The sequence below is a fragment of the Phyllostomus hastatus genome, unplaced genomic scaffold (genome assembly GCF_019186645.2).
Source record: "Phyllostomus hastatus isolate PE091 unplaced genomic scaffold, TTU_PhHast_1.1 phas_scaffold_78, whole genome shotgun sequence".
Lineage (NCBI taxonomy): Eukaryota > Metazoa > Chordata > Mammalia > Chiroptera > Phyllostomidae > Phyllostomus > Phyllostomus hastatus.
Genome location: NW_025334041.1, coordinates 111,588,763 through 111,732,941, shown reverse-complemented (window position 1 = coordinate 111,732,941; position 144,179 = coordinate 111,588,763). Strand labels below are relative to the sequence as shown.

Genomic DNA, 144,179 nt, shown 5'->3' with positions numbered 1-144,179 from the left:
AGAAGAGTCAACGTTTAAAATGCCACTGTGCACATCTTCTCTCAGGAATCCTGCGTTAGCTCTGCCTGCAGTGGGGCTCTGGCATTGGAGGTTTTAAAAGTTTTCTAGATGGCTCTGATATTCAGCCAGGGTTAAGAAACACGATCATTAAGAAGTCCTGCTAAGCAAGAGGTGACCAAAAATTTATTTTCCCTTTCTCTCTTTGAGGTTCTCAACCTTGACTGCATCCCCCCAGGGAGCTTTATAAAAAACTTCAATGCCCAAGCTATACCCCTTACCATTGAGTCAGAGTCTTTTGGGATAGGACTCAGGCGTCAGTGTTTTAAAGGATCCCCAGCTGACTCCAATTTCCAGCTAAGCTTGAGAACCACTGATTTAGAATATTTGCCTTTCTTCTCCCATAATCCTCTGCTCTTGGCTTCTCTCTCCTCTAACCTCCAAATTCGAAAAATCTGAGAAAGCTTGTGGGTGGAAGTTAGGGTGAGAGTGGTAAGGGATTAAGGGCAAGAGTCAACCTGGTTCTCTGTGCCACTGGATATCTTGTTGTCATTGATCCAGCACTCAGGGAGAAAAGGGCAGTGGAGAATCCTCGAGACATATTATTATATACTTTCAAGAGGAAGAACCTTGAACCAGCATCAAGCTTGGCTTTATATCTCTGTTCTCCCCAGAGGTCTCTACTCGTTGCTCCAGGATAGGGATTTCAGCTTTCATTCTTTTCCATCATTTCATTTATGGGGCATGCGTGGGTCAGAGAAGCAATGGAATGCTGGAAACCATTCTCCCCCAATTAGCAGACGCCTCAGTGGCTGCAACTATTTGCCAGTAACAGTGCATGCCAGCGCAGCACCCAAATGTTAACTATTGCCATCGGTCCTGAAACCTGCACACGTAATAGGTAAGGGTTGTTAATCTGTCACCACTGCGGTTTGAGACACGGATAAGACTGTTATCCTATGCCTGTTCAATGTTATTGGGTAACAGCCTTTAAGTTTGCCTTCAAATAAACCAGAAGTCAAATGTATCTCCCTCTTGAAGAGATGTTAAATCTGACCTCAGATGCTAAAGGCAGAAGAGAAACAGTGAAATTCAGGCAGAGCTGCCTCCTCTTGAGTGTGTCTTTCAGTTGTGTCAGAGCAGAGGCTGCCTGTCGGCTCCAGCCCACCATCTTGTTGCTGCTGCTTTGAGATGGGAGGAAAATTGTTCTTTTTGTGCAAGGGTGGATCCCAGGTGGTCAGAGTAAAACTTTCTAAGTCAAGAGTGCTCTGGCTTCTAGTGGTAGGTTCTTTCGGCACGCACACACACACACACACACACACACACACACACACTTTCTCTATGGTGCATCATCTCCACTGGGCTGGTGGACCCAGGTGTCAGGTTGGGAATCACCAGTCCACACTCTGCTTCCCTCTTGATCAGCCGTCATTCCCTGCTGTGACGCCTCGCTGGGGGCTGGCTCTGGTCAACAGGTGGTGTAGTAAAGTTGAACTGCAATTCCTTCCTCCAGAAGATCCCCTCTCCTCCTTTAAACATGTCAGCAGATAGATATCGGGGTGGGGAGGGAAGAGCACAGCTAGCACAGAACAGCAGCATTGAAACCCCAACACAAAAATATCAAGTGGGTAGATACTTGCCTTAAAACTGCAAATCTTAAAGGGACCACTCAAGTAGTTCTTCCCAGAATTCCAGACATTTTTCCACTGCAAATGGCCTCTGAGAACATTAAATGTCACCTTCAAACATATTAATGTTTAGTTCTCACTAGCTACTGTTAATTATTGAGTATGGGGCTAACATGTGACCCGGACCTTGCCACTCAGAACATCACCCCTCCTGGGCCAAGAGATTGGCTCCAAGATGTAGATAGACATCAAATAATATGAATCAGAATGAATTCTAGACTTGTGTTTAAGTAACAAGATAAGATTGTAACTCTTTACTTTCGAAGTTGTAGCCTTGAGTATGTGAGTGTGACGTGGCTGGCAGCCTCTAGTCCACAAGGAAAGAAGAGTGTGCGTACAAAGAGAGCCCAATGAGGGGAAACACAGAGCCAAGAGTTGGAAAGGCCCTGGTTTCTTATGACATTGTCTGAGACTTTGCTTCCAACCATGACTCAGATATACCCATGGACTATTCAGTTACATGGGAAAATACAATATCATTTTGTTTAAGCCAGTAAGGTTAATTTTCTGTCACTTGGATAAAAAGGTTCACAGCTAGTACAACACTCTTCCCATGGATCGTTAGACACTTCCTCCGGCAGAAGGGCCACTCTTTCAAGACTTTCAAGAGTTACTCTTCAATGCACAGTCATTGACACTGACGAGAGCAAGGCTGCTGCTGAACTGGAGTGTGGGAGGCTTCTCTGCAGCTGGGCTCTTGTGTGGGGCCAAAGAGCTAATGGGGTTTTGGCTTCCTGAGCACCTCTGTTGAAACTCCCTGGGGAATTTTGCTTTATGAAATTCCCAGCAACTTGGTATCCCAGTGGGTTGGTGATTAGGAGCCTGGAGGGCTCCCTGTTGGATGAAAAAAATGTGTTTGAAGTCAGCTGGGAAGAGCTGTGGGAGGGAGTTGATTGGTCCTCCCAAACTCCCACTGTGCATTGAGAGAAGCTGCCTCCACCACTGTTTATTGCTGATTACTTTTATCTCCATAGCCAAAGAAAATATATTTGAAGTGAACCCTTTGAATTAGAATCCTTTTTCACTAGGATCCACACATGGTAAAATATTAATAAACAGGTGGGTTGCACAATCATTCAAGATTGCATTACAATTTGATTTTTAAAGGCTAAATTATTAACATCAGAGGTGCTGACGTATATTCTGGTATGGTTATACCAAAGGTATTAATATCAACACAGAACAACTTCTGAGCTGTCAAACACCAGGTCTGTTTTTACCAAAAGTGGAGTAGTAAGTGAAAGGATGGGATTACACATAGTATGTCTGTGAATATGGGAACAGCTAACTTTGCAATGGATTGGCAGCAAAAGCTGTGACGAGGCCTTCTCTGGAAGTCTCTACATTTCTCTCCTGCCTGGGAAGGGATATTTATTGGAGTAAGGAGGGATGGAGGAGGTAGAATAGTTCTTCCAGAGTTCACACTCACAAACAAGACAAATTTCAGTCCATGCAGGGAGTTACACTTCAAAAAGTACTATCTGCAAGCTAAATAGTTCCAAAGTTTTCTTGTGCCTCTTGAAGATACATTATTCAGGTTACACTTCTTTAAAGCCTTTCCTCCAGCTCACAGCATTCTCCTGCCCTTCACCCGCTTCAGAGGCGCTCCCTTACCAACCTCTAAAGCTTCTCTCCAGCTCCAAACAAGCCAATAAAATGTGTGGACCTCATTTGATCCTGATTAAAGCAAACCAACTGTAAAGCAACACTTCAAAGACAATGAAGGAAACCTGAATTTGGACTGTGTACTGGATGATACCAACACACTTTGTTACTTTTGATAAGTGTGATAATGTTATGGTGATTACATATGGAAACACCCATACGTTTGGCAATGCATGCTTGAATACATAAGAGTGAAATGGTGGTTCTGGGATTTGCTTTAACATACTTCAGCCAAAAGAGAGAAGGAAGGAACAAATGTAGATGAAGCAAAAGTGGAAGACACTGATCATTCTAGAGTGTGAGTGATAGATATTTGAAGTTCATTTTACTGTTTTCTCTACTTTTGTGTATACTTGAAATTTTTTTCTAATAACATTCTCTTTTTAAAAAATTTTTTTAAAAAGGAAAACAGATAAAAATATACTCTGAATTCCATAATCAAAGGCAAAAATAAGTCAGAGAAATATATTTTAAAGCAGTAATAAGAGAGGTATTTTTTAGACAGATAAGGCCATCAAACGAGCCTGGCATCTCTGAGTGCCATTCACGGAACCATGAGTCAACCGTGCCGCGTGGGGTATATTTCATTGCAAAATATGAAAAGTGTAAAAGCAGGATGGTGCACACAAACATTTTAAGACTTTGTTTTTCTTTTAAGCCTGAATAGCCTAGACTCATTTTTAACATATTGCATCATTACTTTTAAAACTAGCAATATCCTATTGATTTTTAAATTTTTTTATTTTATTGTTTACGCTATTACAGTTGTCCCACTTTTTCCTCCTTCGCCCTCCCCCTCCACCCTGCCCACACTCCACTTCCATAATTAGTCCATGTCCACGGGTCCTTCATACATGTTCTTTGATTTTTTTATTTAAATGTTTTAACATGAGATTTTTTTTAAAAAGCACTCTTGAATTGAGTAAAAAATAGAATGAGGTGAGTTAAGGTTCTGGGGGAAGGAAGTTGTGTTAAAACTTTTCAAAAAGGAATTTAACCTCATATTTTGAAAGCGCGATTTTTCTGGCAGGACTCGGAGTTTTCCTCCCACACTCCCCAGTCTGTGGCCGGTGTCTGGAGGAAACTATTGCTACTCGCAAGTGGGATTTTAAGAAACTAGCATGGATTCTGAAAGATGCAGTCATTGGAAAAATAAAAAGAAAAACACTGTGAATGTTGAATGATCTCAGGATCCTCCAAGAGTTTAAAGAGAACTGAAATTTATATCCAATTGATGCTAAGAGTACAAGTTTCATCTGAAAAACATTCGAGAAATTGGAATTGACCTACCCCATCTTGTCTGAGCCAAGGCCGATGTGCCATCTGGCGTTGCTAATCGCTAAAGCAGAGAGCCCAGGAGCTGGGAGGCTGCCAGGGGAACAGGCTGGGGTGAGCAGAACACTGCCTAAGCTAGAACCATCAGGCCTTCTCCAGTGTCCACAGTCACGATAATTTCCAGCTTTGGCTCTTATTTGAGCAAGACCTTGTCTATCACACACTGATCTAGCCAAATGATTTAGGTGAGAATTTGCTCAAATTGGTCATTTTGCATCTTGTTGGGAGAAGGAGAAAATGAATGCTTGAATGTTCCAGGTTTCACCCTAACATGTGGGGACGTGAAGTTGGGGAAAGGGAGGGTCCTCCAGCTGGTGAGGAAGGTGAACACACAGGCAGCTTTAGGACCAGGAAGAAATTGAATGATCCTGTAGAAAGGTGTGATTGTACGCTGAGACTTTAAAAGGAGAGAAGAGGACACTGAGTTTCAGAGGAACTATTTGCATTCGACCTTGAAGGATAGGGAAGGTGAGTCAAATAGAAGATAAAGCATAAGCAAAGGGGCACAGGCTGTAACGTAGAGAGGGTATGGGGAGGAGGAAGTTCACTGACTGGAACTCAGGGCAAATGGAAGGCAGCAAACAGTCCAGAAGATTGGACAAGTACTTCATGGAAAACCTGGAATGCCAGGGTGGGAATATCAGGTGTTAGGTAGATACTGGGTGGGAGCACTGAGAGTCTTTAAAACGTGATCAGAGCTGCCCTGTGGAAAGTAAAACCTAGCAGTGGTGAGTAAAATGAATTGAGTAGTGAGAGGACAGATAGTAATAATCACTGCTGTTACTGAGTACTTTACTGGGGCCACTTTATATACATAATCTGATTGAATTCTTATAGCAAGAGGTGTCAGGTGCCAGGGGAACAGGCTGGGGTGAGCAGAACACTTTATTCCAGTGTTTAGTATTCCACTTTATAGAAAAGGAAATTAAGCCACTTGCCTGAAGTCATATAGTTAATAATAAGCAGTAGAGGCAGTGTGCTTACCTTCTCTCAATCACTACACTCGACTGCTTCGGAAGGAGGCCAAGATGGGCAGGACGTATGAGGTTCTGAATTAGAGAGGGGGTGACAGTGACGGAAAAGAGGCATCAAATTGGCAAGACTTGGTAAACAGTTGCCCATGGAAGTCCTTGATGTGGAGCCTGGGTGAAGGGAAGAATGATACTGTTACTAACCCAAATACAGAAACCAGAAGAAAAACTTGGTGTAGGATAAAGGATTACTAATTTGCTTTTAGCCATGTTGAGCCTGAGATGCCATTAGTAAATTCCAGCAACATGGCTATCAGGCAGCTGGAAATGTAGTTTGGCTGCCAGAAGGAGAAGACAGAGCGAGAAAGACACATGGGGACATCATCAGTAGAGAAGTGAACAGGCAAAGGAGGGTGGTGGAAGGAAATGATCACAGGCTTTTGTTCTTTCTGTTCTCTCAACTAATAACAGAGACACCTTTTTTAAAAAAGATTTTATTTATTTATTTTTAGAGAGAGGGGAAGTGAGGGAGAAAGAGAGGGAGAGAAACATCAATGTGTGAAAGAAACATGGACCAGTTACCTCTTGCACACCCCCAACTGGGGACGTGGCCCATCACCCTTTTGTTAACAGGTCTGCACTCAATCCACTGAGCCACACCAGCCAGGGCTGGCGATACCTTTTGAGTTTTGTCAGCCATCCCCTCCCAGACTATTTACCTCCCATCAGGAATGAAATGGAGAAATGTAGGACCAGATTTTACAAAATGGTCCTGTGGAATGATTCCCTGAGCTCCACTGTTGGGAGGGATAGAGGCAGCTTTAGTAGAAGCAGGAGGATTCTACATCAAATGATGAGGGCAATCCACTCTCTCTTCCACCAAGATAAGTCCACAGTGTCCATCTTTGGACCTAAGTCCTGGTGAGTCTCTCAGGGAGCCATCAGGAATTGCTGCCCAGGACAGGCTTTGAGGAGCAACCACAGGTCAGGGGCACATGTGCCTTGTTTTGGGGGGCAAGGCAAGGCTTAAAGCTGGTAGGCTATGCACCGCATTGCCTGAGAGTCTGCATCTGAGCAGCCAGTCAGATCTTTCCTAAAACATCCTAAACAAAAGAAAGGGCAGTGGAAGGGCAAGATTCCACTGATGAATTTCCCCACAAGCCCCACAGATGAATGACTTGGGGTTAATAGGGGTGAAAGTGAAACAATAAACATAGCAGGAGTTTGTGCAATCTCATCTAGACCAAGGAAATCACCTCATCACTCTTCAGTTGATGGACTGATTCTCATCCCTCAGTTCACCATCTTCCTCACAACTCGCCTCAGCAATTTTTGTTTCAAATTGCATGTTCAGGAGGCTACTGCATGTTTCCATTGTGAGTGTGGAAGGGTCACAATGGGTGACTCCCCTGCTGGAACTTGGAATTATGGGAAATAAGTTTGCCTGACAAGACTAAAATTTTTAATGCTGATGAATCAGACAAGAAATCTGGGAAATCATTTGACAGAACATTTGTCCAGGGACAGCAAGACTTGACTGCACCCTGATGGATGAGATTAACGTAACTAAAAACAATGCATTCATGAAAAGGAGAGTTCAGCTCAATCACAAACAAGGCAACTGCATTCAATAAAAATTTGCTGAGTACCCACTATGTGCCAGCAGGAGGCTCACATTCCAGTTGGGGAGGCAGAAAACAAGCAAATGCACATATAACTGAATGTCAGGGGCTTGTTCCAGGAAAGGGTCTGAAGGGCAAACAGCATCTAACGCTCAATGGCATTTTGCTCATTCAAGTTCTGTGCCAGATTTAGGGAATGTGCTCAGACCTACAGCCTGAAACCTGTGTCTCCAGCATTTACTGGTGATATTTTGACTGATCAATAGTCCTTCTTTTCATTCCTTTCTGTGTGACTTTCATGAAGACACACACAGAGAAAGGAGTGCATCTCAATGTCCTACAGCTCAATGAACTTTCTAGACAGAGCACATGGTGTGACCAGCACCCTGGATCACTCTGCATGTCCCCTTGCAGCCCTGTGACCACCAAAAATGAATGACCATCCTGATGTTAACACTATAGATTTGTTTTGCCTATTTCTGAATTTTATACAAATGGAAATATATAGTCCATACTCAGTACAAAATGTCTGGCTTCCTTTACTCAATATTATATCTGTGAAATACATTATATTGTGATATGTATTAATGATTTTTTATTGTCATTTATTTCAGTGTACAACTATGTCATAAATTACTTATCCATTCTACTTCAATGGACATTGGGGTAATTTCTACTATTCTTTTAATCAGTTATTTTTCTGCTAAACCTATCAGAGCCAATTTCTGGTGTTTACAACTAAGAATCTGGCCTGGTACACTTTAGTTTTAATTCTAAATTTTTATTGAGTGAGAAAGTGAGCAAAGAGTTGTATTTTCTGTAAAAATTCTTTTTAACAGTGCTTCTGGGGACAAGGACGTTTTCTTCATCAGCTATTTGGCAAGGGACATCCACTTTTTCTGTCTTAACAGTGAGGCCAAATGATAAAAAATTACATTCTGCGTAGATAAAGCTCTGAGTTCCTGGCTTAAATACAGTATTTTCTAGAATAATAGCTATAACTTGGGGTCTCTTAGGTTGCTGCACATTTGGTTAGAAGATTTTCTCTGCAGGAGCCAGTCAAATGATCACTTCTGGGTATGTGTCTCAACAGCTAGATTGGCTTACATCTCGATTGCACAAGAGCAGAGGTTTGGAAGTTGTGGTTTTCTCCACAGTCCCCACTGCCCTGGCTGCTGCTCTCAGAAACTCTGAAGAACATTGTTAACAGGCAAACACAATCCAGTGAAAAAGAAAAATGACAGACTCAAAAGACAGTCATACCAATTATTCACCAGTTACTAGGCTCTTTCCTTTTTGAAGCACATATCAGCCTCCATCATATAGAAGTCGACCCTGTCCGAGTGGGCTTGTAGGAGAGAAGAATGGACCACTCTTGCCTTTTCATTTTCCTCTTTGGCCAGGCCATATCAGTTGCTGATGCAATCATTCGCAGCTTGGCTTTTGAACAATGAGTTAGACTGACCAACAGCTGTTCCTCTTGGTTATTCAAGGAGACAGACACTGGTAATAACAGTGGCAATTACTCACTGAGCACTTAGTATGCGCACCAGGTGCACGTGCAGAGGGCTCTGCATGCATACCAACTTCATTAAAGGCCAATCTCTCCACTTGCACTCTGAATATTATCTCCTCGTCCTTCTCAAAGACTTTTCTCCTGCAATTCACCTATCTATCCCCTGAATGACCAATTTCTCCCCCCTTCCTGGATCAGTCCATGAGCAGTCAGACATGTCCTAGTACTTCCTTTAAAAAAAGAAAAATCCTTTGACCTCATATGCCCCTACAGACACAGTTCAATTTCTTGGCTCTGTTCTAGCGTGACTTCCTGAAAGAGTCGCCTACAGTCACTGCTCTACTTTCTCATTTCTTAGTCTCTTCTCACCCAGTTCCAGTCACACTTTCCTCCTCTCCATGCCACTGAATCTGCCCATTTCAAGGTCATGACCAACCTTCTTAGCCAATCCAGAGGTCACTTCTGTGTCTTTATTTTAGTCAACTTCTCAATAGCACTTGACATAGTTACCACTTCCTCTCCTCTCCCAGTCTCCATGATGCCACTTCCTTCCCTTTTCCTTCTACCTAACTGGCTACGTTGCCTCAAGTTGTTGTTTTTTTTACTGTCTCCCTTTCTCAGTCTGGTCCCTAAATGTTGGGATGACTAAAGACTTTCTCTTAGATCTTTTTATACTGTCCATCTGTACCCTACCCCTGAGTGAGCTCATCCAATCCCACCTCTGGAAATCTCATCTATATACTGATAACTCTGGAATTCAACATTTTTTAATCTTGATATAACTGACCTCTCCTCTGAGCTCCAATCCCTATATCCCATTGCCTGCTCCATGTCACCACACAGAGATCTAAGAGGCATCTCAAATTTAGTACAGATAAACAAAGCTCTTGGTTTTTCAATCCCCAAATTTGCTTCTGCCATCTCAATAAACAGCACCAATAGTCACCCTGCTGTTTAACATTTAACATTTAACACTCAAACATTTAGAAGTCATCTTTAAGTCCTCTATCCCTCATTTTCCCAAATGAATCATTGGCAAGCCCTGTTGACTATAGTTTCCTGTCAACAGTTCATTATAAATCTTTTATTCCTTTTAACTTGACAAATTAAAAGAAACTTTGGAAAATAGGAGGGGAAGAATTTATGTTTTCTCCTAATCTTCATAATTATAATTTAAATAGCTGGACATTGTTGCATTAAGCACACACCTAATTTACTTTACAAGTCTTCTGATGTTGTATCTTTAGGTTCTTCTATTTGACTTTTATAAGCAATCATGAAGTGAAAAGCTGCATGCACATATACGTGTTGTATTTAATTTTTTATTTATTGATTTGAGAGACAGAGAAAGAAAGACATCGATTTTTGTGGTTCCACTTATTTATGCATTCATTGTTTGATTCTTGTACATGCCCTGACTGGAGACTTAACACACAACCTTGACATATCAGGACAACACCAACCAACTGAGCTACCAAGCCAGGGCTGGCTACGGGTTTTATTTTTTGTCTTTAAAATAGAGAAGCTGATGTTTTTTGTTCAATAAAAATATCACTGAGCGGTTGTCTTAGTTTAACAGCAATGGGGAAATAGCTATCCATTATTCTGGGGTCCAGGTGTCAGAACTCTTTTAATACTGTCACTCTCTGAGAGCCATCATAGTGCAAAGTTGATCGTTGACAAAGAGGTGGCTAGTTTGTCTAAGAAGCAAAGGCCTATAGTAGAGAAGAAATTAATATCTAAAACCTACTCCCCACAATTCAAAATTAGAGAAACCGAGAGGGGTGAACTAGTGTGACCTCCCAAGGTCTTGCAGCCAGGAAAGGCAATGAGATCCTAGAGGCAAAGACCTGGATAAAAGGGAGAATCAGGCTGGTAGTCAACAGGTAGCATGATGGATGTTTGCACTCACCCTGCAGCTGAGGCTGGAAGCTCTTCTGGACCCAGCCACCCTGAACCCAACAACATGGTCCTCTGAGCTGGAACCTTGGGAGCCAAAGTGTGAATGCAGAGACTGTTAATAAGCTCAGCCCTGAGGCATGGGATTGCTGTGCTTCAAAGAACTCTGGAGGGCTGTGCGGGAACTAACAGGGACTTCAGTAGGACAGTGGACATGGATGTCCTGGACTGTTTTTAATAGTGGAGTAGGTGGTAGGGACAGAAGCCACAGTAACTGAAACTGGAGGATTGACTATGGACTGGATAGACTCTCTTTTCTGCCCCTCTTTGGGGTGAATAAGCTCCTGGTATTCTTGACCAATAGAAGTGGGGGAGGGTAGAGAGGAACCTCCAAAAATCAAAATACAACTTCCTGCTAGTACAGCATCAGAAATCCAAACAACACTAAGAAAGGTATGTTTGCACTCCATACTGTACAGTTACTTATGGGATCCTTTCCTTAGGCTATATTCCCAGAAAACGGGTCATTGATTCAAAGGGCATGAACATTTTGTGACTCCAAACCAAAACTACAATTTTTTCAACAGATGCATTAATTTCTACTATCTGTTTCTCCACACTCTCTCTGGCAATGAATAATTAACTTGTTTTCTGTTTTTTTGGTGGGTTTTTTTTTTGTCAAAACCAAGAATTTGGGAGAAGAGTGACCAGTGTAAGATGTGGCAGCCCACAGAGGGGTCCACCGCAGGGCAATGGTGAGGTCACCTCCTCGTGACACTAGCTCTGAACCAAGCATTGCCAGGCTCCTGCCCAAATCCCCCATCGACTCTCTCAGGGGCTTCCCTTCTGCACTGGCTCCTCACACACTCATGTCCCCACCCTCCTGTGCTCATCAAAACTGTCATAAGAGCAGATATGACACCTGTCACTCACCTCTCCATGTGACTTTAAATTAAAATATCTCCTGTCTCGAGCACATGCCTGCATCAGAACTAGGATGTAAGAATGAAAAGCTTTGTCCTCTGTTAAAGACTCTTGGAGATTAGATGTCCTGGACCGAGAATCCACTTAAAGCTGGACCTCTGCCTTGAGGGGCAAAGGACCTTCATAGTCAGAATGTGATCTGAGGAACATCAAATGCCCAGAACTTCAAAACTGAGACCCAGAAGGAGTTGGCAGTGGGAGGGTAAACCCACCAGACAAGTGAGGTGGTAGAAACCAAACTCGAGATCAGAATTAAAAGTGGAAGGCCCAGAAGTTGAAAACATGCTTTGCTGATGTCAGCATGATGCCCAGAGCCACTCCAAGGCGAGCATAACTCATTATAAATAAAAACCTGAAATCTGTTTTTTTCTGCCAACAAGTAAAGCACAATGTAATAAATAATAGTCAATTGTTTTTATATAACATACATGTGAAGCATGAATGGTTTTGACCTTTTATAATTGTGACACAAAAGCTTTTTGTTCTGCTCATGGTTATATCATTGCATGAGCCTGGGCAAGCCTTACAATTGTGCTGGCCTTGACTTTTACACATGAGTTATAGACAATTGTGCCCTGACTAGTGGTCTGGAAGGCTGATGAAGATGAGGGGGGTGAATTTGATGTTTAAGGTAAAGATCAGATATGGTGTTCAGTGGTTGATTCCAAGTATTACCTATGGTCAGGGTCTAATCTTGAGTAGTTCAAGATTAAATAACACATAGAATTGAATGCCTTGAGCACATTGTCTAGTGACATGGATGGACAATTAATAGCTTGCCGCCCAGATTGGTAAGAAACTAATTGGAATATAACATAAACCCCATAGAGAGTAAAAGACAAAGGGGACTTCAAAATAAGAGGCAGAAAATAAATGATATTTGATTTGGACATGTGCCCCCAAAGCATCTGGAGAAAAAAAAATCAACAAAACATAGATACCAATGAAAAACCTAGAGGGATGAGCCATAATTACTCTGAAAGATACAGACAGGAAATTGGATAGGAGCTTACAATGTTGTTTTGGGCTGCATGGATGGCCTTTTGTGCCTGTGAAGGGAAGTGAGAGTTCATGTATGAATAATCAGTTGGAACTATGTGTAACATCAGGCTAAAAGTTGTCACAAGCCATCCCACAATTGAAGAGGGTTCTATATACTGAAGGTCAGTCCCTGGTCCTTGGAGAGACACGGGTGTAGAGAAAAGGGGTCAGCTTTACGGTCAGACATCTTTATGGGATCTTTTCCTCTGATTAGCTCTGGGACGTTGTGTTTTGCTTTGTCTGACCCATGGATTTAGCACAAAAAAAAAAAGGAGAGAAAAATATCTCTGGCTCAAGGTTGTTGGAAGGACTGCAGAAAAAGTACATCAAGTTCCTGGCATGTGGGAAATAGCAAATAAATGTCAGTCAGTGGCAGCAGCAGGAGTAGAAATGAAAGTTGATTTCTGAGTTATCAACTCCACCTATCCCAGAGTCCTTCTCTTCCCCAGGTGTCCCACCCTCCTGGTCCCTGCACTGTGCTCCTCACCCACAGCCAATAGAAGCTCTGGATTGTTAAATAAGAGGGGCATGGGAAGGCGATGGAGAATGGGGTGTGAGAGGAACCCAGCTGCTCAGAGTTAAGTTGAAACTGAGCTTATAGTGGATGTGGTCACTAGCTGGCAAGTAATACCACCAACTACAAACCCATCTAGAGGGTTTCTTAAATGGACTTGATAGAATAAAAATCTGGGATATTTCCCTTTTACAACAATCCATTTTCCAGTGGCAAAGTACTGCACTCCTTGGCATCCAGAGCAGTAGTTCCTAGGAAAGCAGGAACCCATGGGGCAATATCCTTGAAACACGTGCCAAAGGTAACAAGGGGGTCACTCTCTGTGTTGTATTCTCAACAACAAAAGTGGCAGTGGGGCCACCTAGGACCCTCAGACACCCTGGGTAGGGGAGAAGGGGAGCACCAAGGAGCTGGAGGGAGGTGTGGTGGGAAGATCTTACCTCCCTGACTTGCCCAACCCGCTAGCCAGATCCTCTGAATCTGGGTTTGTATGTTGTTGACATTCTGTGGATGAGTCAAGATTTCTTGTTCTCACCCAAAATTGTGGCCCTGCTTGCCCTCTACCTGAAGCCGAGGGTTCTGATTTAATGTATAATTTTGACTTAATATGAAATCTCAGCATGCTATTCAGTTTCTTCACAGCATGTCAGCCTTAGCCCTTTATCTTACTAGTCTTTAATCCCCTACAGTAGCCAGAAACAATGGCCATGCCCCAAGGGCGACGAGGTATGGGTTTCTGGTAAGCTACAGGTAACATCTTGACCTAGTTATGTTTCAGGTCCTCAGCCCTAAGGTGGAAAAAAACCCCACTCCTCTCCCGGCTACGTTTCCATGAAACCAGTTGGAGGGACGCCAGAGCAGACCTCAGGGCTGCCTTCAAGACCTGAATCTTACCTCTGACACAGCCCCAACTTCTAACCCACTGTGTCTTGTGATTTTGCCCTTTATTACCTGGCCTTTATTAACCTCCATGTCACTGAAGCGTTGAGGGTTTTGAACATTAGCTTCCCATTCTCCTGGGTGTCTCCATTCATAATAAAATAGCCAATCTCTCACTGCTGCAATTCTCAGTGTCTGGTGTTTGGCTCTGCTAGTGCCAGGTAACCGAACTCTTTCTGTTCTATGACATATTCTTCCACTTCATTGGTTTTAGGTGTGTGTAGTGTCACGTTCGGGTGAGAGAGCTTTTCAGAGAAGGATAATGAAAAATAAAGCCTCTGAATACACAGAGAAAGAGAATGGCCCAGAGCAGTAGACCAAAATTTGAACTATGACAAAGAGAAATTGGGGAAGCTAGGGAGAAAATGGAATTCTGAATTTTAAAGTTAGACTGACTTCTCAAGAGCTGGCCAAGAAAAAATGAAGCTGGAATAGAGAACATAAAGAAATTCATAAGTGGCCGCTATTTTAGCAAAGTTGAAGAAAAAGCATCGAACTTCAAATAAAAATAATGTTCAGAGATGAACTGGGGCTCATTCAGGATGTGGAGGAAATTATGAGCAGAGAAAGTCATGCAAAGAGAGAATAGGTGGTATTTGGAAAAGCAGTGGGATTCAAATAAAGGCGCATACACACTGATAAAACAAAAACATTTTAATGATCTCCTTTTCCTGTGCTCTGCTTTAGAATTCACCCCAAAGCCATTTGCTTGGTGGTTGGTTATTCAGATTTTGTTCCTCATCTTATTACCTCCTACTGTCTATTCCTGATTCCCAGAGTTTGGGCAGAATAAGGGAGAGGAAGGGAAATTCAAATCACTGTATTTTACCCTTTGTTGGCCTTTTGGCTAAGAGACATGAAGAGTGAAGAGGCGCTTGTGGCTCAGGTGTGGTTTGTAGAGTGTGTGGGTATTGTTTGTTTGTTTTTGTATTTAGCTACCGTGCTCATATTATCCCAATTTACCACATCCATTTCCGTTTGGGCAGGACAGAGAAAGACTCAACAAATATTTATTAAATGGTTTGACTCTGCTTCACTCCTTCCCTTAAATACTCTTCAACAGAAGCTAGCTTCCCAGCGCAAAATCCAGGCAGAAGTCTGCTTAATCTCATCCTCAATAATATGCTGATCTGCATTTGGATCCAAGGTGGTCTAAAGTTTGTACCAACAAAAGATTTTATAACATACTCTTTAGTGTCAGCAATAACATAAATAAGAGGCATTCTAAACTACTTAGGAGGATAAGCTGTTTTCAGGTATTTTAACACTAAATATTTGCTTACCAACAAGAAACATGCAAATACAAAAGGCATTTCTCTATTCATCCAAGCAAACCAGCAGAGACCTGAACCTGGGAGTGTTGAAGACACTTGCTTAGCCACTCGTTTATGTCCTTAAATATCCACATCAGTTATAACAGTGCACCCTTTGCATCATTTTCAGTATCTCAGGTCATTCACTAATCTGGTCTGCCCTTCAATCACTTAAGTCTGAGATTTCATTATGGTTTTTAAAGCTGTCTAACATGGCAGGAAGAGGTATGTTCATCTAACACTGGCTGTTTCTTTCTCCTAGAAAGGAGGAAGAAGAAGGGACTGCCAAGTAGGTGCTGATGTTCAGTCTAGGACATGATACAGCAGTTAAGTTCCATTTTCATCCATTCACTACTCATCTCCCCCTACTCTCTTCCCAGTTCCTCATACAGTCTCACATGGTGTTTCCTGACCCTAAGTCCTAAAAGAACCCTAATTCCCTTCTCGAATCCCCTTTCCCCTATGAAAAAAAAAAAAAAAGACAGTTCCTGAATCTAGTTCCTCTTTTAGATGTTTAAATTGACTTGATTTATAGCTGAAATCAAAGTTGGCCAGCTGAGGTGGTTTTAATGAATATTAATTCTTATTTTGACCACCGAATCATATACAATGCTCCCTTGTATGTAACCTATAAGTACATTCACAAGTGAGTCAGTTAAATAGACAATGCCAAAAGCTATAGATACACTATCTCCATGGCTCCTCTCAATGAATCTCTGTGCACTTGTTTAGTCTGCAGCTGGAACAGCTGCCCCGCTTCAGTCCCTGGTGGGAATGCTGAGATATTGTACAAACTACATGCAGTTTTCCAAACTTCAGGAAATTTGAACTTGAAACATTGACCAAGAGAGCCCACAGTACATGTACATGTTAAGCTATTGTTCAAAAGCCTCTTTTGAATATGATGAGCTCATATTCAAAATGTTTTGACTCAACATGCATAAGGGCTTGGCAAGGGCTTGTGGGAGGAGCACCTTGTCCCGGGGACCAGGAGAAAGAAAACAAGGCCGGCTCAGCACATTGTCTCAGAGCACGCAAGCCTTTGTGGGCCTGGGTTTCTCTTATTAAAAATATACATCAAACACAGTCTGTCTCCGCTCAATTCAGCACTAATTTCTAGGTGACAGTTCATCCACAGTCACTTTTTCCATGGCTTCCCATGACAGGGTGTCCCAATAAAGTATATGCTTAATTCATTAATACACGTTTTCAAGAGTAGAGCAGTTAGACAGGAACCAGTACCTGTCTGGGTTACGTTAACATCACAAATGATTAAAACGGCCGCCATTTCAGAGCTGACCACATGCAAGGTACATATTGCTCTAATAAGTGCATTTAACATCTGAAAGGGATACACATTTTCCTAGGGTACACTGTCCTGAGGGAGTTTATAAAGGCTGTGGAGCTCCCGGGCCCTGGGGTGCCAGCGCGAAAGCTGCTAGTCCTCATGGTCACCAACATTCGTGCCCTGCAACCTGAGCCCCACAGAGATTTACTCTCAGATTTCAACACTTCCCCCCAAAATTCTTGGAAGGGCCCATCAACATAGTTCATGCATCAAGTGTCTTTTTCACCCTGAAAAAGACAATCATTCTGCCTTATAGAGTGAACTCGTGGTTGCCAAAGCAGGGTGAGCAACCCCGCTTAGGGAACTGGGTAAAAGTGGTTAAGAGATTGAGAAGCAGAGATTGGTAGTTACAGAATAGTCCTGGGGATGTAAAGTACAGTATAAGGAATACAGTCAATAATATTGTAATAACTATGTGTGGTGCCAGGTGAGTACTAGAAATATCAGGGGAACACTTTGTAAAGTATATGATTGTCTAACCACTAAGCTGTACACCTGAAGCCAATAAAAAATAAAATTGAAAGAGAAAATAACCACAATACCATTATTATACCTGAAAGTTAATAAAAATAAGTTAAATTAAAGACAGTCATTTTATTCCTGTGTTCCAGCTGAACCCCTAGGAAATCCAAGTCAAAGACCAAGTGTGGCTGCAATGAAATACCACACAGCATACCATGCTGAAGATGTCGATTTCATTGTACATCAGTGCAACACTCAGTAAAGTTTTCAAAGTTTATTTGAAGATATTAATACAGCAAGAGTGAGGAAGTTGGTTTGAAGGGAGTAGGCACTGTGGGGAGACGTAAGGAGCAGATCAAGGGCTGGGCGTGAGCAATGTTGGTAAGAATCAGAAACAAGAGAAGAAGAGAAGGGACACTTAGAAGAATTGCCAAGCCCCCATAACTGAACAGATGTGGGGGACAAAGAAGAGAAGGAGGGGGGATACAGAGATGGCATCAAGGTTTCTACCCTGAGAGCTGGGAGTGTAGCGGGCCATTGACAGAGATAGAACACCATCAAGACACTTTAACTCAGAGAATCTTAGAGCTGGGATTGACCTTAAAGAAGACACAAATCCAAAGCTTTTACTACTACCTCTGTGTATTTCAGAGACAAAACTGAGGCACAGAGAGGAGTTGTGGAAGGTCCCACAGCTAGTTGGCATGAGGCAGACACAAGTACCCAGTCTCTGGATTCTTTCTGTCCTATGACCATTATTCAATTGTCCTATCCAAAAGCTAGAAATCTTTTGGCTGCAAACGACAGAAAACCCAACCCAATTTGACTTGAACAAGTAAAGGAATGTACTAACTCACATCACTGTAAAGTTCAGAAGCTCCAGGTGAGGCTTGGCCCAGCAACTCAGCAAAGTCACTAAGTATCTCGTTTCTTTTTGTCTGGTCCCTGCCTAACACCCTTGGTGGTTCCCAGATGGGTGCAAACAGCTCCCTGGGCTATATGCTTACAAATTCATGTCTCACATGAAGGAGAAAAAGTACTTGTTATGGAATTCCTAGAAAAATTCTTGAGATGTTCTCTGATTGCATCCGCTTAGTCACATGTCTACTCAGAATCAATCACAATGAACAGGGAGTCAAATATGCAGTCAAATTTGAGTCATATGTTTTACCCCTGGAATCAGATTCCGTAGAGCCAAATGGATCTCCAAAATGAAATGAAGGCTAGTAGCAAGAAAATAATAGAAGCTGTGGGGTAAACCAAAAATGTCTATTACACATTGTTTAAGTAAATCCTTTTCTCCTTTTTTCCATACCAAGTTGATGGCTTTTATGTCAAATATAATGACTAAGTGGTTTGCCCAAAAGTTTCAAAAACATACTATGCAGAAATAAGAATTGCTATATTCACCATAGTGCTGAGAAAAGGGAGTAAGGGTTGCACAAAAATGTCTAAAAGGGAAAGAAAAGTAATTAGAGTGAATAGGTTCAAATTCAGGCCAATTCAACCAAGTCTTTGTCCCTGAAATATGTTTTAAGCAGCATTCTCTAAAGCTGGGTAAAGTCAGAGGCTGCTGGGTGCTGGGTCTTTCCCCTCACCTCAGCTGTGGGCTCTGTGGTTGGCAGTCCCATGACATGAGCCTTCTAGCCACTCCAGCATCAACGATGAGTGATGTGAGAATGTTGGGTATACCTTCGCTAATTACTTAAAAGTGACTGCAAACTACTCAGTTTTGACTTTTTTCTCTACACCATTGCATAAGGAAGTCTTTAGCAAGTATTGGTTCATGCTTCTGAGAAACATTTGAGTGTCTTAGATTCAAAACACATTACTTTGTAGGAAGAAACACACCACCCAGCATACACACCCATCCTAATTTTGAATGGACTTAATTTCTGAATTCTAGACACTGCCTCACTATTAAAAACAGCAAAAGCGTCATTAAAACTCAAGTGGCTGAGCCTGTAAACAGGGACTAATGAAGTTCCCAAGAGAAAAGTCTCTAGACAGTATTTCTAAACTTTGAACTTTCTGGCAGATGATCTCATGGTGGGGGTAATTTTCAAAATATTTGACACTGACCAATCATGGCAGCAGCCAACCAACTTGACGTGCACTGATTCTTTCCTGCTCCCTTTCCTTACCAGCTGAGTATCCACCCTGCCCTATGGGCTGAGGACATCCAAACAGGGAAATCAACACAAAACTGTGCTGGAGCAAGAAAAGGCTGCTCTAAAATGGTGAGAAGAGGAGGAGGCACCGCTGCGAAGAAGAAAGGAAAGAAGTAGAAAAAGAAGAAGTGAGAGGAGGGAGGAGATGGGCAAGGACCAGAAGCAGGTGAGGAAAGGGAGGAAAATGAACAGAGGAGAAAGAAATGAGGACACAGAAGGAAAGACCAGGGAACAGACTCGTAGGCTCACAGACCCTGAGGGGAGGTGGATGTGGGGAAAGGTGAGAAAGGTGAAGGAATTAAGAAGCACAAATGGACAGTTACAGCATAGTTACACTGCTGTAAAGTACAGAGCAGGGAATGTAGTCAATAATATTGTAATAACTACGTATGCTGTCAGATGGGTACTAGGATATCAAGGGACCACTTCATAAAGTGCATGACTGTCTAACCACTATGCTGTGCACCTGACACGAAGATGAATAATATTGGATACAAACTGTAATTGAAAAAAAAAATTAAACTTAAAAATTTTTAAAAAACAGACCAGGAACAACCAAGAAGAGTGGAAGAGACCGATGAAAGGGGAGATGGAAATCCAGATGAGTAGGGGAGGAAAAAGAATAGTGATGAAAGGTGAGAAAAATGAGGCAGGAAAGGAGAGGTGTTACAGAGCAGTAAGAAAAACAGCTGGGTTTGTGAGCGATTATTGTCTCTTACCGCCACGTAATTTAGGGGTCAGCAAGCTTTTGTGCGAAAGGCCAGATAAGAAGTAGTTGAGCTATGCAGACGGCACAGCTTCTGTTCAACCACTCAACACCAGTAGCATGAACACTGTCATAGACAATAAGTAAAGAAGTGAGTATAGTTGGGTTCCGATAAAACTTTTCGGAAACAGGTAGTGGGCCAGGTGTGGCTGTGGGTCGTAGTTTGCTGACCCCCAGGAGAGTGGAAACCCCCGCAGACAGGGGTGTGAAGGACATTTGGTGTACCCCCCACAGTACCTAACATAGGCCTGGGCATAGAATGCTAGAAAACATTAGAATGACCAGGAAGAGCTATTTTACAGGCCCCAAAATGGTCAACATAACAGTAATTTTCAGCAATTTTATAGCTTTTAACTTACAAAATGATAATTTTCTGTGGTTCAACCCACCTGCTACGTAATTGGTCGTCTGCTCCCCAGTGGAGAGGCCAGGGACCAAGGGAAGGAGGGAATAGTCCACTCCCGGGAGATGAGCTAATGGCCAGGTGGATGTTCTCAGTGCAGTCCAGCCCAGCAAGGGCAAAGGCAGGTACTTAGTACGGTCTTTTCATTGATATTCATCTGAAACCCAAATATCACATTACCTGGTTCCTAGAAAGCGAGGACTCCCCCGGGCTCTCTCCCAAATGGGTACCACAATAATGCACTAGGGAGAGAACCACCAGATGGCTCCATTCAGCACTGACTGTTGAAGCTTTCAGCTTGGGAGAGAGTTCTCCTTCCACTGCAGGTGACAGCTCCGCAGAGTTCACATCTGGGGCCAAGTATTGCCCCAGACACCAGAACCCAAACAAATTTTCTGTCTCTTACTACATACTCTCCCCTATTTCTTCATCTTCAGTTCCCAGAATGCCCCCAGCTTCCTTGAAGAATGAGGTTCCTCTCCAACCACTGTTAATTTCTCAGGGACCTGTGGTGCTTGGACATGGCTGCAGCGACAGGAGGTAACAAGATTTAGCCAAGCGGAGCTCTGCAGGGCTTAGAACACCCGCAGTGCCCAAGCCAGTGTCACAGAGGTAGGGTTTGCTTTGGACCCAAGCTCCAACTTTTGACAGGGACCTTTTAGCCTCTTGTTTTGTGGTTGGAAAGAGCACCGTACAGCCTCTGGCATGGGCAGCTCTTACTTGGCAAAGGGTCTCTGTTTGGGAGAGCCAGAGCCCCTATTCCATGGCCTCAGAGGCAGCATGCAGGGCCTGGGAGGTTGATTTTATTCTCCTCTGCTACCTGACACGACGACCATCCTTCCGAGTTTGGCTTGGCTCCTGACTTTCACCATTCTTTGAGCACCAGTGGTTTTTGAAGTCTTTCTCACATCATTTCCCAGGGTGGCACATGTTGCCTTGTGAATTAACAGAGAGAAGAAACGATCTCAAGGAACAATGTCACACTGTCTTGAAGCCTTGTGAAGAGTGTGACAGCCACACAGTTCCCCGTAAGTAAAGCCTGAATGGTGTCAAATGTTCAGAAAAGGAAATGCCAGTGTGGGTCCAACCTGATCTACTGCTTTGCGTTCCAAGGTGGACACGCAGCTCTTGCAGGAGGGGAATCCCAATCTGTTACTCTTCACATGAACCAAGGACAGAGACCCTTCTGTGGGCATTATGCCTTTGCAGGAAAGAAGTTCAGTTCATTTTAGGGATAAATGTGTGTGCGTGGCTGTGTGACCATGTGCATATTTGCTTTAAAGATTTTCTAGTAACTGGGGACAACAGCAACTCTGAGCCACCATGCATTCAGTGCCTCCCCATCTTGAAATGGCATGATTGCATCCCAGAGCAGCAGCTGAGGGGTTCCATAGGATTATCCCTGTCCTCGCTGGCCTGGCCTCCCCAGTCTCTGAAATCTGCATGCCCTGCCCTTTCCTCCCCGGCCCCATCTTCCCAGCCTGTCTCCTCTGGTCCTGCAAAGTTACTCAGCACCCAGCATGAACTAACCAGAGCCAAGGCACCCTCTTCCCAGGGCTCCCATCTTGCTGTTCTCTTTGTGTATCTGGGTCCCTCCGCACTGCCACCACAGGGCAAAGGAAAGGAAAGATTCATATCCCCTAGCTCCTTATATTATGCTTAGCACATGGCAGATGCTCAGCAAAAATCTGCTGAATGGTCTTACTTTGATGATTCTTCCTAACTATGTTGCTTTACATTCCTATCACCATCACTTTGGTTCATCTTACCATCCCGTGCCCAGACAATTGTTGTAGGCTTCTAGCTCATCTCCCTTCTAGTTTCTTCCCAGACAAGTGCATATTAAGCTCCCCTATTAAGTTAAGCTTATTAAAATTTTCCTTGGATATATCTCTTGCCTTTTCAAAAACACTTGATGGCTTCATTGTGCCTACAGAATAAAATCCCAAATCCTTCCGTCTTCCTTAAAACCCTCCATGACATCAATCTAATCTCCCTCGCCAGTCTTAGCTCTGTGGTGGTCTACACTGATCATCTACTTCTGGCAAACTGATCTTCCTACTGTCCCTAAACTTCTCTTCCACTTCTCCTCATGTGCATCGCTCCCTACGACTCAGGCAGAGCCATGAAGTCCTGACTCAGATGGAATCCCACGCCGACCTGTCAGTGTCCTGCATTACTCGGCCCACCCCTTAGAAGTCACCTGCTTTACTCCCAAACACCCTCCCTCTGCTCGCCTTTGCGTGATCTCAGCTCCTTGGGATTCCATTACCAGCCATTTTAATACAGGGCTTATTTTTCAGCTTGAAACTTTAAAACTTGAAACCCAGGGAACAAAAAAAAAAATTACCCAGTGTCAAATTGAGGGTCACTGTGCAGTCATCCAGTTGAAACACAAATGGATGTGAACCTTCTGTCTAAATACTTCTTCATGAAATTCCCCATGAGTCAAATAACCAAAAGCCCTCACAGGATGAAAGATGGTCAGTATCAGTCTGGTCTCCTATTGCAGATTTCCTCACAGTGCTTAGGCCCTCACGTCTGTGAAGGATCTCCTCACAGGTAAAGCAGGGAGAAGCCACTCATCCCTGATCTCTGTGATGCCCCATGCTTGCTCACATCCTTGCATTTAGCATGGAATACTGAAGGTAGGTTCGCTTCCTCCCTTTTCCAGGGGCTCTTTTGTCCTCTTCAGGACAAAAACTAAGATTTAGTCACCACATGTGCTTCCTGCTAGAAGCACAGAGCCTTGAGTAATGGCTCCCTGCCTACTCAGGTCATTTGAATATCCCTAGTGCCTAGCAAGGAACTGGCCTGTGTCGGGCTGCTCAGAAATGTGAGAACCCAACACCCACCACTCTGCTGTGCTGGGGCCATTTCGGGTTTGCTGTCTGCCAGGGAGAGTTTTTAATTAGAGTTTTACCCTTGGGGAGTCTCCCCTTAAATCATGTCCAAAGGGAAGGTGGCCACATGGTCAGATGTTCTGCCCAGGAAGGCAAGGACCCCAAGGAGCAGTGCCCAGCCCTGCCAAGGCCTGCCCTGCCCTGGCCTCCAGGAGAATTGTGGCTAGGGAAGAAGTCACAGCCCGGGCTGCCACCACGCTGGAGCTTCCCAGCTTTCTCCCTTTTCTCATATCAGGGCTTCTTGAACTCTTGGAAAGTGGAGTGATTTTTTCCAACCCTAAAAGAGAGTACATTTCACTGTGTTGGCTGGATGAACATTCGTGCCTTCCCTTTACCCATCCTGTAGGCCTGAGGGGAGAGGGCATGAAGTGGCAGGATGCACTTGAGACCACAAAGCATTCTTCTGTACGTGTTTCACAAAAGACAAATTCACTGGGCTATGCAGGATGATTGTTCTATTTGTAGATGGAACAGGAAACTAAAGTGCATTAAAAACATTCCTTATTCATTTTAACATGTTGAATAGAATAACTAACTTCATATTACCATGAGTTTGTTGCTTTTCATATGGTCTTCTTGGTGTTGCTCCAGTGGTTCCCAGGTTGGAGCAAGGTCTTTGGGATTTCAGTGAGCTGCATGAACAGCTTCTGCAGGCTGCGCCGGGCTCTCTCCTATAGGCAAGCCTATTAGAAATGCATCAAACAACAGGACATGCTTTTTAGCAAAAATTTCCATGACTTTAAACTTATTATATTAATACTGAACTTTCACAAAAAAATATTTTCCTTAAAAAAATTAGCTCATCATTTTCTTGCAGCTTAGAGCTGAGACAGTAGTACCTTTTATAATGGAGAAATTCTGTTTTCCAAAAAGTATTTTGGAGGCCTGGCTGGTATGGCTCAGTTGGTTGGAGCATTGTCCCATAACCAAAATGTTGTGGGTTTATTCCCAGTCCAGGTGCAGGCACATACAACCCCCGGTTCGGGCACATGCGGAGGCAACCAATCAATCCTAGTCTCTCACATCAATGTTTCTCTCTCTCTCCCTTCCTCTCTCTCTAAAAGCAATGGGAAAAAATGTCATCTGGTGAGGATGAAAAGAATAAATTAAAAAAGTATATATATATATATTGGAGACGACGGGTAAGATTAAAATTTGTCCAAAAGCTTCATAAAGAGGCCAAGTATCGCCCTGGCCAGTGTGGCTCGGTTGGTTGGAGAGTCATCCCAGACATGAAAAGGTCAGGGGGTTGATTCCTGATCAGAGCATGTATCTAGGTTGCTGGTTCAATCCCCAGTTGGGGTGCATATGGGAGGCAACTAGTCAACGTTTCTCTCTCTCTTCCTTCCTCTCTAAAATCAAAACATTTTTGAAGGAAAGAAAAGAGGCTGAGTGTGAAAAACTGAAGGTCATTAAGCCCAATCTTCTACATTTTATCAAGAAGATTCTCAAATCTGGTTTTGTAACCTCCAGGTTGGAGTCAGTGATTTCAAAGGATTTCATCATTCTCCCAGACAGGTGACTTTACTTCTCTATAATAAATGCTAAATGATTTGTGCTGCATAGCAATTTTAACACGAGGAAGGGAAAGGACGTCACTGACTAAAATGATAATATAGTTTCAGAAGGAAAACACTTGGCTACAAGTGCCTTCTTTACCACAAACAAACAGGTTTTGGGGGCTGGCCTTGTGAAGGCTGCCGCTCCAAGAAAAAAAATCAACCTCGTGGATTGGGGTTTTTTTTTTTGGTCACTATGTAAAGCAAATAAACTTAAAACCCTTTGTAATGATGTGTTTATTCTGTCAAGTGCCTACAAAAAATAATAATGATTGAAAGCCAAACCACTGATTAGGTTGTAAAACTGTGAAATTCTCTCCATTGTCAGAGTAGTTTACAATTCAACTGAAAACTATCTATAGTCACTTAGGGACAGACCTTAAGTGTGGCTTGTAACCCAGTGTGGGACAACTGTGGAGAAAATGGTGACCTCCGGCAAGGTGCGTGCACTCTCCCCGCCAGTTCTTCCTTCTGAGGTCAGACGGTCGGTCCCCTCTGTGCTGCCCTGCACGGTCTCCTCGTGGTCAGGAAGTACTCACTCACTACTGAGTTTGCTTCCACACAGTAATTTACCGTAACATACTTAATTCTACTTTCCAAAAGAAGTACTTCAACCTTGTATATTGGCACAAGCTAACTATAAACATGCCAAAGCAAAGGGTCTCATATAATCTAACCATTTATGGACATAGTACTTGGGAAAAAACTTTCAATTTCCTCTCTCATAAATTAAGGAAGTTGTCTCTGTAAGAGCTCTTGTTGAATTATAACTGACAATAATATGAACAGCACAGTCACGCTACTGAATTCTTTCCAGATCCAGCCCTCCCATAATTCACCCTCTCCCACATGTTCTCTGTTCTTGACCTTAGGAGACTTTTCTTAATAAAGGTCACTTGCGGTATCCTAATTGGGGATGTCAGAGGGAAAGTCAGCAGCTATTTCAGGACTGACAACACAGTAGAAAACAAATGCTGGGTTTAAAGACTCAAAGTTTAGGATTGGGTGCAGCTTCCACCAGATACTATTGTACATTTGTTACCCTGGGAAAGTCACTTGCCTTCGTTGAGCCTCAGTTTTCTCATCTGTCGATTGTTCAAAGTGTTCACTTATTTAAAATCATTTTTACTATCTTCTAAAGTCCCCTTTGGGTATTGTGATGAAAAAATGAATGGATGGATGGATAGGTACGTAGGTAGATAGACAGATAGATGATAGATAGATAGATAATCTGGACCAGACCTACTATAGTAAAATTCTGGTCTTCAAAGTGAGCAAACCAAGTAACAAGTTTCCCTTTTCGTAATAATGTCCTGACCAAGATGGCATTTCCTATGTGGATGTGCTATATATTACAAAGATTTTGGTTGCATTTTTAAAATGTAGAAAATGCATTTTGAAATGCATTTTGAAATGCATTTCAAAGTTTGAGAACTCTAAACACCCACTTTTTCAAGCCACCAACTGTTTCCATGAGGAAATTATGAACACAAGAGACTCCAAAATGATGTAAACTCCTCATTGCCAAATGGACCTAAGGACCTCGCCTTTGCCCTGCTGATCTGAACTGGCATATAAACGGGACTTCTGTTGCTCCAAAGGCTTGGACAGCCTAGACCAAAAGCTGCAGAGCAGCCCACACTCTCACATGGGGCCTAAGGTCTCAACAACTTGAAAAAGTAAGGAAGGATGACCCCAAGGAAAGAATTCTCCCTAGGACCAAGAGCATTAACCAGAGGAAGGTAGAGGGGAGGGGAGAAAGGGAGAGAGGGAAGGAGAGAGGGAGGGGAAAAAGGAGGAAGGAAGGAAAGTTGGCTCTCAGGGCATTTTTCTAGAGACTTCTTACTTACTCAAGGCAGAATTAACTTTCACCAAACACTGGTTATACGTTTTGAACTCTATCTCACAACAACCATGTATTTGTACCATGGATCAACCCAACTGAAGTGAACTTACATTTTCAAATGTGTCACTTTGCAGAGCAAGGAATAAATCAGCAATGGACTCTCAGCAACAGACCATACCACTGCATCGCCAGGACTAACTATTTCAGCAGCAGCAATTAGGGTCTCTGACACTTCCCATCCTTAATTTACAAGGCATTTATTGGAGGGGCTTTCCCAGGCATTATTTTCATAAACAGATTAATATAGGGGCTTTTTCTTGCATTTGTTGAGAAAAATCTTGTCCTGATATGGAACATTCAAGCTTCACTGCTTACGAACAAGCTGAAGTCTTTCTTCTGAGCTGTCCCTTAGCCTTCAATCTCATCTCATCTGAAGCAGAAAGCATGCTTGGTTTTGTTTGGTTTTCTTTCTAATATCGACATTGCTTCAGATCAAAAAACTGGAAAGAATGTGAATGCTGACCCTATATTGCACTTTTAGGTATTGGTGATTTCCTGTGTACTTACTCTAGTGTGAACCTCCTCCCCTTCACCCCCTTCATCCCCAGGCTGTTAGGATCCAACCAACGCATTGTTCTACCCTCGAGTGAGCAGCTCACGGCAAGCCCATCGACTTTAACAACCACAGAGTCATCAGGAGTCAGATTTCCCAGTCACATGTCTGAGGGCCTTTCCCGGGTCCCTCAGAGAGCCCATGAACCACTCAAGATGGCCGGTTGTCAGTGTTGTTCTTTACCCTTCCCAGCCAACTATCTTTGAAAGGAAAAAAAAAAGTCTCTTCGAACACATTCAATTCTTTCCCAGATAATTCTGTTTAGTAATGTATTTCTTGTTAGGCCAAATCCAACCCACTGAAATAGCTGCTGAGCATGTCCAGTTCTGCACAAAAGGGGTTTGAGAGTAGCCACTGGCTACTGCGAGGAAAGGACACGTGAGAGGACTCGCCAGGGAGTTTCCCATCGGTGGTCCGAGGTCCACCACGGCCTCTCTGTTCACAGATTCAGGCTGAGCTATGCATCACATTGTTCATGTAAAGAAAAAGCAACTGTTCTCCCTGAGTTCCCCTTCCCCGTTCCAAATGGCTGGGATCGGCAGCCCCAAGACCCTAATTGCCACAGCCCATTAGAAATAATGAGACTTCCATGGCAGAAGCCAAGGGTAAAAGCGACATCTCACAATACGAAAGGTTAATATCAACATATACCTCCAGTGAGCGCAAAGGGCACCTCAACTCATTACTGCGGTTGACCCATGGGGAAAGTGTCATTCTGCAGAAAGGCTTTCTCAGGATGTGGCAGCAAAAGTTACAAACGATAAGGACTTGCCCGTGGAATGCGCTCAGCTAATGAGAGCTGAACACTGAAACATCCCGATGACCTCACAGATGGGGGATGCTGATTAAGGTGGCTACAGGAGGCTCCTTTCTTGTCTGACAGCCCATTGAGGAGCTTTGGTGAGATGTGAGCAACAGGCCGTGAAGGTGTTTCCATCTTCTCTGACATGGCCCGTGCTTTGGGCAAAACAAACATGAAAAATACATCCAAACCGACGTGCATGTTAGTTTAGTTTTCAGAGACATGTCTTGAGAAACGAGCCCCGGTGTGGCCGTCAGCTATGACTCCTTTACGGCGAAGGGGGTTTGTGACAACTTGCGTGACTAATCGCATGACTGCGCTGGGGGCGAGCCAGCGGCGAATTTAGGTCTTGAACACTTGACAAAACAACCCTACTGCTCTGTGGGTGAAATTCTATGGAGCTTCATGTGTAATTAAATGAAAGTTTCACAAGAATTTACACTTCAATCACTCAGTGCTGATATGTAGCACAAAGGACGGGGTTTTGCCACATGGAAATACATCCGTGAAACAATGGAGAAGTGAAACCAAATTTCTGTTTGTTCTGTCTGACGTTTTCTAAGACAGAGATGCTCACAGAAGAAACCCTAGAGCTCTCATGACTTTCATTTAGTGCCTAGGACTCTGCAAAGAGGTCACCATTAGGTGACCTGCTCCATCTCATGCCGCGGATGAGGACGAGAATGCTCCTCCCGCTGCTTGTCTTACCGCCTTCTCCAGCAAAGCCAGAAGTGCCCATTTACCACCTCACTTAAAACTATGAGAACCACTCATGTTTTTAAAGAAATAGCCAGATCTCCTCATTAAAAGGGATTATCACTGTGCTAAATAAGGTTTTCCAAGGGTTTTTGTAATGAGGTTTAGAAAAAAAAATTGTGAGCTTTTCTAGCTAGTTGCACTCTTTTCCCAGAGATTTATTACAAGATATTAGTGGCTTAAACAGTGAACTTTCATTATCTCACAGAGTTTCTCTGGGTAACCTCATATATAATACAGTCAAGAAGTTGACCAGAGCTGTGATATCGTGTGAAGGCTTGTCTGGGACTAGCAGGTTTACTTCCTGCTAGTGGCTCACTCATATGTCTGGCAAGTTAGTGCTAGCTGTATGCAAGGGGCCTCAGCTCCTTGGCACATCATCCTTTCTATAGAGCTGCTTTAGTGGCCTTATGACATGGCAGCTAGCTTGCCCCAGAGTGATAATCCAAGAGAAAAAAAGATGGAAGCCACAACTTCTTTTCTGACCTACCCTCAGTCATGCACCATCATATACACAGTGTTCTAGTGGTTACACAGACTAGCTTGTTTGATGGGGGGTGGGGACTAGCCATGGGTGTGAATACCAAGAGACAAGAATCTTTGCGAGCCATCTTGGAGACTGGGTACCATACCCCTTTTTAAAATGTGTAAAGTATATAAGACTGATTAAAAATATGAGAAATATGATTGTTGACCTAGTCAACCAGGATTCTACAAAGGAGACAAAAACAAAGAACACCACAGTAGAATTTCTGGGGAAAAAAAAAAACACTGCCGTCAACTAAAGAGTTTTTTCTTGTACTTATAGTTGCTCACATAATGTGTCTATAAAGCCAAAGTTGAAGAGATTAATTAAGAGATTATTCAAGAGAGGTTGATCTTGGTAGATTTTTTAAAAAACAAGTTTTATTTTAAATTATTCTCTTTTGACCTTAAGAACAAGATTTTTGACCTAAAACGTCTAGAAAATTGCAGTCTTTCCATTTCAGTGTGTATTGGTGGAGTGGTCGACAATCAGTCACCAGCGCCCCAGGCACAGAGGATTCAAGAGGAACAGGGCAGAGAAAATCTGAATTGACTAGTTCTGGAGTTCATTTTAGGGAGATGCCCACCTTTTTTGGGAAATTAACTTGATAAACCTGTTTTTAAAAACTGTCTTCCCGTGAGTTTGGATGTGGCCAAGGTTTACATGTTCTCTATAATAGAACCAAGTTGATTTATAAAATTTATCAATATTTTACTTCATAAAAGAAACTCTAAGTTAATCACTTTATGAACCAGTTTAATGCATTAACTTTTCTTGTTTTTCTATAGAATGCATGGTAAACATGTTCACCTGGTTTGGAATTATCACAAAATTAATATTCCATACTTTAATTTATACTGAGTTCCTATTTTCTAAATAAGAACCACAACTTTCTTGGACTCATTTATTTCATTTCACTTCCATCATCAACACTAGAAGTTAATTTTCTTTTCTAGGGCTTTTTCATTAAGAAATGGAATTTTCATTACTTCTTAAGAGATACTGAAATGTACACTAGTGAGTAGAAAACCATAAGGCAGATTTAAGAGGTAAATTCTAGGTAGTCATCTGAGTTCACCAACAATTTTATATAACTCAAGGCTCAAATTCTTGGAAAATTTCTCTATGTTGTATATCTTCAGAATCTCATGTGAAGAATCAAAGTCACAAATGTTGAATCCACACATGCCAAGGGAATTCTGTCTACTGTGTATCTCCTAACTAAAGATAATAAAAGTAAGAGCTATTTATTTGCAAGTAAGAATTTAACCACTATTAAAGTTGTTCATTTAATGGATCTGCATATATTATAAAGAGCAAAAACATAAGTTCAAACTACCATCAGCATATATTAGTTTATCCTTTCATTGAAATATTTGAAACAAAGGTTATCCAACTGATGATGTAGTTGTAATTGTAGTAATGTTCTAGCACAGTTAATGGAAATATGAAAGTCAAAACAAAAGCACATTTGGGTAAGGTAATAAGTTTAGAATTGGTCATTTAGGTTTGACGGACTTGTGTATAAAAAGGTGGAGATGTCCAACAAGGAGGTATCAGTATGGACCCAGGACCATCTCAGTTGATGGGCTAAGAGTAGAGTTAATTATATGTTTGGAGAACTCTAATAAAAGTCACTGGAAAATGTACAAAGAGACTGGGACACAGAAAGAATTTTGAAGAATCAGAATCCAAGCCAAAATCTGTTAGATACCAAAGCTTTTTTTTTTTTTCATTTTTTGGAATAAAATCCAAGAAAGACTACATAGCTCACTGGATTTGGATCACTCTAAGGTTATAGGCCAAGCATTTCACTTTAGTCCATTTCTCTTTTTCTTACAAGGTAAACAAACCCACCCTATAACTGTTTCTTCTTTTGCAAGTCCCTCTCATTAAAAAAAAAATTATTTATGGGAATAGGCTACCTGCTATAAGAAACAGCTTTAAAATCTCAGTGGTTTAACATATTAAAATTTTATTTGTCTTACAAGAAGCGCAAGGTGAATGTCCCTGGTGGAGCAGCTCTTCTCTTCCCCAAGTGATGATTTGAAGATCCAATCTCCTTCCATTCTTGTGATGTCACCTCTTCAACATGGGACTCCCAAGGTCACTATAAAGGGTGCTACTATATAGGGAAGGTACATGGGATACTCAGCCACCTTGGCCTGGAAGTGGCAGTTACCCCAGCTCACTTTCTACTAACCAAGCTCGTCACACAGCCCCACCTGGATGCATACTGACCAGGAAATGTCATTTTTAGCTGAGTACTCCCAACGGTACTCTGCATTGTGGAAAGGAAGCATGAATTATTGATGACCACCTAGCTGTCTCTACTACAGTTTGTTTGTTGCATTGTCACTTGCTTTTACCTTAAAGAATAACTTGCATCAATTAAATACAACAAAAACATTATTTGGGCACCTCTTTTAAATAAAAACATTAATGGTGGCACTCCGAAGTTTTAGAGTGACTTCTCCATGCTTTAGCTCATTTGGGTCTCATGGCAATCCCGTAAGAATGGTATTATATAGACCCCAATATGGATATTCGTCACTATGCCAGTTACACCTCTATTTGTATATTGGACAATGTGTTATCATGCTTCATTTGTTAACATGGTTCTAAAGAGATTAGATATTTAGAAACTAATAAAATTTTTGAACAATAGAAGACAAAGGTAGAATATTATTTAAAATCTGAGTCTGATAAATTTGCAAGAAGAAAAAGAAAAAAAAAGGAAGAGGAGGAAAATTTTTTCAACTTTTTACACTAACAATTGAATAAAAATTGTAAGACTCATAATGGTTTAACATTAATATCAAAATATTTTGCCTCCTACCCCAGCTTCTCTGACCTACATAAAGGGAGAGATATAACATGTTTAGAAATTAGAAAACTCTATAGTGTTAAAAATGTCAACTGGCCCAAACTCTTTCCAAGATCCAACAAAAACTCAATCAAAATTCCCACAAGCATTTTTGTAAAAATTAATAAGCTAATTCTAAGATTTATGTGGAAATTCAAAGAATCTAGAATAGCCGGAACAATTTTTTAAAAGAACGTAGTTAGTGGACTTATTCTACTTCATTGTAATACTTACTATAAAGCTATAGTAATTCAGACACTTTAGTATTGCATAGGAATAGACATATAGATCAATGAAACAAAATAGAGTTAGGAAATAGACCAACTGATTTTTGACAAAGATGACAAAGCAATTCAATGGAGAAGGGAAAGCCTTTTCAATAAATATTCAATCAACTAAGTATCTATATTTAAAAAAAAATCAATCCTTACTATCACACACAAAAATCAACTCAAAATGTATCCTATTGCCTAATGTAAAACCTGACACTATGAAACTTCTAGAAAAAAAAACCAGGAAAAACATTTCAGACCTTAGGGCAGGCAAAGATTTCTTAGACATATACCAAAGCACTATCCATAAAAGAAAAAAACAATGATATTAAACTTTGTTAACATTTAAAACTTTTGCTCTTTGAAAAACACCAGTAAGAAAATAAAAATGATAAAAAATAAAATACTGGTAGAAAATATTTACAACACATTTATTTTATAAAGGACTTGCATCCAAAATATATAGAGAACTCTTAGAATTCAAAAGGATATGAGTAAACTCTTCAATAAAGAAGTGCTTTGAATGGCCAATAAATACACAAAAAGATGTTCAACATCGTTAGACATCGTTGTGACATAGACATAAATAACAATGCCACCTAAAACCACCTGAGATACTACTACACACTCATTAGACTGGCTAAAATTAAAAAGACTGAACGTACCAAGTGTTCGCAATTATATGGAGAAATTGGAACTTTTATGCATTGATGATAGGAATATAAAATGGTACAACACCACCAAAACAATTTGGCAGTTTCTTGAAAGTTGAATATGAATATGCACTAACCATACAACCCAGCCATTTCATTCCTAGACATTTAACCAAAAGAATAAAATATTTGTCCACACAAAGATTGTGTATGAACGTTCTCAGGAGCTTTCTTGTGCTAGTTAAAAATTGGAAGCAATCCAAATGTCCATCAACAGGTGAATGGATCAATAAATTGTAATATATCCATATAGTGGAATACTGTTTATCAGCTGAAGAGAGGAACTATCAATATACACAATGACATGGCTGAATCTCAAAATCATTACGCTAAGTGAAAAAAATTAGGCAAAACAAGCAGACTCCTGGGCTCCGGCTGCAGCTCCATCTGGCCATGAAGTGCTGACCAAGGGACTTAATCTCTTCCTGCTGCAGTTTTCTCACCTGTTAACTTAGAATAATAATAATAACTTCAATAATAGTAATTGCTACTACTTACTGAGTACCAGCATGTATCAAGGTCTTGCAATGTCTCATTTAATCCTTACAACTCCATGACATCTGAGATAAGGCATGTTCATTACTTACCGAAACATTTAATAATTTGAAGTTATTACTGTTACTTATTAATTTATTATTAATGAATGAATGAATGTTGAGACCCAACTATGTGTAAGGCCCTGTGGATAGATACAAAGAGGCATAAAACAAGAGCCCCTATCCTCCAGAACCTTACAATCTAGAATTGGAAACAAACATATACACAGGTAAGTTTATTAATAACACAGGATAACATGGGGAAGAGGTGCTCTGAGAGGGGATCATAGGAAACCTCATAGGGAAAATAGTGCTTAATTGGACCTAGAAGGATGGTGGCATCTCACCAGGAAAAGCTGCTGGGGGAAAAAGAACTCTGGACATTACAACATGAAACTAGAAAGCAGGAGCATTGGGAACAAGAGCAAAGGGCACAGTATCAGTGGAGCCCAGGTTGTGTGAAACCCTTTGCGAGCAATAAGTGGTGGATCCTGGAAGGCCTTAAAGACAAGGAGTTTGAGCCTCATTCTGAATACACTGGGGTACCCAGGGGTGTTTTCAAGCCGAGGAGTGGGATTGTGTTGTGTTTTCACAGGGTTACTATGGTAGGGGTACAACCAAAAGAGAGAGGAGAGGTAGGAAATGCTACTGAGAAGCTTTTGTGATGAGGAAGTGGAGCCTGAACAGAGGTGGTGGCTGTAAGAACGAAACATGTGTAAGAATTCATTTTCAGGTAGCATCAAGTTAATATAGTGACTAATTGAAGTGGCTTAGAGGAAAGAAGTGAAAGGGACTCCAGAGTGGCAAACCTGATTGATAGGAAAAATGGGAAGACCATTATGAGAAGTATACAAGTCAAGAGTAAAAGAATAGCTGAACACACACACATCATGAAATCAAGTAATTCCATTCCTAGGCATGAACCCAAGAGAAATGCATGTGTACGCCAAAAAAAAAAAACTTTACAAGAATGTTCAAAGCAGCATTATTTATAACAGCTTGAGACTGGAAACCACCCAAATGTTCATCAATAATAGGATGGATTATAACAATATGGCACATTCACATAATAGAGTATTATACAGTAATAAGAATGAATAAACTCCCTCTACATGCAACAACTAGCAATATTATAAATGTGATGTTGAATGGAGAAAGTCAAAAAACATAAATATGATTCCATTTACATGAAGTTCAAAAAGAGGAAAAACTAATCTATTGTGGTAAAAATCAAGATAGTGGTTATCCTTGGGATAAGGCGGGTAATGAGAGGAACAGGTGTACTGAGGTGCCGAGAAATGTTTTGTTTCTCGATATCCGTGCTGGTTATAAGGGTGTGTTCCTTTTGTGAAAATTCCTGGAGTTGTATGCTTATTATTTGGTACATTTCTCTATACTTCTGTTACATACTAATTTTTTAAAAGTGTCCTTGAGAAAACAAGCTTGGGGATTAGATAACGTGGTCAGAAACTAGACATTATGATTTTTTGGTGGAAATACAGATGCTCAACAAGCAGAAAGTGTGGCTCTATGTTAGTAGTTGAGAGAATGTTACTGTTAATAAACATACATGGGTTGTTCATGACAATAGTGGTAGATGATGGCAAAGAGACAAGAGGGAGACAGCCAGAGTCTTGGGAAATGTTTACCCATAGGTGTTGGAAGGCAAAAAACAGAGGAAAAACAAAGAGGTAGAAAAGGACCAAGAAATGCACGCACACGTGCCAATGCAGAAGAACGCTTTGGGGAGCAGACGCCAGGGACTGGGCTGCTCCAGTCCGCGCCTCGGTGAAGTGCCAGCGGCTGCAAAGCTCAGTGAGAACCACGCTTCTAAATCTGGAGATGCCAAGGGCATGAGTGTCTTTCTTTTTTCTTTTTTGGCATAAACAAATGGATCATTGGTATCTATTCAGATGCCAAAAACACATATGGTGCCAGGTGGCAACAATTCAGATGTGGAGATAAAGAGGGCCTTCTGCTTGTGGCTCGATCCTCTCGCTCTGAGGTTCGTGTGAAAATTCCGGTGTCCTAGATCTTCATCTCACCTCCGTTCAGCCGGTGAGTTAAACACGAATCGCACCTGGCTAAAAGCTCCTGACATTTACGTAAGGTGTTGTCTTAGTCAGCTCAGGCTGCCATAACAAAAAGACCATAGACTGGGAGGCCCATAAACAACAGAAGTTTATTTCTCATGGATCTGGAGACTGGAGGTCTCAGATCCCTGTGCCAGCGTGGTTGGGTTCGGGGGAGAGCCCGCTTCCTGGGTTGCAGACAGTGGTCTTCTCACTGCGGCGTCACATGGAGGAAGGGACTAGAGAGCTCTCCGGGGTCCCTTTTATAGGATCACTAAGCCCATGTTAATTTCTTGATGATTATGTTTATCAAAGAAATCCAGGACTGGTGCTTTGCCACTGTCAGAACCTCACCATGGCATCAGGAGGGTTGAGACATGCTGGTGGCTACAGGGAAAAAATACATGAATGAATCTATCTGGCGACTCAGACTGACACAGGTGGGGGTCCTTGGCAGGAGCCGGCTCAGGCAGACAGCTCAGCAGGCACCTGGCGCAGCTGTGCACGGGGCCTGAGGGCTGTCGCTGAAGGCCCTCCTGGCACCTCCCCAGAGGAAGTCCCAGCTGGATGCCAGAGCTGTTTTTTTAACCCTAACAAGATCTGTCATTAAACATTACTGGAGATTGACTTTGCCTCTTTCCCTTCAGGCCTTGCTAGTGGAGGTCCAAGGTCACATCATCCCTCACCACAGGCTTCTGGGCTTTTGTTCGCCAGGCCTCATACCCATGATGGGCAAGCAGCCTCTCGGCCCTTGGAACAACACACAAGAAACCAGCGAACCATGGTCCTTAACGAAGGGGCCCTTGCAAGGCCAGCCGCCAACAACCACTTACGTATGATATTTACAGCTTTCTGTCCATGCAGATTAAACACAGGGAACAAAAACTGGAACTCCTTTGTCTGGTAAATTTATGTCATTCCTTGTTAAGACAAATGGAGAACAAACATGGATTATGTTAAGAAACAACTTGCGCTTCTAAAGACAGGCTGGGTGAGGGTGGGAGCATTTCTAGGGACAAGGACATCTTGTACAATATTAGTATTGTGACAGTGTTTTCTGATAACTTCGTAAACACATTAGCTGTGTTGTTTTCCAGCAACGGAATATATTTTAGCCAAGAGCAGTATTTCTCACTTGCTCGTGGCCATTAGTGCTGTAAACAGACACCTTGTAACAGCATTCCTCAGCAAAGAGTCAACAGCCAACAACAAGATCTTGGCAGCCGGAGTATCACCTTCTGTTTGCAATGTGGGCATTCTTCTAAGGGTACATCGGCCTTCTGGGTGCTGAGGTCGAGGAAAGTATTTTGTCCACTGTCCCTAAAATCTGAGAACCCTGGGCCTAAGGACGATGGATTTTAACACAGAAACCTGCCCCCCTTTTCTTTTTCAGAGAAAGCCAACAAGTCCAAAATGGGCATTGATTCAAACCAAGTAGGAGACCATAGTTCACCTGATCAGCAACTCTGCTTCTCGTGCTCAGCCCAGCCTCACTGTCCCCACCCGTGGGTGTCCCCTGCACAGCTTGAAAATCACAGGTCTGTCAACTGTCTGGAACGGCTGAACCATTTTACATTCCCACCAGCCTACCCATGGTGTATGAGGGCACCAATCTCTCCACTTCCTTGCCAACACTTGTTATCATTTGCCTTTTTGATTATAACCATCTCCGTGGGTGCAAAGCACTGTCTCATTGTGACTTTGGTTTAAATTTCCCTGATGGCTAATGATGTGGCACATCTTTTCATGTGCTTGTAATGAATGTTTATTTTTCAGAGAATGGCAGGTAATTGGACAGTAAAAGATGTCAGGATGGGTGGAACTCCACAAGGTCAACTGTTTTGTCTGTCAAATCTACTTCTTATTTGAAGACTGAAACTATTTTTACTTAAGCAATGACAATTATCTATCTCTTCAGCATTTTACTCATTACTATGTCTTGAATTGGACTAAACTCTGTTGCAAGAGAGATATTTTTACAAAACTCTGAAAAAAAGATGAGCTCCAAAACCCAGCCAAAGCTGCACTTTCTCAATAAACCCTAGCATATCACATCATCTGAATTTCACAAGGCTGCCTTTGCAGAACTCTGGAAGGTACCACTGTCATGGTCATCTGTGTGCCTGGAGCCCCCTGGGGCTGTGCAGTGCTCACCAGGTGAGGCAGCCCTTCCCCACACACCTTGAACAGGTAGTGTTCTGAGAGTTGTTGTTTAGTTAAGCATGGGAGTGATTTGCACTGACCTAAGAGGCATCTGCAAGGCAGTCAAGTCGGGGAAAGGGCAGAGAGAGAGGCCAAACAGATGGATTTAACAGGCTTGCCTAGAGCAACGGCCTCCCAACAACTAAGAGAGCTCTTCCTCAGTCACAGTCAGTTACTAAGGGCAGCTCTGTCCAGGGAATGCTGACTCTGGTACCCAAAGGGTCTTGTTCAAAACCTCCCCAGCACATGCCAGCTCTGTGATCACTCTGCGTCTCAGTTTTCTCATCTGGAGAACTGACAATACATTGCTGAAAGTGTTGTGAGGATTAATGAAACAATATATACACAGTATTTCACAGAGTGCTTAGGACGTAGTAGGTCCATAACCAATGTTGTTATTATTGCTATTTTTATTACTCATGATCCATTAATGCACAAGGATTTCTTGCATCCAGGTCTTCACATTTATTTGTTGCATCTGTCCAGAATACTGCCCCACATACTTTGCCTGGATCATTCCTATTAATCCTCTCACTTTGGCTTATAGGGAACTGCTTCCAGGAACCTTCCCTTCCCTGTAGCCCCAAAAGTAGCTGCCCCACTATGAGCTCACAAGCATCTGATCTTACTCTTACTATGGTCCTGTGGGCCTGTCTCTGTTGCCTCCATGTGTGTCTGCATCCTCCACCAGGCCCTGGACTTGGAGGAAACCTCATAAATATTTGTCCTCATTTCTGCCTGTGCCTGAATCTGAGTTGCAGTTTGTCATCCTCAATACCTCCTTCATGGAAAAGGAAGGAAAACTCATATTTACTGTTTGCTATGTGCCAGCACTGTCCATATGTTAGTTCATATAATCCTAATAGAAGACAGGTGAGATAGGTATTTTCCTGCTCTGAAAATGAGGAACTGAGGAACTGAAATGAGGTGGCTGAGGAGGTTAATTAACTTAATTAATTCTCCTTATCTTGCCTAAGGTCTCACAGGCAGACACCAGGCTAGGGTTGCACCCAGACTGGGTGCTTTTTGCACCATCCACACGGAGCTTCACCCTGCCTTCTTTCAGATCTAGTTCCCAACAATCCACAGCATTCACCTCAATTACTGCTTGCTTGGCAATGAAGAACCAGGAACCACGTTCTTGGCTGGCTGGAATACCTTTGTTCCCTTATCCTTTATTACAAAAACACTCAATACTTTATTAAAATCTGTTCCATTTGTTTAATTGGTTTTGAATGTTTGAAAGGAGACAGGGCACCTCCTCTCTGGGGGCCTTTCTCAGGGAGGAGAGTTCAGGTAGGGTTAGAATGGACCTCAGAGGTTGAAGTCTGGTGCTCACAGCCAATTCCCGGGTGGAACCAAAGATCCGGGAGGACTGGACAGAGGAAGGCGAAGGTTAGCAAGAGACCAAAGACAAAAGCACTGTTTGTGCCTCTGGCTGACCCTGCAAACCCCACACACATTTCCTAAGAGGCTTTGTGGTTTGAGTTGATTGCACATCTGTGGGTCTGCGTGCCACGGAGTCTGGCCTTCCCTGTGCTGACCCAGCCCAGCTCGGCAGCCAGACTGTGCGTGCAGACCCTCGCGGGGCTGTAAGCGCCAGGGGCTCGGGGCAACCTCCCCTCCTTCTTTGGAGACTCTGGAAGAGGTGGCTTCTTTCAGGGAAAGGCTGTGGCTGTAAATGAGAACTCATTTTTCTGTCAAAATGAAGGACTCCAGAAGCAGCCTGTGTGTGACGAGCCAGCATCTGCTTTGTGCAACCCGGTTGTTAATGAACTGAAAAGGATCCTGCTGCTGCTCTCATCTCAGGGATACAGAAGGCAGAGTGAGGAATCTATTTGCTCCTGACTTATTCGAAAAGCCCATTCTGAGCATGTCCTCTGTGCACAATAGAGAAGAAAATTGGGACTAAGTTATGGTCTGTGTTCTGTAGGCAGTGTGGAGGAAAGACCACATGGCTGAGGAACTGCAACACTGATGTGTCACAGGCATGTCGAGTGCTCAGGGGGGGCGAGCCTGCATTCTGGAAACTACAAAACATTGTTAAAGGAATTTTAAGAAGATTTAAATAAATGGGAAGACATCAGTGTTTATGGGCTGGAAGACTTAATATTGTTAAGTTGCTAATACTCCCCCACGTGACCTACAGATTTAACACAATCTCCATCAGAATCCCAGCAGGCTTCTTCGGACATATTGACAAGCAAGATACTAAAATTCATTCGGAAATCCAAGGGGCCCCAAGAGCCAAAACAATGTCAAAAGAGAGCAACAAATTTGAAGGACTCACACATCCTGATTTTGAAATCAACTGTAATCAGCACAGTATGTTACTGGCAGAAGAGTAGGCAAATTGATCTATGAAACAGAACTGGGAATCCAGAATTAAACCCATGTATCTATGATCAACTGATTTTCAACAAGGCTACCAAGACCATTCCGTGGGAAAGTAAGTCTTTAACAAACAGTGCTTGGGCAACTAGACAGCCAGAGGCAAAAGAATGAAGTTGGACTCTCACCTCAAATCATATACAAAAATTAACTCAAAATGGATCAAAGACCTATAACACTCTTACAAGAAAGCATAGGGGTAAATCTTCATGACCTTGAATTTAGCAGTAGGTTCTTAGATTTGACACCAGCAACCAAAGGGGAAAAATTGATCAGTTGAACTTCAACAAAATTTAAAATTTTTGTGCTTGACAGAGTTGTGTTCGCAGGACACCAGCAAGAAATTCAGACTTCAGGCCAAGATGGAGACATAGGTAGATACACTTTGCCTCCTCACACAACCCAAAGAAGAACAACAAATTTAAAATTAAAAAAAACCATAAATGCCTGAAAATTGAACTGTATGGGAGTCCGACAACCAAGGAGTTAAAGAAGAAACATTCATCCTGACCTGTAGGAGGGGCAGAGACAGGCAGCTGGGGCCGAGAGGAATCACAGCATGGCAACAACTGGAGGACCAGGGGGGCAAGGCAGTGGCTGGGGGACCAGGTGAGGTGGTGGCTGGTGGAGTGGGTGGTCCCACATTTGCTTGCAGATAAACCGGGAGGGACAATTGGGGAGTGAGACAGACCACACAACCCAGGATTCCAGTGCAGGGAGATAAAACCTCAAAACCTCTGACTGAAAAATCCTGTGGGGTTGTGGCAGCAAGAGAAACTCTCAGCCTCCAGGAGAGTTCACTGGAGAGACCCACAGGGTCCTAGAACATACACAAACCAACCCACCCAGGAATCAGCACCAGAAGGGCTCAATTTACTTGTGGGTAGCAGAGGAAGTGACTGAAAGCCAAGAGCTGAGCAAGTGGCATTGTTCCCTCTCGGACCCCTCCCCCACATACAACACCACAATGCAGCAAAGTGGGTTGCCTCGTCCTGGTGAATACCTAAGTCTCTGCCCCTTACTATGTAACAGGTGTGCCCAAATAAAGAAATATGACCCAAATGAAAGAACAGATCAAAGCTCCAGAAAAAATACAACTAAGCAATGAAGAGATAGCCAACCTATCAGATGCACAGTTCAAAACACTGGTGATCAGGATGCTCACAGAAGTAGTTGAGTATGGTCACATAATAGAGGAAAAAGTAAAGACTTTGAAAAATGAGATAAAGGGAACCAACAGTGAAGGGAAGGGAACTGGGACTCAAATCAGTGGTTTGGAGCAGAAGGAAGAAATCAACATTTAATCAGAACAGAATGAAGAAACAAGAATTCAAAAAAATGAGGAGAGGCTTAGGAACCTCAAGGACAACTTTAAACATTCCAACATCCGAACCATAGGGGTGCCAGAAGGAGAAGAGGAGGAGTAAGAAATGAAAAAGTTATTTGAAAACAAAATGAAGGAGAACTTCCCTACTCTGGCAAAGGAAGTAGAATTCTGGGAAGTCCAAGAAGCTCAGAGTCTCAAAGAACTTGGACCCAAGGAAGCACATACCAAGGCACATCATAATTACATTTCCTAAGATTAAAGACAAGGAGAAAATCCTAAAAGCAGCAAGAGAAAAGGAGACAGTTACCTACAAAGGAGTTCCCATAAGACTATCAGATGATTCCTCAAAAGAAATCTTGCAAGCAAGAAGGAGCTGGAAAGAAGTATATGAAGTCATGAAAGGCAATGACCTATATCCAAGATTACTCTATCCAGCAAAGCTATCATTTAGAACAGAAGGGCAGATAAAGTGCTTCCCGGATAAGGTTGAGTTAAAGGAGTTTATCATCACCAAGCCCTTAGTATATGAAACCTTAAAGGGACTTATCTAAGAAAAAGAAGATCAAAACTATGAACAGTAAAATGACAACAAACTCACAACTATCAACAACTGAGCCAAAAAAAAAACAAAAAACCTAAGCAAACAGCTAAAACAGAAATAGATTCACAGAAGTACAGATCACATGGAAGGTTATCAGTGGGGAGGAGGAGGGAGCAGAATGGGGGAAAAGGTACAGGGAATAAGAAGCATAAATGGTAGGTACAAAATAGACAGGGAGAAGTTAAGAATAGTATAGGAAATGGAGAAGCCAAAGAAGTTATATGTACAACCCATGGACATGAACTAAGGTGGGGGAATGCTGGTGGGAGGAGGGACAAGGTGGAGGGGAATAAAGGGGGGAAAATGGGACAATTGTAATAGCATAATCAATAAGATATATTTAAAACAAAGTCAAAAGACAACCCATAGAAGAAAGAAAATATTTGCAAATTAGTTATCTGATAAATAATTTATATCTAGAATATATAAAGAATAATTACAACTTAATAATAAACAGACAACCCATTTCAAAATTGGCAAAAAACATAAATAGGTATTTCTGTGAAGACACTCGATATTAATAGTCATTAGAAAAACACAAATCAAATCCATGATTAGATACCACTTCACACCAACTAGGAAAGCTGTGATCAAAAGGTTGAATAATAACAAGTATGTTCATACTTGTTATGAATAATAATATACTTGTGAAGATGTGAAAAAATGGAGCCCTCTTACACTGATGGTGGGAATATAAAAATGGAGCAGCCACTTTGAAAAATAGTCTGTTAGTTCCTTAAAAATTTAAATGCAGACTTTTCATTTGACCCAGCAGTTCTGGTTCCTGATACATAATCAAGAGAAATCAAACATGTCTACACAAAAACTTGCACATGAATGTTTATAGTGACATTATTCATAGTAGTCAAAAGGTGGAAACAACCCAAATGTTCATCGGCCGATAGATGGATAAACCAAATGTGGTCTATCCATTCAATGGAGTTTGATTTGCCTGTAAGAAGGAATGGAGTGCTGACATACACGATAACATGAAGATCCTTAAAAACCATATGCTAAGTGAAAGAGACCTATCACAAAAAACACATTATCTGATTCCATTTATTTGAACTTTCCAGAATATGTAATATATAGACAGGCAAAAGCAAGTTAGCTCAGGGCTGAGGGGCACGATGAGACTGGAGGATACTAGCTAGTGGGTATGGGATTTCTTTCTGAGTTGCTGAAATGTTCTAAAATTGATTGCGGTAATGGTTGCACAACTCTGTGACTATACTAAATCCATTGAATTATACACTTTGATTGAATGAATTGTATGGAATGTAAATTCTATTTCAATAAAACTAACAAAAACACAGAAATAAATGTTGCCTTCAAGCACTTTATGCTCTTTTTTTAAAATGACTTCAAATTGCATCAAGCTAAATTGTACATTAGGCATACTTTTATGTCACAAAAGACCTAGAAATGTGTGATTGTCTTCTCCTAGTTTCTGTACATTTAGAAGGGGTGAACAAAATGTTTGCACTACCACTAACTTCAGCCAGTACCCAGAGTCCTACCCAGCGTTCATCCAAAATACTCAGTGGACTCCTGGAAGTGTCTGTTGTCCTGGATGAAGAAAGTAACAAAACACTTTTGTGGCTTAACAAAGACTGCTGTTCCCAACACCACTGCGGGGTACAGAGTTCCTGGGGAAAAAATAGGAAATGTTCATGAGGCTCAAGATGCTTCTTAGGAAGAATAGGACCAAGACCTGCAGGTTTTCCCTTAAGGGGATCAACATTATTAGATTCTGTGTAATATAATGAGTTTTAACAGTGGCCCTCAGGCAAGAAAGCATGTCAACAAGAATCTCAACAGGACAGAAGAGAGAGTCAGGGACAGGCTCTTGTTTGGGGGAGAAGGGGTTGCTAGTAGACCTCACCCTGGTGTCACTCACGGCCCCAAGGCGGGCGCAGGCAAGAAGGTAGAGAACACCCAGGGATTCCTGAGGACTCCTGAGAAGGACAGTCTGCAGCTCCTGCTCGGAGCACGCAAAGGTATACCATTCAAAACGGTACAGCTAAGGCACTGCTTTGTTTATTGGTTTAGGAGATTTATCTCATGCTCAACTAAAACTCTGCCAGCAGGCAATTCTTTAATGTCGATTCTAACAAGGTGTCACTTGCTAATTAGGTAAAGATGATAATCTTCAGTTGAAGATAGATTAGCATTGTGATATTACTGGAAACATCCTGACATGAGTATCTAATTTCATTATTCCTGGGACAGAAATCAGACACAGAAAACTTTGTATTGCCGTAAGCACTCCAGTTGTCATCACCGAGCTGCAGTATAGACACGGACAGGCACCCACACTGTATGGGCCCCAGTGTGATTATGGTCCATCTGCTTTGGGGCAGGTTCGATTGCATGTTGCATGATTTGTTCTCAAATCTCCCATGCAATTACTCAACTCACCACATTTCCATTTTCACACTCCCAAGAAACCTGTGTTTGAAATCCTCATTTGACCTTGTGATCATAAACACAGATGCTGACATTGAACCCATGTGATCATCCTCACCTGAAGGTCTTCTAGAACAAGGGTAGTGAACGCTTTCTGTAGAACACCAGGTGGGAAGTATTTTAGGCTTTTGGGCCCAGCACTTTCTCCATTTTCAAATTCATTGTTGATAACTTAGTTGAAATGGCCCATTTCTTTAAAAGACACAGACTTCCAAAACTCACACACAGAAAAATAGAACACCTCATTAGGTTTATCTCTAATAAAGACATGTAATCAATGGTTAATAACCTTCAAAAAAACAGAATTCATCAGGCCCAGGTGGTTTTGCTGATGAATTCTATCAAACATTAAGGAAAGAATGATACCATCTCCCCACAAGTTCTTTCAAAAAATAGCAGAGAGGACATGTTTTAACTTATTCTATGAAGCCAGTGTTACCTTCAAAACAAACCAGACTAAGAACATTACAATAAAGGAAAACTTAGACAAATATTGTTCATGAACATAGAATCAAAAAAATCCCTAACAAAATCTTAGCAAATCAAATCCAACAATATGTCTATTGTGTAATTGAGGGGGTTTGGCACATTAATTTCCACTGGGTTGACTCCACCATGATGTTTTTACAAAGTTTCACGGAAAACTAGTCCCCAAGATAGAAGCCACTGGATTTCCAAGGCTAAATGCTTTTGGTAAACGCTGGATTGAATAAAGAATGGCACAATTACTTATAGCAGAATATATTCCAATCCAAATACTAACCAGGACCGATCCTGCTTAGCTTTCGAGATCAGACAAGGTCGAGCGAGTTCAGGGTGGTGCAACTGTAGACAGCAGAATATATCAAAGCCTTTATTACTCTATGGTGTCTATATGTGTGTCTCCAAACAGAGTATACACTCTTTCCCTAATTTGCTTGAGAAAGAAAATCCCCCTCTTTACTTTCTTTGTTTATTTGTGTGAGGGGAAGAGAATTTCACGAAATTGGCATCATCATGGTACACACTTTGAGAATTGCTACTCTGCCCTATGTCACATCAATGATTCATGGGCCATCATTTCTCTTGTTGGTCAATATAGCCCCTAGAACTTCCAGCACCAAGCACAGCAGCTAGCACAGGGCTTTCAATAAATGGCTGTTAAGTAAACGGATGACTTTCATTAAGAAAAATTGATTTACCATGAAACTCTACACTTTCTATAGCTCTTCTAGATTTTACTTTCACTTCCCTACAGAAAAAAGAAATCACCTGGGGTCACAGTGAAACAACCCAATTGGGACAGTTCACCTACACATGGGGGATTCCAAAATCTAGCCACACCAGGACTCTCTCTTCCAGGAATTCTTTCATTTGCCAATGAAATTTTCTTCCCAGCTGAAAGTTAGGGGTGAACCATGAATGACCAGTCTGTGGTTCATCTTATCATTCCTATTTTCAACAAACTGAACTTGCTTCATAAGAGTCCATTGGTGAAAGGCCTCCAAACAAAACAGTCACTTGGATTATATGCGTGATTATCAAAGCCAGAAAACCTTGCCCTTTTCTCTTTTCCACCAAAAGTTTAGCAAGGGCAGGCTTCCCCCACAATAGCCTTGTAACAGCTGTCCCAGAGGATGAATTGCACGTGGATTACACCTAAGTGGGGTCACAAAGAGAATGTCTACAGCCTTGTGAATAAAAAGCACACCTTAACCCAGAAAGTGCATGTCCTCCCAAACACTTCTCTGCTCTCCAGTCCTCAGTTCCCGTGGTACCTGGCATTTCTACATTCTGTAGGCTTCTGTCATTGAACAACGAAGGAGCTCTTAACCTGGTTTCTTCTGAGGGCTGAATCACTTCAGCCAAAAGTCAAGCCTAAATTCAAAATCTAAAGATTTTAACTGATAATGATGGCCCCATGCTACACAATTATAGCTTTCTAAAAAAACCCTGCTAACTGTGCTATAAATATTTTATGCAGAATGGTTTGAAACCCTGTTAAACTCTGAAAGCTTTATACATGCAAGGAAAGCAAAGTGAAAGTAGGAGTCACTAAGTTTATGCTTATTTCTGAGACTAATTTCAACCACCCTAGCTTTCAACACTCATGCCATTGTCCAGACTAATAGATGCTACAACATGAGATTTCCTGTCACATGGGGCACCTGGGCTAAATTACTCCAGAGAGATATGTGCCATTTCTAAGTTTGTGGTTTGCTTCACTGTGTTTCCAGCAAAGGTTATTAGACACTAATGCTGCCCAGATTTCCTAAATACCCTGCACTGCCAGTGGCAGAACCAGATGTGAACCCCATCAGGAGAGACATGCATGACAGTGTTTTCCTAAATGGCTGTGATGAATTCTAATTTGCACAGGAGAAGTTTGCAGCTGTGTGGTTCCAGGATAATTTCCTCCAAATACCACTCTCGTCAGGTCACTTTCTCCTCCAGGAGAGCCACTGCTCCCTTTCGTGTGAAATCTGAAGACTGGTGTTAAAGACCACAGCCATTTGTCTGCCCTACTTTGAGACTGTCCAGAAGGATCCCTGCGTCCCAGAAAAACTCCTTTTCTCTCTTTCTATGTTTTGCTGGGGTGGCTCCCTCTGTTTGGAATACAGAGCTCCAATATTCTTCCAAACCTTGCTCAAACCTCATTGTTTTCCCTACCCAAGGAAAGGAACCTTCCCTACCCAGCTCCCTCTCCATGCCGATCATTTGCCTGTATTCCACATTCCCTGTAGTAATCTATAGTTGCCATCATGGCTCTTGGTGGTGGCCACAGGAAAGCTTAGCATCAAATCCGTATCCCTTTAAAGCAAGTGGGTGGAACGGATCTCGCTGGGGTGCCTTTCTGGACTTCCTCCCTCCCACGTCCACTCTATGTCCCGCCCTTGATTTTGCTTTGCTTTCTTGTCACTTCTAATTTGTTATCTTGCTCTAATTTATCTATTTTTACATGATATCTCAAATTCTTTCTGGACCAAACTGGGTGTCAATGTGATTATTTGGACTATATTAGCACGTGCTTCCCCCCAGCACCCAGCATGTCCTCTCTGACTGTCTTGGCTCCCACTACTCCATGTGCTTCACGAGGGAAAAAAGTTATCGCAGAAGCAAGTTATTGTCTTCTGTTCTAGTTTTGCCACTAGCATTTTTGTTTCTCCTTTGATTAAAATATTGTGTTTAAGACTCTGTCTATATATCATCTGTAACCCAGAATTATCATCCATGTCATACCTGGAGAACCATGCAACCAGAAAGGTTAAATGGTGGGTCTAATGTTTCCCAGCTAATAAGGCAGAGCCAAGACTCAAAATCAAGCCAACTGGCCTCCAAATCCCTAGACTGTACCTCCCAAAACCATCTAGCACCATAACAGACACTCAGTGGTCTGTACTAATTGATTGTTGAAATAGGACCAGGAATACTTGGTCCAGAATTGAATAAAACCCTGGAGGCAAAGCTATGGAAAGTTGAACTTGCATAATTGGTACAAATTGGCTTCATAAAAAGACTGTGAAGAGATCATAAGTAGGTCTATTTGGGGGGAAAAATGGTCATACCAACTAAGGTAATCAAAGCACTCAGGGTGTGGGGCGAACGTAATACTCAAAGAGGTGCCACGTGCTGATGTGAGAAAAGGATGGAAGGGGCACACTGGTTTGGATTTAGGTCCAGGGCAGGCTGACCCAGCTGTGCCGCCGTTACAGCAGTTCTAGCCCAACTCCTTGTGTCTCAGTGAGGGGAGCCTTGGTGGGTGTCTCCTGGGAAGATCGGACAAAATGGGATAGACAGGCTTTTTACTTCCCAAACCAGACTATGGAATCTTTGTTTACTGAGAACCTTCACATGTTACTTTTAGGAACTCCCTCCCAGCTCCTCCTTGGTGTTTCATGTTTGCGCTTCAACGGCCTCAAACCCAAAAAAGGATTTCTGGCAGAAAAACTGAGGAAGCTATCAGTTATGTCATTAATGGTCGTTCCCAGAACTCATGTGGGATCTGGGAATAGCATGGGCACACGGGAGGAGAGATCTGGGAAGGGAGGGCAGAGATTTCTACCGAGACCATGGATGTATTTTCCAGCGCACCAGCCTCGCGTGACTGACTTCTTTAGCTTAAGGTGTAGAACTCAGAAGAAAGGAGCCGACTCCTGTGAATGTGTTTTTGTTGCCTCCGAGGCGAGGAGTTGCCAGGGTCTGTGGTTTGGCTGTGGAAGCCTTTTCTCTTCCATTGTATCTGCATAACAGGATGGCTGATCCCACACCAAATTAGTAAGTTTCTGGCAAGGCAGTGGTCTCCCTCTTACCTCACTGCTGGCTCCCCCAAACCTCAGGTTTCCCAAGCCCCTAATGCTTCGTGGTGGAAGTCCCCTCAGGTGTTATTATTCTTTCTCCCTTGGTGTCTGCAGACCTTCCCTGTCACCAGAAGACTCGGCCAGGGTCCTTGTTGGTAGGGAATTTGTAGCCAGCCTCCTTCTGCCTGTCTTGCTGGAAGATTGCTCAGCAAAGACTGTTAAAGCCACACTGTGGACCTGGCCTCACGGGAGACTAGGGCCCAAGGTCTCTCCATGTGCCTGGGTTTTCCCAGCTGCAGTTACCAGTGGCCAAGGTCTCTGCTTGGACCTCAACGTCTTCTAAAGTTCACTCCGTTGACAGACCAGGAATTTCAAGTCCTCCTACCCAGAAACATAATATTTGTCCCCCTTTACTCATATCCTTTATATCCCTCAATAACGTTTCTTGTTTTCTCCACCAAATCCTATGCATTTTTCAATAACTACATTTGTAGGTATATCCCCTTTGGGTTGACCAGGGCCAGCAATCTAAAAAGACACTGAGACGCCCACTGGCTGCTGGGAGTTCCAGTGAGGACCTTAGCCAGGACGGCACCCTTCGTTGTCTTTAAACAAACCTCTTCTCTCCCGAGAGGAAGCATGACCGTCCTGCAGGGTGTGTGAAGGCCAGCTGCTCATTTGTGATTTCTGATTTGTACGGGTCTTCCCTAAGCGTTTGCAGAGGGGGCCTGGACACCGTAGCAGATGCCTGGACACGGCTCCCCACACTACAGCAATGCCAAGAGCAGATGTGGCCACCTGGGCTTGTCACGGTCCTTGGCCAAGGCTGCCTGACTCACTACACAGAGAAGGGACTGCGGGCAGGTGACAGGAAATGCTTTATCCTCAGCTGAGCTTGCTGGGTGCCTGTTCTGAGGAACACCAGCTTCAGCCACAGGTATGGAAGGCCTGATTTATAGGTGATGTTTGTATTTTTTGCTAAATTGAGGTTTTCATTTCCAGCACACCTGCTTTTCCTTATCCCTGATCCCAATGATCCAGTAATACCTGCCCCATGAGACTGTGGTGAGGCGTGGATGACTTTGCCAGGAGCTGTGCAAATGCGAGGCGTTACACTTTTACCCTAAGACTAATGATAAATGCTCCTAAATACCTTATTTCAAGATGATGATTATTTATTCAGTGCTTACCTGCAGACAGATGCTAAGAGATTCTCTAGCACTAAAAATGACGGCAACACAAAAACAAGAATAGCACTCATTCGTATTTATCCATCGCATACGTCACGCCAGGGACTGTGAGAACCAAAGAAAACAAATCGAGTTTAGCAAGTTTTAGTAACTTTGCCAAGGTCACCTAGCTTCTAGGTGGCAGAGATGGGGTTCCAATTCAAAGTACAAAAGACCCGAGCCTCGCTCCCAAGAAGTTTCCAAACTATCATGAAAAACAAAACATACTTACAAATAAGGCATAGTCACAGAAAAAAAATAAATAAAATTCACAAATTTACAAATAAAGTGATAGAAGGTATATCGTGGATAATAATTTTTTTACATGGTGATAAAATACACTGAATTTTCCAGGAATGCAAGTATTGATACCTCATAAATCAATGGACTTTTATATTTAAGTAATATCCTGACTTTTTACTTATTTGATTTAGGTGCAGTTTGAGAACTACAAATTCTCTTTGTAAAAATTTTATTTATTTATTTGTAGAGAGAAAAGAAAGGAGGAAGAAAGAGAGGGAGAAAAATGTCAATGTAAGAGAGAAGCATCAGTTAGTTGCCTCCCACACACACCCAACTGGGGTCCGACCTGGCCCACAACCCAGGCATGTGCCCTGACCAGGAACTGATGACATTTTGGCTTGCAGGTCAACACCCAACCAACTGAGCCACACCAGTCATAGCAAGAACTACAAATTTCTGTTCTTTTAAATTTTTTCTCCCTCAGCACCGATTCATGAGAAATAACTCTGTGTAGTAATTTAATACATAACACACTGAATTATATCCTGAGCATATATTTACAAGGCAAGATTTATGAAAGACCAATCTTCAGTTAATAGACCACATGCCTCAAAATGATGGCTGCTTATACCCAAATTTTTCAAATAGGGGAGCTACAAATTGATCTCAGATTCTCCAGGAAAAGTTTGCATTTTGTGTTTCTGGTATGATGACAATCTAAAAGAAACTAAACAAGCATGTGCTGGATTAGCCAGATGACCACCTTCTAATGATTCCTGTTCATACTTGCTTAGACCCAGGTTCTATAGTTCAATAGATTCATTCAGTGCTCACCACCAATATTTTTATCACAGTGTTTCCTGTCATCTTGCAATTGGATATGCTTTTTTTTTATCTAGTAGATTTCTCAAGAAAGGTGCACTAGAACTATATTCCCTGAGTTCTTACATGTTCAAAATGGTTAGTTGCCTTTGTAAGAGAATGAAAGATTGTCTGGATAAGAAAAAAATCTGTAGATCACATTTTTTTCTAGGAGGATTTTGGAGTTATCATTCCACTGTTTTCTAGAAATAAATGTTACTGTGGAGAAACCTAAGGTCATCGATGTATTTCTTATGGGTGACTTGATCTTATTGCTCAAATGAGAAAACACAGCAGAGGCTCTGCATAATGAAATAGTTACATAAGCAATTTGAAAAAATCGAGTTATGTGACAGACATTTCTTATATCAATGTTTAAAAATGTTTTAGATTAGATCACAAAACAACACCCAATTCTATAATATATAGGAGAACATAACTAAAATTTTAAAAACTTCATGAAGGGTAAAGATAAAAGAATGGCAAAATGTCTAACAGAAAGAAATCGTAGGTTCTGATTATTAACTTCAGGCAATACTCAAAGGTGTCTCTGTGTATCTGAAGTGCAGAGTGTCTACACGAGGACCATTTCAGTCTGTTTTCTCTGGAACCCAGATCACCTTTTTATTAAGTTCACTCAAGTCACTTATTTAAGAAAAGTTTTATTAGATTATGTCAGTAAGTTTCTTGGTCCTTCAATAATTCATAAGTTGGATCTCCTTTCCCTGTCTTCCAAGTCCATCATTTTCTCTCAACTATTTTAAAATTCTCAAACTTAGATAAAAAGTACTGTCTTATTTTTGTTTTAACATTATTTATTTTTACTTTTTAAAAGCTTCATCATTTTTAAATAAACATGTCTTTTTATGTACTTCATAAGCTTAAGATGATACTACAGATAATGAGACTATTGTTTAAAACCCACACATCAATTCATAGAAAGACAAAACTCATTTCACAGGAGGTAAAAGGGAAGAGTCTCTCCTAGGTTATGTAGATTGGTAGTGTCTCATAACCTTTGAAGCCCTTTATTTTCTTGTCATTTTGCTTAGATTTTTTCATTTATACCCTTTATCTCATATTCAGCAGCACCTGTTTTCCTTCCTGTTCCTTCCAGTATAGCCCTAATTTCAACCGTAGGTTTGTTTGTTTTTTAAATTCTGGGCTCTGTGCTTCTTGGAGATGATGGATGTTTGGCAGCTTCCTCTATTTCTTCTAATATAATTAGTCTGTATAGATATTCTATCTTTCCTTGAATTTTGTTTGATAATTTTTATTATTTTTGTTTAAATTTCAGCAACTTTTGTTATTGCAGCCTATCTCTGATCTTCTGTATCTCTGCTTTGGGCTCCTGATTTGATTATTTTTAAATTAGTTCCAAAATGTTTGTCCTAATTTTTTAAAATAGGCTTTATTTTTTAGAGAAGTTTTGGATCTATAGCAAAACTGGGTGAAAAGTACAGTTCCCATATACCCCTGCTTCACGCCCCCACACAGCTCCCCAACTATCAACATCGCAAACCAGAGTGGCACATTTATTACAACTAATGGCCCTACAAGGACACACATTATCAGCCAAAGTTCATAGTTCACATTAGAGTTCACTTTCTACAGGTTTCAGTAAATGAGAATATGTTTCTACCATTATATAGTATCATACAGAATAGTTTTATTGCCCTAAAAGTTTCCTGCACCCCAACTATTTATCCCTTCCTCACTGTTAGCCCCTGGAAATCACTGATTTTTTTTACTGTCTCCATAGATTTGCCTTTTCCAGAATGTCCAGCCCTTGGAATCATACAACATGTAGCTTTTTCAAATTGGCTTCCTTTACTTAGTAATAACATAGATTTAAAGTTCCTCCACGTCTTTTCCTGGCTTAGTGGTCCATTTCTTTTTAGCACTGAATAATATTCAATTGTTGAGATGTGCCACAACTTACTTATCCACTCACCTACTGAAGGATATCTTGGGTGCTTCTGAGTTTTTGGCAGTTATAGACAAAGCTGCTAGAAACATCCAGCTGCAGGTTTTTATGTAGACACAAGTTTTCAACTCATTTGTTAAAATATCCAGAAGTGCAATTGCTGTATTGGGCAGTAAGAATATGTTTAATTTTGTAAGAAACTGCCAAATTGTACCCACTTTGCATTGTCATCAACAATAAATGAGAATTCCTGTTACTCCATGCTCTCACCAGCATTTCATGCTGTCAGTGTTTTGAATTTCGGCTTTCCTAATAAGTGTGTAGAGCTATCTTACCCTTTTAATGTCATAATTTTGTCAACTAGACTGCATTGGTTTTTTGGAGCTTGTGCTTCATTTGATATTTGTTTTCTGGTTCCTTTCCTTCTTTCTTCATGTAACACGTTTTGCATATTACAAGATCTCATCATGGCTCCTTTCTTATTACTTTTTATGGAAACAGGGGATGTTCTCCTCTATCAGCTTTTGCTTTCTTACTCCTATTACTTCCCTGTATCAGTCAACAATTTATGTTGAAAATGGTGACATGAAAACAAAGAGAAAGATAGGGCAACCCATGGTTCCTTTCCTTTTCAGTCCCTCCTTACTTACCAGGAAACCAAAGGTAGACAGTGTGGATAGAATGCATGCGTATCAAAGGTAAAGTGAAAACAGCGGAGTTAGTTGAGTGCAGTGCTTCCGCTGTTCTGGTATAAACAAAATATATGTGCATGTTCATACTACAAACATAAGTTGTGTGATTTCAATGATTATGCATATAACTCGAGTGCTCTTATATTTAAGCATTTGAAACTGGCATTGCACCATACACAGATGAATGGTAAAAGTCATGTCTATTGATATTACATTGTACCTTTTCTTAGAATGTTAAACAGTAAATTAAAAAACATCATGACAAGTTGAGAGAGAGACCACAGGAGAGAGGGAAAAGCCTTGTATTTCAGGACTTTCAGTAGCACTTTCCGCCTGGTTTTTGAATAAGAGCCTTGCAGTTTTATTTCACATGGGGCCTGACAACTCAGGCAGCTAGCCCTAAGCAGGGGGTTAACACTGAAAAAACCGTGAAGGTTACCCCTCTCAATCCCTTCATCAGACAACGGAGAGGAGACCCAGAGAGGAGAAACGGCATCTTATTTAAGAAATTAAGAAGGAAGAGCAGGATGGAATGAACCTTCTCCATCTTCAGAACCGCAGCAGTTGAACTGGGGTTTCACTGAAACACACAGAATCCGCAGAGACGCACAGTTCCTCAACCTGTCCTGTCCAGGGTCTCCGGCACTCACGCCCTCCCGAGATAGCCCCAGGGTCCCCAGCCAGCCTTGTCTCCTGGCTTGGGGGCGGTGGAGCCAAGATCCCAGCATTCTCTGCTGTGTGTTTTGGCCCCATTTCTACCATCCTGGATCCCCCCGCTAGGCATCACTCCCACACATTCAACAGCCAGACAAGATCCTACACACCCCTGGGTGCCTGAGGACTTTCAACGGACGTGTTCTCTATTCTGAAGAACTTTTGGTTTCAAGTAAGTCCACAAAGCGTTTACATGGGAAATGTAATCATTGGGAAATGATTTTTAGAGATGGGGTTTGGGGGAGAGCAGAGAGTCCTGATGGATTGTACTGAATTTGCCTCCTTGGGACAAATTTCCTCCTTTCTACAAAGATAATATAGAAGAGGAGAAGAAGAAAATGCTAGAACTGAACTGGGAAAGGTGTGATTTTTTTTCCTACTGCTCTGCTAAAATTTTTTCTATGAGGCTTAGATATGTTGATTTGAAAAGATCTAACATTTTTTCCCCAAAGCAACTGATTAAATACCACATATAACAAGTCTTTCACTAGATGTCATGTCACCTGACATTCTAGCCAGTACCCCTCCTACACACACACATACACTCTCACACACACACACACACACTCACACACACTCTCACATACACACACTTTTTTTTTTAATTCTTCAAAGAATAAGAAGAAAATGGACGCCTTTTTTTACATTGCATGAGGGTAAAACGATTTTATCCTCCCCTATAGTCCTAGAGTCCAAAACATTCCCAAAAGTTGGCAAAGCAATGCTAGAAAGTTCAAAATCAAAGTTCATGATTTTGAACTCCAGCTTGCCTTCCCTGCAGCTACACTAAAACCTAGACCAGTGATATTCAACTTTGTTCATCTCTTGTCACACGTGAACTAATTACTAAAACTCTGTGGCACATCAAAAAAACATATTTTGCCAATCTGACAAAAATTGATATAATTTTGATTTATTCACACTGGGCAGCTATCATTGTGTTGGCTGTAGTTATTTTGTATGTGACCATCTAAGGGAAATAATGTCAATGCCGCTGACTAAACAGGCAGGTGTTGCAGGTTTTAAAAATCCTTGCAGCTCACCAGTGGAAAATCACTGCCCAAAAAGGACATTTTCTTTGAAGGATAGGTTTTCTGGGACTTCTTCACATTGCCTGGAAAGCATTTCTTTCTGAATGAAACCTTCTGGGCACAGGCCACAGTGGGCTGAAGAGTGGCGAAGGACATCGGGACTGTGGCTGCACCCCAAGGCCACCACACCCTCCCCAGCTTTCAGGCTGTGCAGGCTCTCTGGGGAGAGTCCTTTCCAGCCACCACCAGCCACAAGCTTTACAAAAACACAAAACACAAACACCAGAGAAGCACAGCCTCTGGCTTCCATGCGGTGGGGGTCACTTCAGGTGCTCTGGCCCCTACCCCATGGCCCTGCATGGACCCCGCCCCTCACTCACAGCCCTCCCAAAGGACACTTCAAGTTGCTTGGGTTATCTCTTTCCACCAGCGCCTGGCGCTGGACTTTTAGTTTTTCATTTGCTTCCCGAGATTTCTGCAAGGACTCAGAATTCGGTCCTCCTGCCCGGATCTCCTGCTCTTGCTCGAACCAGTTCAAACGCATCTGGCCCTCCAGGGCCTCTTCATCACCCTGAGGCCGTCCTGGAGCATCGAAGCGAGTTCTGGATTCCAGTCCATTGTCTTGCTCCTATGTTTGCATCTGCCACTGAACTGGAATGCAGGGACGATGACTTAGTTTTCTGTGCTTCCCCCTTGCATCCAAAGCCCTCGTGCAGGACCAGTATATGGGCACACATTAGGGCACACTAACATTTGGCTGTACACGTTCCAAGTCCCCCCTGCAAGCATAGCGTTCCTTGTTAGCATACCTGTACAAAAACTCAGTAAACATGTGTGGTGCTCACTTTGATTTTGGTTGCAGAAGTGCTTTCCAGTGCATTTTCAGAACCCCTCCTCCATCTCTGCAAAGGCCACAGGGAGGCTGTCACACTCAGAGGCTCTGAGACCTCACGTGGGCTGCTCTGCCCAGCTGTAGGGCACCAGGGGCTGTTGTTGAGCTTTGAGCAAATCCCGGTATTATTTATCACTGACAGTCAGCCTCCGAGAGCCTTCAGAGCCATGAAGGAGTTTATTATTCCCCACCCCCACATGCTTCCTCCTTGTCCTCTTGCCTGCCCTCCAGCCTGACATCCTGCCACGCTCACAGCAGGCTCCCCAGCTCTCTCGGGCCTCAGAGCACCTGTGCTTGGCAAGGGGCCTCCTTTCCAGGGGTTCCTTCCAGGAGTCAAGAATCACAGCCCACCCCGTGTGCCTCACATATCCTTCTGACTGAGTGGAGCATCAGAGAGAGAACAGCCAGCTGAGGTGGAATCTTGATGCAACTGACTGACTTATTCCAGGCTTACCTCAGCAGGGGTCTGCAGAAGTCAGGCGAAGGAAGGGAGGCCACTGCTAGGGCCTTGGCAGGACCTCAGTCCTGTCTCCCACCCCCACCTCCCACCCCTCCTCCTCCACACTCTTGCCCTGAGCCTGACCCTCCCTCCAACACAGCATGCTCTCAGGCCTCTAAGGGGCACAGGCTGAGGCCAGAGGACTAAGCGGAATAACTAGGAACGTTAGAGCTGCAGAGGCTGAAAAAGATCTTCTGAGCCAGTGACTATAAAACTATTTTAGTCGTAGAGCCCTTTCTTCAAAAGAACCTTACCGGAAAACACAATGAGCAAAACCGGTAAAAAGCCAGAAAGAACAGCGCACACTTACATGCGCTCCCCGCTTTTGCTTCTTCTCCTGGGTGGAGGTGTTTTCACTCCATTCTCCTCCTTAGCGCCCTTCCCCTCCAGAGGCACCTGACATTGCAGAGCCCAGCCACGGCGTGCCGTCTGGAAATGGTGTTCCTGGGAAGTTGTAGAACACAAGCATGTTGACGAGTGTGTTAGTCAGACTATTCTTTCTTGCAATTGGTAGAAACCCAATACAGGCAAGCTTCATTAAAATGGGGCTTTATTGGAAGGATATTGGAGCACTCATACACGTATCTGAGCTCTCAGTGCCTAGAATTGAGCTTCAATGCCATGAAAATCCTGCTCAATCCGTCTGTCCTCCCTCCTTACCTCTGCTTGGCTTTCTTCTCTTAGACAGAGAAGGGTTTTCCTGTTGTAACAGAAAAACATAGCCTCTTGAACCCTATATTCCCATCCATCCTCCCTCCCTACCTGAGTCACGATATCTTCACCACTAGCTCTTCTTAGAACAATTCTTGGAAAGTCCTCTGATTGGCCCACATTCTGTCATGTTCTTATCCCTAAACCAATCACTGTAGCCCAAGAGATGAACCCATGCCTGAAACACTGCCCTAACCCTAAAAAATGATCCCCACAAGTTCAAGTTCAAGCATTAGAGACTGGGCAAGGAGAACCTTGAAGAGCCCCCCCAGACCACCCACAGAGGGAGCCATCTACACTGCCCCCCTAACACAACCAGAGCTAAACCCAAGCAGGAGCTGGAAGCATGTGTTCCTTTTAAACTTAATTCAACTTGAAAAGCCTCTTCATCTTATCTTGTGCGAGTGAACAAGGGAGAGTGTGTTAGTTCACTGGTGCAATAAATAACCTCTCATTATGAGAAATGTGATGCCTCCGTCCACTGAGCCATTTGGTAACAATAACCTGACATTACAGAAGCTTTTCTTGTGAGCCCAGAGATAGCTGAGCCACTTCCCTTTTCAAACAACTCTAGCTAATGGCTTTCCCTGCTATTAGTGGAATGAGTCCAGGCTATCTTTGATTTGTGGTCATTTGATTGGGTCCTGACAGGGGAGGCTGAGCTCTGCGAGGAGAAATAATCGCCTGGGAACATTGCAGAGCAATACAATTCCTGTGGAGTCGGAGGGACCACAAATTTGGAGAAACTTAAGTCCTCTGGAGAGATGAAAATATTTGTAAAGGCTTCTCAGTCCCATGCTGGCCCCTTCCTCACTCTGACAGCTCACTTGGGCCCCCTCTGCCTCTTCAATTTTCCTGACATTGGGAATGTTTTCTTAGGAAGAAGGGGGGTCTTCTCAGATCCTACTACAAGGAGCCAGAAGCCATTTAGCAAATGATCCACCCAGCGCACAGTGTGGCTAACAGGTCAAACCACCATGTCCTTAGGCAAAATGTCAGTCCTGGGAGCGCCCCTGAAGACTGCCTGTGAATTTCAAACCCCAACTCTGGCCACTGTAGAGCCATTCCAGCGGGCGGCAGCGGTGCGGGAGGCCACTAAACAGACTTTCTCTTACTGGTAGGAAGAGTGACATCATTTTGTGCTGTAAAGTTACATGACCACCTGCATGCTTCTGGACTAACCCACAGGCCATTTGAGGAGTGTCTGGCACCATCCGCTCTAAAAGAAAACGATGGTGGAGCTCAACACTGTGCTAAGCACGCTGCACGCAGGCTGGGAGCGAGAACACCGTTCGTCTTGACGTCGGAAACCTGGTCTCATTCTCATAGCCCTAACAATTAAAGGTCGTCTTGGGCTCAGAAGGGACTCTTCTCTTTAATAAACTTGATTGGGGAGTAATTTTAGATTTATAGAAAAGTTGTACATGGAGTACATAGTTCGCCTATACCCTTTGCCCACCGATGTTAGCATCTTTCATCGCCGTGCCGTGTTTGTCAAATCAGGAAATGAACCCTGGTCCAGCACCATGAACTAAACTCCACGTTTCACCAATTTTTTCTACTGATGTTCCGCTGTCCTACGTGGCAGTTGGTCATCATGTCTCTTAGGCCCCTCTGACCCCTGACAGTTTTCCAGTCTTGCCTTGCTCATCGTGACCTTGACAGTTTTGAAGGGTACTACTGGCCAGGCATCTCATCAAATGTCCCCTGATTTGCGTTGTCTGATGTTGTCTCAGGATATACACAGTTATGGGGCTTGAGGAAGAAAATCCAGAGATGAAGTACCTGGGAGGAGTTTTTTAAAGAACAGGTAGCTGCCTTCAAACCAAATCACGTTTTGTTTGTTCTATCTGTATTTTTAAGAAATTTTGTGCCTATTTTGCACTGAATTATTTTAAAATCAGATTTCCAGATTCCATGTCAGCCAGAAGCAGGTGCTAAGAAGAGATAGCCCTCCATGGGGTGTATCCTCTTAGGGTCCCACCAGTCCCATGGCCTCCCCAGCTCTGAGGCCCAGCACCAGCTGCCATTAATTACCATGTCCACGGTGCTGGCTTTCTAACAGAAAAGAGGTGTCTTCTATTTCCACAGAAATGGTCACAGGTGACCCCATGCTTCCAGACAAAGGAAAACGAGAGCAAGAAATGGGGTGAGCTGAATCTCAAGGAGACTGCATTTATTTTAACAACAGGAAAGGGCATGGATGTACAGTCTGAAAGTTGCGTGTGATTCTTGGTAACTGTTGCTCAGGTGACACAGTCCTCACTGCTTATTCGGCAGCAGAAAGGAAGCTTGTGGGTCAAAAGGGAAGCCAATTACAAGGGAAGTCGATGGGGAATGGAAAGGATGGTGAAAGCTTCACCTGCCCTGACTTCCTCCCAAGGTGCTTCCCCAGGCCAAATTTATGTCACTACCCAGGGATGACCCTGGCACCTGTTTGGATACAGCCATCCAGCTGGGTCTGCACAGATGGGCAGGAACTTCTAGGACAGCCAATTCCATCTCGGAAGAGGGTATTCCGAGAGAGAGGGTCTTCCCTGTCTTCGGCGACCTCCCTAAGATACAGGCCTGCTGAAGTTTCAGCAAGGGTCTGATTTCTTCTCTACACCCTCATCCCTGCCCTCTATGAGTCAAATATCTCCTGTCATATGAGCTAGAATTCTGAGTCCCAACTCCCCTGCCCCCAGGCCAAGTGATGACAGGTTCCCAACTCCTTCTCATCCTCCTCCCCTTTCCCATCCAGCCCATCACCTCAGCCTTGAAGGCTTTAGGCTCTGTAGAATGTGACCACACCTGGTGTTTCAGTGGTGACCAAGCCGAGTCTGAAAGTCTCCAAGCACCCCACTAATGGGATGAGTCCTACCTAAAGCATCACTAGAGCAAATCTGGCAGGAGAGGGTCCTCAGGTGAAAGGAGTGAGAACTGGATCAGGAGTTGGAGGATCTGGACCTAGTCTTGATTCCAGTGCCGTCTGAGGTCAGGCCACTCACCTCGCCTTTCTGTGGCTGAGTTATCTCAGCTACCAAATTCCGTAAGACTTTCACCTGCAGAATCTGATTTCTGATTTTTGGGATGTGTAAAGACAACCAAGCCACTGAACAAGCTTCCTGAGTTGTTCACTTTACTCTTATGCCCAAGTTGTACCCTTCCGTGTATATCCACAGCAGCCCACCTTCCCCTCCATCAGTGAGTGCACTTACATCACATTCCCCACCTGTGTGTTAACCCTGCACCCCTACTCCTAATAGAATTGCCTTGCATGCAACACAGTGGTATTGGAATATGGAGCCTGTACTGTGTACCTATTCCTGCACTTGGATAGGGCATGTCAATACATGTTTGTTGAATGAACAAATTAATCAAGCAAGCAAGAAAACAACACAGTGTATATAAAAGCACTTTGTAAACTATCAGGCTTTATCTAAATGTGAAGGGCTAGGGTTGGTACCTGGCTAGGTCCTGGGTGGCTGGCCTAACATAACCAGCTGTCCTCTCAGAGAACCTGTTTGGGCCCTCAGCCAATGGCTGTTACTTGGCCCTGCCTTCTGGTCGAAGCTCATTGGACCAGAGGTTGAAGTCTAACTTCAACTTGTCAATCTATTAGCTGACAAGCCACCAATCAGATTCTTCCTTTTTCCACTAAATGAACTATCAGAGATTTTAAAAATGACTAGATGAAGATAGGTGATTGAACACTATATAGGGCCAGGACAGGGGCATCCACATTGGTCCATTAGGAACACCAGAAACCACCAAAGAGAGAGAGGAGGTGAAGAAATAGAGATGAGAGAGATCATCTGGGCCTTAGAATTGGAGAGAACAATCTCAGTTCCCAACGTTTCCAGCCTGGCTGCACTTTGTGTCTTGTGCATGAAAGTCTCAGCGATTTCCCCTTGACATCCTATAATAAATCCCTCTTCGCTGAAGCTGGGTAGGGGGTGGGGGCTGGAGTATCTGTTCCTGATACCCAAAGGATCCTTCATTGAGACACTGGGCTAACAAGACATTCTCTTACTAACAAGTACAAACTTGCCAACGGAGAGAAGGAAGAGGATCCCGTGAGGGAGGAGGTGTGAACACCTGCCTGAGGCAGAGGTTGGTCAGAGGACTCCACTCTGCCCCAGGACAGACCCTGGATCCCACGGCTGATAGTGCGAGTCCTAACTCTCTGAGGAAGCCCCAAAATACTTCTCTTAAATGAACAGAGGAAGCTGAGCCATAAGCTTAAAAAAAAAAGAGTTCCAAAGAAATAAATCTTCAGCCCAGCATGTTATTGCCAGAGCTGAGGGCCAATAGTTAGTGGCCAGACCGGATGTCCTCCCGACCCCCCTGTGGAGACTGGCTGGCTCTGAGTGGCTGCGAATCCATCGAGCCAGGAGATGGCCCAGCTCGCAGTGGGCAAAACAAACATATGAGCAATGTGACAAAACCAGGGGAAGGGGAGATGTAGCCAACTTGGGGCCTGAGAAGCCTGGGAAGCATGATCCCTCATCCAGGAACTGTGATTCGGACGGTTCTGTGTTAAGATTATGAAACACTGTGGAATTTGCGGTTTCGGTAATTTGTCTCCCTCAGAGGAGCTCATGTTTATTAATTGTCTTCTGTGAGAGGCAGAGTCATCACTTTAGCTTGCCAGTCGTCAAAGTTCTCGGGTTTCTGGAAGAAGCTTGAACCAAAAGATTCGACCTAGGCAAACCAACATCTCGATATGGGTTCTTTTCTTCATAACAAAGAGTGCTATAATGACAGCCTTCACAAACACCCAAAATCATATTCTTTTTCAAATCCTCAGAAACTGAAAGTGATGTGAGAAAGCGAACGTTCATCAGACACGAAGCTTGTGTCAGGCACTGAGCTGGGCCCTTCTACAAGACAGCGGTGAATCTAATCATTGCAGTGTCTCCAAAAATTATTGTGATGTCGCTTCACTGAAGAGAAAACTGAAGCTTAAAGAAATTGAAGAGCTTGCCCGAAGTCCCACAGCTAATATAGAGGCGAATCGAGATTCCGAGCCATGTCTGTCTGTCAAATTCCTGACCTTTCCATGGCCCGGACTGCCTCTCTGTGGCTGGCTCCCCAGGGCCCTCAGCAAGAAACGAAAAACAATGTGGCTGGATGTTGAGGTTCCACTCCTGACCTTCTAGCTTTACGTGACCGTCCTGGGGTTGGAATGAGGGGAAACACTAAAATCCCAAATTTATATTAATATCCTTTTACTAATATGTCCTTTTTCGATTCATACCATTAATCCATCTGGAATTTATTTTTGAGTAAGGCGTGAATTAGAAATGTAGCTTTATTTTTGTCTTAATGGATACCCATGTATATGAGTACAATTAATTTTTTAAAGCATCCCTTTCCCACTGAACTGAAAATGTCATCTCTTTTCCTTCATTATGTTTTCCTATTCATTACGTGTACTTCTGACCCTCTTCTTCCTACTGATCTATGCCAGCACCAGTTCCCCACTGAATTTATAGGTTTGTTTTAAATTTTACTACCTGGTAAAGCAAGTCCTTCTTCATAGGAACATTAATACCTTTTCATCTCTTTTTCTCCACCCACCCAAAGTAATCATTTTAATCCTGATTAAAGTTTATTAAATGGGCATATTAACATAGATTATTAATGAGGGTTGACATTATAAATTAAACATTATGTTGCAGAAACATATCTCTATTTATTCTCTATTTATTCAACCTTGCCTTCTGACCTTTAATATAATATTGTAGCTTTTTTTGTGTATCTTTTTTACCCTCCTTTTATCATATTTATTCATAAGTATTTTTGTAGTTTTTGTTCCTACCAAGAATGGGGTTCATTTTTATTTCTTTTTTCTCTCTTTAAAATTAAAGATAATATTTAATTATGCAACAAAAATGCCTCTGGTTTTGGGGCAAATCTTGGGTCCATTGGATTGTTAACATTCCAGAAGTTTTTTTGAAGCATGTATGAAAGACATTTATCTTAGAGTTTAGTTTGAAAATGACCTAGCCATAAAGTATTCTCATTCAAGTCCTCTTGGGGATATTATATTTCAAATATAATAGTTCCATAATTAGAGAGGTTTAGTGAAAAAGAATATTTAGAACATTATTGATACTTGAATTATCTTTTGAATAGAAACAAATTGATTTGACCTGAGAACATAACCACCTAATTTTTTTACTTTAGTTGAGATGGTTTCTTCTTTAAATCAAAATCTTTCTCTTTCTTTTTATTTTTAAATAAGCTCATACTAACAGTAACCAGATGTTGGGGTCCACCCTGCCTGGTCTCAGGAAGCTGTAACCCCCACTGGCTAAGGCTGAGTGGGAGACCTCAGGACCAGGAGTCACTAAGGAGGCAAGCTTATCTCCCGAGCAGGAGTACTGTTTCTGCTCTTTGCCTGGCCCCCAATGCTTGATCAGTTAGCCAATGATTGGTAAGTTTCCCCAAGGGGGGAATTGCCTAAGATAGGCATGATCACGTGGAGGCCTCAGGGAAAAACTTGGGGGGCTGTGGAAATGAAGCCTGAGTCCTTGTTCTTAGTTGTTGAGAAATCCAAGTCTCCCAGCTGCCTTTGTCTCCTCTGCCCGACTCAGGCCTGCGGAAATAACAGGGGCGGTACAATCCAGACCAGAGTCGGTGGACTCCCGGGGTAATCAGGCCTGGGACATAGAATATGCAAGATCCTGTGAAATCTGCTTGCTGGAGGATGCTCTTGAATTAGAATATGAAGGCATGGGCAGGAAACGAAAATAGCCTTTTAGATCCTGTAGTCTTTTTAAGTGATAAAACCCCAAAATCTCAGCCCAGAACCCCAGCGTGAGTTCTGCCAGACTCTTTGAAAGCTACCTATTCATTTGATCTTCCCTGCCAGACTGTAATCCACAAACTGTATCTGTATTCTTAATAAAAAGCTGCTTGGGTGGGAAAACGGCATGCTCTCCACTAGAGTCGCCATGCCGTTCCTATTCCTCCACAGGACTCGTAGTCCGTGTGTATGTTTTCTCATATCATGAGCAGCCACAGCATTCTTGGTCACTGCAGGCCAGTGGCTGCCTCAACCAGAGGGGAGGTGGGAGGGGACAATGGGGGGGAAAGGCGGAAGGGTTGTCTAGGAACATGTATAAAGAACACGGGGACAAAGCCATATGGGGGTATGATTGAGGGTGGGAGGTGGGGATGGCTGGGGTGGGGGGAGTGGTGGGGGAAAATGGAGACAACTGTACTTGAACAATAAAAATCATAAAAATAAAAAAGTGAAAACAGGAAAAAAGGAGACAAAAAATAAAAATGAAAATAAAAATAAGCTCATAAATGCTCTGCATTCTCATTAATCATTACTGATCTTTTGGAAAACTGCTTGCATAGGCATTATAACTCACTCAGCTCATGAAGTAAGACATTTTTGTTTTATAATACACTCCATTTTTACTTCTAACTGGATATGTATCTTAGAGAAAAGCTATTGACTTTTTTATGTTTATCATTCAGCCACCTTACCAAATTCTCCTCTGCACTCTAGTAGGTTATGAAAGTCACTACATTTTGAATATATATTTATATCTCTGCAAAAAAAGAGGTAAATGATTTGTTTTTCTCCAACATTTCACATATTTCATTAACCTACTACATTATTTAAAAATTCCAAAACTAATAGTAAATACTGATAATGTTATTTGCTCCTGGTTTTTATTATGTTTTTAAAAGTTTTACTCTATCCCTGTTTTACATGAAGTTTTTAATTAGTAAATGTTGCTAGCTTTTATCAAGTGCCTTTTGCCATCAGCTGTTTTAATAATACAGTTTTTCCCTTTTAGTCTAGCACAGTCAATTTTTTAACATTTTAAGCCATCTTTACATATGGGAAACAAAAGTATTAATTAACTTTTATTCTTTTTATAACTTTCTACTGAATTTTGCTTAGTATTTTAGCTTCCACACATTCATAAGTGAAATCGTCCAATTTTCTTTTTCCTATCTTTATCAAGTTTTAATATTAATATTACTTGAGTGCTATTTCCACCCTTTTCTGTGGCCTCACATAGTTGTTTTTATTATTGTTTTTATTTATTGATTTCAGAGAAACAGAGGAAAGAAGAGAGATCAATTTGTTGTCCTACTTACTGATGCATTCATTGGTTGATTCTTGTCCGTGCCCCAACTGGGGATGGACCCCGAAATCTTGGCGTATCAGGACAACACTCTAACCCACTGCACTACATGGCCAGAGCTTACCTAGCACAGTTATAATAATAGCCTGTCACACTCATGAATGCTGGCACAATACCCCTGGTTCAGAGACAAAAGACAGTGCACTACAGTAATAGCAGTAATGAGAGATCATCATCTTTGTGCTGATTTCCGAAGCCCAGTTCCCACAGGGCAACATGAAGAGGTCCCAGACACCTGCACAGGCAGTGGCAGGAGTAGGAGAGGAGCCCTGAGTTGAAGGAACCTGATCATTTCACAGTGGTCACTGAGCACACCTGTTCTTTGCTCTGGAGTGAGACGCACTCTCTGTCTTCCAAGGCTGCAAAAACCCTGTGCTTAACTCGGAAGGGAATCACTATACCTACACTCCACAGCTGTTCACTCCACACACATCCTTGAAAAGATAGTTCAGAGCAAGGAAGTATCGGCAGCTCACTCCAGATGTGCAAAAAGGTAAGAGACCCATGGAGAATTATTTCCCAAAATTGGCTGAGGCAAAAAGGATAAAATGTTAGTACTTGGTAATTCGTAGGTAGTGAGCATATAATGTTACTACATTTTCCCCTGTCTTCTTCTATATTTTTAAAATATCTGTACTCTCTAACCCCCACAGAGAGAGGGAGAGGGGAGGGAGGGAGGGAGGGAGGGAGGGAGGGAGAGAAACAAGAGCTGTCTTCCCCTTAGGGGATGCTGTAGAATTCCTGAATTGGATGGTGGGGCAGGCAGGGGAGGGCCCTTCTAATTCAAAGAATTTACAACATTGAATGGTCAAATATGAAGGCATTTGAGTTCCTTAGCTATTCCTCCTTATTACCTCTGTGTTCGAGCAGGTTCATAGGTGGGCCCGGAAATCACACACACACACAGTTCCCAAACAACTCATGGCTCGGATTATCCACATCTCTTAATCTCTTTGGTCTTTTTTTTTTAATGGGGTCCACAGAAAGACTGTTACTTATGCTCTGAAAGTATCCATATATTAAAAATGTCATGGGCACAGGAAAGACAATAGTGAGCAAGGGAAACATGACCCTGTTCCACAGAACTGACTATCTCTCGGGAAAGATAAATAAATTCAACCAAATAATAAAATGTGATTGCCTCACAGATTCACTAGAAACTGATTTAGCCCTTCCCCTTCCACATCTATTGATACTTGACCACTAACTCGCTCTTCAGGGACCCCTAGCCGGACAGAGTGGACACGACTTCCTCTCTGTCCCCTGAGGAGGAAAGGAACAGGGGGTGCGGGGAACGGGCTGATTCCCGAAAGATCCTACAAAGCACTGGGTGATGAAAGGCATCTATCTGCTCGAGGAACTCCCTTCGCTTCTGCTCAGATTTTCCCTCTCGTAGGAAATTCCAACATCCAGCTTCATAATACATACTTACTGCTTCAAAGCACCCAGAAAATCCAACACAGCATTAAAAAAAATCCAAAATTAGAATATTCTCTTGAGGTCTTTGCCCCAAATACAACACCCTACATTCCTGGCCCCTTCCGATACCATTCTTGTGCCCATAATAACATGTAACACACACGTGCGCACACAGCATTTGCTTTCTCAACATTTCTAAAAAGTTCCTCTTGTTCATTCTGAAAGGCTAAGGATGTAGGAGGCAATTCTCTATGAAGGGGCAACAAGATTAGCTAATGAGCATAAGGGTCTCTTTTCCCCATTCTCCCAACAGCAATAAAAACGCAGCTACCATTCAGTTTAAGCAAACACCTAAATGAAAATTCAGACTCATAGAAAATACTAAATTAACGTTCAATCCATTGAATAGTCTTTCTTTCTGAAAGTATTCAGAGTAGACTTCCTTTACTTAACAAGCTCCCGTCACAACTATTCCAGAAAATGTTTGGGCCAGGGGGTTCACAGATTTTTAAAGCAATGAGCAAAATGCAAAACCAGACTCCAGCTTCCTTCAAAAGCTGAAGTAGGTAACAATTTCCCTTTGCTACATCTGAAATGCTAAACGGCCACAAACGATTTTGAAAAATGGACACCATCTGCCCCCTGCTGTATTCTAGGTAAATGACAGGGTTTTCTCGTTTATTCTCAGGAAATGGAGCCAAATTTGGCCCATACTACTGGCATCCTTTTCTAGAATATAAAGGCTGTGGCAAAAGGGATGGTGTTTGTGGCTCACCATTGTGTCTTGGCAAGTAGCATAGTCGGAATATAGCAGGTGTCTGCGTGCCAGATGAGTGAGCACACAGGTAAGGAAGGTATGCTTACATAATGTGTTTGCTTAGGCACGGCGCCAGGAACACGTCGGCCCAGGAAAGAAAACACTGCAAATATTGGGCTATTCTCTGTTCGTAAGCGTTTGAGATAAATTGGTGGCAATCAAGCATGCCTGGTGTTCTCTAACAATTCCACTGGCTAAACAAAATAAAATCAAAGTATTCAGACTTAAGGATAAAGGTAGATTTTCTAAATGTTACTTACGGCCAAGAAACAAATCTTTGAGAATTTAGGATCTAAAAGACATGAGATAAAAGACAAAAACGTATGACTGTCTCCACAGTGGCAGAACTAGTTGAGAGATCGTCAAGTTCTCCATGCCACCTTTCATCCCTTTCTCCAGAGACCCCTGCTGCTACCGGCCCTCCAGGGACCATCTGCCCTCTCCCCAGGATTCGGGAAGCAAGGATGGGACAGGTGGGCCTTGTCTTCAGTTGAGGGTGGATTTACTGAATACGAAAGAAGTCACATTATAGCAAAGATTTCGACATTTGATATGTGTATGTGCCTACCTGGAGCAGCTTAGGCTTTATTAAGGAGTCAACAAATAAATAAGTATATGCAAAACAGTTCTAAAGGGAATATCATTAAGTGCCGATGGATGTGAGAGAGAAAATGTCCCAGAGGAAAATGTTTCCACCGAGAAAACTTTTAACCAGTTGAGACTGGCGGTCTCTTAACCCCGAAACTCAACAAGCAAATAAAATGGGGGAAGAGGGGGGGTGCAGGGAGAGCATTTACCATCTGAGCTGAGGTCGTTGTTGGCCCTGGGTAAGAAGGGAAAAGAGGATTGGTGTGCACGAGACAGGCAGGCAGGAACGCACTGTCCCATTTAATGGTGGAAGTTAACAGAGGACAGGAGAAACTCTGAGAAGCAGAGGGCCACCACCTGCTCAAGTCCCTCAGGGATAAAGAGTTGGGTCCCCGCCCCAGGTAAAGCCAGATGGAGCCGTGGCCTAGGGCAAAGGGAGCATGGAATGGGTAAACATCAGCTGAGGCCTCATTTGTTCCTTTGTTGGTGAATTGCATGAATACACATGCTAATGCTCTTTTTCTTTGCCTCTCCCTCCCCCAACTCTTTTACATAGCCTCTGTTGATTCATTTTACAATTCATTCATCCATAGTTTCCGGGGCGTTAAGGCAGCATTGTGTTTAAATTAGAATGAACACCACACCAAAATCCTGAATCAAGAGAGGAACGTGATGAGCTGAAACTTTGGGCTTCCCCTGTGGAGGACAGAGCAGCGTATGTGTGTAAGGGGTAGTCGCACTGTACTGGGCGGATGGAGATGTAACGATGGAGAAGGGCGTGTGTGGATGCTGGGCGGCCAGAGAGTGGACATCTGTCCGTCTCCAGATCTTTTAAACACCCTCTGCTCGCCATGATAATTCCTCACGTATTGATCCTACCTCCCTCATATAGAATAACTTTAAGTACATTGAAATTTGTTAATTAATGCAACAGGTAGAGTAGATTCTGCCCATCAGATACACATGTGTGAGACTTTGTTTCGAAGGCAAGTTTTCTGAGAAAACAGAACTGGCAGCCCCGGCAGACCTCTGGCTGGCCTGGAAGCGGCAAAGGCAGTCTGGTTGCAAAGTCGGTGGTGACAGCTGTTCCCACCACCCACCCCCAGCCCGGGGCACGCGCGGCTGCTGCTCCATTGTGCAGTCAGGTCTGAGGTGTGGTCTGGGACTTGTTGCTGGAAGCTCAGCCTGGCCTCTCCAAAAATTCCGCAAATTTGGAATAGCATTTGTGAAGCCCTTCCTACTTAAATTAGCTGGAGAGGATTCTGTTGTTAGAATGAAGAAGTCTGGTTAGGATAGAAAAAGGAGAGCTACAGGCCTATGGACAGTTGGCTTTGCTTCTGTCAGCCTCACTTTTGTCATCTCTGAAAACTTCCGGGCCCTACGGTGAGGATTGGAAATAATCCACGATGCCTTCTCTCTAGGAAATACTTCTCTAGGAAATACTCATAGAATGGCTTACATAGTCATCAAAATATATCCAAAATCTATTTCCTTTCATCTGACGGAGGGTCACCACCACCTGGGTTGTTTCAGTGACACCCCCCACCCCCCACTGATGGTGCTTTTTCACTCTGCCCGCCCGCCTGAAATCTGTTCTCATAGCAAAAACCAGAGTGACCACATCAAAATGGAAGTGAGCTCCTATTACCCATCTGCTCACGATACCCTAATGGTTCCCAGCTTTCCTCCTACTCAACATTCCTTTCAACAGCCTGCGAGACCTGCATGGCCTGGCCCCCTCACCACCTCACGGACCCCACAATCCCAGGCAAACTTGCCTCACTATCCCTTTAACGTGACCATCACGCCCACTCCTCCAGCCTCAGCACTTACCTGCCTGTCCCTTTTGTCTGGAATATTCTTCCCTAACACAAGGTAGGATGAAAGTAGGCTTACAGCTGTGAGTACATGAAACGCAGTTTATTCTTATTATCTATTGTTGTATTATTTTTCATACAAACAGCTGTAAACCTTTTTCCGCACCTTGTGTATCTCCTCCAAGTCTTTGCTCAAACATCACCCCCGAGGAAGCCTACCTACCCTCACCACCCCACTTGAAACAGTAAACCTCCCACCCCACACAGGCCCCATCCTGATCCATCCTGATCCTGATTCCTAGAGCACTTGCCACCTTCTAACAAACCATATGATTTACTGGGTCACATTTATTTTTGTCGGACTTGCCTACAAAGGCTGACATGTTTGTCTCTTTTGTTCACTGACATTTCTTTCATGCCCATAACTGGGTCTAACATATGATACCCAAGAAATATTTGTGGAATAAACAGAGTTATGAAATAAATGAATGGATGAATCACTTCAACTATTCTACTACCCAGCAGTCCCTGCTTATCTGCGGGGAGTATTCCCAGACCCCCCAGGGATGCCTGAAGCTGCGGGCAGTACCAAACCCTATATAGACCACACTTCTTCCTACACACCTATACCTATGATAAAGCTTAATTTATAAGTTAGGTGCAGTGAGATATTAACTAACAAAGTAGAACACTACAAGGTCCGCTGTAATGAAAGTAATGTGGTCTCTCCCTCTCTCTAAATACCTTACTGCACTGGAGTCACCCTTCAGTGAGATGACAAAACGCTGACGTGATGAGGGGAAGTGAGAATGATGCAGGCGTTGTGATGCAGCCTTAGGCTACTACTGGCCTTCTCACAGTGTCAGGAAGTCATCAAGCTATGATGACACTGATGGTTGAATGTCAGAAGCACACGATGTCAATAATTGGGGACACTGAGTATTTGTGGACAGTCGCTGACCCAAGTAACCGAAACTTTGGAAGTAAAAACGAGGCCAAGAGGAGACTGCTGGATGCCTGCTGCCACCCTGTCGTGGCCCTTCTCAGGCCACTTACTGTATTCACCTTACAACATGCACGGGCAGAAAGTGAAATCCAAAGCCAAGCATGTTTCCTCAGGTTCCTACATCTGTAATTACAACTCTGTGAAGAATAAAAAGCTATTGGTTCTCAAATGCAATTTCGTTTTGGGGGGCAGGAAGAAGGGGAGGGTTCTTTTCATTTGTCGATGCCGAAAATGCCCTGACTGACGAAACCTGGAGACTCGTTCTAGCTGGGCAATGCTGAAATGCTGAAGAGGTAAGAGAAATGGATCAGCCTTAACTTCTGAGGAAACCTGCAATGTCTACCTGTGCCTGTGCCACACAACGGGGCAATGACCATGAACAGGAAATGCACATTGCGTTGAGGAAATGAAACCGAGTGGTACTGCCTTTTCCCAAACCAAACAGCAATGACTGCTACACCCTGCAAAATCTGCTGCTTCTCTTCAGGAAACAGTGGGTGTCAAGTTAAAAGTAGGAATGATTTGGTAGATGCATTTTTCATCTACCATGCAAATGTGACCCCCGTAAAATATGTTCAGGACATCCAGGACTTTGGTACATATTCTCGCCCCATTCTCCTAACTCCAGACATGGATGCCCCTTTAAAGACAAAGCTAAGGCTTACCTGTTACATGGGCTTAGCCAAGTTCAAAGGCTTAGAAGTGGTAGTGCTGGGATCAAACCTCAGTTTAAACTTCAAAGCCCATCTCCTTTGCCTGGCACTGAAATTAAAGTATTCTCACAGTTCAAAACTATACAAATTTTTAGGTAGTCTTCACATGAAGTTTGTGACAGGGAAGTCTGAACTACTATCTTGATGACCTTTCTTGCTCTGTGGGTAGCTATGGACTCATTTTCCTCCAGAATGACTGTTCTTTAGTATATAAACTTACTTCTTAAAATGCTACAATTCTTAAATAACCGTCCAAGTGAATGCACCCCCCTCTCCCACATTTCCCCTATAGCTACAGCCTGCCTTCAGCATCGTCATCAGACCACTGGCCAAACAGAGCCAGCAGATGGAGCCGTAAGGCTGGCAGCACGGAGTACAAATGTTCCAAACCTGTACCTATTTCCTAACCACCTTCACAGTTTACTACTTCTCTCACCACTACTGTGGTAGAGAGAAAAATGTCGTAAGCAGAAAACAGTTGTCAACAATCCGAGGTCGAGTGATCACTCCTCAAAATCTCACCTCCCCTCAGAAGAATCAAAGCAACCACGTGAGCACCAAAGAACTACGTAATGGCCCAAGAAGAATGTTCATGCTACATGGAAAAATCATCATGTACAGGGCAGTTCTATTTTTGTGTAAAATAAAAAATCAAGAGTATGCCTTGTGCACACAGACATGGCAGTGAGCACAAGAAAGATTTCAGTAGCACATAGGCCAAATAAGGTGCCCATGGGGTGTCCATCAGAAGGGCAGGAAAAACTTCACTTCTTGCTTAATGTTTGTTTTTTAATGTATTACAGGCAATTTTCATCTACAGTATTAACAAAATCTTGTCTCCACCTTTTGGTACTTTAGAGCACAGCCAAGACAGAGCTTTCATCTTGAGTTAGGGACATTACTCATCTGTATCTGCAAGTTTTATTGATTCAAACCCCAGCGGGTACGTAGCCGAGTTTGGGGTTTGCGAGCCTGAGATGCCCCAGACACCTTTTCTACACCTCACAGTACTGTTGAGTGTAGAAAGTACTAATACACATGGAAGTGCTTTATTGAGCCATACAAGGCTGTGGTCCCCTTCCTGAGCTCTGTTACACACACCTTTAGGTACTTACTTTCACCTGGTCAACAGCTGGCTTGAGGTCTGATGAACCCAAGTCACAAATCTACAAGAAACGTAATATTGGGCTGGCCAAAAACTGTTTAGTTATTTCGGTAAAGTAAGACATATTTTTCATTGTCACCAATAACTTGATTGATTTGAGTATTTTGAGTATGTCGGCTATCTCCCATGTGGTGGAACAGTGATTGTTCTCAATTACCGTATTTTTCAGACCATTTTAGAGGAAAATAGGGGAAAATTTTTTGAAGCAAAAAATAAAATATTTAACAACATAAATAACATAATATTTCACCAATGTAAATGTAAAGCTGCATTCGGACTGTAGGACACATCCTCCCAAATTTGGGGACGGTGCGTCTCACAGTCTGAAAAATACGGTAATGTCTCACTTTGATCCCTATCGACTTCAACTGGTCTACCTAACCACCGTGGAGCATCATCGTCCAGGGAGAAATGTGCAGCATGAAACTTCACAAACCACTTTCAACAGGTTCAATCAGTCACAGAACCTTTTCCATACACTGCACAAATCTTTTGTTTTTTTGCATTTCAGTTATTACCGTTCTTGAAATAATAAAATAGTATGCCAAAAATGTTGTATAGTTTCTTTCATCTTCAGTATTAAAATGGCTGCATGAAAATTCACCAATCTTGGTGGTTTTTTAAATGCAGATATGACAGCTGTCACAAAACAAAATTGTTTCAAATGAAGTTAAAGACAACTAAGCAATCCCAGAGCCATCATAAGAAAAAACTAGACTTTTTGGACAACCCAATAGTTGCATTAACCTAAAATATGCCAATGGTAGATCAATTCCTCAGCCTGAACTCCAGTAAACTGCAAATGTGAAGGGAAAAAACCCTGGGGTCTAACAGAAGACAGCCAGAGGCAGTGTCAATTCTGTCCTGCTTGTTGGGAGAGCCCTAATTTAGCTTTGTTTTCCCAGAAGCCAGCTGCAAGTTCTCGCTATGACTGAGGCTCCCACTGAATGTGAGTGAGACAGAACTGGACTGGCACATCCTGGCCAGGCAAGGGGTGGCGGGGGGGGGGGGGGGTGCTGCCAGGAGCACAGCTGCTGGCCTTCCAAGCTGATTTTCATCACCACCCCCAACTATGACACAAACGGAAAAACACTCAGGTGTGCAGAACAATTCCGGTCCAAGCACAGGAATCCAGGCCATGAATGAAACTGCTGAGACCCAAAGTGCCTACAGCAGACACAGCAACCTGTGCTGGCAGATAGGCAGCTGGTCAACGAGCCGATTCCCCAGTCAAAAGACTGAACTGCAGAAATGACTTTCTGAAAGGCCATTTTGAATACTTACATAGTGCCCACTAACAGCATCAGTGTTTTCTCAAGTTTTATAGCATATTTTAATAGGTTCTTAACCAAATTAAGACAAACGTTTTTTCTTAATCCCGTAATAATAAAACAATGCAATTAATACCAACAGCACTCATACCTACAAGGGTAAAGTCCCTAGCCTGTCCAATTCTGAAGTACTGGGTTGGCCAAAAAGTCCATTAATTTTTTCCGTATGATGGCTTTAAATTCATCCGAGACAATTTTGTTAAGATTGTATTATGACAGCTATATGTGTGCAGTTTTTAAAAATCTTATCAAAACTGATTTTTTGTGCAGTTATTTTAATATTGAAAATGGAAGATACTCAACATGTTCTGCATATTACACTTTATTATTTCAAGAAAGGTAAAAATGCAACTGAAACACACAAAAAAAGATTTGTGCAGTGTATGGAGAAGGTGCTGTGACTGATTGAACATGTCAGAAGTGGTTTGTGAAGTTTCTCGGTACTGTTGACATTTTGGCCAAATTCTTTGCTGTGGGGCTGTCTTATGTGATGGAAGATGGTTAGCAGCACCCCTGGCCTCCACCCATTAGATGCCAATAGAGGGAGATAGCCTACATACTCAGAATATCCAAATCAATAACATTATTGGTGATAAAGAAAAGTATAATTTATTTTATGGAAAAAAACACATGGACTTCTTGGCTAACCCTAGAAATAACTAAAGCAAGCCCAGCTCAGGGTTCTCTGAAAATATAACCCTCAAAAGTGAAATACACTGTTCAACTCTGCAACACTCTTCACTGAAGCGACGACTAGCGATCTTTGAGAAATACATACACAAGGCATGCTCAACAGCAAGGTCACAAATGAACTGTCTCTTCCACAAAAGTAAATTGCTTGTCTTAACTAGGAAGATAAATCATTTGTCATAAAGTATTTCTTTGCAAAAAGCTACCATGTAATGTAGATTACTAAAAAATTATACCACAGAAATACACACCAAAGTTATTTTCAGTCAACAGTTTTGAGTTTGTCTTTAATCCCTTTTATTGTTTCTTGCTTAACAACGTTCAGAATCTTCCAGCTGAAACCAAAGTGCTTTCTGGGAATTCTTTATAAAAGCATATCTTCTTTGGAGAAAACACTCTTTCCAACAAGAAATACTAAGAAATCCAATGGTCTAGATTTCACAACTCTTTAAAAAGAAAGAAAAAAGCTATGTGTCTTTAATTTCATTAAGAATTGCTATTATACAACAAGCTTTTTATTTTTTCATTCATAAAAACAGTCCACAGCATTCATAAAACAGGGTGGTAGAAGAAATAAAGAGAGACGCTTTTCAGGTGGATTCTTTATGTTTAAGAACAGATGAGTTGGTAGCAATTTAATACAGATGGAAACAAATACAATCCATACAAAAACAGCAGTTGGAAGGGGGAGAAGAGTTATCAACCAAGGTAAATTCAGAGCTTTCAGGCATGCAACTCAACATCTGAATTTTCTTCACTTAAAAACCAAAGTTGGTGCTTTATTATGTGTTTATAAAGAGGCTACAAAAGTATTGCAAAAATGTTAGCCTTACATATACCACAAAAAAAAAAAGAAAGAAATGAATAAATCCCCAGCTACACCCAGGCTAATCACAAATTCTCCCTAACCAAGACAGACACAGAAAAATAGCTTTTTACAAGCTGGGCTTCAAGGTACAATGCCTTTGAGCTCTCACTTGGGTGTTTCCTGCTCATGCTCTTTTCAATATAAACAAGTATGATTTATGTAATGGAATACATACTTGAAGAATTCCTTAAAAAAGAATCACAAGTTTCATTTTATATATACAACAAACTTTTAATTATGTACTGAAAATAAATTACAGGAAATAACCTTAAAATGCAACAGAGGACGAAGTCACGATAAACATTCCCACTGACTTCCCTTGGGGGGTGAGACTGCAGTGCTCAAGGAAGATAAATATCACAAATATATCAAAAACCTCAAATAGTCTATGCATTCACACACTGACGTGAGCCACAAACATTCCTTCACAGGGACTGTACTTATTAGCCTACCACAGAACCAGGTTTTGCCATAAACTACAAAACTTTTAATACAAAATTGCTATTTATATATTTATAATTCATATACATGCCCTATCTGTGAGTTTAGAAAATAAAAGCTACACACTGTACAGACACTCTTAACTCATAGCTGTAGGCAACATTTTTGGATGGAATTTCTCCCCCAATAAGATTAATGGCATATTTTATGTACATGAAGACTAAACCGCATAATGACAGTTCAGTTTCCCAGATATGCATCTCCTTTTAGGGCAGGTTTAAAAATTTAAAAAGGCAAGAAGAATGTACACCTCAAAATCACTTTGTTAGCTACAAGAGTTGTCATGTAATTTCCGGGGAGTTTCTGATACATGCATTTATGTAATACTGGTATTGAAGGCAGTAAAGCAGTATGTACTTTTAATGTAGTGGCTCAAGAAAGGCTTCATTGTCATTCCGATCTGATTCTTGATAGTGATTCATAACTTCTCTAAAAATTAAAATTCAATGGGACACTGTGTTAAAAGACTCTAAATAGATTTCTTAAAATATTTTCCCTGAAATATCCTTTTACATAAGACAAAATTCACTGACGTCAGATTAAGTAAAAAGGAAAAGAATTAAAAACATGGCACAAATGTGCGTGATAAACCACTGCTCCTCAGCCAATCTCCACGCCTCAGGAGCCACGAACAGAATGCTTAAAACCAACCAACAGTTTTCACACTCTGTGGCAGCCATCTGTGAAGCCGGTTGTACTAAACTACTTCTACAGTTGATTGTAAACTTTGGTTTATTCGTATCTGAGTTCTCATTGTACAGCAAGCATGAGAAGGGGAGAGTGGAGTCCATGAGGAGATGACTGTCAGTCTGTCTTTAATCTGGCTTGATGAGACACCTGGTCAGTCAGGCCTGCTTTGATAGAGTTTGTTACAGACTGCCTTATGTTTTCCTCCATCAAATTATCACCCAGGGGCTTCAACACCTGTGGTATGAGAAATGTGCAAAACAAATAAAAACATGAGGTAAAAAAAGAGTTACATATAAAAATAGATATAAAAATTCAATTCAAAGCAATGAAGAAAATAACCAGGAATGTGGGAAATAAAAAGATGCTTCTCCCAAAAAAAAAAAAGTTATGATGCTACAAATAATGAAGTTAGACATTTTATAACGCAACAAAAACCACTTTCCTCTTAGTCAAACCATTCACACTCCCTATGAGATGGATGTGCAATTCCATACCCTATGTGCAGCATCAAATCTGGTATGTACACAGCATTTATGCAGACCGGCCCAGTCGGTCCTGCTTATTGTCCTACATGTGTAAGTATGAACACTTCAGAGAGAGAAAAAAGTGTAAAATACTGTCTAATTTTTCTTCTTGTTATTGTTGGACGACAGTCTCTGTCGCTGTGCTGATGAAAGAGCACGGTGGACCATTCGACGTCTAGTAACTTCAAACACTTTGGAAAACACCTAAAACATGGAGTGATTTGTTAGGAGAATGGCTCAGAGAGTTTAAGACTACAAGAATTTGAGACTTTGTAGGTTTCTCACCTTCCTGGGACTCCTCTGAAGCAAAAGAGAATGCAAAAAAAAAATTTAGACAAAGTTTGTTGACACAGCACAGACCTTCTCTGACTAGTGATCACCTTACTTCAACTACACTGAAAGTATTGTACATATTTTAGATTCTCCCATTTAACTGTCTTGTAATATTAGCACCTCTAAAGTCCTAGAATCTGTGCTGTAGAGATGACTGGATCTCACAGGAAGACATCGTACAATTATTGAAATTCATGTTGCAGAAAATGAGTAATGGTGCAAAGTTTTAAGGTGGACAATGCTTTTTTAAAAAGTGAGGTTGTAATAGCTTTTAATCCATCTTCTACTAGAAGATACCAAAGGAATGTGAAAAGTGACATTTTTGAGATAAAAATTTAAATATAACAAATATCCAAACACAAACTTCCAAATGAGATCTGAATAAAACTGAGCATTTTTCTAAAGAAGACAAAATTCAAATTAATATGTGGGTCACTTTATAAAGTAATAATGGCATTATTACAAGAAAAGCCAACATTCAACTAAACTTCCAAACCTTCTTAAAAAATGGTTTGCTTCCTCAGTCTTTGAATTTAAAGCCAAAACCAACATAGACCTGCATATTCTAGATCTTCAAATAAGCCCAATACGTCAACAGCCCAAAAATGGTATCTGAAAATGCCTATTTTACTGTCCATCAGTAATAACTGTAAGCTTTCACCCTGGTCCTTGATACGATGCTCAAATATTTCATGACGACCACTTTAATGATCACATCCTTAAGTGGAATTTTCTGTACACAGGCAATTCCAACCCACAGTCGGCCAATAAACAACACGGCTTTCCTTAGCAGATATTTGTCAGGCTCGACTCTGATTTCTGGTTTGAGGTAAAAAAAATTATGATGTGAATTCTGGTTGAAATAAAGGTTATGATTAAGAGTTGGATCTCTGTAGTGCTTTGCTTTGTTCACTAGTATTTCCATAGTACACAGATCAAAGTAAGTTTTTTGGTGTAAGAAACCCCTACTGGATTGTTTCTTGTAGTACACACCAGTAACTCACTGCCATCTTCATGGAAGGCAGTGAAGACCTAAATACCATCTACTATTTTTCCTGCAAAACAAGCATGCATTGCTTCTTGATGGTATTTGTAAGAAACTTTTCTTGCTTTCCTAAAGCACTGAACTTCCAAACTTCTTTTCCTTACCTTCATAACTCTTTCACCAATTATATTTTCTTCTCTTAGGAAGAAATGCTTAGAGATGTGCCCTGCCCACTGTTTGGTACAGTCACCTCTACGATTAAGAATCTGTGCAAAGGATATTAGAGATTTCAGCCAACCAAAGCACTCTATAGTTACGACTTTAAGGGAAAAACACTCTCCTGTTGACACTTTATATTCAGGTTATACATCCAAACAAAACAGAAAACCCCTTTTGATAGTCCTCATGACAAGGAAAAGAGGGTATGCAAATACTGTGCAGGGAGGAGGGGGACTCACAGGGATTAGTCACTGAAAAACCAAGAGATAGATACCAACCTGTTCCCACAGTATCTCAGCAATCTGATCAATCATTGTTCCAATCTCTCTGAACTCCCCAGAGTATTTAACATATGCCCAAGTACAAAGAGAGGTCAGTGCCAGCCCCATGACCAGGTTACACAGGACGGCTATAGAGGTCAGGCCAATGAATCCAGTCAGTCCTGAGATTATATACATAGCAAACATGACCGCAAACAGTGTGGCAGGGGTACGAGCAGCATAGAAGATATTTTTCCCATCGTTGTGCTTTATAAAATTTGCATAGGTTTCTTCGATTTCGGCCTCAAGCTGGTCCTGATAACGACGGCAGAATTCATCTCCACCCATTTTTTTTACTGAACGAAACTGTTTAATCGCCACTTGCTTAAGATCCAGGTGTTTTCTCTCCAGATCTGAAGGTGCAATGTAAGGCTTGTCGCCACCACATACCTGCACAGACACAAATACATACAGTACGGCACATTACACGCCAGCAATAAGTAACACTTGAAAGTTTCCTTCTCATAGTGTTTTAGTCTCAAAAAGTCCAACCACCTACATGGTTCAGTTTTAAACTTGTTCATAATACTGCAACACATAACCATAACCTATCTATTGATAACCTACATCTTTAGCAGATGCAGGCAAAATAAGTTTTCCAATAATGACTAATACAAGTAAAGACCAAAACAAATTACACTGCAATCTGTACCTGACTTCACTTAACCCACCTATTAGCATAAAAGTCCAAAAGACTGCTGGCAAGAGTGGGTAAAAGATAATGAATAAAAAGGTACTTTAATGCTCAAGTTAGCAAGCTTAGCATAGACATTGCTACTGTCCTTAAGCTAATATTAATTACATCAGAAGCTACTAATAAAGCACCTGAATCATATGCCAGAAAATACTTCAGTATGGTTTATAAAAAAACTTACTACCCATATCCTGTACTGTACTCTATGTGAATTATTTTCTTAGTTTACTTCTAGCAGAGATGATAACTGGGAATTAAGAAATGACGTTACATAAAAATGCATAAGGAGTACAAATTATTTCAATTATTTTAAATAATAAAAACCTTCTATTTCACTCTAATGTCAAATTTAAATTTTAGTTACAAACCTGTTCCATGCTTTTAGAATAAATCTCTCTTGCTCCTGCTACTGCAGCAAGATTATTAGCTTCAGCTGTTGCCTAAAAAATAAAATGTGTGCCAATTTTATGCAAAAAAATAACTGACGATTCTATAAATCCTGATTAACACAGTAAGTTATATACAATGAACAAGTCGGAAATGAACCAGAGAAAATATTACCAACTTTCAGTTTTCCTTTCCAATGGAAGGAAATACCAGTATAAAAGACAATAGTATTTTTTTCTAATAAGACTGCCTGCCTAATTTTGTTTTGCTTAGGTTTGTTAAAATGGGTTTATAGAAAATACCACATTTGCTCAGGAAATTAAACAGAATTAAATAGATATAACACTAAAATGTGTGAAGTCTCCAGATGTGAAGAATGAAGTATTACCTATACATTCTTTTTTTTAATTTTTATTTTAATTGTTGTTCAAGTACCTATATGGTTCTTTATCAATATTACATGAGACATTTTTAAATGTACAACATTGCTTACTGGGTATTAATACTGTTTAACATACTATAAAACTGAGAAATTACCCAAAGTAGCATTAGAAGCAGCTCTAAATCACTAATACAAAGAGAAAATAAGCCTTATTTCAGACAACGTTCACTGTCAAAGATTCAGCGATACGGAAACACTTGGCTCCAAGAGGCCCATTTTAAGCTGTCTCCTGCAACAGAAATTCTCCTGCGCTTTCTGAGCAACTGAAGAGAAGGCACTGAGGACTCTCATTTCTGGTGGCCTATGTGTAAGCAAGGTCTACAATCTGTGGTTACAAATAAATCACATAAAACCTTCAGGACCCAGTGTACAGATGATGTGTTGTAGAACTGTGCACCAGAAACCCCTATAACTTTGTTAACCAGTGTCACCCCAATATACTCAACAAAAAGGAGATTTAAAAAAATTCAGGAACCATGACATGTATTGCCTTAAATATCTAAAATTTATGTGCATGCAAAAAGGCACCACCCCATTTCCAGCCTTTATCTCTAAAGCAAAGGTTTTTTCCCTCCTTCATGAATAAATACGTGTACAACGCACACAGTACCTGAAGCATGGACTTTGGATGTGGAAGCTCCTCTCCTTGATAAATTTTAATGTAAGCCTGAAAATACAGAAGACTCATTGTATTGGTAAATTATGCAATTTGTTTCTATAATCTCAAAGAAAAGAAAAAGTATTAAATATAAAATTATTCACTCTATTAAAAGAAAAATCTAGGCTTTAAAAATCACCTACTCTCATCCCAACAAAATTAACCCCATGCTCAACATTATTAAATACACAGGTTGCTAAATAATATCCTAGAGAAATATTTCTAAATATAATTCTAACTTGCATTAAAGTTTTATCTCATATTTTAAAGTTATATATCAAATGTCATTTACTTTATGAAAAAAAATCCATAATTCTCCTTTACTGCCAACATTTCAACTAGATATGTTGGAAAACATTATAATTCAGTATTTTACTTTACCAGCCCTAATTATATTTCAGTTTAAGAAAAAATTATAAATTGTGGTTTAAGAGTAAGAAGGCAAGATCAGAGTTTTACTAAACTAAGTCCACATAGGAATCTTTCAACTTTCTACTGACTCTAAATTAATTTCATAACTAAACAAAGACAGGAGATGTAAAAATGATCAAGTGCCCATAAAATATACACTCTCACTTAACTGCTTTCCCTCCCACCTATCCATAACTACTATGAATAAATACAACCCTTTGAAAATGGTCTTGCTTTGCCAATCAAGCTATAGAGGAAAAGAGGAGAGAAAAAAATCTATGAATAATTTACTTAAGCCCAGAAATCAGTTTTGATACTTTCAGCTGCTCTTATCAAGTCCTCAGAACTCTGGAGGAGGCTTTTGTGAGCACTTAAGATGGAGAATCACGCTCCCGATCCCTATCACAGAGGTGTTACAACAATGTGGTGAGTGGCTCTTGTCTCCGTGTCAAAGCTGCAGAACGAGTCAGGTAATTCTATACCAAAATCACTGTCTAGAAGACGTAAGTTGTGAGCTAGAATCTTAAATGTCCTTAAATACTGGCACACTCAATTCAAGGCAGAAAAATAAATTATAAATGTTACGCTTTTCCTTTAAAATAATTTCTTATACACACAGATGAGTGTTAAGTGAGCTACATTTCTAACTTAAAGTTACTTAATGTAGGAGTTTTCCTACCTTAAAGTATTCCACCAGAGCTCTACATGTGACTTTAGATCCACTTATCTCTTTTTCTACCAAATTTTCAGGGGCAAGCAGCAATGGAACCAAGTTCCGAAGTTCTCGTTTAAAGTCTTCATCAATATCTAGTAGACATGAAATTAGGCAACACATTAGTCCAAAAAAAGTGATGAAATCCCCATTGGTAAGAGTTCATAAAATTCTGTTTCGTGAAACAAGAGTTCACAGTATCTATTACCTAAGTAGATGCATTTTAAAAACTCATCCAAACATGTCATTATCTCCTAAAAATAAATATAATCCCTCATCCCCCCCCAAGAATTCTTTCAGCTCAAATAATAAATGAAACAAATTGTGGACTACCCAAACTAATCCCACATTAAGTATTAACTAAACTATCCCTTTCAGAAGGCAAATAATTCACGATGTTGTATTAAATTTTAATATTAGATTGTTTTTCCAGCTATACATTAAAAGTTTCACCTATCCTCAAGCCTTTTACCATCCTTCTCAAAATAATCCAAAAACAAACACAAAAAATTATACTATCACCACAAAACAGAGAGGCTTAAATCTGATTGCAGCAATATAATACGCTGGGTAAAGCTTTTTAGCAGAGAGTAATCAGATAAAATACTGAAATGTTCTTTGCCTTCAGAATTTTTAGGACATCAGTGCTGAGCGACAAACAGACCACATAATAAAATGCTAATTAATATGCTGGCTGTTTGCAAAAAAACAATGGGAAGCTAGAAAAACCACAGACAGCACTGTAGTCAATCACATCATAAAGAATGCCATCAAAATGTCCTGTAGTGGAAGACGCAAATTTAAAGCACCATGTATTTTTTAAAAGCTTTCAGCCCCTAAAAAAATAAGTTCTGATTTTAGCAAGAATGGGAATTCCCACCTTTCAATCTCCCATCAAAATTAGGATTAGTTGCAACTTTAAGACCAGGATGTGGCAAAAGGAAGCAACCAAGATTTGAGAAACAACTGTGAATGTGCTTCCTTACATTCTGCAGCTCTTCGTGCTGATTCTGTTTTACCTGAGGGCAGAAGGAGACAGAGTGAAGATGCAAACGGGAGAGAAAAAAACCTTTAAAGAAAACACACACATACTCACATGCATGCACACTTAACTCAGATGCTATTCCGATAGGTGTCTGACAATATAAAATTTTACTAGACCCATTTCTGACCACTTTGGTAGGATCCCACTTTATCTTAAACCAGAAAAGATGTTTTTCCCCTACGTTAGTTGCCAAAGATATGAAAAAATAAATACTAATAACTAATCATGGTATCTAACACCAGAATAACAAGTCATGATTGTGATTTACAAGTCAGGTAATAAATTAAGAATTTGCCTTTAAAGTACTTATAATGGCAAAGAGACAAAGTATTAACCTTCCCACAAATAAAAAGGTCAGCCCCTGCGCAAAATAACAGATGAGGTGAACCGCTCCAGTGCAATCCAAAGAACCCTAGAAATTTGTCAGGATTTCAGCATTCACTCCCAATGATGATGATTAATGCTAATGCTAAGTTGCATTATTGGGGAAAAGAGATTGCTGTGTATTTTCTGGAAGAAAACCTTAACTTCAGATTTTTAATAACTACTTATCCCAATATAACTGATATACTCTCCCAAAGACTCTTCCCAAAAATCATTCTTAAAAAAACATACCAAAAATACACCATTCATAATCAACAAAACCTGGAAACTGCCTAAATCTCCATTTAGAGTAGAACTGAAAAATCGTTGCCTATTCATAAATGGAATAAATGCATAGCAGTGAGAATAAATGAAATAAACTACATGCAACATTATGGATTAATCTCAAACATAATACTGGGCAAAAGAAGCTAGGCACAAACAAATACATACTGTATGATTCTTTTCATAAAAAGTACAAAAACAAAGCCAGTTAGAGGTCAGGATAATAGTAGCGAGGTTGGGTGGGGTGGTCAGTGGATGGAGGTGGGTGTTTCGGGGAGCTGGGTCACATGGCTATGTTTAATTCGCACAAACTCATCAAACTGCACACTTATAATCGAGCACTTTTCTATATCACATCAATAAGACATTAAAAATCCTTGCTGGCTTCAAAATATGTAGTTCTGAGTTTTGGTAATATGCCAGATGTACTTGCTATATGTTAATTCCTTCTAAAGAGCAGGGTCTGAAAATACTCAAGATTGAGGAACTGGTTTTAATCTCATTTTAGGAATGTTGTACTTGAAGTTTTTGAATGCAGTTGGGAAACTAAATGTGTCATCGAATAGGCAAACAAAATTTTATTAACAAAGAGAGAGAAGAAAATACTCCTACTTATGAATAACAAGACCTTGATGTATCTTTTGTGTGTGTGAGTAGATGAGTAGTAGCTGACCAGAGGGTTCCCCAAGGAATTCCATGGGAATGAAGGATGGTGTTGGTGCAATTATTTTCCAGGAAAGCCTTAGTGTGGCACAGTGCATGGGCCAGGAGTCTGGATATTTGGGTTCTAGCCCAGTTACCAATAATTAGTTAAGGGACTAAAGGCAAGTCACTTTTATGGGTTCCAGTTTATGTTACACATAACTTAAAAAAAAAAAAAGGCTAAACTAGATGGTATTTAAAATCCCTTTTCTAGCTCTATACGCTCTCTACGAGATAGTATTCCTCGGAGGGAGGACCTTACATCCTCTGTGCTCAATGAGTGCACTTTATACGAGGGGTACCCTAAAAAAACAGTATTATTTTCTGCAGGGCAGGCCTCTTGTAGTACAGGCTTCCCCCACTAGGTGGGTGTTCTAGGAACCTATCTGTATCACTGTACCAGCTGGCATTGTTGTGAGAAGCTGTGTTCGACTTCAGCGAGTTTTTTTTTGAAGACTCTTTCTACACGTTTGTCCATTTCAAGATGGGTGATTTACTAGTGCACCTGCCCACACTGCACTGAGTATTCAGCAGTTTTTGAACAAAAATGGCATAACACCCCCCTCATGCCCCTCCCTCCCTATACACCCAATTTCACCCCCAGGAGACTCTTTTTGTTTCCCCAGATGAAAAAAGTCCTCAAAAGGAAATGTTTTGCCGATGTGGAAAAGGTGAAACAAAAAACAGCAGAAGCACTGAAAAACATCAAAATCAACGAGTTCAAAAACTGTTATAAGCAATGGAAAAAACATCTCAATAGGTATACTGCATCATATGGAGAATACTTTGAGGGCGACTGAAATTTAAAGATGTAAGAATACACACACATTTTTATAAATAAATTCCATTTTTTCAGGGGGTCCCCCCTAAGTTTAGAAGCTCAGCTGGGCCAGAGAGGAACATGCATTCAACCTCAGCAGATCAAAAGGTCTCCTTCAAACTTTTAGCCTTTGAATATTGATTGACTGAGGGGGCAGTTGACTCTGAAGAGAAATGTTTGCTCCTTAATTTCCATTTGTGGTCACTGTGCTCTGTTCATAAATCACACATGGAGCCATCTGGGCTAACTGGGGTACTCAGTTTATTCCAATGACACCCAGAGATCAGCAGTCTAAGTAAGCAGCCGTCCAGGCAGCCCACCCTTTTATCCAGCGTGACACTCACACTCTCCTCTCTAAGAAATAGGGACTTACCTGCAATCTCTTCTCAAGGAATTGTTTTCCACCTTCCAAACCATATGAATGCTCATAAGGATAACTCCAATCTCGAATCAAAAACATTAACGTCTATATACAGGGGGGAAAAGAAATCATTTCTTACAAAATTTTACCAAAAAAGTCACTACTCTAACAATTAAAGCCTCCCTTATTCCCTTTAACAATCCTTATCAAAAGTTATAGTAACAAAATGATTAATGCCGTTAATAGCAAGGACCTACCTAAACCAATACTCCAGCCCCTATACCAAGCAACTGCCTCCATGTGAGAACCTCACTATATACAAAGAGTCACCACAAGCAATAATACAGGATTTCTAAAATTAAAAAAAGGCATATCATAACATATAGATCATAATATTAAGTCAAAGCTGTTTAACTAGAAGACCAGCAAACCTAATTCTAGACCAACTAATTCTTTTCACAGAAATTTTGAATATTCGCACACACTTAGGTTTCTCAACCTCAACACTATCGACATTTAGAGCCAGATAACTCCTAGCTGTGCACAGTTGTCCTGTGCAGTGCAGGACGATGCACAGCATTTCTGGCCTCTATGCACAAGATGCCAAGAGCATTAACCTCCTCCCCCGCAAAATGTGACAACAAAAAATGTCTCCAGACACTGGCAAATGTCCTGTTGGTGGCAAAATTACCCCAGTTCAGAAAAAATAAACCAACCAAATAGAGTGTATTTCAACCATACGCACAAAATGAAGCCATAACCTACCCAAATATTTCATAAAAGTGATCACTTGAGCCAGATAAGACTGAGGCAGAATCAACATAAACCCACTAAGAATCAACAGTAATGCTACCAACACAGGAAGGACTTCACACACTGATGAGCAAGCAGGGTGGAGTCATTCTCACTTCCTGTAACACAACTGACCAAACAGTACTAATGCCAACTTATAAATTACCTGTTTTTAATTAGCCTCTCGTTTTTTAATTAACTCAACCAAGGTTCTATCCTGACTTACTATTCTCTACCTAGCATTTAAAAAACATGGCGATACAAGAGCTGGAGATGAGGGAGAGATACCAAAATAAAGAATTAACAGGACTAACTTCAACTTGTAACGTAACACACAGAAGAAAACTATAATATTTTGTAGTAGTTTATAATGTTAAAAGAAATTTAAGTGAGGATCATAAATCTTGGAATTAAATAATATCTAATTAAAAGAAACATTAATCTCGTAATCTAGGTAAAAGTATTAAGAATCAATCTATAGTCATTTGTTCTATTTCCTATCAAGTTATCCTACTACTGATGAGTTGGTGGTAACATTACCATAAGTCAGCATCAATTCTGCTGCATCTACTGCTAACAGTGAGTTTGTTGTCATGTCCTCATGTTTTCAGAGTTACAAGATGAGACGGCTCAATAGCTATTTGGCTCATGGGTAACTTTTAAGAAATAATAAAATATTTATTTACCTGAAATGGTTTCTGGTAGATTTCTTCCATTGCAAGTCTACCGTACTCTGTAAATAACTATTAAATCAAGTTATTTAAAATAATGCCTCCAAAGAGATTGAAAGAAGACTTCTGTAAAGTTGTTCTACATCAGATCACTAGATGTCAAAGCCTTTAAAATCATTTGAAAGTCCAGCATTTAAGTTTCTAACAGATTGGATATACATTAAAATTTAATCAATAAAAAGTTTAATATATAAGAAGTCAAGAAGTCGTACATCAGTTTAAAGTCACACAGTATTCAATCTTCTAGACGTAAGGTCACAATAAAGTAGGCATTAAATTTTCAATACTTGGCATGCATCCTTTAAGACATACGTACTTGCAAGTGCTGAAGATCGTCTTCTTGAATATTCTGAGACAAATTATATACCTATTAAAAAAATTGTTTTTATTAGTGCTTTATTTTGAACACCCAGCTGTGTAGAGCTTTACTTGTGGAAATGAAGGCTATTTTGTCCCTCACACAAATAAATCACTGAGTCACTGTCTTACCCAGTGGCACATGAGAAGGATACGCTCTCTGTTCCTAACGGTCAGGATAGAAGATTAACAGGGAAGCAGGGATGGTAAACTGTAAAAGCCATGAATACACGCATAAAGGGACTAAAAAGTGCAGACATTTTTAAAAATGTATTATATAGTAAGTTTCTTTTTCTCCTTCTCAAAGTTACTTTAACGTTATGAAATAGTCTTTTTTTCTTTTTAGTAAAGAATGTTTCCACAATTATTTTTCTAAGTTAATAAAGGTGAGGGGCATAGTTCTACAAAGATAAATTCCCCCCGATACAATCATAGTACATAGTTTATAGTTATTCAGTGGGTATTCCAACCACCATCAATTCTAGCATGGTTCTCTTTTTACTTAAGTAAACTCATCAGCCTAAATAACATGAAAATTTTACCAGTCTATGGTAAGGGAAAAAATAACAGTAGGTGGCACTCTTGCCCTTTCTACAATGTTTAGGAGGCTGTCCAAGGCACAGAGACCAGAGCTGGTAATAGAAGATCTACGTACTCTCAAGGGAGAAAAACTGCAGAAAAGATTCACTAGGTCCAGTCCTTCTAACTCAGGTTTTTAAAAGGTGACCTAAGCCACCACAGGAAAAAAATGGATATCCACAGATGTCACCTCTGCTAAGTAGTTATGTCTGAGAAAATAGGGTTACTCCAAAGACAGAACACTTTGTTCTAACAGCAAATGAGTGATAATCTGGCTGAATCACTTGGAGGTCAAAAATATAAACAGCCCTGGACGGGCAGCTGAAACAGTTGGAGCATCACCATGTACACCAAAAGGCTGTGGATCCGATTTCCAGTCAGGGAACACACCTAGGGGGCAGGCTGATCCCCAGCTGTGGCGCGTATAGGAGGCAAAAAAATCGACATTTGTTTCTCTCTCAAATCAATAAACATATCCTCTGGTGAGGATTTGAAATACATACACACACACACACACGTGTGTGTGTGTGTGTGTGTGTGTGTGTGTGTGTGTGTGTGTTGCCAATATAGGTCAGCAAAATTAAAATAATTTTCTCAGCTGACTAACTTCAGAGTATTTAAAAAGTCATTAATGACTGAGGTGATTAAACCCTAGATTTAAACTTAGAACTGAAAACACAACCAACCTATTTTTACCCATACGGACCTTAGCATTTAGATAAGAGGTGTATATCCTCTCACTGTCAGAGCCAGGGTGCAAAGAGCAATGAAAAAGCGGATTTGCTTATTCAGATCAGTACTTAACATAGTGTATTGTACTTCATAGGTGCTCACTAATTATTTGTTGAAAGAATAAATGACCAGAAGATCAATCTGTCATTGATCTATCAGCCAGACAGCTTACGTAAGGAAGGTCAGAATTCTAACCTAAAGGCAGCGAAGAAAGCAATAATAAAAAATAACTTCGATCTTCCTGAATATTGATAGTTTACAAAGCACTTTCTTACACACCGTCTCATTCGGATCTCCTAGCTGACTGTACACAACCACAGGTGAGACAGGCAAGATGGGGAAAACCCTCGTTTTACAGATAAGAAAGCAGGTGAGTGGCCGTAAGTGGTTGGTTGTCCAAAACCAGGCCAAATAAAGTTGAATAAATAAACAAGAGAACACCAAGGTACAAGTTTTCGGACAGAGAAGTCCCCCATTATAATTTAAGGTAAGCCACAAAGCCAGCTGATCTGAAAGGGTATAACGTGGTATTACAAACCAAACACGTGGCTTCTGCTTACCACAGGGATCAGTTCTGCCAGCTTGCAAGATCAGAGAAAAAGAGGCTGAACGAAATGAAAACAAAAGACCCGGAGGCTCCCCAACAGCAGCACTTGGTTGACAGTGACAGACATCCCCAGCCCTACAATAAACAGAAGCCAGGCTGAAAAGCACTCCTCTTTTATCTCATAGTACCCAAGACTTCTTCCACTCTGACAACTCAGTACTTCAAACTGCGGAAGGCTAGAAATGGGAACTTAGAGACTGACTTGTCATATGTCCAGACTTCACTGGAAAGCAGAACAAAAATGCCAAGACAGTGTGACAGGGTCACCTACCACCCAGTGCTGAGAAGAAACATTTCTTGCATGAGGAAGAATACATTATCTGGCAGCCATCTGACTGAATCCAACTAAGAATAACATATGATGAAAAATCAAAGAGACCGGCTATCGGTTTATTACTTCCTTGGTAAGCATTCAAAGTACGAAATTTCACATTGTGAGCCAGAACAACAAGCATGCAATGTAAACAGCTCTCATTTCAGTCCTTTTTTCTCCAACCAAAGGCCTCTGGAGGAAGAGCGAAGGTTCGTGGGAACTAATCACCCCACAGGCCTCATGTCCCTCTCACCTGGACGGAGCTCGTCATGGTGCTCAGAGCAAACACCGTCGCACAGTCTTTGATGGTTGACTGGCTATCGAAGGCACCCTGAGTGTCCATTAGCAGCACAGCCACCTGGGAATTTAAAAGTTTGAAATGCTAAGTAAAATATTTTACAAAGTTTAAATACTTAGTAAGAATTTGAAATACTAATAAGTAAATACTAACTAAAAAATCAAACAGAGAATGTTAAATGCCAAAATCAGTAATTACGTCAAGAAAAGTGCTCTAAATTAAGTATCTCAGTTGTAGCCTAATAATCCATATACAGGGTAGGGCAAAAAGTAGGTTTCCAGGCGAGAGTATGTGAAACAGAGTTGTTCTTGTATTATTATTTAACTATTGTATTATTTTCCATGTGAACAGCTTGTAAACCTACTTTTGTCCCACACTTTATGTTAAAATTATCAGACATTAATAGCTTTGTGTTGTTTTGACCTGTAATACCAGAAAATAACTCAAGAGAGAATACAGGAGAAACACATAGTAAAAAGAATAAATAGATTTTTACTTTTGTTCCATTAGGTCTGTCGATCACAAACACCTCATTCCAGACTTGTATGCCTGTGGTTTCTCTTTCGCAACCACCTCGCCATGTAAAGCCAGTCAGTGGTTCGTTGTTTCCACCAATCCAATTTTGAGATTCCTGTTAAAGTCAAGCATAAACGTAGAATAAAGCACAAATAATTAAGAACTAAAAAGAAATGTAAGAAATCACTCATTCTTCATTTTTCCAGCTGAGGAGGGTAACCCAGCGAGAGTAAGACACACTGGAGCACCGCACAAGCAGTCACAGAGCAGTGAGTGTCACATCTCATCTGAGTGTCCGTCTGAGAGCGAGGTGGTCTCTCCCACACCTGAACCTTCTCACATCTGCTCCCATGTTCACGCTCCATGCTTCCAGATAAATGGGGTCACAACCACTTCTGCCCACTTTGGGAAGATTTCCTGTGTTTAGAAATCATAAAAAATAGCGACCATCTATTTCAACATTTCTTATACAGATAAGCAAGACTAAGTTCCAGACAGAATGAGTGTCAAAAATAGTATTGCTGAGAATAGCTTATACTAAAATGTTTTCACACTGTCTTTTCTCTTTAAGAAAATAGCAACTTTAAAAATAACCACAAGACTTGTTTGGAACCCAATTCAAACAATCCAACTGTAAATGGCTTTTTTCAAATCCTCAAGGGAAATCTGAAACCAGAGTGGGTATTATTTTAGATGGTTTTAAATCAGGATAAAGTTGATTGCTTGGTGTGACAATGGTATTAGGGTTGTGTTAATAATAATAATAGAGTCTTTATCTGTTAAATATGCAAGTATTTATGGTGAAAGGATATGCATGCCATTTGCCTTAAAGTGTTACAACAAAAATAAAAAAGAATAAAAGAGCAGGTTAGATAACAAATGAAACAAGACCAGTAAAGTATTGACAGGTACACTGGGGTTCACTATACGTATATTCTATTTTATGGTATTAAAATTATCCATAATAAAATGTTTTAACTAAAACCATAAGGCTAAACTGTCACAATTAAATATTATGAAACAATTTAAAAGTTAATATAGCATAAGGTAACTGATCTAGAAAATTAAACCTGGAGCATAATAAGTGAGTAACTTTGACAAATATCAAGATCCCTATACTTCAGTATACTTAAAGCCCACATACCCTTTACTCAGAGTGTCCCATAGGAAAAATTCCTTTGTTTCATAAAAACATTTCATGAGCTTGGATACACAGTCCCAAACAGATAACAAAGCTCAAATTAGGGGTAGAGAAAAGATGCCAAGGTAGGGTCAGTGAGGGATGAAACCACTATGGAAAGCAGTATGGAACTTCCTCAGAAAACTATAAATGGATCTGCCTTTTGACTCTGCAATTCCCCTGCTGGGACTATATCCTAAGAACACTAAAACACCAATACAAAAGAACCTTTGCACCCCAATGTTCATAGCAGCACAATTTACAATAGCTAGGTGCTGGAAGCAACCTAGATGCCCATCAGTAAATGAATGGATCAAAAAACTATGGTACATTTACACAATGGAATTCTATGCAGCAGAAAGAAAGGAGCTCCTACCCTTTGCAACAGCATGGATGGAGCTGGAAAGCATTATGCTAAGTGAAACAAGCCAGGCAGTGAAAGACAAATACCACATGATATCACCTTTAACAGGAACCTAAACAACAAAACAAAGAAACAAGCAAAATATAACCAAAGACACTGAAATAGGGGACAGACTGACAGTGACCAGAGGGGAGAGGAGAGGGAATTTCAGGGGAGAATGGGTAGGGTTTACAGGAACAAGTATAAAGGACACATGGTCAAAAACTAGGGGTGGGTGGTAATGGGAGGGAAGTAGGGAGGGTTGGGTGGGTGGGCTGGAATGGGAGTAAAAGGAAGAAAACTGTACTTGAACAATGATTAAAATAAAATTAAAAAAAAAAAAAAAAAGCAGATGGGGGGGCGGACAGTGTTAAATAGGCCATCACCTAAAGTGAAGATCAGCTTTAAACCTCAAATCACCTATAATCATTTTATTCCATAAAACTCCCAACCCCAGGTTACCAATCCTATCAAGCACAAATGTCTTGGACACTCCTCTTCACTTCTCAGTATCTTCAACTTAAGGCCCTCATCTCTCAGTCACAAGGCTGACACATGACACAAATCCATTCATTCACACTACATATACTGCTATATGGGCTTGTGCTTCATAGGCACCCCTCACAGAGATGACAAGATTAATAGGCTAGAAAAGCCCAACAGTGGCCCTGCCCCAGAATTATAATTTAGATTCTCCAAATAGGCCCCTCCATTATTTCCTTCCCCTACTCAATTTTATCAGCAAGGAATGTAATCATGCCACTGTCCTACTAGAAAGTCATCTGTGGCACCCCATTACCTACAGGACCATCCGGAGAGGTTTCATATAATTCACCTTCAATTTACTTGTCCTTCCTCTGCCCCTGATACTCCCCATTAGATCTCCCCAACACCCATACCCACACACCCACACCTTCTTATTTCTACCACACTAAAAAAAGTCACTATTCCCCCATATGTATGGGGTCGGTCCAGAAAGAGTCCAGCCATTGTTAATATAATGAGAACGATATGCATCACAACAGTGTAACCCGGCAGCCACAAGACTGGACTAGAATGCGCATGTGTGAACCATGACAACTTCACTGTACTAGTCAGTTAAGGGCAATAGATGTCACTGAGTGAGCATGTGTATTGTGTGGCCATTGCATTCAAAATGACTGAGCAAAGCAACGTATCTGCATCAAATTTTGCGTTAAGCTTCAACATTCCTCCACAAAAACTATTTAGATGAATCAGAAGGCCACAGCCGTGGGCAACTGGTGACTGGCAGCTTCATCATGACATGACGTCTGCCCATGCATCATGTATCGTGCAGAGTTTTTTTAGCGAAACGTCAAATCACCCAGGTGACTCAGCCCCCCTACAGCCCAGATTTGGTGCCCTGTGACTTCTGGCTTTTCCCAAAACTAAAATCACCTTTGAAAGGAAAGAGATTTCAGACCATCAATGAGATTCGGGAAAATAAGATGGGGCAACTGATGGCGACTGAGAGAACTGTGTGAGGTTCCAGGGTGCCTACATTGAAAGTGAGGAGGCATCATTGTCCTGTGTACAATGTTTCTCATATCTTCTTCAATAAATGTCTATTTTTCATAGCACATGGCTGGATACTTTCTGGACAGACCTTGTGTGTTGTTTAGCATTATCAATATCTGTATCTTTGTTCCACCTGTTCTCTGCCTACGCTGAGCCAACAGTCAAGCAGACTCCCACTTTTCTGGACTCTTAAAGCGTATTACTGACGCTACAGGCGGTCATCTTCACATGGTTTTGCATGGTAGTTCTTGTGTGAGTCTTGCCAGCAGGGGCTGCACACTCCTCCCCGTCTGCCCCGGGGCTCCTACCACAGCACCGTGCCCTGTTCTAGGCTGTGCGTGCGGCATCCCACTCTACAACCACGTCAAAGTGGTATTTAATGAACTCATTATTTTTAAACGGTCCAACCTACAGAAATAATTTTTTTAAATCTACCCTTAAACAAATTTATTTTTATTCTACATTTTATTTATTTACCTTGTTTCTCTATCTTCTTTTAAGTTCTATGAAGTTGTTTTGTCCATTTTGGGGTGTTTTTTTTTTCAAGAATATAGAACAGTGCTTGGCTTTCAGTAGATGCTCAAAATTTATTTTTTCAATAAATAAGTACCTTTAAAATTTTTATTATGAAGCTTCGAGGTGTCCCCTTTTTAGCACAGGCAAGAGATATGGGGGGGGGTGATCCTTTTTATTATTCCTAGAAATAATACAATTATATAAATAAGACAGTAAAAATAAAATTTAAAAAGTATAGAGGACTAAAATCATAAGCTAGCATGTTTGTTAACATTAACCTCTCCAAATTGGTATCATTTTTTAAAAATCTACTGACTATGTATCATGTCTTCCTAGTTTGTCATTTCCTTAGTAATGGAAATGTTTAAATAATATTAAATTTATTAGTCAATAAAAGGACAAAAAAGTATACTTGAGAAGGTAGCTAATCAAAATTAGTAAGTTTTGGTATCTCAAAAACTTAAGTCTGCTCTTTTTCTAATATATTGAATATTGACTAACTTTCATAAAATACATTCATATTCATTCAACACATGCACTGAGCCCTACCATCTGCCAGTCACTGTTCTAGGTTCTAAGGACAGAGCATTTAACAAGAACATTCCTGCCCTCAAAGAGCATTCTAGTGAATTCTAGAAGCAGCCTCACCATAGCAGATACTGTCTGCTGTGTTAATTTTCTAAAAGCAAACCTAGAACTTGAAAAACAGTAATCTGGTGCCATTTACTACTGGAGAGACCCAAAACAGCCTTAAAATTTGAAATTCCAAAAATAACCTTATTCCTCTAGTCAAAGAAAAAAAAAGAGAAGATTCTTACAAAATAAATCTCAATTTCAAAAAGCAATCTGAAAACACCTGTACTTTAAATGTAGTCAAATCCTGTAGTATAAGCTTCCCAATGTAATATAATTAGCAATAATGAAGAATCCCTACCTACTCTAAATAATAAACAAGTTTATTTCACCACAGAAAAGATAATATTCCCTAGCAACGAAGTGAAACAATAGCTGGGCAAACTTTAAAACACAGAGTTGGTGGCCCAGTCAGGTCTCCATGTATCAAAGCATCAAGACCTCCCTGCTCTGCAGGCCCACCAACCCCAACAATGGGAAGGCTGGAAGAATAAAGGCCCATCCAGAAGCTGTAACAATGCACCACAGATAGGAGGAAGAGACAAGAAGTAGGAAATTAAAGGCCCAGTAACACTACAATAAAAGGAGATCCCCCACAACAACACAGCTGAAACTCTTATCCTATTTAAAACCAGGACCTAAAGCAGGAGACAGATTAACACTCAAAACCCAAATTCGTGGACAGAATGAAGAATAAGTGGTATATACACTCTGATCACCAAGCATCATTCAGTGTTTCCATCTGAGTATGTAAATATACTCTACAGCCCTACCACCCTGAACTTGCCCAATCTCATCTGAATACGTAAATACTCTCTACAAGTCCCTGAACACATTAAGAGACATTAGACTCTTAAAAACAGTTTAAAATTGTCTAACATCTTAACCACCCCCCTGTCCAACTCCTCCCTTTTGGGGTTGGACAAAGAGATGACATTATGTGTAACCCAACTCACAAGTTCAGACAGAGGACAACTATGAACTTAGGTACAAACTAACAAAGAATAATTTTTAAAAATATGTTCTGGTTAAAAGGTGTCCCTGACCTCAAAGACATTAAGCTAAATGAAATAAGCCAGACACAACAAATATTGTATGATTCTACTTATATGACGTACCTAGAGTAGTCAAACATATAGATACAGAAAGTAGATATCAGGCCCTGGCTGGCGTAGCTCAGTGGATTGAGCGCGGGCTGCGGACCAAAGTGTCGCAGGTTCGATTCCCAGCCAGGGCACATGCCTGGGTTACAGGCCACGGCCCCCAGCAACTGCACATTGATGTTTCTCTCTCTCTCTTTCTCCCTCCTTTCCCCCTTTAAAAAATAAATAAATAAATAAAATTTAAAAAAAAAAAAGTAGATATCAAAAACACAGTAGCTAACAGTAACCAGAGGGGAAGTAGGAGGGGATAATGGGGGGAAGGGGGAAGGTTTTCAGAAACATCTATAAAGGACACATGGACAAAACCAAAAGGGGGTAGGATCAAGGGTGGGAAGTGGGGATGGCTGGGGTGGGGGGAGGGGAATGAAGACAAATGTACTTGAACAATAATTTTAAAAAGTTTTAAAAAACACTGTAGTTGATTTAACATCTCTGGCAGTTTCAAATACTTTGTTTGATGTGTGAATCCATAGACTGGACATGACCAAGAAAGTGAACTTGAAGATACGCCAGTAAAACTTCCCAAAATGAAATGCATAGGGGAAAAAAAAAAAGAATGATGGAATAGACCACCCAAAAGGATAATAGCAAAAAATCTACACAAGGCATATCAGTCTAACTGCAACATAACAAAGACAAAAAGAAAATTCTGAAAAAAAGCCAGAGACAGAAATACTTTGCCTACAGAGGAACAAGGATATGAATTACTTTGGACTTCTCATCTGAAACTACACAAACAGGACAAGAGTGGAGTAAAGCAGTTAAAGTGCTGAAAGAAAACAGTCACCAACCTAGAATTCTGTATCCAGTGAAGTTATCCTACAAAAATAAAGAGGAAATAAAGACTTCCTTGGACAAAAACTGAGGGATCTTATCACAAAAAATGTTAAAAAGTTCTTCAAAGACAAAGAAAACAGTATAAATCAGAAACTCAGACAAATATAAAGAAAGTGTAAGAGAAGGACTAGAAGTTGAAAATAAAATCTTTTATTCTTTATATAATTCTTAATGGATCTAACAGACAATTGTGTGTTCAAAGTACTAATAGCAAAAATGAATTGGGTAGAAGAAATGAATGGCAGCAATGTGATGAAGGACAGGAGGGATGCACTGGGAATAGTGTCATAAGGTACCTGCACTAGTGTTTTAGAATAGCACTATTCTAAAGTAAGCTTAGATTAGTTGTAAATGTATACTGCAAACTCCAGGTAACCAGTACAAAAACATTTAAGAAGTATAATGGATATCCTAAGGGACAAAAGAAAGTGGAATCATAAAATGTTTGATTAAAACTATCCCTGACTGGCGTAGCTCAGTGGGTTGAGGGTCATCCCACCAACTTCAATTCTCAGTGAGAGCACATGCCCAGGTTGCAGGCCATGTCCCTGGTTGGGGGCATCCAAGAGGAAATCAACTGATGCTTCTCTCACACATCAATGTTTCCCTCTCTTTCTCGCTCTCTTCCCCTCACTCTAAAAATAAACAAACAGCCCTCGCTGGTGTGGCTCAGTAGACTGAGCGCCAGACTGTGAACCAAAGGGTTGCGGGCCAGGTCCCCAGTATGGGGTGTGCTAGAGGCCATCTCACTTTAATGTTTCTTTCCCTCTCCTTCACTTCCCCTCTCTCTAAAAATAAATAAATGAAATCTTTAAAAAAATAATAAAAATAAAATCTTTTAAAAAAAACTATAAAAGCCAAAAAGAGAGAACAAGATATAAGATTAAAAAAAAAAAAAACAAAGAACAAGTGCAACAAACAAAAAGAGTTGCAAACATAAGAGATACTAATCCAAGTATATCAATAATCACTTTAGATGTGCATGATCTAAATAAACCAATTAAAAAACAGAAACTGCCACAGTAGATTAAAAAAAAAAGACCTAACTATTTGTTGTCTACAAAAAACCCACTTTAAATATAAAGACACAGGTAGGCTAAAAGTAAAGAAATTGAGGACAATATACCATGCAATCACTAATCAAACAAAAGCTAGAGTAGCTATATTAATTTCAGACAGAGCTGACTTCAGAACAAAGAAATGATCAAGATAAAGAGTTGTATTACATATAATATAGGAGTCAATTCTTTAAGAAAACCCAATAATCCTTAACGTGTATGCCAGCTAACAACAAAGAGTCAAAATATGTGAGGCAAACACTGAACTGTGAGGAGAAATAGACAAATCCACTATTATATTACCTGGAGACTTCATCACTCCTCAATCAGTAATTGACAGATCCAGCAGACAAAAAATCAGTAAGGATATAGTTGACCTATTTAATTGAAATTACAGAACACTTCATCCAATAACAGAATACACATTCCTCTCCAACTCACAGAGAACATTCACCAAAATAGATCACATTCTAAGCCCTAAAACAAATTTAAAGAAATAGTTATAATGGAATTAAACTAGAAACCAGTAATAGCTGATCTGGAAATAATTTGTGGCTGGAAAACCCCCAAATAACTAGAGTTTATATAATATACTTTTAAATAACATATGAGTCAAAGAAGTCTCGATAGAATTTTTTAATATTTTGAAATAAAAGAAAACAAAAATACAACTTATGAAAATGTGTGAAATGCATAAAAAGCAGTGCTTAGAGGAGAATTTATAACATTGGGTTCACACATCAGGAAAGATGAAAGATCTAAAACTAATCACCCAAATTTCTAACTTAGGAAACTAACAGCAATACAACCTAAGCAAGCAGAATACAAGCAGAGCAGAAATCAATAAAATGGAAAAGATAACAGGGTACCAGTAGGATAAAATAATCAAAGAAACCAAAAGCTGTCCCTTTTAAAAGATCAATAAAATTGATTTGAGACAGAAAAGACAAATTAATGATACCAAATCAAAGAGGAGTCAAAGATACTAATTCACGGACATCAAAAAGATAATAAAGAATTCCACTGTTATTCTTTCGTCTGAGGAAAAGCATGTCCCAGCACTAAATCAGTACAGCTATGTTATTCCCCAAAATCAAACACCGTTTAATGCAATTTTCAGTTAAGAGAGTAAGATTACTTATATCAGGAATTCTATATGAAAACCTTTTTGAATAAAAATTAATAAAGATATTTCAATTTAGAATCCACTAACTAGGTGTGTAACCTCACTCAGACCCTCATAACCTTTCCTGCAATGACATCACTGACCTCTCCAGCAGAGGGGGAAATTCTATTAGCTAGAGACTGCAAATACATAACACATGTGTGGGCTGCTACTCTACCTCTGAACAGCCCCTACTGATTGATCAGAGATGGAATCAGAAGTGGCACCTGAGGTGGAACTTATCTGTCATTGCTATACAAGTGATCTAAGTCAGCCTCCTTCCCCTTCTAACATTCTACTGTCTGTGACCTACTTGAAATCAAATACATTTGTGGTGAACAGCTCAGACAGAGATAGATACAATATATACAAACTATCTTAAGGAGTTTGAACCTCAAAATACAGGAATTCTTACCAACTTTAAATGTACAGTGTTCTTTTATAAGAATATGCCATGATTTAAACATTCCTCTATTTCAGATGTGAAACTCTGGGGGAAAAATCAAGTCTAAATGGGGAAACTTTAATATACTGTGTCTTTCTCAATTTCTGATACATGTAAATAGTGTTAATATGAACTACATTCCTGATTCCCAGGCATATCTGAACGTGCCTGAAGAGACCCCAATGAAAAGAACGATCTGAAAAGCAGATGCATCCCCAATTTCAGATTTACACAGAACTCATAAAGGTAAGCACCTGGACAACTGTTTAGACAACTACACAATTCCGTCTGTGTTACTTTTAGCATCTACGTGTGCTTCTAAATATCAAACACCCCGTGAAAAGCCCTTCCCACTAAATGCTCTGTTCTGGCTCCCTGATTCCTATCAAACTCCCATTCCCTCAGTCCAACTTTCAACTGTTACAAAATAAACATTCTAATTCATGTAAAAAAAATTTCTTTTGCTTTTTTTCAGGGAAAAAGTCTAAGCTGGAGGTGGGGGAGGTGTTTGGAGGGAAGTAACAATTGTCTGGTACCACCAAAAAGTGAAAATGTATAGACAAAGGAAGATCACTGGCCAAAATATAAAGTACGTGCTTACTGTGGGCCAATTATCGTGTTAGGTGCAGGAGAAGCAGTGTTCAAGATAAGGCCAACTCCTGACAGAGGTTAAAACTAGCCAGAAAAAAATACATAAAAAGTCGTATCAAACAAACAAACAAAAGCAGTATCAATGAAACACATGTCCTGTGCCTAGAGAGTTGGGAGGAGGACATGGCACAGCTTTAGACATCAGGGAAAGCCTCCTAGGGAAAGATTAGCCGAGGGTAGAGCGACATTTGAGAAATAACAGGACACACTTGAGGAACTACAAAAACCACAGACACTTTACAAACAAAGGCAAGAGAGGAGGCTAGAACACGGAAGGCCATGGAAGCCACTGTAAGGAATTGGACTTTATCTCAAAACGTTACAGTCACTGAAGGTGACTTAATTGAGGAGCATGGCTGTACTTTTATGAAAGTCTCTCTCAGGCTACGTCCCCCACTGTTGTGAAGGTGATCAAGAGGGGAAGGTGTGCGGAAATAACAAAAAGGGAAAGTTGAATAGGACACTTCAGGGACTCTGGTGAATACTCAGACATCTTAGGTTAGAGCTAAGATGCCTGGAACACAGATGCTCCATCATATGCATCAGTATGTACTATAAGCAAAAAGGAATTATGGAGATAAAGAAGAATGAAGTGATCAAACAAACTTATATTACTGTCATAACTGAGAAGTCTTATGAAGAACTATTTTTTTGTAAAAGTAAAAATACAGCTCTTACTGTTTATTTTTACTATTAGTTATTTTTAAATAAGATTGATTGGTTGGTAGTTTGTTGTTTTTAACTGGGTTCAATTTAAAAGACACTATTCACCTTGTTGTACATATATCTAAGCATGAAGTCCAGGAGAAATGATTTCCCTTTACGAAAAGCTCCTGCCACGGACACCACTACTACGTTAAGATCACGAATGTGCTCCTGTAACAATATCTGCTCCAAAGCTTCTTCATCAAGCTCAAAGTTATGGTCATCTTCACGAGCAAGAACAATCTGTACTGGACATGCTTTCTTCATAACCTCATCAGAGTTTACTAGGTCATCATCTTCATAATTCTCACCTAGAATTTTAAAAAGAGAACACATTACTTGAATTCCTGCATTACAGACTTTTTCTAAAGGATCACAACTAAAGTAAAATTTCAGTTACTTCCCACACCACACCACCCCCCCGTTTTCCCCATTATAATCATTTGAAACAGTTACAACTGATGTTCAAATACATTTTGGATTTCTCATTCCCTCTATAATAGGACCAAGAATACCAGTAAGATTTCCCACTATATACACAGATAAATAGCAATACTAAGTATGCCCTCTATCTCAATTAAGCCTTTAACTTGAACAGCTAAATGTGAACAGTAAGTAGCTGTTCTAAAGTTGAAGTTTCTGTTCTTAAACAAAAGAAACACCTAGCTAGTTTCAGAAGTAATGCAACATGTCTGGATTTCCTCCTCACTTCATCCCATGGAGCAACAAGTTACTCCACGGGAACTTACCCTCTCTCACATCAACATTTTTAAGAGACTCTCCCCTTAAGCCTGTCTACAGGTGCCAATTTCCAGTCTAAGGAACACACAGACTGTGTGCAATGCAGTAACAGCCCCTCCTCTCTCAGGAGACAGCCGGTCCACTGAGGAGTGCCACATAACCGCTATTCTCAGAACAAAGATTACACACCCACGTTAATGAATCTGTAATCTCTTTACTGGAAAAAAAAAAGCTAGCTTATTTGATTTGCAAAGCCCTTACCTCCACATTACAAGGCACCTTTTAACTGTACACATAGCAAAATCAACACTACTTCAACATGTGCTGCAGATGGTGAAAATACAATATAAAGAACAAGAGATTTCAATGGCATACAGATTTAGCTGGGGGAACTATTTGCATGCAAAAAAGGGAAACTTTCCAGGAAATGTACAACACAGTTAAACTTCAATTTAATATAGTATTAGGTGAATTCAGATAATTCACAAAACAAATAATTTTAATAATATTATTTTATTAACCCAATATATCCAGTAGTCATTTCAACTCAATCAATATTTTAAATATTTACATTCTTTCATAGTGCCTTTGAAATCCACTGTGTATTTTAGTCACAGAACATTTTAATTCAGTTACTAAGTGTATACTTAAAAATGAATGATCACTTAAGAGATTTTATAAAATTTACAACCAAAAGTAGCTTCACATATACAAGATGTTCCAAACATAAAGTTTCCCAAAAACAGAATCAAATTCCAACATAATCATTTTCCATTCATATTTGCACCTATACTGACAAAACTCCTTCAGTTTTTCCAAATATAAATAAAATTCAAACTTCGGCTCTTTAGTCACATTACCCATATAGATTTAATAGGCACATATTTGACTTGGGCTATGTATGTTTCCTTTTGTATGAACTATCTAGTCATAATCTAGATCTCTTTAAGAGTGAAAGTAGTGTAAATTACAACCCAGAAGTCCTTTTAATTCTATAGTAGGAAAGTATCAAATACTTAACAGTATTTTGCAGATAGTTTTTAAATTCAAAAAAGATTATGTGCTACTCTCATATTTAAGAGTACATTGAGATATTTTACATACAGTACATAATTTAATGTTGAGAGCTCACCAAAAAGGTTAATAATTGCTATACATTTCCTTGTATATCTTTGATTTACTTCTTACAGAACATCAGGTCAAAGTTTCAATGTAACATTAGAAAGCAAACTGTTTCCCAAAGGAACAATGTGGTTCTCTCAACTGAATGGGGGTGAGGAGCTGGAACTGGCTATAAACAGACCACAAACAGCAAAACTGGTAAGGCCCCACTGCTACCTCTCTATCAGCACAGACTGACAAAGCCTCAAATTGAAACTGCTTTACTTTCAATAACCCTACCCTGCTTTTGTGGGCTTTATAATTGATTCCCACAATAAGGATTAAAATTCAAATTTATAACTATAAATACTATGACCAACTCAAAACTAAAGATCATTGACAATCAGTTGATGTTAATCATCTAGTTAGAAATATGGAGCTGTTCTTAACACAAATATATGCACTCTGCTATTTTTTGTAAATTTCTTTTATTTTGGAACTTTTTTTGCTTTAATTATGATCTCGGAAAATAAACCACCATAATGTCAAATCTTTAAAGTTAAAAATTTAAGTTAATTTTTTAACTTAAAAAATTTGACATATTTAGAAATAGAAAATTTGTGCTATCATGTTCAACAAAGCACAGTTGTGAAGGACAAGGAAGAAAGAAGTATACGTCTCTGGGTCAGTACAATTAGCAGTAACTCTTGTTAAATGTGACAGGCTGATTAATGATGTGGGATAATTTGACAGAATGTACATATCTACAAATCCATAAAACTGAACCAAAGAAGCCATTTCCTTACAGAGGCACGATCTACAGTCTTCAAAATATCTAAAAATCGGACAGGTGAGCTGGCAAAGGAATAAGTTTTTAGCTCAAAAGATAGTTTGAGAGTTTTGGGAAGAGAACTGACTGGCAATGAAATTCAGTGTAAAGTATTAAGTGCCATTACAAATGCCTTGAAGAATTTTCCAGTCATGTTACCTAGAAGTTGAGAAGAAACTGCTATTTGAGATCACTATCAGCAAAACAATTTCTCAAAAAGTGAATGCATTAGTAAAGACAAGAAAGAAAAGGCAATGCAGAATTTCAGAGCAAACTTGACCGGTTAGAACTTCATGCAAAGTGGCTCAGCAACAAAGGAAAAGCAAGGAATCACTGAAACAAAAAATCTTCTCTAGCATTTGCTATCATGATTTTAACACATCAATAAGAAAAATATGAACTGGATGACAATAACTCTGGATTTAATTCTAAGGTCTTTAAAATAATCTACAACACCTATTCCTGCTAAAACAAATTCTACCAGGGAAAGAGGGTATCCTGAGTTGCACTTTATATCGCTCTTAGAAGAATCTCTGAAGAGGCTCTACGAAGCCTCAGTTAATTGAGCCAATTAAGAAAAACTCTTTAAAAGGCTGTATTAGTATTAAGTATATAACCATTAGTAAATAATATACTTACATTGAATATCTACTTTATATTCCTAATAAATGTTCTTAAAAGATTGTCCAATATTCTTTTCATTTATTTTCAGGAACAACTATGATATACAATAAAACAGATTTCCTAAATCAAATTCCCAATTAGAAATAACACACACAGGAACTATAAAGATCTGTCTGACTTAAGACTGTTTACCCAGGAACCAATTAAGTAGTGCCTCAGGTCCTGCATAAACAGAACCCAGGTAGTCTTCACTCTCTAGCAATGGGAACTTCAAAAAGGCAGCAAGGCACCATGACAAAGACTACTGGGTGAAAAACTGATGGGATGCATCAGCAATTTTCAACCTTTTTCATCTCATGGCACACATAAAATAATTATCAAAATTCTACAGCATATTAAAAAATGTTTTTGCCGATCTGACGAAAAAATAGGTATAATTTTGATTCATTTACACCAAATGGCTATTGTGTTAGCTGTTGTCATTTTTTATTTGACAATCCAAAGGAAAGAGGCCACCCTGGCTGGCATAGCTCAGTGGATTGAGCACGGGATGCGAACCGAAGTGCCGCAGGTTTGATTCCCAGTCAGGGTACAAGCCTGGGTTGCAGGCCATGACCCCCAGCAACCGCACATTGATGTTTCTCTCTCTCTCTCTTTCTCCCTCCCTTCCCTCTCTAAAAATAAATAAATAAATAAATCTGAAAAGAGAAGAGAAGAGAAGAGAAGAGAAGAGAAGAGAAGAGAAGAGAAGAGAAGAGAAGTAAAGAAAGAGGTCAGCGCCCCTGAATAAATAGTCAGGTATTTGCATGGTTTAAAAATTCTTAAAGTACACCAGTGTAAAACTACTGTCTTATAAACAAGTATAGGTATCTGGTTTCTTAAAAAGTCACTTTGGAGCAAAAAGGTAAGTAATTCCTTTACTATTTTTGGTAAAAAATTTTAAATTATACCTATTTTTTGTCAGATTGCCAAAAAAATTTTTTTGGTGTGCTGCAGAATTTCAGTAAATAGTGCATGTGTGCCACGAGGTGAAAAAGGTTGGAAACCACTGCTCTAGCTCTGACAACAGGGAAGGAGATGCGGGAGGCACGTTCACCACCCCCACAGAGACGGGGTCAGTAAATTCCACAACACAGGAAATCCCACTGGACACACAAACAGGAACAAATAAACTGCACAGGGAAAAAAGAATCTACAGAAAAGAGACATAAGAGGCTTATCAACTAAATGCAGTGTTTAAGCAAAGCAACTATTAAAAAATTGAAACAATCAGGGAAATATAATCAGGATATCTGATATTAAGGAACTATTTTTCTAGTGTGATAATGGTACCATGCTATGTTTTTAACATCTTTAATCTTTCAAAGACAAAATATACAATCTACTCTTTGCTTCAAAATAACATGGTGGGAAGCTGGCTATGAGAGAATAGATAAAACAAAGTCTCCATTATACTGACAATAGTTGAATCTGGGACATATGTCTACACAGTTTCCTGTACGTATTTGAAAATTTCCATAATAGAAGGATTTTTAAGTAGTGAATCCAATAAAGACTTTATTAGGAGATGAAGCAGGCCCAAATACAAAAGATAAGCGATATAGGCCAGTGCTACTAGAAATAAGAGAAAGCCTCTCCAATATCCTAAAATACTTTCTCAACCTTTCTTCTACTTCCACCGCATTTAGGTTTTTGTGAGGGGCAGAAGGGTGCCATAGAGGATCCAAAAAAAAATTGTTTTCGGTATATACAAGACAAGTGACTGTAAAATCTGTGCCTATCCCCCCATTCACCTCAACTCACTTCCCCAGAAGTAGTTCCACATATACATCAATTCTTGCCTCCTAACGTCTGCAAGCAAGAGCCCTGCTCTAAGAAGCTCATTAGCAGTTGGCTAACTAAAAGAAGGCACTCACTTTTTAGCAGGGAAAACTGAAAAGAATCAGGTTTAAAAATCAAATCCATTAAATAACCTATGAAGAAAACTTTAGGCCCAAGTGGCTTCCCTGGTGATTCCACCAAACAGTTCTAAGGAAGAAATTATACCAATTCTACACAGACTCCTACAGAAAAAAAGAAGGAAACATTCACCAATTCATTGTATGAAGCCAGTATTATTATCCCAATACCAAAACTAGACAAAGACATTATAAGAAAACAAAAACTACAGATCAATATCCCTCATGATGGACATAAAAATCATTAATCAAAACCCAGTATTCGAATATATAACAAACTTCTACAACTCAGTAAGGACAATTCCATTTTTAAATGGACAAGAGATTTTAACAGACTTCAAATAAGATGTATGAATGGCCAGTAAGTACATGAAAATATACTCAACACCATTAGATGTTAAGGAAATCAATTAACACCATGAGATGCCACTACATCCTCATCAAAATAGCTAAAATTTATAAGACTGACAAATGAGTTTGTGGGAGCAACTGGCACTCACATATATTTCTGGTGAGTATAAAATGATGCAACCACTTTAAAAAACTTTCTGGCAATACCCTATATATAGTTAAACAAACACCACACAACCAGCAATCACACTCCTATGTACTTCAAAGAGAATTAAACATATGACAACAAAAGAACTGAACATGAATGTCCAAAGCAACTTTACTGATAATGTCCATAAACTGGAAACAATTCAAATGTTCACTTACTAGAAAATGAATAGGGATACTCCTTGGCAATGAAATGAACTACTGAAATACACAATGACACAAATCTGAAAAGCATACTAAAAAGGATCCTAAGCATACTAAAAAGCATACTAAGTGAAAGATGCCACATGCAAAATATTGTACTGTCTGATTCAATTCTAAAAACAGCAAATCTACAAGTAACAGAAAGCAGATCAGTGACTGCCAGAAACAGAAGGTAAAGGAAGAGAACGGACTAGTGCAATGGACTGAATGTTTGCGCATCCCCCAAATTCATATGCTGAAGTCCTAATCCCCAATGTGACAGTACTTGGAGGTAGTACCTTTGGGGGATAATTAGGTCATGAGGGTGGAACCCACATGCATGAGATTAGTAGCAGACTTGAGAGAGATGATCTTTCTCCACCATATATATACAGCAAGAAGACAGCCATCTGCAAACCAGAAAGACGGCTCTCACTAGACACTGAATCTGCGGCACTTTAATCTTGAACTTCCCAGTCTCAGTAACTGAGAAGTAAATGTCTATTGTGTAAGCTTTCCAGTCCACAGTAATTTGGTATAGAAGCCCAAGCTAAGCCAACTATAAAAGGGTACAAGAGAACTTTTTCAGATGATGGAAATGTTCTATACCATTATTGTGGTGATGGTGATTACAAAACTATGTAATTGTCAAAACGCATCAAATAATATGCAAAAATCAGTAGATTTTATGTAAATTAAGTACAGCAGATTTTGAAAAAAAATATCAAATCCAACCTACTTCCCTTAGCACTTTCATTTATTAAATGAGCAGGATGAAGGGATACAACCAATTTATTAATCATTTTCCAGAAAAAAATCTAATTAGCATCGTCCCCTTCAAGGGTAATTGCCCATGAATATTATGCTTCAATGTGATGAAAAACTGGGGCTGTCTATCAATTCTGACACTGTTCAATTTAAAGTATTTTCTCTTGACCTGAATTCAGGATCTGTAAAACATAATCCTGAATGTCTTCAATGGTGACAAATTTACTCCTTTATGAATGAATTCCTGTGAATCTAGTACTACATCATGCCAAAATATTTTGGTTAAAAAATAAAAAGAAATTATGAAGTTACTAATACTTTTTTTCTTAAAGAACTCAAGAGATAGCTTTTTATCTTGGCAAAGGACTTCTCTACTCTTACAAGTGTTTTAAATGTAAACATCAATAGAATATGCATACACTCCCTAGAATACAAATGTCAAGAGAGGACATTCAAGTTCTAGCACTGCAAGATCCTCAAACAATATAGTTTCACTTAACATTGTTTCACTGTAACACTAATGAGAAAAAATGTATCCATGCAGGGTTGGGCTCACTGTCTGTGTGGAGTTCTGCACATTCTCCCCATCTCTGTGTGGGTTTTCTCCAGGTATTCCAGTGTCTTCCCACATGCCAAAGATGTGCACGTTATATGAATTGGTGTATCTACATTGTCCCAGCCTGAGTGAGTGTGGGTGTGGATGTGAGTGACCCTGAAATGGAAGGGTGTCCTGTGTAGGTGTGTAGGGAAGCTTCATGCCTTGCACTCTGAGCCGTAGGGATAGGCTCAGGCCACCTGCTACCCTGAACTGGCATAGAGCGTTGGGAAATAACCTTGTTTCTTTTTTTTTTTTTTTTTAATTTTTAGACAGAGAGGAAGGGAGAAAGAGAGGGAGAGGAACCAATGTGTGAATGTGTGGTTGCCTCTCACACACCCCCTACTGGGGACCTGGCCCACAACCTAGGCATGTGCCCTGACTGGGAATCGAACTGGCAACCCTTTGTTTTGCAGGACTGCACTCAATCCACTGAGTCACACCAGCCAAGGCTCTTACTTCTATTCTTTTTAAAATGTATATACAATTCACATTTATTTCAATGTATACTATTCAAAGTGCTCTGGTTCTTTCTTTTGAAGTTTGGTGATGTGTTCATGACCAGAAATGTGCCATAGGAAATTAACTCGTTTATACCAATTAGTTTATGGTAAATTTGGTTTCGCTATCCATAATTTCACTGCAGTTCCAAGAACCAATCAAAATTAATAAGGACTTACTGTACTTAAAATAAGTCTAACATCACTCACAGGGGTTTTGGACATTATGCAGCCAAACTCACTATTAATTTAAAATAAAGATCTTTATTTTAAATATCTTTAAAATAAAGATCTTTATTTTAAAGATAAGGAAAACACACACCTAGACCACTGCTGAATGAAGGGCCAGGTCTTATTAATTTAGTATTATGTCCTCTATAGCAGTGCTTCATAAACTTTTAACATGCATATGAAAGACCTGGGGATCTTGTTAAAATGCATGTCTGATTCAGTAAATCCAGGGTAGAGCCTGAAACTGCACATTTCTAACTCCAATGAAACACCAACCCTGCTGGTCCTCAGAAAATAACAGGGTACCCAGGATCACAATACATTACAGGTGTTTGGTATATAAATATCATTTTATTTTATTTTATGTAGTTTCTAGTGATGTTAAAAGTTTTCACAAAGAAAAAAGCTTTCAAGCTAAACTAAAACCTTCCATTCTTCCTGAAAGACTGTTAATACTGACACAATTAACCACTCCATCCTAGCTACTGAAGACTCTGAACAGGGGCAATGTACATAGACATCCCTACTTTAAAAAGGTGAATGTAAAGAACATTTTAATATGTTGACATGATATACAGCTAGAGTTTAAAATTACTGGTGTGGAATCATCATCAGTCACCTGGGTGAGCTTTTATAACAGTGCTGGACTTGCCTCCCCCACACCCCAGACACCTATAGCCTAGAATAAAAATATTGAAAAAGGCACAAACTTGGACTTAAATAAAGTTTGTTGTTGTTGTTGTTGTTTTGAGCCCTGGCTGGTATGGTTCAGTGGACTGAGTGCCAGCCTGTGAACAGGGTCACTGGTTCAATCCCCAGTCAGGGCACATGACAGGGTTGCAGGCCAGGTCCCTGGTGGGACCAAGTGGGTACTCAAGAGGCAAGCGCACATTGATCTTTCTTCTCTTCTCCCTCACATCCCCTCTGTCTAAAAATAAATAAATAAATCTTTTTTAAAAAGGGGTTTGGGGTTTTGGGTTTTTTGGGGTTTTTTTGAAAGACAGAAGGGGCTATTAGCCAATCAGGCAGGTACTACAAAAAAAAAAAGTTTTAACTGTTTGCTCCTAGAAAACAATGTTATTAAGAACTTATAAAATTAAATTTCTCTCATACGACACTGGAACCACAATGCAAACTGCCAAAATAAAAACTTGATAGATTCCTAAAGAAGACCTATTACCACTGTTAGATAGCAGGTATGTAGGGGAGGAAGAAAATCTACTCCACCCTTTTAGGTTCTTCCAGCTGGTCTAATTAAATTGACATGAGACATTAAAAAGAGAAAATAACCAAATTTAATTACATATACATATGGGAACCCCACATCCTGACAGGTTCAGAGACAGAAAAGTAAAGTGAGGTCTATATGGCACCCTGAGCCAAGCAATGAGGTTAAGAGGCCTTGAGGCTTCAGAGGGAAGGAAAGTTGTTGGCAGGATGGTAAGAACAGGAGTTCAGTAACTAGCAGTCTGCCCTGCCCTGTAAAAGTCATAAAAGGCCATGTCTGATAATGACTCTCTAACATGGGCCAAGGCCCCACAGTGGGATTCTTTGAGGCAGTTAAAGAGGGGTAGGGTCTCACCTACCTTCAACTCAAAATAATCCACAGGCCAAAAAGGCACATCTTGGGGAGGCCTGCTTTGAACCCCTTCAGGTAATTTCCTCTATTAGCTTTGCCCCTTTGGCCAGCAAGACCACCCTAAATCACCAAGTTTTAAAAATGCTTTTAAAGAGTACATAATGGAGTTCATCTCCTTCCTTAATTGTTATCAAATCAGAACATAAATAAAAAATTGTTTTCCTGTAAGATTCACATATTACTTTCCACTTGAAATCCACTGTTTCCATAGTAACCAGCACTGATGTAACAGAATTTCTGCTGTTCCCATTTAAAGAATACTGAGTCATAAAAATGCCTTTATGCATTTATCTAAACAGAGGAAGAAAATTGTAAAACATTACAAATACATAAGCTCATCATCAAATAGTAACCAGTTCTTAGAGAATATTATTTGAATATCAGCATACTTTGAGATAAGAAAAAACCTTTCACTTAAAGTGAATTTAAATTAAATATTTTAAATGAGGTTGGAGTTTACAAAGTCAATTTTGTTGGATAGTTAAGAGATGCTAAAATGAATAATGGCTCAGAGGACTCTGAGCAACAGGACAAATTCAGAAAAATTCTATTTAGGCTCTGCAACTTAAAAAGTCCTCATTAAGGTTCTTCTCTATTTTCTTCTAAAGGAAAGGAAGTCTTGCAGAAAACCTCACCCAAGAGTCTTGTGTCTGCTCTTTTTGAGGGGTCGGAGTGCATACTTCTGTTCCCTGATCCAAATATTTAAACAGAATACACAGTAGTTAAACTTTTTAAATTTAATTTCTAGGTAACTTCTAGGGGTATCCAATCTTTTGGCATCTCTAGGCCACACTCCAAGAAGAGTTGTTTTGGGCCATAAGTTAAGTACACAAACACTAAACAAAAACTGATGAGCAAAAAAAAGGTTCTAAGTAAATTTGCGATTTCATGTTGGGCCACATTCATAGCCATCCTGGGTCCCAGGTTCAACAGCCCTGACTGGAATTTTTTTTAAAGATTTTATTTATTTTATTCTTTAGAGAGAGGAAGGAAGAGAGGAAGAGGGAGAGAAATATCAATGTGTGGTTGCCTCTCTCACACTCCCTACTGGGGACCTGGCCCGCAACCCAGGCATGTGGCCTGACTGGGAATATAACCGGCAACCCTTTGGTTCACAGGCCAGCACTGAATCCACTGAGCCACACCAGCCAGGGCCTGACTGGAATTCTTACACATAAGCACAGGAAGAAAGAGACAAAGTCCCTTGTTTACTGAAGTATTGTTTGTAACTGTAAAAACAAACAAACAAAAAACTTTGGAACAACTTAAATATCCACAAATAAATAAAAAATGAAATAGTCAAAGAACTGAAATTAACAAGACCTAAATGTGACCACATGGATAAACCTCAAAACCAATGTCATATAAAAAATCGGGCCACAAATACACAACTTAAGCCACTTACTAAAATAACTTTAATACAGCACAATATTATATATTACTTAAGGAAAAAATATGTAGACATGTTAAGACCTACTTAAAAACCAGGAAACATATATGCCACTTCAAGATAGGCATGTATCTCTAGCAAGTGTGGCTCAGTGGACTGAGCACTGGCCTGCAAACCTCGAGTTCTCAGTTGGACTCCAGGTAAGGGCACATGCCTGGGCTGTGGGCCAGGTCCCCAGCTGGGGGCCTGCAAGAGGTAACCAATCAATTGATATTTCTCTAGCACATTGATGTTTCTCTCCCTCTCCTTCCTTCCCCTCTCTCTAAAAATAAATAAAATCTTTCTTAAAAAATAGGCATATATCTGTGGAGGGGAGGAAGGCAAGAAATGTTGGGAGAACCATTCAACTGTACAGTAACATTTTCTCTTTTTTAAAAAAAGATTCTAAACAAATATAGCAAATAGTATTATTATTAGACCTATGCAATGGGTACTTGGGGCATCTATTACAGTTTTCTGTCATTTTTATAAGTTTGAAAGGTGTTACAATTGTTTTTAATGAAGCATTTTAAGTTGCTTCAGGATTTACTTCCACAGGGAAAGGAACTTATATTTATTAAATGACTCTGACTTCATGCCTGCCACTGTGATAGGAATCCTCTCAACAACCCTGAGGCTTAGCAATTAATTATCCCCACTTCAGACAGGAGAGATGTGGATATTCAAAAACATTTTTAAATTTTTTATTGAAGATGTTACAGCTAAAAGTAGTATATGCAACAAGATTTCTATCTAGGTCTTTACATTGGGCCCGAGCTGTTTCCTCTATACCAAACTGCCTTTAAATGTGACAGGATCAATCATTGTTCCCCAGTGGTACAGCCATAGAATAAAGGCTAAATCAGTCCTATTTTGAATGATGCTTTTCACTTAAATCCCTGATATCAATCAGCTCATCCATTTTTATTGTCACTAAAAAAATGACAAATACAGCTTAAAGGGTTTTATTTTGTTTGGGAAAAGTGAATTGATAAACATCTAGTATTTGAGATTTCTAGATCCTTAAAGATCTGCATTAAACAGGATTTCTGGACAAAAACTAGAGTAACCAAAAGAACCAAAACTACAGATACACTTCCTAGAGAGATCAAAAGGGAATAAACTTTGCTGCAGAATGGTCAATTCATCTGTAATTTAATTATACATGTGTCTACAACTGAGTTACACTGTCAATATTTAATTAGGTACAGCCTCACGATAAAACCGTAAGTCCCATGCACACTAAAAGCTTAAGAAGCACCTGGGTGCCTTGTTTAGAACACAGATTCTTAGACTCTACCTCCAATGTTGATACAGCTGACCAGGTATAGAGCCCAGTAATCTACCTTCCTAACAAGCACCCCACTAAAACAACCAAGGTCATTTTGATGCAGGGGATAAAAAGAAAACAGGAGGGGGAGGGGCATGGGGAATAAGCCTTGATCCCCTCAATAAATATTCACTGAACACCTACAACATGGTTCTTAGAACTGCAGATTTGGTAGTAAACAAAACAAACATACAAGCCCTTAGGAGTTTTTTAGATCCTAAAGGTGAGGAAATAAAAACAAATATACGACAGAAGCTGGAGTTACATGCTACAGAGAAAAAGTAAAGTACATTAAGAGAAATGGAAGCAGAGCTTGCCATTTTATACAAGAATGCTCAGGCAAGCCTTCTTTAATAAGGAAACAGTTGAGCAGAAAACTGGGAAAAGTGGTTATCTGGAAAAAGAGGGGAAGACATTATTAGTAACTTTCTCATTTCCTCAAGGTAATTTATTGTATAAAATTATTTTAGGTGTACCTTTTACTATAGAAGAGGAGAAAAGACAGTTATATTATTCAGAATACTTATTCTGTGTTATTAACTACATATCATCTCCATTATCTTCAAAATCACTTTGTGGGGTAGCGTTGTTTCCTTGTTTATATAAAATAAAGAATAGAGGCTCATATTAAACAATTTGCAAGGACATAACATTTTTAAGTAATCAATATGGATGCATATCCAGATCTTTGTACAAAAATAGTCAAATTTATCATCTTTCAACTGTGCCAAGTAAGCAAATTTGTTGAATCAACTCAAAGGTGAATTCTTATGTCAAGATTTCCAGAAAATTTTTTAAAAGTTACCAAAATACAATTTGTTAACAAAAAGAGGGATATATCTCTCATCTTTATTTTTTTACCTTTTTAAAAAAGACTTTATTTATTTTTAGACAGAGGGAAAGGGAGGGAGAAAGAGAGGGAAAGAAACAATGTGTGGTTGCCTCTCACATGTCCCCTGCTGGGGACCTGACCTGCACCCCAGGCTTGTACCCTGACTGGGCATCCAACCAGCAACCAGCAGGTTCGCAGGCTGGCGCTCAATCCACTGAGCCACACCAGCCAGGGCTCTCTCTCATCTTTGTAACAAATGTTAGCACACAGCTATTTTTCCCCTTTACTTTTTCCAAAAACTTCCTTGTCAAAACTTATTCATCCAGTCAGCACCTTGTTTATATAGTCCTCCATTTGGGAAACAATTTCTTTTTCCTTCATAAACTTTATTGAAGGGCAAGTTTTACACTGTAGACTTTTAAAATATAAGATGCAGTAAAATTATATTTGCCCATCTTTGGTAAGATATGCTCATATATTTATATGTAAGTAAATGTGCAACTCACCATTTTATATTCATTGACACAACGCTTGGTACACACATACAATGTGTCATGAATAAGTAAGGAAGGTCCCCACCACACCTACCTCAAGCCAGTAATTAGGGAGCAAGACACTATGCTAGATAGATACTAGAGAAGTACAGTTTGCTAATAATATAGTCCTAACTCTCGACGGTCTACCACAAACAAGCATAAAAGGACAATATAAAGAAAGTGTTATAATGGATTATTTAAAGTAGGGTTATTAATGAAGATGTCCTGGAGAAGGCTGTATCCCTCTGAGTCCTGAAAACCAGATTAAGGATAACCTTAAAAGTTTAAGCTAAGAGTGGGGGGCATTATCCTGAAGAGAGTCAGGGAAAGTTTGGAAGCAGAGGAGTGATAAGATCAAAACCCTGTTACAGAGATAAGCTGAAAGTGATGAGTGAGTAAGCTGTGCAATGAGAGTCTAAAAACAGAGAAATCAGATATAAAGCAACTGGAAGAGACTGCATTTAAGATGAGAAGCTCAAAGTCAGGAGGTGACAGCAGAAAGGGAAAGAAATGCATGTAAGAGTTCAACACCCTTCTTTGGACTAGGCAACAAATAACATTAAAGTATTCCATATTTTTTGGAAGAGACCTTCTCTTTTTCTTGTAAGTCTCTATAAAACAACAATGTACTAAGTTTTTATCTCCAAAAGTATTTTTGATACAATGACTACAAACTTTTTTGGCCCCCAAATTAACTCTGTATTAAGTTAAAAGATTTTAAACCCACAGAAGAGCTACTGAAATTTGGGATAACCACTTAGAAAAGGAGTCATTAAACACAACACACACACACACACACACACACACACACACACACACACACGGACCCAAGCTTAAATTTAGAATAGGGTTTTCATGACAAATCTCAAACAGGTATCTATCTGCCAAGACTCTGGAAATAAGACTCTGAAGTTCCATTTTGCCACAACTCTCTACCTCAGATGACTCATTAAAGCAGCAGTTTAAAAAGAAGAAAAGTAAAGTATACACTCAAATCCCAAGCTTGGCTCAATACAGGCAAAATTCCTACTAAAAGAGCAGTAGTTTAAGAAGGGAATAGTGACAAAAGTAAACAAACATCCTTACAGCTAAATAAAATGTGGGTAATTTGAAAAAATAAAAGGGATGAGAAAGTCAGAGGTTCTCACCATACTCTCCTTTCATCCTTGTTCTAGTTTGGTAATTTTAAAGTACACGTCAGGACTTCTTGTGGTAGGTAAACACACATGCTCAAAAACGGGGAAACGGATCTTCAAGTTTTTAAGAAGTCACATTTGAGGCTATTCAGACAGTTTTACAGTTTTTCTGGGTATTTAAATCAACTTTCTGCTCAACTTAGGTACAGAAAAACAGCCCATATTCCTTTTTATTAAACATGTTCTAACACCATTTGCTCTTTCAACTGCCTCTACCTAATTGCTTTTAAATATTTTAAGCAACCCTTTTAGAAAAATTCTTAGAAAGTAGAGACAACTGTTTAAACTACTTTGTAAAAAGCTTACTAACATACTGCCTATCTTTATTATCTTCAAACAAGTCATACACCCTACACTCTGCTAAGACCCACCTATTTTTCAAGGCCTGACAAAGACCACTCTCTGTAAGTCTTCCTCAACATTAGCACACAGTAATTACTACTTCTGAAAGTATAAACTTACTGATAAACTGTATTCACAAATAGGCATAAGGTCTATCTGACCTCCCGTTCCCATGAAAGGTTAGAGCAGGGGTCAGTTCTGTACTTATCTACATAGGTGTTCATTACAAGCAACCACAAGGCCCTTTTATAAGGCAGGAGCTCAGTGTGCCAACTTCTATGGTCCTCCATCTGCCCGCCCTCCCCTACCCGCCTCTTTACTCCCGTAAGAACAGTGATCCAAGCCCCTTAAGGTTCTCCTTTACCCTGAAAAGAGGATAACTTTCTTTGAACACTCAATACATGCCGAGTGCTTTTAAGACCTTATCTTTCCATCTTAAACTTCTAAAGAGAGAAAGAGTGTGTGCGTGTGTGTGTTTTAAGTTAAGGAAGCTAAAGCGTTGTGGTGGCAATCTGAACCCAGCACCTAAACTTGTAGTTTCTACTACGCTACTGGACACTGAAGCAAATGCCCATACTCTGGCTTTAAAGAGAAAGAGGAATAAGCAGTATCTCACGAAGAATTTAAAAGTTAAAGAAATTTTTTCAACTTAAAAAAAGCCCTCCAGTGGCATACCTAAACATTCAGAAGAGATTAACACTAAATTAATAAATTGAAAAGTTGCCATTCCGTTTAAGAAAAACACTCATATGAACATGTTTTAAACTTTTTACACACACTACTTCTCCAAACAAACCCACAAAATTAAAAAGCAGATATTAAAAGGAATTTCTTCTATGCAAAAGAGCATTTACAAATGAATAAGAGAAACACTGAGATGGTCAAAGAATATAAAAATGCAATTAAAAATAATTTACATTCGGTTACCCAATTAAAATTTCAGTATCAACTGTAATCAAAGAAATGCAAATGAAACAGTAAGATCCCCATTTTTACCTGTATTGGCATTTTTAAATAGCAACACCCACTTGTAAACAAAGGTATTTTGTAAACAAGCACAAACCTAACCCTAATGGGAGACAATAACTGGATACAACTTTTCTGAACGGATTTGCTGAGTTTGTTTTCAATGGCGAAAATATATATGCCATTTGACCCAGAAACATACTTTTATAACCTTATCCTAAAGATCAAGACTTATGTACAAGATGGTTAGCCAACATTTTTCACAAGAAATAACCCCACATCCAAAAGGAGGATTAAGTAGCACTACAATGCCACTTAAGAAATCATGTCATAGAGATTATTTAATCACATAGGGAAATATAATATGAAATGAAAAAGTAAATGACAAAATTACAGTAAGATCTCAGTTTAGGAAAAATTAAATTATGCATTTAAAAAGGATATAAACTAAAAGATGTACACTAAAATGTCAGCAGTGGTTAACACTAGTTGATATGTTTACCTTCTTCCTTTTTATTTTGTTTTCCAAGTATCTACAAAGACTACTGCTTTTGGCATTTAAAAATAAAACTTTTACAACAAAGTATATGAATTACCGTATTACTATTAGGTAATGAGCTGTGCTCACAAACCCTGTTCAGTCACAAGGTTAACTGTGACTTAAAGGCAGTAATCTCTATCATAGCATCCAGTTGTAAGACATGTGGCATCAGCTACATTGTTGACTTCTCCTCGACCTTCTAGACTACTTTAGAATTTTTTGAGAAACAATATCCAAGTGCACGGCCATTTCCTACAAGAAAAAGCCTCTCCTTTCTAAACAAAAACTCCACATAACGAGTTTATAGTCATATTTATTTTTAAATTAAAGTGCTGGTGAAAAGAAAACAGCAATTCTAAAGATCTGATTAGTAACTGTCTTCAAAAAAAAACTGAAATAAAGGTAATTTTCCTGTCGAAATTTCTCTCCAACTTATTTTTAAAAAATCACCCCACTCTGATAAAAATTAACTTAATCTAACTTCTAATATATCATAAACCCTTTCATTCAAATATAGAAAGAACAGCTTGTTTAGTGTGCAAATTTCATCCCCTTTAAAGAGTTTAAGGAAGGCTTTAAAGCTTCTGAAGTGCCGTCATAAATTATTTAATAATCAAAAAAGTTTTAAAAGACCTGTAAGTTTGCTAGGGTTGATATTAACCCTAACCAGGAGGCATGGAGGGGGTAGGGGTATTACTGAGGTAGAACTAAAACCCAAGCCTCCACTTTGAATCCATTCCGAATGTCACAGGAAGCTTACAGAACGCAAAAGGAAGTCTTTCGTTAAATAACTATGTTCTAATCACTACCTGTGACTCTACTGTACATGATCACATGAAGGGGGAGTAAGATTTTTATGAAATTCACAATTAGTATAGTATCAAGTAAATCATTTTTAGGCATTCCTGTGCATAACAGACCCTAGTTAAATCCTGCACACTTACTGTTTAAAAAGCACTCTTGGAAACTGCCATGACCTTAAGTAAAAAAATTAATTCATATTAAACCCTCTAATTGAAATAAACAATTTCAGAAGACTATTTTGACATATGATTAATTCTCTAAAACGCAAGTTTATTAAAATGAAGACAGCAGAAGAATGAGTGTATATTTTTATCTTATAATAAAAACTGAACAAAGGCCTTTCAGTCACCTATTTTATAAATTAACCTTTAGTTCAAAGTCTCATCTTAGATAACCACACATTACAGTAATAACTACCACCAATAAAATGTTCTCCAAGTACTTTTATCACATTTAATATCCACAATAACCCTAATCATTAACACATTATCTCCATTTTACAAATAAAGTTAAACATTTATCTATCACCCTTGCCTGACCTAAACCTTTTGTCCACATTATAGAAAAAAGATTAGAAAAGAATTTCTGATTTCAAACATTCACATAATAACAAAGTAGTCAAGTTGGCACAATCTTGCACATATATTACTGTGTCTTCGGCACAGACAACTTTACAACTTACAAACCACTTGTACCCTGTCATCTCATTTGTTCCCACAACAGTTCTGTTAAGGGATTATTATCACTACCCTATGTGATAGGCTTCAAGGCACAGACAATTTACGTGAAGTCACTCGGCTTTTTATTCTTCATTCTTTTTTCCATACACTATCTTTCTTCGCTGTGACTAATGAAACATGACCCCCACAATCTGAGTATCATGCAATAAAAAGATGAAATGTAGTAGAGGTCCTAGATAAGCATCTTTCATCAGTGACAAACTTCACCAAGTTAATAGAGTTACTAGTTATTTTGATACCAACCACAAAAATACAAATTGAGTAATTTTTATGAAGCTGGTATGTTAGCAAGGGAACCACCTAGATTGTACTTGTACTGGCCAGAAGACTAAACCCCAAGTCAGCTGTGAGTGCAAACTATCTCCTTGAGGTGTACAGGATGTGTAAATTAGCCTTTCATGACTTAGCGATTGTTTCGAATAGACATTATCTGCCAATAAAGACTTCTAGCCATTTGCTTGAGTGGATAATAAGGGTGGCTATTTATACACACGCTTTTCTACAAAAAAAATCTACCAAAATTTGGCAAGTATGTGTACAGCCAAACACGCAGGGATGTGCTTAGCAATAATTTGAAAAATCATTTTTAAAATAGTTATCTCGGCTTTGCATTTGTGAACACTTCAGGCTTCTCAATGTCCACAAGAAGCAAAATTGTTCTACTTCATCACTTCTCCATCTATCTACAACATCTACCTTTTCCCTTCCTACTTCAAAATTTCCCACTTCGCTTAGTGACTTGCCCCATCTTCAATTTTTAACAGCCCTGTCTTCTCGTTAGTACGATTTCAGACTTCCCTCGAAGTTTTACCTAGCCATCTCTAATTACACGGCAATCTTCAATGAAGAAAAGCCTCCACCCTCCTCTTCATCTGGTAAGGAGCACAAAGTGCCTCTGGGTAGTTTCTGTGGCTGCTGACAAGTCACAATCACTCCCTCCAATGGGAATAACTCGATTCCCTCATGGGAAGGCTTTAAGAAATAAAACCAAAACAAGATATTTAAAGTGGTTTATAAAGTAACAAGTATTATCATACTGCCATATTTTCAGATTGATTTTTTTTCAGCTATTCATTCTCAAAGCCATTAGAGAAAGCCCTCAACTGTTCTTCTGCATTATGGGTGCCAACAAAAAAGAAAAGAATAGGAAGAAATTTACAGGAGTAATGAATTCACTGGGTGATCAAGTTCAGTTATTCCATATTCCCCACCACCTTTCTTAGTTAAGCCATGCTCAAGAAAGTATATAATACACCTGAACTTTGAAACTCCAAAATAGCTACACAGACTACAATACCATTACACTTTAAAAAAGAAAAAAGAAAGAAAGCTGTTTCCTAGCACCTACCCCAGAGAAAACCTTCTCTGGTAAAGCTGTAAATCACCATTACAAGAAAGTTTAACTTCTATTCTCATCCGTTACATTTCTGGCTCTTAAATTTGAAAGCTGCCAAACAGCTTTGCTTACAGTTGTGTGTCAAATACATCTTCCAATGGAGCATAAACAATTTTTTTAAATATATGTTGCTCCTAAGTATCACAATTTTTTAAATCTCTTGAACTGCAGCATCAAACTAGGTGACAATTTCCCATGTAGTTGCTCTCAGCAGCTGCTTCATAACCAAATATATATATATATATATATATATATATATATATATCACTTTGGGGAAAAATTCTAACAATTTCAAGAAATTACCTTTACTTGTGAATATTCAAAAACTTTATCCTAAAGTTACACACAACAACAAATGAAAAAGGAATTCCAAAACAGGTACACTCAACTTAAGGCCAGAATCTCAATTTAAATTCATGGTTTATTTTCCTTGTAATAAATACCTCTTTACTGTAAGGCAGGTCCCACACCCCCCAAAAGAATAATTTTAAAAGATTTCAAAACACTTGACTAAATAGGTTTAATCACATCCACTTATTCCTATCATCCTACGAAGTCATTAAAATATGAGTCTTGGTGCTTTATAAAGATCCTACATCCCTAAAGAGTAAGTATTTCTCATAAAAGAGACACAAATCATCTTCCTAAGACTAAACTACTGGAGTTGCACCTGACTCACCCCAACTTAGCTCTTCAACTTGACTTCTCCAGAAAGCAGAGGGAGACAAAGAGTTCCTACAGTCAAAAACAGACAACTCCCTACTCTTTCACAGCCTATTTGCTCTTACTTTAAACACAAATTTTAACAAGTTTATTTGGTTTTGAATGTAGTGATGGGTGACTCAGAGCAAATTAGCAGGGAGAGGAACTGTTTTAGGTATTCATTTGTTAGGAATGACTATTAAGTGAAGGCTAACTCCAAAAGAAAGAAAGAAAAAAAAAAGACTAAAATCTGTGAGTAGAAGACTGAGCATTTAATAAACGGTGAGCCCTGTTCATCAAGTCTTAAGAACTGCATCTCTTCTCAGAGTACTACAGCATAAAAACGATGTTCACAGCCATGACTGAGTCATAAAGCTGTGCTTCTGATTAGACAAGTACATAAAACACGTTGACACTACATCTGAAATGGTTACCTTAAAAAGAAAGATAGACAGACAGACAGACACACACACACAACCCTTAAGATCCAAGAGATAAATTAACTAATCTACCAGTATTCCAAACACTTGAGAATTTCAACCAGAAGAGATCTAAGACAAAATGTCTCTTTCCTTTTTCTCTGTGTAAACAGTTCTCATATGCTCTGGTTGGCAGGTAATAACAAATAAACTTTATTTCCTGTTCTTTTTCTTTAACAAAATCCTACAATTTGTCATCACCTCTGACAACATGTTCGACACGTCCAAGGGCAACCGTGAATGATGAAATGTATTTCACATAAGCTTATTAAAGTGAATCTTCCAGTTAATATCTTATCAATGTGCTTTACATTTCATCTCACGAGATCTTAATCAGATTTTGGGAAGAGAAAATTCTGAGAAACACAAGTTCCTACTTAATGCAGTTAACAAACTCTTACCTATGCCATGGTCGTACTGACCTAACTATAAACTTTTATTATTTACAAGCCTTTGAAAAACGTCATGCCTTTAAGTACCATCAAAATTCTCAATCAGAATTCCATGCGTACAATTCACACTACAGTGAAAGATCAAGTGCTAAACTCCTAAAAATAGGGGTGCTATCAGTGCGAAGGACACAACGCTCTGTTGCCAACGCGAAAGCGTCTTCGAGGGGGCACGGGCACTCCTTGTACACATACAGTAGGAACTGAATTCAACAAAACCCGGGAGCCAAAGGTCAGGTGACTTCGCACCAGACACTTTTAGTGTGATCGGGCAGTCAAGGGCTCATACCCCAGTTTAGCAACTAAATCTGAACTCGCATCCTAGCCACGCGCAACGATGGGTTCGGGGCCGAGGGGCCCTGGGACGCGGGCACCCGGGCACAGCCCCGGCCTGCGGACTGCGGATCCCTCCTGGAAGGGTGTCCGGAGAGGTTTCCGACCTGACAGCGAGGTGTACGCTCTCCCCGCGCGCTCCCCATCCTCCTCCGCCGGACTCGTCATTCCCTAGTTACCGCTTCCACCCTTTTCGCACAAGGGACAGACAAGGGACAGGGAGTGCCCGACGGGTGACAGGTCGCCCTGCGGCGTCCTAGCTCTCTGGGACCGAGCTCCGCAGCCGCTAACCTCCCCGCGCCCGGGTCTCCGGCCCCGACTCAAGGCCGCCCCCTCAGGTCGGGGCGGACGCAGCTTGCAGCCACGCGGCGGACGGGCAGGGGGCCGGACCCGGAGCAGACGCGCGCGCCTCCCGTGCACCCGACAGCTGCGGGAGCTGCGGCCCGCTGGGCGCCCTTTCAGGACGCGCGCGCTGCGAGAGCACGGGGCGCCGCGGGGGCTAGGCCCGGCGGCCCGACACGGCGGCGGGTGGAGAGCCGAGCCAGCCCGGGAGGACGACCTCGCCGCCCGTGGCCGGAGCCCGCGAGCCCGAGCGGCCCGCGCCTTCTGCCCACCCGGGCCCTACGGCCTCCGTCCCGCCGGCCCTTACCTAGGAAGGTCGTGGACGAGACATGGTTAACCCCGGTGCTCGAGTCGCTGGTCCGCCGCCGGCGCCGCAGCCCCGGGCGCGGCTGCTGCTTCGGCGACACCTCGTCCCCCTCCGCCATCTTGTACCGATTTAAAATTAACTCCCCACTGACGTCAAACGCCGCCGCCGCTTTATCAACCTCCCGGGAGCTGGCGGGGCGCTGACGGGTCCTAGCGCCGCCCTCAGACAGTGCCTCCTCGCCTTCCCCACGCCCTCCCCTGTCACGCCCATCGGCGCCCTCGCTCCGCCTCCGCACCCCCCGGCCTGCGGGGTTCTCCTGGCCTTTTTCTTCCAGGAGGAACTGGGCGACTTTCCCGCCACCACCGTCTCACACCCGTATTGCCCCGAGCTCCGTACCACACCCCCTTAGCGCAGGGCTGGTGTGTGTAAACCCAGTAGGTAAGTCCTTAGACCTAAGTCCCTTCTTCCCAATTCAGTAAAACAATGCGCTTTACAGCTCTTCTCCCTAAGAGTTGACTCGTGCCCTACACGTGAGGCTGCTTTCCACTCCTTTCCGTCCTTCCTTTTTATTCACACGCCCTCCTCCACAGCTATTCCCCTCCTCCCTCGATACCATCCCGCCCCTACTCCCCAGCAATTGCTTGTGCCCTGCTTTTCCTCGTGATCTTTTCTCGCACAAACCCCTAACGTTGCTTCCCCTCCAGAGACCATCCTACGATTTGTTCGCGCACAGCTCCATCTGCTTATGAGGCCCTTCCCCTATGTTCTTAGCTGTGCATACCCTTGCCCTCCAGGTACTAGCATCTTGCAGGGGCAAGCCACAAATCACTCAAATCAGAAAATGAACTGTAGCAGATTCTTTTCTAACTGTGATGAACTTTCTTGTAGAGATCCAGTGACCTCCTGTAGGAAGATAATGTCAGTTTTAATTTTTTTAATTGATTTATACAAAGAGAGGAAGGGAGAAAGAGATATCAATTCACTCATTGTTCCACTTACTTATGCATTCATCGGTTGACTCCTGGATGTGTCCTGACCCATATGGAACCCACAACCTTGGCATATGACAAGGATGCTGTTATCAACTGAGCTATCCTGTCAGGGCCTCCGGTCACTTTTAAAAATAGCCTGTGGAGACTTGTGTGATCCCTAATCTTTTGGATTTTTACCGTATCAGCAGCTGCATTAGAAATTCCTTTTCTCTGGGACAGACTGATAGTTGCCAGAGAGGGAGAAGGGTTGGGGAACTGGGTGAAAAAGATGAAGGGATTACAAAGTACAAATTGATAGTCACAAAAGGGTCATGAGGTTGTAAAGTACAGAATAGGGAATATAGTCAATAATATTGCAATAACTATGTGTAGTGCCAGGTGGATACTGAAAATATGGGCAGGAATACTTTGTAAAGTATGAGGTCTGTCCAGTTAATATCCATCCATACAATATGAAAAATAGAGACATATATCAGAGAAGATACGAGAAACATTACATAGGACAATGACCCTGTGGTTACCTTTCAAGTAGGCACCTTGGGACGTCACAGCTCTCCCAAACCATCAGCTGCCTAGCATATTTTCCTTAATCTCATTAATGATCTGAAATCTCTTCCCTTTCAAAGGTTTAAGTTTTGGGAAAAGCCAGAAGTCACAGCACCAATATGGGCTGTAGGGGAACTGAGTCACCTGGGTAATTTGATGTTTTGCCAAAAAACTGTATAAGACATGATGCATGAGCAGGCTCCATGTTGTGATGAAGCTGCCAATCACCAGTTGCCCACAGTTGTGGCCTTGTGAATCATCCAAATAGTTTTTGTGAAGGAATGTTTAAGCTTAAAGCAAACTTTCATGCCAAATCGTTACTCTACTTGCTCAGTCATTTTGAATGTGATGGCCACACAGTACACATGCTACTCAGCGGCATCTACTGTGTCCAACTGACTACTACAGTGAAGTTAACATTGTTCACCCATGCGCATTCCAGTCTACTTCTCCTTGGCTGCCAGGTTACATCAATGTCATGCAAACCATTCTTGTTATGTTAACAATGGCTGGACTTTTTCCAGACAGACCTTTGTGTGTAGCTATCTAACCACTATGCTGTACACCTGAAACTGATACAAAATAATATTGATGTAAACAGTAATTGAAAAATCTCTCCATGCACAAAAGAAAGGAGAAAGGCCATTAGGCCATTTGCAGACCCAGCAAGATGGTCATTTGCAAGCTAGAAAGACAGCCCTCACAAGAAACCAACACTAAATGGCACTTTCAACTTTCACTTCTGCACAAGAACTGTGAGAAAATGCCTACTGTTTAGGCCACCCCATCTGTGGTATTTTGTTATGGCAGCTCAAGCTGACAAGTAAAGAGTGCATCATTAATCCAGCTATCATAGTGGGCAACTGAAGTGTAAGTTTGCCAGGAAACTTATCTATACCCAAGGGGTGAAGAAGCTGGAATGTCTGCACATCAACTCATAACACAGTGGCTGATGCCTGCTCCCATAGGTTATCAACTTCTCTAAAAATTCATCTAGACACAGAGGAGCTTCCTGAAATTTAAGGGGTGGAGTGGGGGGAAGAGGACCTCAGGAACACATATGGATATCACAGCTAGAAACTTGGTGCTATTGGCGAAAGGATTGACTGAGGTCTGGTATCTTTGAAACTGCATGTAATGTACTTACTCCCAGGCAGTTTCAGAAGATCTCCCCAGGGATTTGACCTTATTGAAATCCACATCTACTTTTCCATTTGCATCTCACTTCCTTCCCCTGATCCTTTCACCTAAATACAGCAACCTCTCACTAGGGCATGAGGTATGTGTTCTGTACCTCAATCACACCAAATTTATAACAATAAATTATTGCAAAAGCCCTTCATACAAACTTTGAAAATCAAATGCAGAAGTCTATGAAGTTAAGTAAGAGAGAGAGAGAAAGGAAGGAAAGAAAGAAGAAAAGAAAAAAGAAAAGAAAAGAAAGAGGAAGGGAGGGAGGGAGGGAGGGGAGAAATCCCCTTTCTCTGGTGAAGACAGGTGGAACAGGTGCCCACCTCACTGTCTTGTTCAGGTCTTCTCCCAAGTCTGAAACTCTCAGCCTTCATCCTGCATGATCTCTACCAGAAAAGCATCAGAGTCATCAAAACTTGCAGGGTTCCATTCTACAGGTGTTTTTGTAGGGCTGCTTGTTTATTCACCTGTTGTCTGTCTACAGAAAGGGGTTTGGGCCTCCTCCTGGACTTTCTAACTCCCAGCCTCCTGGTTCAATACCCCTGGGGCAGCCTAAGCCCCAAGCCATAAATCTTGCTTGATGATAGAGTTTCTTCCCTATGTGGCATCTATTTAAAATTGTCCACAGTCTGCTATATAAAAGGTGTCATCTTGGGCATGAGAGAAGGTGCAAAGATGAGTAGTTTTGCTGTCAAATAATGAATTTCCAGTTAGAATTTATAGTTAATTTAGCACTGAATGCACCTCATCAGGGACACCCCTCAAGACAGTTGGTCAATTGGTGTCCTAACTGGTGTCCTTTCTACTACCATAGTCCCCCCTTTATCTTCAGGAGGGGTACATTCCAAGGTCCCCAGTGGATTCCTGAAACCATGGATAGTACCACACCCTATATATACTATGTTTTTTCATATACATACATACCTATGACAAAGTTTCATCTATAAATTAGGGACAGTAAGATATAAACAGCATCAATAATAAAATAAAAGTTATAACAATATATTGTAATAGAAGCTATATTAATTGCTTTGGGGCCATTAAATAAAATAAGGGTGCCTTGAACACAAGCTCTGCGATACGACAACAGTCAATCTGATGAGCTGGACGACTGCTAAGTGACTAGGAGGACAGCATGAGATGTCGTCACAATCCTCAGAAGGGCGTGCAAATTAAAACTTATGAGTAGTTTCTTTCTGGAATTTTCTGTTTAATATTTCCAGACCATGGTTGACTGCAGGTAACTGAAACTGTTGAAAGCAAACTGCAAACAAGGGGCAACTACTGTATTAGATACTGTTTATCTCATGGGCCACTGCCTCTGTGCCCTGGGCAGGTCCACCGTTCCTGACTCCAGTGCAGTGTACAGAAGCCAGTCATAAGTATATAGTCAAGAGATTAAGCATTATCTCATGGTCATGTCAAATCCATATGTTTAAAACGCCTTCCTCTGTTTTCCCCAGTCGGTCATTCCTCTTCAATTTCTTATCACAGTGAAACTTCAGTTCTAGTACATCTACATCCAGCAAGTCTCTTTTCACACCTCACACAGACCCCACCACCACAAGAACGTGAGATTCAGAAGCTGAAAGAGTTGTTTTGTTTAGAGTGTATCTCCAACACCTAAAGCAATGTGCAGTACATAGAGGGACCTTGAAAAATATCTGTGGGAAGGAAAGGAGGAAGGGAGGGAGGGCGGGTGAAGGAGGAAGAGTTACAATTCTGATTCTACCACTGATTCTCTTCATGTTTCTACACTTCCAGGGATCAAGTTGAATAATGTATTGAGAGTGTTTTCTAGACTGTAGAATAGCTAACATTTGTGGGCTGTTTTACTGTTTTAGGTGCTGTTCAAAGTAAAATATATATATATATTTTTTAATGACTATATATTTTATAGTCATTTAATCCTTACCACAATCTTAAGAGGTAAATGCTGTTGTTATTGTATTGTCATCTTACAGATGTAAAAACTGAGGCACCAAGAGGTTAAAAAAAAAAAGCTTGCCTACTTGGCAGAACTGGCATTGAAAGCAGGCAATCTGGATCCAGAGCTTATGCTCACATCCACTGTGATTGGTAACAAATTAGAACAATACTGAGAAACCATTTCCCACCCATCAGGTTAGGTTGGCAAAAATTCAAAAGTTTAGGATTAAACTCCGTTGGCAAGGATATGGGGGAAACCAGGCACTCATACACTGCCTTCTCATCAGGAAAGCAAAATGGGATAATCCCTATGGAGAGGAATTTGCCAATATCCAACAAATGTCATTCCCACTTACTCTTTGATCTGCCAACCTCACTTATGGGTGTTAACTCTGAAGACGCAACTCCAATTACACAAAAAACATACATTTGCACAAGATTATTCACTGCAGCACTCTTTGCAATTGCAAAATATTGACAACTGTCTAAATATCCAAGCATAGGTGATCAGTTAAATAACTAAGATAAATATGGAACACTTAGTAGCTATAAAAAAAAAAAGCAGAGGTAGGTGTCTATGAACTGACAGGGAATAATTTCCAAGAGATGTTTTCAAGTGAAAAAAAAACAAGCTACAGAACAACATAGGTAGTGTGCATCCTATGAGCAAAATATTTTATGTGAAAAAGAGAAATAAGAAAATATACATATGTCCACCTAACTGTCCAAAACTAAACTTAGAAAATGAGTTTGCCGTCCCTGAGTTAGGTTTAGGGTTAGGTTTATGGTTAGGGCTATGGTAGGGTGAGAGTTAAGGTTTGGGTTTGCATTAGGGTTAGGGTTATAGTTAGGGTTTGGGCTACATTTAAGGTTACAGTTAGGTCTTGGGCTAGGGTTAGGGCTAGCTCTAGGTCTAGGGCTAGGTATAGGGTTAAGCAGAAAACAATAAAGTTAGTTCCCTCCAAGGAGTGGAGTGTGGTGGAATGAGGCAGCAGGAAGATGGAATAGGGTGGCATTTATCTGAATGTACCTTTCTGTGCAGCGTTGACTTGGGGGGGAAACAGGCTTCTTTGGGACACATCTGGATCACATTCTACATGATCAGAAAATTAAATCAGCAAGGATGAGAAGTGGGAGCTAAAACTGAAAGCAAACAGAATAAGATCTTAACAGTATTTTAAACAAATAACCACAATGAAGAGGAAAAAAGGAGCCAACTGATCCAAGAAATTTACATACTATTAGATGATAAATATTTCTCTGCCTTGATCAGGGTGGAGGGAAAACATCAAACAAATCCTGAGTTCTTATTGGTCGGTTTGTTTTTGTAGAAGTATGGGCAAAGCAATTCCAAGCCTATTTTACATGTACTACAGAATTTTAAAATGTGTAAATATTTGGATGCTGAGAGCTGGAGTTCTCAATGAGGAGGAAGGAACATACAAATAATGAAAGGGGGAAGACAGAAGGAACCCTGTGGGATGGATTAAGTTGGAGGTATGGATATGGACCAAAGGTTTCTAAAAGCATGTGTGTGTGTATGTGCGTGCAAGTGTAAAAATGTGTGTCTATATATGTATGAATGTGTACAGGTATATACATGTATGTGTATACCTGGATATATTTCCTAGCTCTAACCACAGAAAAGAACTATAAACAAGGACACCAAGGCAGCAGTGATCATCCCTGGTGCCCCGTTTTGGTTTCCGATACCACTCCCTACTAAATGGGAACAGGAGTCTTTGGAGAAATGGCTGATTCTAGAACTGGGGCAGGGTAGGCTCAAGGTGAACTAGGAGCATCATTTTTGTGGTAGAAATTAAGGAGGAACTCAAAAATATAACGGAGCATATCTCAAATATACAAAAGTCAGCCTGAAGAGGCTCCCACTGACCAAATTCAGAACAATATAATTTGAGCACTAAAGCAGCTAAGGGCAATAGTGAAGTACAGATCTTTGGAAAGACAGGAATCTATCGGTGCATACTAATGATAGATAGATAGATAGATAGATAGATAGATAGATAGATAGATAGACAGACAGACAGCTGGGTGTGAAGGGAGGACTCCTGTTTACAGGAAAATGCTGAGGGTTGACTGATTAATGTGGAGGAAGCACTAGAGTTGGAAAGGCATCAATTTGCAACCACAAGGGCAGAGATTGGTTCAGACAAAAATCATCACTGGATACTAAATTAGGGAACTATGTCATATTCTAGAAACCCCTTTTCAACAATAACAATGAAGGAGTGAATACAGCCACCAGGAAACAGAAAATGTGCTGGTAATTTAAAGCAGACACTGAGAAACAGGGCAGTGAATGATACTCATCCAGACAGCCTGTCTGGACACACCTAATCCGCCCCCCCCAGCCAAACCACTACCCTGCCCTCAGGAATGTCTTTGAAGTCAGTGGGAAATGCATGTTTCACAGAACAAACTGCGTATCTTAGCTTCTTTTAAGATTCAGACAGTATCTACAGTGGACAGTATCTACTTATTACAATCAGCGTATTTTATTTGTAACTGGAGAGCACTCTCACTTAATTCTAAACTCCCAAAAACTGACTGGCTGGTTGGCAGACAAAACACTCCACCTTGACAAAGCCCTTAGAATTAATTGTCCTTGCTGTGATGTATTTAATCCTTGGATTCATTGCCACTAGAGTAGTTTTATCATCTTTAGACAGCTAACAATTTCAAACATTTCCCCAGCCCCTCGCCATTTCTCCCCACCCTCAATATTGTTGAGGTCTGTCCTCAAATATAAATATTTAGAATGTGAGTTCCTTCATTCTGTTTCCCATAACAGCTCTTTGCTGAAGCTGAAATGCTGGCAGATAATGCTACTGGCAAATATTTATCTTTCGAGCTTCTCTTTTTGTTTTTTTTTTTTTAAACTGTGTTTCAAGCTTGTCTTGATCACTATCTAAGAAAGTGAGATATCATAAAACATAATGAAATGATTGTGTTTTAAGACATTATGTTTTGGGGTAATTTGTTGTATGGCAGCAATAGGTAACCAGAATGCCTGCACATACAATGACAGCAACGTGCGAACACGGATGTATCCTGGAAGTGTAAACAAGCACAGAGCAATAACAAACGCTGACTTCAGGACTGTGATGACCACCTGTTGGTAAAGTTACATGCTTGCTTCTGCTGTCTGGAGCAGTAGCTCTTCATTTTCATTGTTGTTGCTGTTTTGTTTTATTTAAAAGTAATGCAAATGGTACATGGCATTTGCTTGCAGGATGTGTGGCCATGGACATGCCCAAGCATCCATTGGTGACCACCGTAAACTGGACTGTCGGCCGTGCAGCTCCTATCAGGAGCAGATCCAAGATCTGTGGGGCCTAAAGCATCTGCAAGTCGGGGGAACTTCTTTAAGAAAGCAAAGTAAATGTGAAAGTAAATGTTTATTTAGAGTGACAAAAGAAATCCCAAGAAATCCCAAATTTTATAAAGTTAACACCACAAACATACAGAAAATTTGTATTTTTATTGATTAAATACATGGCATACCTCTCTAATACTTTTTGTCTTACTTCTTTGCCTGTGTAGTCTTCGGTGGGTTCTTTATGTCATACCATTTTGGGATATCATTTTCTGAAGAGAAAATAGAAAGATGATTTTGTTTTTCCTTCAGCATAGTTAATAAATTTTTTACTTATTGACAGCCTCAAAAAGTCTCTTTTTGCTCCATAACATTTTATTGATGTCATGTACATTTTTAGGATTATTGTCAAATTTGCAAAAATCTCTGTCAGATCTCTTTCATGTAGGAACTTCAGCTTTTGGGACATATCCAGTTTTCTTTCTTTCTTTCTTTCTTTCTTTTTTTCTTTCTTTTTTTTCTTCTCTGGTTGTTGGTGTTCCTTTGAATTTATCGGAGTGACATTGGTTAAGAAAATGATATAGGTTTCAGATGTACAATTCTATAACACATCATCTGTATATTGTTCTGTTCACCACCCCAAGTCAAGTCTCCTTCCATCACCATTTATCCCCCTTTACCCTCTCCTCCCTCCCCACACCCCACCTTTCCCTCTGGTAGTCACCGTGCTGTTGTCTGTGTCTATGACATTTGGTTTGGTTTGGTTTTTTGCTTAATCCCTTCTCTTTTTTCACCCAGGCCCCTAGCCCCCCTCCCCTCTAACAGCTTGCTGTCTGTTCTCTGTATCTGTGAATCTGTTTGTCTTTTGTTTGTTAGTTTATTTTGTTCATTAGATTCTACATGAGTGAAGTCCAATGGTACTTGTCTTTTCATGGCTGGTTTATTTCACTTAGTACAATGTTCTCTGGGTCCATCCATGCTGTTGCACAGGGTAAAATTTTCTTCTTTTTTATGGCCAAGTAGTATTCCATTGTGTAAATGTACAGCAGCTGCTTTATTTACTCATCCACTGATGGGCACTTGGGCTGCTTCCAAATCTTGGCTATTGTAAAATAGCACTGTAACAAGTTTTCTTTTCAGTGGCTAATCTCAAATACCTTTTGAACTCGAAATGTATAGGGTGTTTATAATTGTATATACTGCATTATGCAGTAGATTCTTAACAGGCAAGAAGTACCATTTTAATCATCATTGATAAAGACAAAATCCCCTTTCTACAATTTTATCCATCTAATGATTGGAAAGAATTTTCCAGAGAGTAGTTTCTATCTCCATACTTCCCAAATATTATTTTTCCTCCAACCACCCCACACATATTGCTGCTGCTGGGCACTGCGGGACACTTTTACTTCAGACTGGCCATGTGCTCCTATTGCCTTTGAGTCTGAGAACACAGGGACAAAGAGACAAAGGAGGCATGAGACAGAAGGGTCTGCCCTTTTAGGTCTTAAATCCAGGAAGTCCATGGTAAGGAGACTGAAGGGAAAACAGAAAGCAGAGTGCGGTTTGTGCCCCCCTTCCCCATTTGGAACTCGGGGCAGGGGAACTGCTCCACAGAGTGGCCTTGCTCCTTCAAGGAATTGTCACAACAAATTAAAAACGATGGTGCGTGGGGGTGAGGTGGAAATGGGGCTTTGTTCTCTCTTCTGAGACTTGCTTAACTAGGTCGGAGGGCAGTACACACAGCACAGGACTAGGACGGTAGCTGAGCTGGGGACCAGAGGCCATCGTTATGAGCACAGTGTTCAATCTAAGGCAGGAATCGCACGGAGGGTATAGGTGAGAATCAGACGGGTGACCTGAATTAGCAAAAAAACAGTGCTGGGTCCTGGACACGCCAAAGAACAAAGCCCAGGCAAGTCAGCCCCAGCTCCATAGATGAGTGGAGGTGCCCAGGGACCAGATCAGGCAGGACACCTCACAGCGCAGCCCCGCCAGGCTCCGCACTCGCGAGAGCCCTGGGATCCAGCTGTGCATTCCAGGCCCCTCCCCTGCCAGTCACCCGTGTGAACTTTCCACTTTGTCTGCAGCCCCCCAGCTGTTACGAGAAACAGTGGGGCGTAAGATGCCAAAAGCAGATTTTTAAGCCACAGGGGAAGATCCCTGGAATCTGCTACTAAGACTTAAAACAATATTAAACACTTTTGTGTCTCGCCATTCATAGTACCATAATAAGATAACATAGAGTATTACTCTTTTTCAGTTAAGCTTTACAGTAACTTTAAAACAGATATTATTACTATCTCCATTAACAACAAGAAACCTGAAGCCAAGGGAAATTAAATAATTTGCCGAAGGTCACCTAGCTTATAAAATAGGGGAGCTGGGCTTGGAACCGATGGATAGAACTTGGAAGTTCACACTTGGAATGACTAAGTTATGTTTGCCTGGAACAGCTTGAGAAACTCCAGGTATATGATACCAGCAGCTTCTTGGGGTTAGCCTATCTCATCCCACACCCCCAAGTCCCTTTCTTGTCACCACGAGACATCAGTATCCAATCTCAGATGAAGCCATCGATGCTCCAGTGTATTAGGTGCAGTCTGCTTCTCAAATCCAGAGCCCAAACTGCTTTATAGGGGGTCACACGTTGCTAGAGAAACACCACATCAGCTATCACTAGTCTGGATGCCACGCAGGGCAATGCTGGCAGCAGCCAACCATGTCCTCCATCTCATACCTATTCTCTGATGTATTCCAGAAGCCTCTGGAGCATCTTAAAGGCATATTTTAATCCATGAAAATTCACCATTAGACATCTGCACTTGCTATGGAAAACCCAGAAACTGCAGCAGCAAGAGTTTTGGATTGCAATTTCAACACTGTGATCAGAAGCCTCGAAAGCATATTTAATTTGTGTATACTTTCGTTTCCACAAAACTGAAGGAAGTGCAACTCACCACTGTTGTTTATAGGCTGGCTGGTGTGTTTCGTCTTGAGCAAGTGCTCATGTTCAGTGTACTTCTCTGCCCAGCCTCACCATCTCCTTCAACGCCCTCCTCCCCCATAGCGTCTGCTTTCCTCGGGGTTCTGGAGGACAGAGCCATATCCTTGCTGGTGCTGACAGTGGCCACGGAGACAGCTAGGATCTAGGCCAAGCGTGCCGATGGCTGATGCTCCTAGCGCCTCTGGTCCGCTGGGTACCACAGCTAAGATTCCGTACAGGGGCCTCGAGATCAGCCTGCAACCAGCTCTGCCACACTCTGTTCTGAGCAGTTCTGCGTGAGCCTTAAGATTCCCACAGTCTCTCCTGAATAGAGACTTTACAATTTCTTCTTCTCGCTTCTTGCTGGACATGTCTCAAAGTCTCATGAAGCCAATGCCTCTGTTTTTGGTCTCAAACCTGTAACCAGAGGTCTCCAGCAGCTCCCAAAAGGGCAGGCAGGGAACAGATGCTGTGGCTGTCCTCCACCACTCACTTTTCAGGCCCTAATCTTACTGGTTCTCCCCCTAAGGGCACTGGATGTTTGACCAACCCCGCACAAAACATGCACGCTAGTGATAACTGTGCCTGCAAAGCTGAAAGGGACTTACTTGAAAGAGAAATATTGTCCTCACTATCTGTACTTTGGCCCAAGCTCAGTAAAGCAAAATTGCCCTGTAACAGATGCTAAAAATAAAAATACTTAGGAATTTCAGCTTGGATTAAATGTTTTCTCCTGTTCTTATTTTACCTCTGTAGAACCAAAAATATACATGTGCATCTGGCAAACAGCATGTTTAAATTTTAGTTCATGGGCACATTTACAGCTGAAGGTCATGACCAACAGCACCCTGTATCCTTTATTGGGACTCTCCTAACCTACATTCATGCTTTATTTTATTTCACCCTTCATTGATGCTGATTGATAGGATTTATTACATTTGGGTCCATGAAGGAAAATTATGGGCAGCACATCCTGACTGTCAGTAGGGGGCTTGTTCTTAAACATGTTATTTCTCATGATAAAAGTCGCAGTTGTCTAAAAGAACATAAAATTTTTCAGTCTAATACTTAAACGAGAGTGGTTTTAACATATTTCCTAAAGCTTATGTGAGAACTGAGGAGTTAGTCGCCACTTGGGGCACAGAGGGGGTTCAGCAGAACAGGCAGAACACATGGCTATTGCCCAGAATTAAGTCAGGAGAGGAGCTCCAGAAAGCCATCGAAATTTCAGGTGGACACTCGGGGGAGGGTGAAAGAAAAACAACAGGCCTTTGGTGGAAAGACAGGAAAAGGGATAGTATGGGATAAAGGAGCTATTGTGACCAGCCAAGAATGGCAAAGAGACAAAGAGAAAGTTAAAGTTGAGAGGGTGAGAAAATGTCTATTGTGGGTCAAGAAGGAAAAGAGAAATTATGCAACAAAAATTCAGGAACCAGAAAGAAGAAATAAGAAAGAGAGAGAATAAATGGAATGTATGAGAGTCCCATATGCGTCTGGGGAATCTGCATCTGCTCACTGCATGATGGTATTTCCAAGCCCCATGAGTAAGGGAATGAATGAACAAGAGCTTGGTTTCTAGTCTACCCTCTTCGACATCCACTAAAGCAGGGGGGTCAAACTCATTTTCACCAGGGGCCACATCAGCCCTGTGGTTGCCTTCAAAGGGCGGAATGTATAGAGCTCCCTGCCCCTAGTTAAGGAGTAGTTACATTTATACAGTCCTAAAATTATATTTGACCCTTTGAAGGCAACCTCGAGGCTGATGGGGCCCCTGGTGAAAATGAGTTTGACCCCCCTACTAAAACAGTCTGGCCAGCTATTCTCTCCCCAGCAGCAGGGAAGGAAAGAAGAATGCAGACAACAAAGGTGGGAGCAAAGAATAAAAGGTCATAGCAGCAAATACTTCAAGAGAGGAGGGACTTGGGAGGTGCTTCTGGGAAGACTGGCGAGATAAGTCCAGGATCCGTAAATGCAGGATCTACCGTGAGCTGGGGATTCATGTGGGTAGACTAGGCCTCAAAGGGTCTGCAATGGACTTGCAAATAGTGATATAGATTCTTAGGCACAGATCCACTGATAATTTACATTACTTGCACTCAGTGAGAATGGATGGTTTAAATCTAAGACTGACTGATTCTCCGAGCAGTGTACCTAAGGATATGGTGTTGCTGTTGGACACAAGCACCCATCCTCCACAGACGCCAAGATAGCTCTCGTCTCCTGCCTGTGAGATGTCCCATCACACTCGCAAGCTTTCAGCAGGTTCCTCCACACAGAGACAGCTGTAACCTACAGGGGCTTCTTCTATAAACATAAAGGGCAACATTAAAATTCATGGGCTGCTTCTAGTAAGTCCTTTGAGGACATGAACTAATTTATAGAGGAAAGCTAGGTTATTTAAATATTACAAGTATAAAAGAATAATTGATATGACTTAGGCTGACAATAATAGAAACCCCAAATAGGAATGTCATCAACAAAAAGAAGGATGTAGTAGTACCTCACATAACAGTAAGTTCGAAGATAGACTATTTGCAAGATTGGTTAACTCACTGTTCAATGGCATCATTAAGACATCTGGGGCTTTTTTGTTTTGTTTTAAATTACCTGCTTTTCCATCCTCTGCAGGTTGACTTTTGTTCACACATTTATCCTCCACGGTTGTAAACTGGCTGTAAACCACATAAATTGCCTGATATCTGATCAAAGGTGAATATTATTAGGAAGGAAAAAAGGGGAGGAGTGGCTGATGGAAGAAGCAGCCCACAGTGTCTGTCATAGATCAGAACATAGGCATACCTTTCAAATACACCCTGACCGCCCAGCTCCTCCTCTGCTGCTGTAGCAACCCACTTGCCACAAGGAAAATGAACCTGCACCTACCCCCTGGAATTTGAGCATAGCTAAAGCAATGAAGGCCCTTTGAGAACAGCCTAGGAGAAGCCTGGAAGTCCTGAGATCCAGCCAAGTATTTTACAATTACCAGAGAAATTAATGTGAGTCAGAGGCGGTTTATGTTGCAACATGCCACCGATTGAGAAGCATAAGCTACATCATTAGTGGCGACAGAGGATGTTCCACTTCTCTGTGTTAGTCACGTGCGCTTTCTGTGCTTCCCCTGGCCTGGGATGTTTATGGAGCCCTTGGCTTTTTGTGAGGCCTTGTCGCATGGTTGAAAATCCCTATCTCGTTGTCACACACACATCCTTATAAAATAATCCTCCGTAACTTGAAGTGACTTGAAGTCAGGGTTTTCCCACCGGACAATTCATTTAACCTGGGTGTTTGGGAGCTGAATGAGATCTACAAGTTCGTTTTGTTTGATTCTCACATACTGGGCCTGCAAAGTGATTTTTTTTTTCATTTTAAATTAATTATAGGTACTTTAAAAGCAGAAAATCATATACATTTTGTAAAAATGTGGATTTCTGGCTTTTCTCAAAAAAAACAGAAATTCTGAGCACCTAGGCCAGCCAACTACATAGTGACCACTATCTGAAGCTGACTAGTGGATCCCTATTTGGAAGGGAAATAGATTCTCTAGCTTGCTACAAACCGCAGTTCATATTTATGCTGCTTGCTTGATCTACCACCAACATTTGAACTTACGGTCCCTGGCTACCTAATCAAAAATATCCATGGAGTTGCCTGATGGACCTGAATTTAATAAATGAAAGAGTTATAGCCAGTTCACTCTGAGATTGAAAAGCAAATATTTATGGGAAGGGAGAGCCATACATGCATGTGATACATAATCTGTCAGGAGATCTGAGACAAGGGGCCCATCCCCAGAGGAAAAGCACTCTGAAGCCCTCAGCTCCACTCCTCTCTCTCCCCACGCATCTTGGGAAGCTGGCCAGCCCTGATAGGAGAGAAAGAGGAGAGACTCAAACATCCCATTGTTTCTGGTCTGGTCTACAACAATCATTGTGTCGTGGGAGGCCCCAGAGCACTAGATCTGATTACCTGCTCATCACGATTTCGGCTTGCAGAACAAGCCTGTTCCCATTAGTAGTTGTATACAGTTACTATCTGATATGCTTTTGGGATTGTACCACAATATTCTTTTCAGGGATTTCTCATTTCTTTCACCCTCTCCTACACACAAACGCACACACGCACACATACTCAATTTTGATAGGCCTGACAGAAGGTGGCCCAAGTGGAATCTGGAAATTGCCTGCGTTTTATCAGCACTTAGGACACATTTCTCAAAGTCCATTTTTTCTTCCTTCTTTAATCCCCACTCAGGACCATGCCCATAAAACCCATCTTCCTTGCTGAACGTCAGAATGCAAAACAGAGAAATGCGGGAGGGGTGTAGAATAGTTCACCAATTATTTTCAATAAGTGCCTAATTCCAAATTAAATCAGAACTGTTAAAATGTACTAACTTGACATCTCAGCATCTCAGTCCAGAAATAGCCAGTATTCGACATGAACCAAAATGTGCATAGCACGGCATAATGCCATGTGTTGGGATGGACAATTGGGTACAGATTCTTCAGCTGATGAGATGGCAGAAATAGTTCTTAAAAGTTAAAAGGAATTGTTAAAAAGCAGCAAAAAAAATGGGGGGGGGGCAGGGACTAAGTATCCTAGAGAATACTGTGAGCTTTGGAGAAATTTCTATCAAACCGGATGCAGCCACAGGGAAATCAGACTAGTGTAATAAGATCAGACATTTTGAGTCCAAAGCGCCCCTTCAAGCATGGGAGGACACAGACAATGCTCTCTCCTGACAGCCCAGGGTGTGACAGCCTTCTATCTGTTTCGCTTTCTGGGGGAGTAAGGTACTGCCTCAGGAAGATCGTGTGGAAAATAGAAGGGTTCATTCCACCTGAAGAGTTTTAGCACTTAGAATGTAGGCTCTAGAGGAACATGCAGGAACTGGGCATTTTCTAGAATTCCTCTCCCCTGGTCCTTTCATCGCCCTTGGGAAGGGCCTGGAAATGGAGTGATGAGGCATGAAACTATAAATGGAGATATATTCCACAAACATTGGTGTCTTTGCCTCCATCACTTAGTTCAGCACAATTCAGTCATAATTTACTGGACACCTATCCTCCCCAGCACTGTGCTAAGGGCCATAATAACTAGGGAAGAAACCTACGACAAAGCCCTTGACTTCAAGAAGTTTGTCCTCTCACAAACTTCTTGGGTCCGGGTGGGCTGAATCTGTGCATGTGAAGAAATTGAAAACAACCCAAGACAAGAATATAATTGAGCATTAAAATTGATCTAACTTCTACTGAATCTCAGGTCTGTTATGCACCTGAGATTATAACAAGTTCAAATCATTTTAATTTAAATATATTGAAATCTACCATGGGTCACATTCCAGCATAGCTACAACGAAACATCAATAATGACAACTGTTAAAAATGTGGAGTGTGTAGAGCTCTCATACCCCAGTGATGAGGAAGCAACTGGGACAATCATTTTGGAAAACTCTTTGGCGTTATCTATGATTTTAAGGATATCCTATGACCAAGCAATTCTATTCCCAGTTTTATACCCAAATAAATCCATATGTTTTTTCACCAAAAAGCATGCATAAGAATGCATGCTTTCTATGCTGCACTATTCATAACAGTTCTGAATGGAAAACAACCCAAAAGACCATCAGTAGTAGTAGAATAGACAAGTTACACATTCAGGCGATAAGCTACTGCAGAACAGTGAGAAAAGACAAGCTACAACTCTACACAACAAGGTGGATGAGTCTCACCATCACAATGTGGAAGAAAAGAAGACTGCATACTAAATGATTCCATTTGTATAAAATTCAAAAGCAGGTAAAAGTAACTATTGTGGCAGACTCGGGACAGTGGGTACCTTTGTTCAGGGAGGGCGGTTGTTGCAATGAGAGGCAAGAGGAGGACTTTGGGGTGCTGGTGATGATCTACTTCTTGATCTGAGAGCTGATTACGTGATTGTGTTCACTTTGTGATACTTCATTGAACTCTATATGATTTGCACACTTTTCTATGTACTTTGTCAATAAAAAAAATCCATGCAAGAGTCATGTTCAAATATTACAAATATATCAACCTACCCTAAATGTTTCTATTAATGGGGAACTGAAGCCCAGACCTGTTGTAGAGATTGACTGCCAGCAGTCTTGGACTGCGACCAGGAATTTCAGGTTTCTGAACTCCCTGTTTCATCATTGATTCTCTAGACAGTTTTAGAAAAATGTTACTTCGAATACCTCTTATTTTAAAACATAACAATTCTGGCTTTCATTCTTCATTCACCATCTAATATAATTAATTGCCTTTCAGGGTGAAATATGTCTGAATGCCCAGCAGTTGATGCTTTTTGACATTCAATGGAAATGAATATTTAAGTCCCTCACCATCCTCACAACAGGTAACAAAGCCCTACCGCATGTAGGGAATGCACTGTTGTCTGAACCTCAGCATCATCACTGCAGGACAGTTAGCCTGGCGTCTGCTGAGCCCACCGCGGGGGCGGGGCTGTTGGGGCGGAACCTGTGCGTGGCAGCCAGGCTCTCTTTTCCCTCCCTCGCAGTACGGTGGGGAGGGGTGCCTCTCATTCTTTACGTGGAGAGATCATTTTGCTCTGAGGGGCTGGGAGAAGGAACAAGTCTTAGGACTACGAGGAATGGAGAGAGAGTTGGTTTCAACCGAAGGCGACCTGCTGCTGTCACTTCCCAGCTGGAAAAGTTTAGACAGGTCATCCCACTTCCCTCAACTGCAATTTACTCATCTTTAAAATGGGGCCACAATAATCCCTTTCCCACTTAACCCTACTGGGTTGTTTTGGGGTGAAAATGAGAATGTGTATCAAAGTTTTCTGGAAACTAGAAAGTGCTATACAAATGCAAAGTATTACAACTGTGTAAAAATGCTATCGCTAAAATCTGTTGGATTCTTTTCAAAATGAGTGTCCATGTGAGCCACTCAGGTGCTGAGGACGCAGCTCAGTGAACGAGACCAACGAGCCCCCACACTCAAGCAGCTTACGTGGTGGGAGAAGACAGAGAGGAAAAGGGCAAACAAAACAATAAGCTGATGTTGGCTAATTCAAGCAGTGCTAGGAAGAAAAGGGGGCAAAGCAGTGTCCTAGAGAGGGACTAGGAGGTGTCGTTAGGTTGGGTGATCAGGGAAGGTCTCTCTGAGGTGGTGGCATTTGAGCTGTCTCCTGAACGTGACAATGACGTTCTGGGAAAAGTGTTCCAGGCAGAGGGAACAGCAGATGCAAAGGCACTGAGACAGCAGGGCCTCGACAAGTACGAGGACCTGACAGAGAAGCAGCACGGCTGGAGCAGGGGGAGGGGCCAGAGGTGGTCAGAAAGGCAGACGCCAGATTGTGCTCCTGGAACCTGTGTCACTTTGTTACCAGCGTCATCCCAATAAATTCAATTAAAAAAAAGAAAAAAGAGAGAAAGGCAGACAGGGCCAGATCAGAAAAGATATCGTGGGTCACGTGAGGGGCAGCAGGGTCACTGAGCGTGTACGTGGAAGGGGCACAGGACCAAGACTGGTTTACAGCAGAGAAAGAACGGGCAGCAGAGGCCTGTTCTCCCAGGGACTAGCCGGGACATTGTACAACCAGGCCTTCCTTACTTCCTGACAGTCACCAGGCAGGCTCCAGAGGCAGCTTGCCGGGAAGCTAATGAAGTGCAAGCCTCAGGGCGCCTCACTGGTGCAGGCTCTTCCACGGCCCTGGGCAGCATCCCTGCATTCTTGTAATCAAATTTTGCTTTCTTTTTCTTTTTAAAAAAGCAAAACAACAACAAAAAAAAAACTCCCCAAATTTGCTCCTACCCCTGAATATATCTAAATGCCAATGCAAATTTCTAGAATCAGAGCATCAGTAACAAGTCAGGACCTGAAGGTTTGTAAATGCACCTCCCTTCAATTACCCTAGGGTTCTCCTGTCCAGCCCAGGAAGTCTGAGGTTGCATTGCTATGGGCGGCTCTATTCCCTTCTTCCTTTTCCTTACTAGACCCCAACTGACTTTCCAGCCTCACCCCCACGGCTTCTCCAAGGCCCTCCTGTGCAAAGCTCCACCCGCTTGTTCCTCTTCTGTCAAAACCCTTCCCTTGGCTCCATATTTTTGCAGGCACTGTTCCTCATGACTTGAATGCTCTTCCCCCTCTTCTGTCAAACTCTTGCTGAACCTGCTGCTCTATAAAGCAGAAGTCTTCTTGTCCTCCTCCTCTGATCCCTGCTCCCAGGACCCTGTGGCCCTCACTGGATTGAGACACCAGTCTCACTGCCCTCCCACTGCTGCCCACCCCACACTGGACCAGCAAACCCTTTGAAAACACGTTCTCTTCAGCTCCTGCATTCTCTTGCCCCATTT

At 40.8% G+C, this 144,179-nt stretch overlaps 1 protein-coding gene and 1 long non-coding RNA gene across 3 annotated transcripts; one reads left to right on the top strand and one right to left on the bottom strand.

The window, feature by feature from the left end:
• Window positions 1-76,149: 76,149 nt before the first annotated feature.
• ATL2 (atlastin GTPase 2) lies at window positions 76,150-125,018 on the bottom strand. 2 transcript variants are annotated; one of them, XM_045827602.1, is made up of 14 exons: window positions 124,861-125,018; window positions 102,476-102,720; window positions 92,095-92,229; window positions 91,554-91,658; window positions 89,029-89,079; window positions 88,668-88,724; window positions 87,202-87,294; window positions 84,494-84,632; window positions 83,581-83,708; window positions 82,443-82,499; window positions 81,372-81,443; window positions 80,268-80,699; window positions 78,738-78,752; window positions 78,206-78,656 (listed from the first exon to the last, which is right to left on the bottom strand). In XM_045827602.1, the coding sequence occupies exons 1-14, from the start codon at window positions 124,976-124,978 to the stop codon at window positions 78,549-78,551; spliced, it is 1,755 nt and encodes a 584-aa protein (XP_045683558.1). In that variant the 5' UTR covers window positions 124,979-125,018; the 3' UTR covers window positions 78,206-78,548. The 2 variants fall into 2 exon arrangements, with proteins under 2 accessions (XP_045683559.1, XP_045683558.1); XM_045827603.1 differs by lacking the exons at window positions 78,206-78,656; window positions 78,738-78,752 and adding an exon at window positions 76,150-78,162 and having other exon boundaries at window positions 124,861-125,015.
• A 171-nt stretch (window positions 125,019-125,189) lies between these two features.
• Window positions 125,190-133,024, top strand: LOC123811030. Its single transcript, XR_006784334.1, has 3 exons — window positions 125,190-125,298; window positions 132,531-132,657; window positions 132,772-133,024. It is a non-coding gene; the product is annotated as an uncharacterized LOC123811030 (long non-coding RNA).
• The last annotated feature ends 11,155 nt before the right edge of the window (window positions 133,025-144,179 follow it).

Excerpts from the sequence above, each read along its gene's own strand:
- ATL2 (XM_045827602.1), bottom strand. The coding sequence starts at position 124,978 with ATGGCGGAGGGGGACGAGGTGTCGCCGAAGCAGCAGCCGCGCCCGGGG. Across the intron at positions 89,080-91,553 it reads CCATGACGAGCTCCGTCCAG|GTATATAATTTGTCTCAGAA; the intron begins GTGAGAGGGACA and ends TTTTTTTAATAG. Across the intron at positions 81,444-82,442 it reads ATCCAAAGTCCATGCTTCAG|GCAACAGCTGAAGCTAATAA; the intron begins GTACTGTGTGCG and ends TTTATTTTTTAG.